At 32.2% G+C, this 121896-nt stretch overlaps 12 protein-coding genes and 1 long non-coding RNA gene across 26 annotated transcripts; 7 read left to right on the top strand and 6 right to left on the bottom strand.

Annotated features, from left to right (window-relative positions):
* Positions 1 to 16864: 16864 nt before the first annotated feature.
* LOC122522344 (venom carboxylesterase-6-like) lies at positions 16865 to 24753 on the top strand. The gene is made up of 8 exons (XM_043643387.1): positions 16865 to 17271; positions 18947 to 19248; positions 19517 to 19716; positions 20439 to 20635; positions 22004 to 22169; positions 22433 to 22623; positions 23919 to 24205; positions 24285 to 24753. Exons 1-8 carry the CDS (start codon positions 17035 to 17037, stop codon positions 24493 to 24495), a joined length of 1791 nt encoding a protein of 596 aa, XP_043499322.1. The 5' UTR covers positions 16865 to 17034; the 3' UTR covers positions 24496 to 24753.
* A 7969-nt stretch (positions 24754 to 32722) lies between these two features.
* Positions 32723 to 35387, top strand: LOC122521899 (syntaxin-12). 2 transcript variants are annotated; one of them, XM_043642641.1, is made up of 6 exons: positions 32723 to 32924; positions 33941 to 34058; positions 34127 to 34196; positions 34283 to 34448; positions 34518 to 34730; positions 34863 to 35387. In XM_043642641.1, the coding sequence occupies exons 2-6, from the start codon at positions 33950 to 33952 to the stop codon at positions 35109 to 35111; spliced, it is 807 nt and encodes a 268-aa protein (XP_043498576.1). In that variant the 5' UTR covers positions 32723 to 32924; positions 33941 to 33949; the 3' UTR covers positions 35112 to 35387. The 2 variants fall into 2 exon arrangements, with proteins under 2 accessions (XP_043498576.1, XP_043498577.1); XM_043642642.1 differs by lacking the exon at positions 32723 to 32924 and adding an exon at positions 33030 to 33164.
* Positions 35388 to 36193: 806 nt separating this feature from the next.
* Positions 36194 to 38064, top strand: LOC122521900 (uncharacterized protein CG1161). Its single transcript, XM_043642643.1, has 5 exons — positions 36194 to 36413; positions 36601 to 36719; positions 37336 to 37450; positions 37564 to 37704; positions 37825 to 38064. Exons 1-5 carry the CDS (start codon positions 36354 to 36356, stop codon positions 37972 to 37974), a joined length of 585 nt encoding a protein of 194 aa, XP_043498578.1. The 5' UTR covers positions 36194 to 36353; the 3' UTR covers positions 37975 to 38064.
* Positions 38065 to 38514: 450 nt separating this feature from the next.
* LOC122522055 (ADP,ATP carrier protein-like) lies at positions 38515 to 39709 on the bottom strand. The gene is made up of 4 exons (XM_043642849.1): positions 39556 to 39709; positions 39190 to 39448; positions 38885 to 39116; positions 38515 to 38790 (listed from the first exon to the last, which is right to left on the bottom strand). The coding sequence occupies exons 1-4, from the start codon at positions 39707 to 39709 to the stop codon at positions 38515 to 38517; spliced, it is 921 nt and encodes a 306-aa protein (XP_043498784.1).
* Positions 39710 to 40770: 1061 nt separating this feature from the next.
* On the bottom strand, positions 40771 to 43984 carry LOC122521901 (flotillin-1). Of its 2 annotated transcripts, XM_043642644.1 has the most exons (11): positions 43780 to 43984; positions 43436 to 43511; positions 43098 to 43188; positions 42877 to 43020; positions 42670 to 42789; positions 42393 to 42401; positions 41863 to 42078; positions 41589 to 41776; positions 41286 to 41496; positions 41034 to 41198; positions 40771 to 40943 (listed from the first exon to the last, which is right to left on the bottom strand). In XM_043642644.1, the coding sequence occupies exons 1-11, from the start codon at positions 43829 to 43831 to the stop codon at positions 40926 to 40928; spliced, it is 1290 nt and encodes a 429-aa protein (XP_043498579.1). In that variant the 5' UTR covers positions 43832 to 43984; the 3' UTR covers positions 40771 to 40925. The 2 variants fall into 2 exon arrangements, with proteins under 2 accessions (XP_043498579.1, XP_043498580.1); XM_043642645.1 differs by lacking the exon at positions 42393 to 42401 and having other exon boundaries at positions 43780 to 43983.
* Positions 43985 to 45375: 1391 nt separating this feature from the next.
* Positions 45376 to 47447, top strand: LOC122522573 (protein singles bar). Of its 2 annotated transcripts, XM_043643766.1 has the most exons (5): positions 45376 to 45795; positions 45898 to 46065; positions 46500 to 46682; positions 47005 to 47145; positions 47255 to 47447. In XM_043643766.1, exons 2-5 carry the CDS (start codon positions 45913 to 45915, stop codon positions 47330 to 47332), a joined length of 555 nt encoding a protein of 184 aa, XP_043499701.1. In that variant the 5' UTR covers positions 45376 to 45795; positions 45898 to 45912; the 3' UTR covers positions 47333 to 47447. The 2 variants fall into 2 exon arrangements, with proteins under 2 accessions (XP_043499701.1, XP_043499700.1); XM_043643765.1 differs by having other exon boundaries at positions 45376 to 46065.
* Positions 47448 to 47535: 88 nt separating this feature from the next.
* Positions 47536 to 48512, top strand: LOC122522575. The gene is made up of 2 exons (XR_006305103.1): positions 47536 to 48000; positions 48385 to 48512. It is a non-coding gene; the product is annotated as an uncharacterized LOC122522575 (long non-coding RNA).
* Positions 48513 to 48653: 141 nt separating this feature from the next.
* On the top strand, positions 48654 to 55795 carry LOC122522574. The gene is made up of 3 exons (XM_043643767.1): positions 48654 to 49748; positions 54554 to 54695; positions 54793 to 55795. Exons 1-3 carry the CDS (start codon positions 49694 to 49696, stop codon positions 54950 to 54952), a joined length of 357 nt encoding a protein of 118 aa, XP_043499702.1. The 5' UTR covers positions 48654 to 49693; the 3' UTR covers positions 54953 to 55795.
* Positions 55796 to 57022: 1227 nt separating this feature from the next.
* LOC122522577 (CAD protein) lies at positions 57023 to 78368 on the bottom strand. Its single transcript, XM_043643768.1, has 24 exons — positions 78137 to 78368; positions 77089 to 77227; positions 76384 to 76669; positions 75989 to 76305; positions 74828 to 75395; positions 74515 to 74748; positions 73703 to 74347; positions 73041 to 73593; positions 72173 to 72975; positions 71485 to 71683; positions 71143 to 71399; positions 64027 to 64275; positions 62604 to 62855; positions 61982 to 62146; positions 61346 to 61507; positions 60857 to 61028; positions 60661 to 60776; positions 59635 to 60034; positions 59195 to 59517; positions 58956 to 59097; positions 58802 to 58872; positions 58547 to 58725; positions 58222 to 58426; positions 57023 to 57694 (listed from the first exon to the last, which is right to left on the bottom strand). Exons 1-24 carry the CDS (start codon positions 78252 to 78254, stop codon positions 57497 to 57499), a joined length of 6753 nt encoding a protein of 2250 aa, XP_043499703.1. The 5' UTR covers positions 78255 to 78368; the 3' UTR covers positions 57023 to 57496.
* LOC122522578 lies at positions 65380 to 70531 on the top strand. The gene is made up of 4 exons (XM_043643769.1): positions 65380 to 66124; positions 67086 to 67381; positions 67450 to 69284; positions 69351 to 70531. Exons 1-4 carry the CDS (start codon positions 65913 to 65915, stop codon positions 70329 to 70331), a joined length of 3324 nt encoding a protein of 1107 aa, XP_043499704.1. The 5' UTR covers positions 65380 to 65912; the 3' UTR covers positions 70332 to 70531.
* Positions 78369 to 78897: 529 nt separating the features above from the next.
* On the bottom strand, positions 78898 to 80892 carry LOC122522579 (pyridoxine/pyridoxamine 5'-phosphate oxidase). The gene is made up of 6 exons (XM_043643770.1): positions 80704 to 80892; positions 80109 to 80257; positions 79919 to 80018; positions 79748 to 79822; positions 79282 to 79484; positions 78898 to 79211 (listed from the first exon to the last, which is right to left on the bottom strand). Exons 1-6 carry the CDS (start codon positions 80704 to 80706, stop codon positions 79082 to 79084), a joined length of 660 nt encoding a protein of 219 aa, XP_043499705.1. The 5' UTR covers positions 80707 to 80892; the 3' UTR covers positions 78898 to 79081.
* A 1128-nt stretch (positions 80893 to 82020) lies between these two features.
* Positions 82021 to 105780, bottom strand: LOC122522580 (atrial natriuretic peptide-converting enzyme). Of its 6 annotated transcripts, none has more exons than XM_043643775.1 (13): positions 104748 to 105780; positions 104000 to 104410; positions 89673 to 89856; positions 85996 to 86209; positions 84882 to 85253; positions 84490 to 84722; positions 84208 to 84414; positions 83900 to 84113; positions 83684 to 83829; positions 83430 to 83598; positions 83086 to 83336; positions 82543 to 82661; positions 82021 to 82334 (listed from the first exon to the last, which is right to left on the bottom strand). In XM_043643775.1, exons 2-13 carry the CDS (start codon positions 104054 to 104056, stop codon positions 82161 to 82163), a joined length of 2340 nt encoding a protein of 779 aa, XP_043499710.1. In that variant the 5' UTR covers positions 104057 to 104410; positions 104748 to 105780; the 3' UTR covers positions 82021 to 82160. The 6 variants fall into 6 exon arrangements, with proteins under 6 accessions (XP_043499710.1, XP_043499709.1, XP_043499708.1 ...); XM_043643774.1 differs by having other exon boundaries at positions 104000 to 104413; XM_043643773.1 differs by having other exon boundaries at positions 104000 to 105780.
* Positions 105781 to 106546: 766 nt separating this feature from the next.
* Positions 106547 to 114751, bottom strand: LOC122521886 (armadillo segment polarity protein). Of its 6 annotated transcripts, none has more exons than XM_043642621.1 (10): positions 114456 to 114742; positions 112907 to 112970; positions 112594 to 112824; positions 111732 to 112526; positions 111380 to 111648; positions 110948 to 111289; positions 110694 to 110831; positions 110309 to 110611; positions 109008 to 109095; positions 106547 to 107181 (listed from the first exon to the last, which is right to left on the bottom strand). In XM_043642621.1, exons 2-10 carry the CDS (start codon positions 112941 to 112943, stop codon positions 106997 to 106999), a joined length of 2388 nt encoding a protein of 795 aa, XP_043498556.1. In that variant the 5' UTR covers positions 112944 to 112970; positions 114456 to 114742; the 3' UTR covers positions 106547 to 106996. The 6 variants fall into 6 exon arrangements, with proteins under 6 accessions (XP_043498556.1, XP_043498551.1, XP_043498552.1 ...); XM_043642616.1 differs by having other exon boundaries at positions 110694 to 110867; XM_043642617.1 differs by having other exon boundaries at positions 110694 to 110867; positions 112907 to 112996.
* Between the last annotated feature and the right edge of the window lie 7145 nt (positions 114752 to 121896).

Here is a 121896-nt window from a genome sequence, read left to right on the forward strand (position 1 = left end):
TGTACACTTTAATTCATATTTATTTAAAATACGTGCTTCCAAAATTGGGAAATTGTATTTCTATTTTTTGTTTTTTACAGTTTAGTAGAAATAAAAAAGTGTCTTGTATATAAATGATGTAATTGCATACTTCGCGTTAATATAAATGCAATTGAAAGTAAGAGATTTATGCAATCTATCGATCAAACATAGATTTGATCACGTTATGGTTATAGTTATGGCGATATGCATAATTGCGTATGCATTTTGTAATACGACGCAGGGTACAATATTTTTAATTTTTTTTTCTCTTTAAAAGCGGTATTAATTAATTTTTAAATATTGTGATATATTCACAATTATTTAAATTTTTCATAACGTGTCTTGAATACTTTTTTATGTGTATTTGTAATTGTAATAATCAATTAATAATTTTGTATGAAATTGAAATATTTTTTTATTTATATATTTGTATATTTAAAAAAGCATACATCAAAGACATGCATTTGTTTGTATTCACTTTTTTTTTTTAAATAAAACACATTTTCTAATGCATCGAGAATTCGAAATTTTCTAATGTTCACTTTTCGGTCATTTAAATTCATTTTTATTTTAAATTTCATTATTCATTAAATAATCCAAATTAAAAAGTTTTGCTCGCGGATTGTACATCGAATTTCATTTTTCCACACATGCCCTTTTCATCTAGTTTTTGTTACAGAAAGTACTGTTTTTTCAAGCTATAAGATTTAATATTGTAAAATACCATTTTATCAATGGATATTTACAATGTCAATCAACAAAAATTAAGGTAAAAAAATGATGGGAATAGGTCAAACCACATTTTTTTTTATTAAGAACTGGAACGAAGAATTGGGATAAAAAAAACATAAGAAACCGAAGTTTCCTTATTTTTTTTTTCATTCGTTATAAATATTTTTCCGAATTATCTAAAAAATTAATTTATGTTCCAGGGTCATCGATATTGGCAAGATTCGATTCGATTGTTTCTAGTCTGTGTTTTCGTAGTAGTGTAGTGTTAGTTTTTGTGTCTGAATGTATGAATGTATGTGTGCGTGAGCAAGTTAGTAGTATTTGTTTAATATATCAATTATGCATTTATTGTCAGGACATATACACTGGTGGCAGCTGATTTTCATCGATTCTTGTTTAATTATAAATCTTTTTAGATTGTTTCTGTTCACAGGTAGAAATATTGTTAACAACATCTGAAGAGGATTAATCGTAGATAGAATTATATATTAGATGATAAGATAATAAAATAAATTATTTATAAGTATGATAATAAGGATGAGTAATGTAACAAGAATTTGTTAAATTATTTTAATTCGATAATATGATGTATATTTTTTTTATATCATTACGAATTCTTATTATTATTAAAATAATAGTCAATGCACTTCAGTGCACATCAATGCGTGCGTTCGTACTGTAACACACCTTGCGTGTTACATCGTAAGTTTCAATCGAATGTAAATCAGAACGTTTACATTCTTGCGTTTTAAAATTGAACTTTCAATTAAAAATGAAAATCTACGTCGAAGCGTTTGCATGTTTGCGTTAATTTAGGAATTGTAAATCGGGTAGGTAGGTCGATTTAAAACGATGCTCATAATTTTTTTTCATCCAACTTTAATAATATCAATTGGATGAACAAATATGTGACTCGTTTTTCGCGTTGAATTTTTGAAATTTTTGTCCAATAAATGATCAATGAAATGAATTTGTTAAAAAAATAAATGTAGAAGTAGAGTCTTAGCCCGGGGGTCTCCAAAAACAGCAACCTCCTCGTGGTGAGACCTGGGTCGGTATTGCTTGCGATTTATTCTAATTTAATTAATAATAAACTATGTAACGCAAGTACTACCGGGCGAATGGCTGTATTCAATTCAATCTAAATTATTTGTTTAATTGTTATCCATTTTCTTTTGGTCCTTCTGACACATTGATTTTTTTTATTTAAATACAACATTTAAAATTATTCAGTAATTTGTTAAAAATTTGTATACCAATCTATGTACTGATACTTTTAATAATTTTAGTTTTCGAGTGCAGTGTTAATGTGCAAACATGCAAACAAATTTTAGATACTCTTCCTGGATTATTTGAAAAGGGGGAGGGGGTATAATATTATATCATAAAAATAAATATCATTTAAATATAATATAAATATATTTATTATAAGAGTTGCATATATGTAAAAGGAAATGAGTGCATTCGGAATGGGATTTCCTTCGTGTGGTGGCATTGGATTGGTGGATACAACTACAATGGCGAATTGAGAAAGATAGATAGAATGAAAGAGCAATGGACATTCACGGTCGTTGCACACACGGTGGGGCTTGCATCGTGAATCGCATCATGCACTCCGTATTGGCGAGAAACCGGACGTTGGTGGGGGTAATGCGTTTCCTCAAAGAGGGGTAATGCACTCTTTACGCATGGTGTATAGTTAAAACTTCTAACGGACATTGATACGCCGTATTTTTATGCCAATTTCTCTTTTTCATTTATTATTTATTATAATTATTTATTTAATATTATTGATAAAAGAGACAAGAATTATTACAGTAATATTATTTGATAAAGAAAATCGAAATTATTTTTGTAATGTGTGTGTACGTGTAGAACAATTTATTATTTTTTTTATTTAATTTTATTCAATAATTTGTTTTCTTCATTGATCAATATGGCAAAGAAAAATTTCTTTTATAATAAAAATTTGTTACTATGCGAGTTACATTTACATTATTTCGATTGTATTCGTGTATTAATATTTGTATGCGTGTGCATAGTGATTCCATATGAAGTTTAAGAAACATAGCGTGAGAAAAATACGTAAATTTCGACTGACCAAAATTCGATCATATATTTCGAATGGCACCGTTTAATTTCCTTTTTTTTTTTCTTTATTTTCTTTATTTAATTTACCCTCCGTTTCTCTATTTTCGATTTGTCGTTTGGCGTTTCTTTTCTTTTCTTTTTTAGACGCATAGAATTCGATCGGTCTAACCGTAACTTTGTGGTTATTCTAATTTCTAGATGTCACGAATGTTAGAATGCAGTTTAGAGTGTGTCACATGTTAGTCGTGAGACGATCGATTAGGTTAATATTCTTGTAAGAAACCATAATAACAGTATCATTATAAAACGAATAATACGAATTATCTTGTTAGAAACGGCAAGCTTATTAGGTATATTTATTTTTTCTTTTTTTCTTTTTTTTATATTTATACTAAACTTTGAAGAAATATTTTTCTTCGAATATTTGAAATTAATTTTAATATTTTTTGTAATATAATAATGTAAAATAGATTTAAAAATTTGTTGTTAAACAATTGTTAAGGTACTCTTAAAGTTAAAATATAACGAAAACAAATATATATAATTTAAATATAATTTAAATATATATTTTTTAAACGTTGTACTATAATTTTATTTGAAATAGAAAAGCCATTGTACTTTTAACTATAACATTCTTAAAATTCGAGTCAAAGGAACCAACAGATTGAAAAATGTCTAGGTATTCTATTTCGCATAACAATGAAACGGTAAAACCTTTCGTCCCTTCTAATGTTTCTGATTTATTGCCCGAACATTTACAACTTAACCGATCTTTCCTAAGATACGAGAAAAGGAAAAAGATCTAAAATTTTAAAAAGGACAATCGATTGGTTCGTAACAAGAGAAATCTTTTCCTTTCGAAGATGAACTATTGTCGTCCTTTTCAAAGAAAAGAAAAAAAGGTTGGATTTTAGAATTATGTTCTTTCTTAGTAGATCTTTCGGAAAAATGAAAAAGAATCCGAAGTATTTGGCCTCTTTTTTTTTCTATTCATAGATACATAAAGAAATTAGAATAGCAAGAGAGGAAGATTAAATGAAGATTGCGATAAAGTCATTGTGAGAGAAAAATAAGCAAAGACAGAGAAAGATTTATGCATAAAGAGAGAGAGAGAGTTAAAGAAATTAATAAAAAAAAAAATTATAAATAAGAGAAAAAATTATAGAAAAAATCGACGAAATTAGAAATAAAAAAATAAGATCAAATTCGTCGAAGAAGAAGAAGAATAAGAATAAGAATAAGAGTAGAAGAAGTAGAAGAGTAAGGAAGATTCCTCGTCAAATAAGGGGGAAAACTGAAACGTGTCGGAAAAAGGGAAAAGGCCGAAGAGAATACGACGTAGATAACAAAAAAGAAAAAAGAACGAGAGAGAAACTTTGGGGATTTGGTAGAAGGAAAAGAGAGAGAGAGAGAGAGTGAGAGAGAGATAGAATTGGTGTACAAGGAAGAGAAGGATATTAGAAGGGATAGAAGGGGAATGTAGGCTTTTCGACAGGAAGGGTGACTCACCCTGCATTAACGAGAGAGGGTACGCCCATATAAAAGATGGCTGCTTCGAGGGCAACCAATTAGATTTGGCGAGGTGTCTCGCGGCAAAAAAGCGCGGGGCGAGAGTATTTCCTCCTCCTACACCCCCGTACTCCCCCTTTTTCCCTTTCACCCCCCCTTATCTTATACACACACACATATAATCGACAGAAACACACGGTACGGAGGGGTTGCTTTTATTTATTTCTCTTTTTCCTATCTTGTCTTTCTCTCTTTTTCCTCCCCCCCCCCCCCTCCTCCTCACCTCTCTCATCTCATCTATTTTCCTTTTCTTTCTTCCTGCTTTACGGATGCTGAAAAAAAAAAGAATTTGTTCCCGCTAAGCGCCAACTTCCTTTCGTTTTCTTTTTTTTCTTGACACCGAGGTATCTTCTTTTTTTCTTTTCTATTTTTTTTTTTTTCGGTTTATTTCCTTACGGTGGGTGGGTAGGTGGGGTTGGCGAGGAAGAGGAAGTAGAGATATCGCGAAACTTCGTCAAATTTTCGTCAGGTTTTCGTCAGGTTGTCTCGATTCGTACACTCGATCTCGAACAAATATTAAATTCTAATCAATAATTTGCTATTGGATCATTCTTCGGATTTAATTTTAAATTAATACAATTTGAAATAATGAAAAAAAATTGTGTAGATGCAAGAGAAAATTATACGGTCAAATGTACGATATTCTTGAAAAAATTAATATTAAACATACACACAGTTGCGCAACAACATAGTTACACATACATATATTTTATTTATCGATATTATATGTAATTATTAAAAATCTTCCATACAATCAAAACTAATGAATCATACTATACCGAGGTTAGTTTCTCGATGAGATCATCGATGTTGTTGCGTGATCGGCATGAACTCCAATCTTGAGTTCCTCTCAGACTACTCATTTTATTTATAAGTTCTTTCTTTTTTTTCTTTTTTCCTTTTTTTTTCATTCTCAACATCATATCTCATTCTTATTTTATTTCATTAACACACCTAGATACACCTAAATCATCCTTGATAATCTTGTAGGAATCGATAAAAAAGAAATGCAAAGAAATTGAAAGAAATTTGATAGAAATCACATTCCTATGAGACACGAACATGCGTTTCATAGTTGATCTCTTCCTACGCCTATGGATTCTCAGAAGTTAGAGGTTCGTTGGGTAAGCGCGTTCGCGTACTATTCACACATCTATGCATTTATGTATATACACATATGTACAGGGTGTCCCAAAAATTGTTTTAACAAAAATCACGAATACACAATAGTAAAAATGAAATATTTATTCATTTATTTATTTATTTATATCGAGATATTATAGTTTCGATTGATGTGTTTTTGGTAAAGATAATTTCGACGTAGGATAGATTTAATGAAAGATTTAATTATATACAATTTCTTATTTCTGTATCGGATAAATGAATTTTTAGGACACCTTGTATGTGTTTATGCATGTGTGCGTTTACACGTATGCTTTGGGTCCGACCTAACAGCACTTTGGGGTGGCATCATAGATACAAGTACATTGGCCCGAGTGAACGTGAGAGTAAAAGAGAAAATGAGAGAGAATAAGAGAGAGAGAAAGAGAAAGAGACATAGATAAAGACAAAGATAGAGGAGGAGGTTCGAATCTCCAACGGTGGTGGCAAGACAAGCAACTACGAAATTGCCTGCCGTCTCTTTGTTTATCTTTGACCAGAAAATTTTTCTCCGTTTTTTCCATACGAGTTTCTCTTTACTACCTGAAATGGAAGAAAACGTGGTCAAATAGTTTCACCAACTTTCGAAGCCGAATTTCAACGAATTATCATCTCCTTGCTAGAATTTATTCTTTATTTAATATTATTTTTTTTTTTGTTAGTTTTTAATAGTTCAAAAAAATGTATATTAATATCAATCATTCGTATGAAAAAAATTCTAAAAGATGAAGAAATTATTTATTGGCCGATCCAATGAATTAAATCAATTTTTTCTACTATGCAACATTCATTCAAATTTTTTCTATATATATTTATTATACCGTAAATGAATTTATTTTTGATATTTCAATCGATTCATCGTGGAAATAATAATAATGACAAATGAAAATAATTGTGAATTTATCCTAATCCCGTGTGTGGTTTTTAGGTTTTGTGAATTTCTAGGGTCGTTCGTTAGACCTTCGAAATACGAACGTGTCCGTATTCCAGACGGCGTCTTTTATACCGATCGATTGTACCTACCACGTAGGTTGAACATTCTGAACATGATGGATGGATTGTTATTTCTTTCGAAGAAAGAAAAAATAACAGAATAAAGTAAAAAGAAAAATAAAGAAACCGAAACCGAACGATGGAAGTTAAAAAGGGAACAAAGATTCAGGTATAAACGTCTGGAATTTGCTGACCTTTTTTTTTTTATGTTAGTCCTAAGTCACGAATTTTCCTTTTGGGAAAAGAATTTTCTTTGAAGAAAAGGCAAGAAAATATTTTATACCTGAAAACGTTTGTTAGTTTAGGCAGAGACTAGGATTTTTCTTTGCCGAAGTTTCGCGCTGTAAAAACGAATTCGTGTTGTAATTATTTGAAATTTTCGTTAGAATCGTATTATTTTCTTTGTTATATGTAAGTTTAAGAGTTAAATATTGTTCAATTGAATTTTTCTATTTTATTATTTTCTTTTTTTTTATCTTTATCTTAAATGATTATATGCAAATTAAAAGATTCAGTTGACAATAAGATTTGGTCAAAGACTCGATAATATTTTAATCGATAATACGAAGGCAAAGTAATAATTAGATATTAGAAATGAAAGAGGAAGAAGAACTGTTAAAAAGAAATATAATTAATAAGAATAAGAAAGAGAAGGAGAATCAAAATAATTAATGGTCGTGAAAGTAGTCTTCCATTTTCGTTTCTTCTTCGAGATAAACTTTTACTTCCTCTTCCACTTCTTCTCTCTCTCTCTCGTTCCCTTTATCTTTATCTCGTTATGAGATTAAAGAAGTATCACTATCACATATTTCCCTATCGAAGAAAAAAAAATTACATTTATCGTCGTATGCAAATATAAAAATGTAAATCAAACGAAAGATAGAAGGAAAAAAAAATGAAAAAAAAAAAGCTATAGATAAATAAACAAACAAACGAGATAAATAGTAGGTAACCGATTTATGTATGCGATATGGTGATAAAAAATTTTCCCATGGATTTAAACGAGGAAGAGAAGTGAAACAACAAAAATCAGCGCGTTAGGCGCCCCAGGAGGAAGAAGCGACGAACGGTGACCCAAATACGAAAGGGGATAACGACCCCGTGAGTGCGTTGAGAAGAAGAAGAAGAAGAAGAAGAGAGGAAGAGGAAAAGGAAGAGGAAGAGGAAGAGGAAAAGGGGTCGAGAGGGGGGCGGGTGGGGTGGGGTGAGGGTTGAGGGGCCAGTGGCCAGGGAAAGAAAGAGGAACGGGGGGCAAAGAGAGTGAAAGAGTGAGAAGGGAATCGTTCCCTTTTGCTTGAATATCCGCTTGTTCTCTGTTTTCGATAGCAAATGGCGAGAGCACTCTCTTTGAATTCCACTTCTATATATGCGCGGCAGTATAACGTGGCCGGTGAAAACCAGGCCGTTGTCCTTGCTCGATACTAAAAAGCTGCTTGGTACCATTCGAACGAGCACGACCTTTCGGAGAACGAACCACGTGTAACCTACCATAATCAAGAATCTACACGACCTACCTATATATATTATACTATATACTATTCTTCTTATTACTATGCGTCTACTATAGGAAATTATTTTTTTTCTAATTTTATATTTTTAATTATTATACACAATATCATTTTTGTATAATACACGCTTACTTACTTTCATTAATTTTACATCGGTTTTTTTTTTTAAGCAAGATAATTTAAAAAGAACGAGAAAAGTAAATAAATAAAGAAATTATCTGTGTGGTATCGATAAAAGTTTGGTATTTTGAATGAAATAAATGATACGCCATTGCATTAGCAGAATACGGGTGTATGTATTTCTATTCTATGATGTATGTATTTCTTGTATATTATACTAAGAACGGCAATAGGTATATACATATACATATATATATAGCTTAGAGTATATTTTATACACGTACAAGTGCCTAATACCTATGAAACGAGAGAAGATCTCGTTAACCATTCAACCATACACACATGCAAACACACGTATATAAACTATTCACATACATATACATTTGTATACAAGTATATATGTATATATGTATATACACTCGTTCGTTCAACCCCCTCGTAAAACCACGAAAAAGATTTCTCCTTGTAAGCGAGGACAACTTCCGGATTTGGTTTAACGGCTACTCGAAACTACTCGATTTTCAACCGAATTTTTTTCTAACGGGGTTACAAATATACCTAATTTCCTGTTTCTTCTTCTTCTTCTAATCCCAATGTTATTCGATAGTTTAATGTATGTACCAATGAAAATGATGAATTCATTAAATACGGAATACAAGGAAATAACGATTATTATTCGTACATTTGATTATATTTATTTTATTTTCATTTGCAATTAACACAATAGAACAAAATTTAATGAGAGATGTCACATTAACAGTACGAAGTATTTTTTTTTTCGTTGCAAAATTAATATTACTTTGTAAATTAGTATGCAGGGATTTATTTAATAACTTTGTATATTTTCTCTATTAAAAAAAATAAAATAATTCTATTATCAAGTATAGCATATAAATTTTTATCAAAGTCCGCGAATGCAACTATGCTGCAATTGCATTAGAAAAGAAACTAAATTATAATTCAGAATGCAATTACTATATAACGGGATAGAAACGAAGTATATTTAATTTACAACTATTAACTAATGAAAACTTTCTCTTATTAGGGTGAATGTAATAATAATAACAATAATAATAATAATAATCTGATGTATTTCCTTGTTTTGTTCTCCTGTTGGGATTGGTACGCGTTGTAAGTATCGATTTTTCACAGTCTCCCGGTGGAAAACTCATGGCGTGCATTAGAGTTTTTCGTGGATGGAGGGGTGTGTCTTTTCTCTCCCCATTGCTTTTCTCCTGTTCCTCCTGTTCTCAATATCGACCCCGAGGAGCGTATTTTCTCGACCCAATACGGACGAAGGGTCGATGTCCCCCGTTTTCGCGCGTCCCGGAAATCGTGGCTCAGGACTCTCAAAAGCGCCCACCAACAATACATTTTATTTCCAGGATGACCAGGATGTTTTTATTTATTCCTTTTTCCATTCTCGAATAAAAAAAATAAAACCCCCTAATAACTTCTCTTAATCTTTTCTTTTTAGTTGTATTTTTTTTTCTTATACATTTTGCCACCCACGTTCGATGTTGTTTCGATGATCCTTGGCATATTCCGTCCACATTTCAAATCATTTTGTTCTGTTATCTTGTCCATTATTGTCAATAAATTTCATTCGCAAGTTTTATTGGAAAATATTTATAGTAACAATCATTAATTCGAAAGAAAAATATCGTTGATATACTTGTAATAATACAATTTCGTGCTCGAAAATCGGAATTTATTTTTCTCAGATAATGATTAATCAAAATAAGAAAATTTGATAGCATTAAAAATACGCGGTAGGATGACAATGTTTAAAATCGTATAACGATGAAATTTAATAAGTCGACAATCGGCCAATAACTGGGACGATCAGAAGGAATTCGTGGCAAGTCGGTTCTCGAAAAGGGGATCAAGAGGGTCCTCGAGAATTTTATCGGTTGCCAGTGGCAACACGCCTCAAGTTTGATTCTGTCGCTTTAGGCAAGATGCCCGTGTATACACCAACACGCATTGCCTTGCTTGCTTTCTTTCTTTCTTTCTTTCCTTCCTTTTATGCTCCTACGACGAGGAGAAAGTGAAGGAAAGAAAAAAGGATCAGTAACGTTTGATTCGATCGAAAAGAAAATGCAACCGTCTGATTCATCGTTTGTAACTTTCTCGAGTTTTTCATGAAAATTTTAACAAAAAACAAGCAAATTTAATGCATGCATTAATTTATGTTTACGTGTATGCACCTGTCAAAGAAAAAGAAAGAAAAAGACAAAAAAAGGATTATCTTGGAAAGATATTATTTTGTAGAACGATTGCGGCATCGGTTGGTTAAAATATTTTCCGAATTATAGCTCGCAGATCGTAAATTTTAATGGTCGAAGCTTAGTTATAGGATTTTTCGACGACGAACAACCAACCGATCATCGAATGGACTCTTTAAGAATTCTTGTGCTTTACCGTCTATGGACGGTCTGTTAATAATTGAAGGCCAAGAACCCTCGTTTAACCTTTATTGCCTTAGAAATTATACTATTTCCACGAAGTGCCTGTTGCCCGTTCCTCTCTTCGACCATTCCCTTTCTAATTCTATGAGAAAGCATATGAATCGTTTCGTTGCAGCTTCGAACTGAATTCTTACTTTTCTTCTTTCTTCTGCCTTCTCCTCTTTTTACGCTTTTTCATCTCTTTTTCTTTATTTCCTGTTCATTGGGTCAACAATATTTTTCTGAGTACCGAAAAATTTGTAGAACGCATAGTTTCTGCATTTAACGCGATAATCATTTTTCATTTATATTTATTTAAGCTTTAATATCTAATTATTTGTTAGTAAGAAAATGTTTGCTGTTTTTTTTTTTCTTTTCAAGATTTCTTTTTAAGCACAGTTTGCGTTAGATTACGAAAACAGCGTCTAGCTTCGTAATTTTAATTATTTAAATAGAAAAACGAATAATAATATACGTCATGAAAGTGTCGGAAAATAATAAATTTGTTGTTGAAACGATTAATTAAATATAAAAAATATTTATATGCAATTTGTAGAAGAATTCCGACATTAGATTATTAGCCACGGTCTGATGTAATAAAGATACTTTTTATTTATTATTCTTAACAAATTATTACTTTAATATATTTAATTAGAATAAATATTTATTGTTTAAAGAAAATGTTTATGTATTTTAATACACAAGAGGATTATTAAAATTATAACGGAAAATCCTCATAAGTCGTACACTTTTGTGCAACAAATATGCATGATTTGTACGATTAACGTTTAAGTTATTTGTTATAAATAATTTTAATATACAATTCATTTATTTTTTGTATTTAATATCGGTAGGCGTAGTGGAGAACGTAAAATCATAAAGTCGCGAAACAAAATGGTGGTTTGCAAAGTCTCAATTACGAAATTAGAATGAACAGATGGCGACACAAGTTGGGTTAAAGTTATCTTCAATGATATTTTTTTTTTCGGTTACGTAATTTTATGAATATTCAATTTTATTACATTTTAATTAATTTGAAAACCATTTTGTAATATCGTAAAAATAGAAATGCGTTTATTCGTGTACGTTTGTATAATTATAATTATACAATATACGCACATATAATACAAGATTTATGTTTTTTTATTGCACCAATCATGGCATATTTATAAAATAATTTTATGTTCTGTATTATTTATTTTTTATAGATGTTTAATAATTAAAGAATCTTCAGAAAATATTATTTTCATTTACGTAAATAATCAATTAATGAAATATAACGTGTATACGTTCTTATTGCAAACGTTACGCATTATCAAATTTAAAACAATAAGAAAATATTTTAATATCTTTGAATGTTTTTTTTATAATGATCTTAACAAAAATTCACTTCGTCTATAGGATATTATTGAAATAAATACATTTTTTTCTTTATACGTACGCATCATCCGAAATTTTTATTCTATGTACGCATTTCTATTTTTAATTTTTTATAGATCCAACAGAACCCCACAGAATGCATTGAAATAACTTGACTTATAAATAGAAAAACTTAGAGTATCTTCCTTGGTTGCATTCTTTTTAATACTATTACGAATGCAGCAATAATAAAAAAATGATTATTGTATAAATTGCTAATGTCTTTTCCAATTATTTTCATGAATTCAGTACAAAGTATTCATTCTTTTTCGTACAAGATAATAGAATCTTTGAAGGATGTAGAATTTACAAGTTTTACGATAAACCTAACAGAGATACAAATGCATTAGAATAAAGTAAAAAATTCTGAATAATATGATTAGAGTAGAAATAATGATATCATAGATGAACTGCGTAGTAAACACAGTGGTTCCTTGGTTTTGATCTACAAAATGGCGTAGATTCGTACGGACGGCATCATGGTTCACCTTTTTCCGGAGGGGTGAAGCCCTATTCCACGAACCACAAAGCCACCCTTCAACAAGGGGTGAGTCTTCGAACCCCTTGTACGATAAATTCGAAACTAACATGGCGGGGGAAGAAATAGGGAGTGGTGAAACGTGATGCGAGTGATCGTATCCCGGGAAATTTCTGGAAAATTACCTCCAAGTTCCGATCTATTCAGATTTTATTGCCATCTATTGGTTTTTATCTACTCGCAATTTTGTCGGTAAGATAGGAATCGTCCGATAGGTAATACAGGAATTTACTATATCAACTGTTAAACGAATGATATGTTACCGACATGGTTGATATTGCTGCCATCTATTTAATAAAAATGTAACTTTTGATTGGAATCTTATTATCTCGGTCGGTAAATGTGCATTTGATCTTATAGCTGGATGCTGAATTATTGCAACACGCAGTTCTCTTTGTGTTTAATAAATTTTGCAATAATTATTTTTGACTTTACTTTAATACAAACTTAAGTGAAATACTTGCAATAATAAAAAAAGGAAAAATTAAAATCTAAATACTTTCTTTATACAATACCTGTAAACCAAAATACAATTATTTTTAGTAATACCGATTTAAAGTTTACTTAGATTTTTTGTAAAACGATTAATGACTTTCCTTTTTTTATAATAATTATATTAACTATAAACTTTCAAAGTTATAATATTGCAAGATTTAGTTATAGAGTGTACGACTTGAAAGTTGCGTGATCGAAATTATTCACCCTATTGTGTAGGTTTATGCGAGGGTTGTTTAATTCACAATATCCTTCAATTATTTAATATTGTCCTAATCGTATGCGACAACTGCTGAGCATATAGATAAACATATTTGATTTCTCAGAAGCATACGTGTAAAGGAATTTATCAAAGCGACGTATCAATAGAGAAAATAAATTCCGTCCTTCAAATGAACCGGGTGAAATAGAGTAGGCTGTTTCAGAGTCAGTTTTATATCCTGTATCAACATATGATTGAATTAATTATTATATATATAAATATTCTTGCATTTAGAATGTAAATTCTTGGAGTCTTTTTATCACGTGGTTTATCTGATCTCGAAAACAACAAAATGCTAAACATTTGAAAGACCTTCGTCGAAAACTCGTTCGTTCGTTCTTTCGTTCGTTCTTTCGTAGTAGAAGGTTACAGTATTCAAAAGTTCGTTTGAGATAAGCGTTACACATGGTACGATATTTATTGTGCAATTCTCAACAAAATTGCCGAGTTTTTCCTTATTATCCTTAAGACGATTCTATTTCATTGAAACATGACATTCTAATTTGTATGATATTCGAGTTCCTACGGTAAATAACATTGTGTCGTATATATTAGCTCATTTTACTCAGGGACGGTCTTACGTTAGACTTAAACGTGAAAGAATTTGAACCAAGTGTACAATTAATTTTGAAACTGAAGTGTATCATCGTTAATCAAAAATTTCAAACATAAGTGCAACGCAAACAATAACCGTAAGAAGGTTTACTTTTAAAGGGATCATGTTTTTTATCATAACTTTGCTTATCCTTTGCATTTGAGTTTCACTATTAGATCCATCATATTTAAATTAAATAATAATATTTCATTAGATTATAAATTATCAAGCAAAACCTTACAACTAAATTGTTTTGTGCTAAATTCTTCGTGTCGTTTGAGTTAAAAATTTGTAATAAAAAATAAAATAAAAAGAAAAATATAAAATAATATATTAAAAGAATAAAATTGTTTTGAATTCGCGAAAATAATAATCTTTCGTGTGCCGGCCCTGATTTTTCTTCTCTCCACACAAATTATGTATTTATACTATGTTCTATAACTTATTGTTAGACAATTGATTTATATTTCTTAAGTGGCATAAATTTTTATTTCTTTACTTATCATTTATTATTGAACGAGCATACGTATGTTCAAAGATAACACAATAATTATTCATTAATGTTATCTTTGTAAATAACTTTGAATATTGACAGACATTACCTATACTATCGTGTATACTTTGCTATTACTAAATCAATCTAATTAATATTCTATCATATTTTATTCATCGTTTCATTTATAGCTATTGTTATTACCGTTGGAAGAATTATTTTTCATATCAGACGTAGTGGACACAACATAACACATAAATTACATATTTATAATTTATTTTTTTCTTTTCTTTTTTTTAATTTTTCTAGTAAGGAAAGGAAAAATTCAAAATAAATTTTATTCCATAATAATCAATCGAGAGAATAATGAGCTCTATTACGCGGTACAGTTTAAAACATAATCATGACACGATTAAAATCGTAATTATGTATATACGCGATATATGATAAATTTATTAATTAATTATCGATATCAATTGCAAGAATAATGTTACTTAATCGATCTAATCAATTATTCAATCGTCAAGATATAATCTCTCGTTTGAAAATACAATTATAAAATACATTGTAATCGGAGAACACTGAAAATGAAACGATAAACCATTCTATAACAATTAATGAAAGCATATGTTGATCTATTTTTACGCGATAAATTTCAAATATCAATGCAATGTTAAAACGAGATGATTAAAGTGTCATATGAAGAAATAAAATAGTCAATTAGAAAATATATTTGCATGAATCCGAAGAAATATTGATAATTATCGTAAACATCATACTTATATTAATGAAAATTATTTTGTATAACGCGTAATAAAATAAATTCTACGATAACATGTTAATTTTATTCAACGTTACGCGTTTACGTTGAATTATTTTTTCCCCAATGTAACATAAAATTACATACCTGTGTTTAAATGTATGCATAAATATGTTTGTGTATATACGTATAAGGAAAAAAACAACAAATAAAAAAAAAAAAAAAACATAATTATATCAAAGTACAGATAAGATCAAAAAGAGAATACATTAATTTCTCGTACATTTAAACGTGGGGTTCAACGTTCTAGGAAATGTCTTCCCTTTAGATTGAAGCATGTAATTATCCTGTAAAAAAGAATTCTTCTTTATCGCGGTTGGTCACGTTGACTTGGTAATAATAAAATAAAAACGGGGCAGTGGGGAGGGGGCGGGGGGAAAGAAAAGAAAAAAAACGAAAATATCACAAGAGAAAATAAAAAAAGGAAGGATGAAAGATCTCGGTGACGTTTAAAAGTGAGACGAGGAAGGAAATGTTGAGAAAGGTAGTGGGCATGATGAACGAAGAGAAGGCGAGGGGGTGGGTCGAGGAGGAGGAGGTGAACGACGAGGAGGAGGAAGAGGAAGAGGAGGAAAAGACAGATGCAATAATCGAACCGAGCAACACGTCAGGAAACTTCGAGTGTGTGTGCATTTACGATCAAACATCGATTAGCGGACCATCACAACTTTTACCGATCTTGGTTAGTCGGTTTTAAACCATCAAGGATCGAACACCGACGATATTTAATCCCTCTTTCAACGCATACTTCTTCTTCCGTACAAATTCGCAAGGATTTTTTCACGATTGTGGATCCGGTGTCTTTCGGTAAGTTTAAATACAAACGTTTTTCGTTTCATATTTAATTTTATTTGAAATATAATCGAGTTTAATAATATTGGGTTCGTGGTTTATCGTTCGAGTATATATAATCGTAGGAAATATATTTAATATTTAATTTATCGATATACACACGGTGTTCTTTGATGGATTTATATACTAAATTTTCGTTTCATATTAATTGTATTTTTTTTATTTTAAATCGTGATTTTTAATAGAAGCTAGATTTTTCGTTATTCAAATCATTGATAGCTGATTAAAATGAGATCAATTAAATTATTTTTATAATTAGGATGTCGAATTCAATGTTTACTAACTGATTTTCTGATAAGTTTAGTATCAAATACAGATACTTACACACGACAACAACAGAACATACGAAACGTACGTACATTTATTCGAATTACAATAATAAATAAAGAAAGATAATTATAATAAAAGTATTTATCATGATTAATTTATATTAAAAACTATAACGGTGAGCATAATAGTACACGTGTTTGTAGCTTACGAAGATTCGAATTCAAAGTTTTCCGAGGATCGAATTGTTTGAAATATTCAAATCGAACAACTCGAATTCTTCCATGCCTACAAATTCGAGTTATTTCAATTAACCTTGAATTTTTCCTCGATGAATATAAAACACTCATTTACAGATACAATGAATGTATGTTCGTTAAATCTATTAAACAATTTTATATTATAATTTATTTAGAAATACTTTTACATTTATTTTCGTTTATTTGTCTATTAGGTTAAAAACGTGGGGGAAAAATAATAAGAAGAAGAAGAAGAAGAGAAAAATTTAAAATAGAAAAATAAAAAATCGAAACTTTCATTTACTAGTATTGCAAGATTCGAAGTTATCGTTCAAGTTTGCAATAAAACAAAAGAAATAAGAAGAAATTTAATCAAGTAGGTCAGTGGACAGCTTTCACCTGCGTAAAGATGTTGTCGAAGTTCCAATTTTGTTTCTGGACATTGGCAAGTTTACTTTGCTTTTCTTCTTTATTTTCCTTCGTGCATTGTACAAGTTGTCAAAATCAACAAGACGAGGAACCCAAAGTTAGAATTAAAAATGGCACACTGATCGGATTGATCATGGAAACGAGACAGGGACGTAAATTCGATGGATTTCTTGGTATTCCTTACGCCTTGCCACCAATCGGTAAACTCAGATTCGAGGTGAGTTTTCATTTTATTCGATTATGTTTCTTCTACTAATGTCGAGTAAAAAAAGTACGGCGATTAATTTTCTCTTCGATATTGCGACCGTGTATTTGCGAATTAATTACAATCAAATATTTCTTTTTTATATTCTAACAATTTGATTTTAATTGTCATTAAAGTAAAATCGATAAGAAATTTTTTCTTTACACATATACGCAACGTGTAATAGGAATATTACGTCCGTGTAAATATTACGTGTAGATATTACACATGTTGCATTTATTAAAATGTAACAGTTGGAAATAATGTTAAATAATTGAAATATGTAAATAATTCGCTTATCTTTGACAAAGCACATATTTAAAACTACGATAAGTGGACAAAAATAATATAAAAGACAAACAACGTAAATCATAGTTTTCGTTTATTTTTTACAAACGAATATTTTCAAGCGTAAGAAATTAAACGTGTCTACTCGTTACCGGTTTGAAACATAATAGACAAAGAAAAAGAGATAAATTGGACGTAACTAAAAAAATAAAAGAATTCCGACACGTGAAGGAAAATTTGAAATTCTTTATGCATCTCATTCAGATTGAGTTCCCCGTGTTAATATTGAGAATGCAATAAGGAACAAGAAGAATTTATGCAAGAAGTAAAAGTATCAAAGTATTAATAACTATTTCGTTATACTGAAAGCAATCTTCGGATAATACATTAATCTCGATTTTCTTATGAATATAATCGGTAAAAGAAAGATATCTTTGATGTTGACAGATACGAGAAATGAAAAATAATCGAATGAAATGATGTGATTAAGAAAACGGGAAACGAAAATGAAGAAAAACGAGATTCCGAAGTAATAATAAGCGCCTGTTGGCCTTTCGAAAGGTGATTAGGATATTTTTTTCTTTCTTTTCTTGCTGATTTGTTTTTTCCTTTGTTAATTTTTCTATTATAATAATGATTGAAATAATTTCGAGTCGATTAAAGAAGAAATTTCGATTAATTATTTGAAAATAATAATAATAATAATAATAATAATAATGAGATAAGAAAAAATTAATAATTATTATTAAAAATAATCTGTTAATATTTAGTTTGCATATGAATAAAAAATAATACTCTGATGCAATTGTAACGCAACCACCCCTGACGCAACCCTTCACGGAATTCATGACTATTCAAAAGTTTCAATCAATATTAACGTTCACTTTTTTTTCTAACAAAAACCCGTTCAAAGATTTACATATTTATATACTTTGAGAAACAAGCTTATTAGAAATTTACTACTTATTGATTCTGTAAGTACCTACGTGATCAGAAAAAAAAAAAAGAGAAAATATTTCATACCTTTTTAACATAATCCACACGGTGATTATCGATACTTTTTTCAAATCGATTAGTAACAAGCTTATTTTCTCGTATTAGTGTGCGTGTGCGTTTTATTTAGAAAAGAAAGTACGTTTGTGTATTGTAACACATTTTTCGATAAAAAATACGAAACAATCAACAACGTAATAATAATAATATTAATAATAATAATCATAAACGCGTCAATTTATCGATGCATTTAATTTACATTTTATTTGCGTACATAATAACTTTGTAGTAATAGTAATTTTGAATAATGTTGATGCATATTTTGATAATTGATTTGTTTCTTTTTTTTTTTTTCTTGTTTTTGCAGCCACCGCAACCAATGACCGCGTGGCAGGGAACGCGGGATGCAAAAGAAGATGCTGAGATATGCACTCAAAGAAACATTTACACCGATCAAGTAGAAATCGTTGGATCGGAGGATTGTCTTTACCTGAACGTTTATACACCGAGATTACCTAAAACGAAGGAAGATAAAAATCCATTAAATAGTTTTCCTGTTATGGTTTGGTTTCATGGTGGTGGCTGGGTCACCGGTGCTGGTCATTCAGAATTTTACGGACCGAAATTCTTTCTGGATCACGACGTTGTCCTCGTTACGATGAATTTTAGGTAAAAGATTTAACAAAAAAAGAAAAAAACTACGACAACGAGCATACAATTTTTATTGGAATACGGATTTGTGTAATAAAATTAATTTTATATAAAACAAATATATATATATAGTTAATAATTATTATTACGGTCGTAATTTTTATCTGATTTAAGTATTTTTTTTTTGTTTTTTTTTTTTACGAGAGAAAAGTTTGATAAAAATCGTGAAATTTCGAACGAATGATGAATAACGAGATTAAAATTTTGGATATGTTCATACATTTAGGCTTGGTCCACTAGGATTTTTGAGTACGGAGGATTTGGTATGTCCGGGAAATCTTGGTTTGAAGGATCAAGTTCAAGTACTTCGATGGATTAACGAAAACATTGTTGAATTTGGTGGCGATCCTAACAGGGTGACAATTTTTGGCGAGAGTGCTGGTGGTGCTAGCGTTCATTATCACATGATGAGTGATCTCTCGAAAGGTAAGATCAGAAAAGAAAAAAAAAAATCATTAACAAAATATTGTATTTAATTGCAACACGTTTTGTGTGAAAAATGAATCGTAAATTATTCATTTTAAAAAGATGAAATTAATAGAACAAGGAAAGAAAAAAAAAACAACCAACGACGTCACGTAATTAACGATGATTCATCAAAATGAGGTGGGAGTGATCGTCTAATTTGTTTTCTCTTTGCTTCTCTCGCACATTGTTTATCTATTATCTTAAATAAACACGTAATAATCGAACGCGTTGTTAACACATTATCTCCGGATAACATTGAATGCAATTGGATTTTTTCTTAAGACGAATAATTGGAAGAGAAATGGAAAATATTTATTTAACCCTTTTTTGGGATTTGCATTTATTTTTAAATCGCATAGATAATAATTGTTTTATATTTATGAATACAGAAATAATATATAAAATATATAAAAATTTATAAAATAATTAAATAAAAATAAAAATAATAAAATATATAAAAATTTATAAAATAATTAAATAAAAATAAAAATAATAAAATATATAAAAATTTATAAAATAATTAAATAAAAATAAAAATAATAAAATATATAAAAATAATAAAATAAAAATTTATATATATATATATATAAATATATAAAAAATATATATAAGTAATATATAAAAGGATAAAAGAAATAATTATTAATAAATAACGATAAAACATTTTTGTTACATTATAGGTCTCTTTCATCGTGCTATATCACAAAGTGGAACAGCTCATTGTCCTTGGACTTTGACCAGGCAAGGAACAGCTAAAATTAAGGCTCGAAGTGTGGGAAAACTTTTAAATTGTCCTACCGACGATTCCAAAGCTCTCATTGAATGTTTGAGGACTAAAGATGCTTACGATATTATTGGTACCGATCGACACTTTCAGGTAAATGAAAAACAAAAAATACATGCGTGCAATTCGTCACACGAGGTAGAAGTGAAACTTTTAGAGAAACTATTAGAGAATCACGCGAATGTTGAAAGAAACAAATTGATCATCTTCAATTCTGTATTCTAACAAATTGCAAGATACTATGAACAATTTCTTAGATGATTCCGTTAATCCAAAGAAAAAGAAACAAATCTTTCTTGTTAATTTAGACTCAATCCGAGAATGAATGGTGTGTGTTCCACTTTAATATATATATATATATAAAACTAGTAAGCGAATATACTTTCTAATGATCATGAGAACGTTAGTAACGAGATTATAAATCAAGTCAACGGTAAAATGTTTCGTGTCTTGAAAACGATTGTGGTTTTGTGTTTGAATCAACGATTAAAGGTGGACATTACTTGTCAAGATATCTGTTGACGACAATGACGACAGGTTATACTTTCGAGTTATCAGAAATCTTTTTTTACGGTTCAACAATTACAAGCTTTTAAATGCAATAAAGTTACGCTTAATTACGCGTTTGCGTGTTCACAGATGTTGTGTCGTATTAATGGGGTAGGATCGGTCAACTAGAAAGTGAGAATAAAATCCTTGGCCGGTAGACCTAGAATTATATTTATTTTTCTTTTTATTTTTTCTCTCTTTCTATTTACTTCATTTTTTTCTCCTCTTTATAGCTTTATTCATAGTTCTCTGTCTTTCTTTGATTAATCATTATGTAAGTTGACCGGGTAAACCTTGCCAATGAAATGTTTGCAGGAGTTGTAACATAATGCACAATGTTATGCGGATATGACACCTTGTATTACGTGTCTTGTTATGCAACTATTTCTCTCTCTCTCTCTCTTTCTCTTTTCGTGTAATTTTTTTTTTTTCTTATTCTTGTATCTTTTACAACTTCACAGTTTATCTTATATCAGGAAATATTATATCGTATGACTTGTTTCGTTTATTTCGTGCATATATATTCATATATAGGTATTTGAGGAACGTGTTTAAGTGTTAAACGATACGTTTTTCTTTTTATATTTTCATTTGGAATTATTTTAATTAATTGTACATATATATTTGTATAAATTTGGGATACACGAACGAGCAAGAAATGAGATAATTTTATTTGAGAAAAACTCGAGTCAATAATATTAAATACAATTTGTTTAGACGAAAATAATTTTGAAAATTTTCAATCACTAATTATAAGACTCCTTATATATAATATTTTTTTTTTTTACATATAATAATATGATATTTTATTCAGTTTAATTTCACAAAGCTTGACCATCGTATCGCATAATTAAAAATATGAAACAAATAATGTATATACCAACGTAAGAATTGATTTGAAATTTTTTCTAGAAATTTGGTTATTGTCCAATGATACCATTCAGACCAGTAATCGAACCAGATCATCCAAATGCATTTATTATTAAAGATCCTACAATTATAACGAAACTTGGAGAAATGGCAGACATTCCGTGGATGACTGGTATTACTTCAGAAGAAGGATCACTCAGAGTACCCTGTAAGTATAATAAAAAGTTAAGTGTTTTTCTTTTTGTACAGAAAAAAAAAAAAAAAAAAAAAAATATTTAAAAAGTACATTTAGAAAACTTAGAAGTTCTTCGAGATGTGAACAAGATCGTAAAGATTTTTACAAATTTTTTTTATTTCCAAGTTTTTCTTGTACGAAACAAAACAAAAAAAAAAAAAAAGAGAAAAGAAAAAATTAGCCAAGGATTTCTCGGAAGGATTTTATCGAAGCATAAAATAATTCATTGATTTCAGCACTATATGCCAAGTCTGAAGGCGAATTGATAAAAAGAATGAACGATGAATTTGCGAACGTTGCACCGTTAACCTTGCTGCATGGTGAAACCTGTCCCGATTATTTACACGATAAAATAAGTCTAGCGATACGGGAATTTTATTTCCAAGGAAATCCTATAGATAATTCTACTCGCATGCAAGTTGTTGATGTAAGTAATAATAATTCATATCTGATACACATTTATCTTCAATTTTATCTCGTTTGGAAAAAAAACAATAAAACCGAATCGTTAAAACCTTGATCGATAAATGAAATCGAATGATTAAAGAATTAACAAAAAGTTTATATACACATATATTAAAAAAAAGAAAGAACTCAAGAAACGTGATAAAATTAAAAGTGCACGTTCTATAATTGGATGACACTTATGGTATACAGAATTATTAAGTATACTTAATTTGGTATCATGAATGAATCGTTTATCGAATATAGTTATCTTAAATTTAATAAAATCGTTAAAACGTTTAGAAAAAATAATAAGTGATAATTGCGAGATCGAATAACTATGATTATATAGGAGAAGAGGAAAGTAATTTAATTTTTTTACTATTATAAGTTGGAGAAGATTATATTGATGCCTTGGGATAATTCAAAATGATAACGAGTATGTTAATTAAAATGCATCGCGTAGATGCAATATTGCTGCGTCATAAATTTTCCGATATTTTTCAATTTTTCCTTATCCCGGATAATTTTCATGTTTTCTTAGAATAATATTACACAAAACGAGCATATATATAAAGGAAAAGATAAAAAAAATATTATCTGCGTAATACGTATTAGAAATCCGATTTCAGGGCCGCGTTTATCGTTAAACGTATTACAGTAATCATTTTCTTTTTTTTCTTTTTATTATATTTATTGTACGATCTGTTATCGTGATTAATTATTATTAAAACGTATTATTTGATCTCGTATTATTTAAATATCGAAATTTTTGTTGCACAAATTATATATATATATATAAAAATTGCCTAATATATTTGATATAAAAAAGAAACTATAAAAATTAATTCGGATTAAATTAACTATTATTTATTGGATTAGTATATTATACATTTAGTTTCTCTAGTCAATATTTGTAATAAAATATTTTTATATATTTCACTTTAACATGTAATCCCCCTTTAATGTATGCAACCCGTAATACATTCGTGTATTTATTTATTTTCATACAGTATGCAACTTCTTATACAGCTATGCATTTATTACAAATACCAATTATTTATTTAACAAAATACTGACCAAATAAATAAAAGTAATATAAATTAACCCTTTTAAAATTTAAATAACGTAAAAAAATAATATAAAACTGGTATGTGTTTGAATCTTAAATATTTTTAAATCCTTGTAGAAATTTGTATCAAAATAATTAAATTACGATTATAAATTTGAATAAGATATTAATAATATATTGTTTTTTTTTTGTTTTGTTTGATTTAGATGTACAGCGATGCTTGGTTCAACCACGGTGCACGTACCGCCATTCGTGATTACTTTAAAACCCAATCGTCTCCTATTTATTTTTATTACTTTTCATACAAAGGTAGTGCATCGTTCAGCAAAATATTCGGTGATGATAGCGTAGATTATGGTGTTACTCATGCCGATGATCTGCACTATCTCTTTCCGGTTGGTGAACAATTATTTAAGGAAACTCCTCTGAGTAAAGAGGATCAAAAAATGGTTGACATTATGACATCGTTGTGGTTTAATTTCGCTAAGACTGGGTGTGTAATAATTATTATTATTATTATTATAATTTATTATTTTATATTAGATATTATTTTTTCCTTTTTTTTTTCTCAGGAATCCAACACCGGAAATAACAAAAATCATAACAGAAAAATGGAAACCGGTGAGAACGGAGGCGTTAGAATATTATTATATAAATAATACGAAGTTATCAATGTCCAGCGATCTTCATCCTAAGAGAAGAGAATTTTGGGATAATTTGCCGGGCTGTATTAATCAAAATAACACGAACGAGATGCATTTTGCTATTAAAGAAGAATTATAAGAAAAAGTATCGTGTATTTTTGTATTTGATGGGAAAAATAATGTTTACACGAGACTGCACTTTCTAATGGTTTACAAACGTTGATTGAAAAAACGTTTTGCATATGTGAAGAAATTAAAAAAATGACTGAAGTAATTAAGTTAATTATTATAAATAAGGATCTCTCTCTATATGCGACTTTTATCTACGAGAAAAATTCTATCGGGGTATATGTAACGTAGGATAAATATATTAATAAAATAAGATATCGTTTTTTAAGAGAAGTAAATTAGAAAATTGGTCGGGTGGTGGGGTGGTATGCGTGCACTTGACCGAGCTTGCAATCCTGTAAAACTAAAAACGTTGTTTGATTCGTCGAAAAACATAAATTGTATCGAATAATTTAAAGTATAAGTTGAATAATTGTGAGGAATATAATTGATTAACATTATTCTTACCTAAAATCAATTATTTTCGTTTAGATTTGATACGAGAAGTTTGTTCTTTATTATTAAAAATTTTAGGCGTTAATTGTCGTAACGGGAGTGTCGATAATTTGATGGGTAAAGCCATACATGCCAAGGAATTATTTCCATTGATCGAATTTTTGAATGGAATTGCGAATGATTCCGATTCGTCGTTGAACATTCGAAAATCTTTATATTTTACTTCGGCTAGTAATGTAAATCCTAATTTACGTGCTTTATTTGTAATATTACAAAAAAATGAAATATATATTAAAATTAATATAAAAGTATATGAAAAAAAAAAAAAAATCCGTTGATAATTATTTACCAATAATTTGAGTTATCGTTGAACTAAATCCTCCTATGCAGGCTGGTGCCAACAGATTTCTTGCCAGATCGATGCAACAACTCGTTAATGCAGTTCCAATACCTTTCCTTCGATTATTCTTGTTTACGTATAACAAATGTATGCGAAAAAATTTCTCGATTTCTAATCGCTCATAAGGACGTGCTTTTGAAAAAACACAACTTTTTATGCTCATTATATTGAAAATTGCATCACCTTGATGTGGCTGCAAAGACAAAAAAGAATAGAAAGATATCAATTGAAAATAGGATCAAATTAATAAGATCTTCTAACAAACGATTAAAACAATTAATGCATAATTGAAATCATGCATTGTTTTAATGCATTAAAACAATTTTAACGCAGCAATTTTATAATTCTCATTCAACAAATTATATTTGTACGTTTGTATTATATTTTTTGTTTTAAAATAACAACATTCCAAGTATAACAATATAAATAAAATAATATTATAACATAAATTGTTTGTTATGGGGGGGGGGAAATAAAGAAAAGATCTACTTTTACTCGTGTTTCCGATCGTACGTGATCTCCCATCAAATTTATCGAAGCAATTGCAACTCCTACGATCTTATTTTCACCTTCTTTGACTGCACAACAACTTTGCGTGTCCAACAATTTTTGATGTATTATATTAAGCGAAGTTTTTAACGATCTCATATCATTCAACAAATTTGTAGCTTCGCACATTGGTTCCTCTTCGAAGAAACCGTCCTGTATCGTTGAACACATTGCATTAACATGATCAAAATTATTGAAACACTAATTACAACATTATTTAAATAAATCTCGAAAAGAAAAGACAGATCAATTTCAATGAATCAAATTCACAAATATATATATTCTTTGTGTGTGTGTGTTTGTTTTAAATAAAAATAAAATTAGATGAAATATTCCAATGAATGTAACATTTGAATACGCGATGAAATTTTATTCTTGCGAGTGTACTCGAATAAAATTCAATGCTTCCATAAATTGATCCTCTTCGAGGCTCACGATTCGATAACCATTAGACATTCTTTGCAAAACTATCGCACCATTTACTTTTTCCCTTGTTTTACGAATTTGATTGAAATTATCTACTGAAATAATGTCGGATAAATTGAAATAAGTTGTTCTTCTTCGTGAAAGTAATTTAAATGACACCGTACTGGCTACATTTTGTAACATTTTGACAATTTATTTATTTATTTATTATTATTAATACTTCAATATTAATTTAGGCTTGTGTTAAAATTAAACGATTAAACGATGTATTCGATTAACGAATCGATTCGATTCGATTATGAAATCATTTCATAATGAATTGGAGTATCATATTTGATAAAAAAAAATCAAATAAATTAATAACCGTGTATTTAGAAATATTTCTTCATCGGTAATGGACAAGAACGAGAAAAATGACAAATTACTTGAAATGGAAAAAAGAATGTGTGCACCCCTCGAATGGGATTCCCCAATTTATTGTAAAATACAAGACCTGGATGAGTCGTTGTACGACGAAGCATGTCGTTTGATAAAAGTTTAGTCGATTAACGGAATTGCAAATCGTTTTTTCAATTAAATTCAGTAATTTAGATATTATTTTATTTTCATAAACATCACACAGCATCATTACTTCAGCGATGAACCAATGTGCAAAGCGATATCACTTTTAAACGATAAATTGTCGGTCAATTGTTATTTAAATTTAATAAAAACGTGGATGAAAGATACGGTGAGTTTGGTGGCACTGAGTGGAATATCTGGACGAGTTGTCGGAGTTGCTGTTACGAGAATTAACAGTGATTCGGAAAAGACGAATACTTTTAGTCGTAATCAAGTAAAATTGAGTTCATCGAAGTATCTTCTTCGAAAGTATATATCATTAATCGTTTATTTGATTTTAGATGATCGAGGGAAAAACATTGAAACAAATATTGCAATTACTTAACGAAGTTACCGTTCAATCCCAAGCTTACGTTCAATTTGGTCACGATCTTTACTTTCGCATTTATATTCTTTGCGTTCATCCAACATATCAAAATAAAGGCGTCGAATCCGCATTATTGCGTGCTTTCGTACAATCGGCAAGAACGATGAAATTGCCAGCAGTGGGTGGTGTTTTCACGTCCGGTCGTAATCAATCTTTCGCCGAAAAAATCGGATTTTCTATTTTATCCGAGATACGTTACAGTCGTTGGATCGTTAACGAGATTGTCGTATTCGGTGATCCCGGTAAAGGAAATTATTCAGCTGCTTTTATGGGAAAGGTACTCGATTATAACGACCTAAGCGAAAAATATAAAGATGATATTTAATATTCACTCGATGCTTCATTAATCAATTCTTTTTTTTTTCTTTTCCTTAATTGCGCTTACGTATCATCCGTCAGATTTATTCTAATCTTTGATAAAATACGAATGAAGATAGAAATATTATTTATGGTGATATTATTTTGCTATGTTGTCGATTTAAATGGGACACCATGTATATCCGTAATTAAAAATCAATAGAAATATTTTAATAATTTCAATAATGTTACAAGATCATTGTAATCTTTAAGACGATGTTATATCTCACGATTGTATATTAGACTTACAACTTTTTCAAAGTACATTTCTCGTTGGTGACAAAATCTCTTTTTTATAAATCTCTAATATGTTCAAAATTATTTGTCAAAAATATTCCCTCCTTGGCATATTTTATCTGTAAGCACCTGAAGTAAAGTAAAATTAAAATGATTACGTAAGAATGATTAAAATGACAAAATCATAATGTCAAATTTGCACTTACGCAATTATACACTTAACAATTATTTTATTGCATTAATGCATTTTACTTATATTACAAGAAAATTTTATCCACGAAGTCATCAATGCAAAGGAGTATTAAAATAATTACATAAAAGTGATCAAAATGCTAAAATAAGAGCGTTATATTCTTAAATTTTATTTATTAGATGCATTATTCACTTTATACACATGCGCAACGTTTGGAAATACATAAAAACAACTTTCAATAAAAGTAATTTTCTAGAGGATAACGTACCAGTTTGAAGGTGAATTTCGAGGAGGACGGTACATAGATCGTATACTCCGAGTTTTTTAACAACAATAGACGCTTGCATCGATTAATTAACAATTATTTTAATGCACTAATGCACTCTCTTTATGTTGCAGCAGAATTTTAGCCTCGAAGTAATCACTGCGCAGAATCATTAAAATAATTACTTAAAATAGATAAAAATACGAAAATCACAACGTTTTATTCATAAATTTTCTTAATTAGATTTATTATTCTTTTTATACACGTGCTCAACGTTCGGAAGGTCCTGTAAACAACTTTCACCAAAAAAAACATTAACAGAGGATAATTACTCAGTCTAACGACGAATTTCGAGGAGGAGGGATCACAGAACATATACTCCGATCTTTTAAACAACAATTAACGCTTGCATCTATTAATTAACAATTATTTTAATATTTTAATACACTCTCTTTATATTTCTGATTGTTTAAATATATATGTACTAATATAAGCACATTACATATTTATTAACATATTTTAAATATTAAATAATTTCGATCCGATATTTTATTAAATGAAAATTATACCCCCCACCTCCTCGAAGTCATCACTGCGCAAGAACGTAACAACAAATGTACATTAGTTTAAACAATTATACAAAAAATAAAAGAATATTAAAATGAGAGCGTTATAATATTAAATTTTATTCATTAATTTTATTGATTTTCTTTTATACACATGCGCAATTTTCGGAAAGTCACATAAACAACTTTCACCAAAAAAAACTTTAACAGAGGATAATTACTCAGATCAACGGTGAATTTCGAGAAGGAGGGATCATAGAACATATACTCCGAGTTTTTAAGCAACAATAGACACTTGCATCGATTAATTAACAATTATTTTAATATTTTAATACATTTTTTTTATATTTCAGATTATTTAGACATATATATGTACCAGTATAAGCACATTACATACTTATTAACATATTTTAAATATTAAATAATTTCGATCCGATATTTTATTAAATGAAAATTATACCCCCCCCACCCCCTCGAAGTCATCACTGCGCAAGAACGTAACAACAAATGTACATTAGTTTAAACAATTATACAAAAAATAAAAGAATATTAAAATGAGAGCGTTATAATATTAAATTTTATTGATTAATTTTATTGATTTTCTTTTATACACATGCGCAATTTTCGGAAAGTCACATAAACAACTTTCACCAAAAAAACTTTAACAGAGGATAATTACTCAGATCAACGGTGAATTTCGAGGAGGAGGGATCACAGAACATATACTCCGAGTTTTTAAGCAACAATAGACGCTTGCATCGATTAATTAACAATTATTTTAATATTTTAATACACTCTCTTTATATTTCTGATTGTTTAAATATATATGTACCAGTATAAGCACATTACATACTTATAAACATATTTTAAATATTAAATAATTTCGATCCGATATTTTATTAAATGAAAATTATACCCCCCACCCCCTCGAAGTCATCACTGCGCAAGAACGTAACAACAAATGTACATTAGTTTAAACAATTATACAAAAAATAAAAGAATATTAAAATGAGAGCGTTATAATATTAAATTTTATTGATTAAATTTTATTGATTTTCTTTTATACACATGCGCAATTTTCGGAAAGTCACATAAACAACTTTCACCAAAAAAAACTTTAACAGAGGATAATTACTCAGATCAACGGTGAATTTCGAGGAAGAGGGATCACAGAACATATACTCCGATCTTTTAAACAACAATAGACGCTTGCATCGATTAATTAACAATTATTTTAATATTTTAATGAATTTTTATTATAATTAAGATTGTTTAAACGCATATATATTTATTTAAACATTATCTAACTTTTGACGTACTTTAAATATTAATTAATTTCGATTTTATGTTTTAATAGATGAAAATTTTACCCCTCCCCACCGAAGTCATCACTGCGCAAGAACATTACAACAAATGTACATTTGTTTAAACAATTACATAAAAATTGAAATAATGTTAAAATCAGAACTTTATATAATTTTTATTTCTATTTATTAGAATTAATTTGTAATTACACTAATACATTATTTTAAATATTACATACTCTCCCATTATCGTATTTTGAATAAAAAATAATTTTAATACGAATTTATTTTTATGATTTTAGATGACTGTGTCTTCAGCTTGGTTGCGTTCTTGCATTATAACATAATTATAAACTTCTCCAATTACTTAAATTGTTTTTCAATTATTGTTACATAAAATTTAATATCAAACGTTTATTAAAATTTTATTATTTTTTTTAGAAACAATTCAATGGGTAGCGGGTGGATTTCTTCTTCGCAAAGGGCGCCATTTGTTAAGAAGGAATTTACTTCAGGGATGCGACCCTGCCCACGCGAGCCTTGATTCTATCTTCCTCCCAAGGATAGAATCATGTCCTTCCCTCAGCTTTTTAAAGTGAAACGCCCTACCCTTTTTTTTTTATTTTTTTTCTTATTTTACTTTGCTTTTTTTAACTCGCGATTTTGCAAGCATAGATGTGCACGTAGCATAGGAACTGAAACTGCATTAGAAGGGATGTCTACCACCGCTATTAGTAAGACGGGCCCAGGGATTCAGTTCCTCAAGCTTGCAGTAAATATAGTGCTGGTGGGCAAACTGTACGTGCAGCGTAAGTTCCTCGTAATATAGATTAGAGTCAGTGGATTAGTCCAACCGGTGGGATACCACTTAAAAAAAAAACATAAAAGGTTTCACTTTAAAAAGCCTACTTTTCAACTTCTTCCCGATCCCTTTGCTTTTTTTGTTGCAGGTTACATAGGAGGAGGACCACACCAGGACAGCACGAGGACCAAACCAGGACAGCACGAGGACTTAGTTATAATAATGGTTAGTGTAAGATAATTATTTGTATAATTAAATGTATAATTAAATTTATAATTGCATGTATAATTAAATTTATAATTGCATGTATAATTTTAATCTATTTATTTGTTCACAGGTTCCATGTTACTTCGATTCCATTCATATTATACTCCTCTTTTATCATTTTTTTATTTGGTTTTCCATTTTTCTCTTTATTATCGATAGTAATTGTAAAGATTTTCCGAATAAAACTCTTAGGGTGGGGCATAAGAGTGGGGCTCATTAAAAATCATTCACGGGGTGATCATTTTCATTTCATTTTCTTTGGTTTCCATTTAATTCGGATGGGGACATCTTCAAGATGCACATCCCGGGTCTTCAGAAGCGGTTACCTCCTCGTGGTTAGACCTGGGCAATGGTATTTTACTTTCAGTATAATGTTTAACATATTTTATATGTTAAACATTCCATTGCAAGTAAAATCTAGCCAAAGACCGCTTACAATAAACATTATAATTGTAATTAGTTTCTTTGAACTTTCCAATTGACATCATATTCCTTTACTCCTTTCCTTAATTCCTTCTATCCATTCAATATACAGAAACTAATTACTTTATAATGTTTCTTTAATAATTCTTATATTTTTACAGGTGGTTCTCTTACCTTTAGTTTCCCCCACCAACCATCATACCTTTCCTACTTCTTTCACTTTCTTTCTTTTCCTTTATATCAAGTATGCTCACATGAATTAGCATGCATTCACGTGAGTTTGCTTAACTTTTGAGATGGAACAACTTTTAGATTTGTTTTTTATTCGCGATTTGATATATTATATATAGTATTTTTTGTGTATAATATCTATATTCACTGTCGGTAATGGTAAATATTTATCGTCGGTAACGGTAAATATTTACCGTCGGTAACGGTAAATATTTACCGTCGGTAACGGTAACTATTGGCCGTCGGTAATTGCAGTTCTCTGCCTTTACAACATCGACCGTCGGTATTAATAGATTTCTAATTTATTTTACTCTATGTCGGTAATACTTTATATTAAGGTTACCGACGGTCGATATTTAAAATTTGTTAGAATATGTATTACATTATTATGTTACAACGTGTATGCAAATTAATTGCTGTATTAGTTGTCAAGGCTAATTATTACTGCATAACTGACTAATAGCCAATTAATTCTGGCGTTTTTACGACTCTATTTTGGTACGTTTTCTGAACACCATTGATATGGTGTCGCTTTTCATTGGATCATTAATTGCAATTATAAAAAATCTCATTTGGATTGGACAAAAATAGTAAAAGTTTTTAAAAAATAATATCTAAATTTTTGTATGAATAATTATAATTTATAATATATAACTTTATATGAAAATGTATGATTCGATTATAAATAATTTATGATGATAGTAATTTTTATATATTATAGTGGAAACTGTTAGTTTCACTTGTGCATAGAGAGCGCTGATGTATTTCGATAAGAATTGTTCCCAGTCGATAATTCAGTCTCATTCTATACATTTTGTCGGTAAAATCAGTCTTAAAGTGGAAAATATCAAAGATGCCTAAATTGTAACATATCTACATCTGTGACAAATAAGTTCTGTTTGCTATTCTAATAAAATAGTTAAAAAAGAGACGTGAATAACCTTAAAATCAACAAACTTATTAATATTATCCTGCAATAGTGATTACTACTCAACGGTATGTCGACGACTTAATGACAATTGATATTTTAACAAATTTTAATTTTTTTATCTTTAGATATTTTTTAACTTGTTTTGTATTGAAAGAAAGAGAACAATTAGACTTTAAATGTTCACGTATTTATTTTTTATGGAGGACGTGTAGTGATTATATTTATTTAGTATTTGTGATAGGCTTTTATCGATTTGTGAGAAGTTTTAGAGCTTCCCATAGTGAACTTGAGAAAATGACATAAAGGTTTGTGAAAATAGCAGGTTTGATTCGATTAACATCCTTTCATACTTATGAAATGGATACTTCTGAGTCACTGCATATGGCATACAGTAGACCTAGTAATTTGTTGACAAGAGAAATATCGTTATCGGGCGGTGGTTCTTTTTGACATTTTTGTAATCTGACTATCAGTTTATTGTTGATTTGTTCAAGATTTTTAATCATATTTATTAATCATATTTAATCATTATATATATTAATTGTTTACAACAAACAATCAACATTCTTCATTGTTTTAAAATTAAATTGTATAAAATAAAACAAATATATCATAGAATAATTTATTTCAAGTAAGTTACATTTGATTTAAAACAGCTTACTTTGACATAATTTTTATAATATTCATTGACAAATTATAATACACATGTAAATGTATTAAATATAATTAATTGATATATAATATATATATGAACTGCTCACAGGTCAAAGCGATTAACTCTAGTTTAACAATTTTTATAAAATTTGCTATCGAAGCCCTTAATCGATGCTCAACTTTTTATGTTTAAAAGAAATATATTTAATGATTAAGCTTAACGCTATTAATTAAAAGCTATTTTGATGATCATTGAATAATAAATGATACGACAATGTATGTAATACTTTTTGTTTTGTATAGTTAATCGATTTGGCAAATGAGTAACTCATGTAAAAGTTGAATATGTAATCTTCGTTAAAATAAGATATTTTTAATGTATTGTACAAACGTATATAATTTAATCTTGATTTTACTATACATAAAGCAAGTCAAAATGGATATTGGATTTTCTTCTTACCATAACGGTGGCCCTGCCAGGGAACAAGATTTTAGCAGGTTATCTCAAACTATAGGTACCTCTATATTGAAGATATCACAAAATGGTAAGTAATCAAAGTATAATAAAATCATTTCCTTAATGCAATAATGTAATATATACCTTTGATTTTAGTATCTTCAATGCAAAAAATGGTTAATCAATTGGGTAGTTCTACAGATTCACAAGAACTTAGAAACAAATTGTACGATGAAAATTTATGTTGAATTAATATCTAACCTTTATTATTGTTTAATTTTTATTAATATTATATCAAATATTTCCTTTTAGGCATCAAATACAACATTATACACAACAACTTGCAAAAGATACTAGTGGCCATTTACGTGATCTAGCTAATAACTCGGGCTCAAGTAGCCCGGGAGAACAAAGGCAACGTAAAATGCAACGTGAGCGGCTTCAGGATGAATTTACCACAGCGTTAAATTCTTTCCAGGTAATAATGCATATACATGTATAATTCTTTTAACACTATACAGTTTACATTAATAAATATGCTTTTCAGGCTGTACAAAGACTCGCTGCCACAAAAGAAAAAGAAATGGTTCGAAAAGCTAAAGCTAGTGCGGGTATTGCTCCATTTGGAGAAAAGAAACAGGAAACTTTAATCGAATTACAAGATAGCAGAACGCAAAAACAAATACAACAGCAACAATTAAAAGAAGAACAAAATTTACGAATGTTAGAAGAACAAGAAGCAAGTATAAGACAATTAGAGGTAAGAATATATATTTGAATATTCATTAAAGAATTATTAAATATATAAAAATGATTACAATAATATATCTTTTCACTTAGATAAGAAGGAATATTATTAAAACAAACAGTAAAACATGCTTTTCTCTTTTAGAGTAATATCAGCGATATTAATCAAATTTTTAAAGATCTTGGTGCTTTAGTGTACGATCAAGGGGAAGTTGTTGATTCTATAGAAGCTTCAGTGGAAAGAACAGAAGTATCGGTCAATGAAGCAACTTCTCATGTAAGGCAAGCAAGTGTTTACCAAAATAAGTTGCGTAAAAAAAAATGTATTCTCGTCATAATTGGAGTAATATTACTGTCCATTTTGATTGGAATTATAGTTTGGCGAAGTTCTTAAACTTGTTGATTAATGAACTTAAATTTGATATTAGTAACAAGATGATGAATAGGCGTCCTGTAATTATAAATTACGACATTAAAAATGTTGTTAGAATATCTTACGGAAGTTAAACACTTTAACATTACTAAGCAAGCAAAGTGTTTTTCCGAAAAAGGAATATATAAGTAAATTACGATTTATTTTTATTTGAGATGATAATTTGCATCAGATATTATTTGTGTATAAGACTAATGGTATGTCTATGATTGTCCGATATATTTATATCTTTAATTACTTAATATATTGTATTATTATATATTAAAGTTTTATGTATACATACGTACGTGTGTGTATGTAAAATAATATAAATATTAAGTATATATTCATGGTAATCGTTTATATAATTTTAATAATATATATATTTAAAAATATACACAAGCTTATTACAAAATAATCACACGAAGCTTCATACAATATGTTTATGTGTAATGCTCGAATGAATTTGTATAGATTGCTTATTATTATATTGCACTATGTAAATGAATTCAAAATTTCTATTCATTCCTGGTAAAGCATGAAAGTAAGTTATTTACACAGAGTATCAAATAACGTACGATGTTGATATAAGTTAATGTATTATATTATCTCTAAGAATGTTGATCTATTTTAATCAAAATGTAATAAACCTTATAATAATCTTAATTATTTCTATAATACACAAAAATGTAAGCACATCCTTTTATAAATTTATGTTTTAAAATAATTCTCTAAAAAGAATTTTAATTTATACTATATTTATGTATATATATAGAAAGCAGTAAACAGTTTTGCCTTATTGAAAAAACTAGTTCTTGTGAACGATCATTAAAGTGGAGGAACGATGGACATGGTTAAGTATTTAGATGTAGAGGAGTTAAAGAGAGAGTAAAAATAATAGAAAAAAAATAATTTTATTTTTTTAAAATCCATTTAATCATTAAACTTTAATTGGTCCAAAACATCTAAATTAATCAATAAATTTATATAAATATTGCTAGACATGATGTATATATGCATATATATATATACATTTAAAAGTTTTCATGTTGGTAATGAAATTTGCGTTTCTTTATTTGACAGCACTGATAAACGTTTGACAGTAAGGTTTAACATTCTTGGAGATTACTTTTTAAGATTGATTTTATTTAAAAAAGTGAAAATAATATAATATATAAACAATATTTATAAACAGTTGTGCTCAATGAGCGTCTACAGTGTACAATGTGGAAGTACACATTAATTCCAGCGACAATTATTTTAGTGTTTCTGTCAAAATGTGAGGTTAGAATCATATTCATATAAGACAAAATAATGTGTTTATATTCATAATCCATATAGAAAAGAAGATAAGAAATTTTAATAACTATTGTTTGATTTTATTACGTTTAAATATATATAGATTATGAATATATAATATTATAATTATAGACATAATCAAACATTTGATTAAGTAATTATATAATTACAGGCACAGTACGATGATAAAAGATGCAAATGTATTTGTCCAAGTCTTTCATCTGTGATAAATACCACACAGCCTTCGCTAGATCGATTAATTTTTATCATTAATGTCCCACCATCACAATGGTAATATCATTTTTATTATAAATCTATGGATATTGCTTTTCATACTAGTTAGTATTGTGTAAAGGAATCACTGTAAATTGCAGATATTTACGCAGAAGCATTTTTTAATATGTAAAAATTATTTTATGTATTGCATATGTTTTGCATATATTAGTCAACAAGTGTATACACATATACGTATGTTAAATTTTATTTTCTTATTTATTTCATTTGATTGCGATAATATATTACTATAATTTATTATAAATCGGTATAGGTATAACAATGTTAATATCATTTGAAAAGATGCATCATTATTACCGTTACTAATTAGAATTTTTCAATATGCATATGCATATGCAATAATATTATCCTTTAAGATGATTATTTTAATTGTAATTAATCGCTTTAAAACATTACTCCTAAAATGTTATTTTTAAATGCATAAAAAGTAAGGGAAACTAGATAGAAGTTATCATAAAAATAAATTAAAAGAGTAAGCGACTCAAGTTTTATTAGAGAAACAACCGATAAGTCTATCTTGAACATATTCATGCATATTTCTTGCGCTTAAGAATCCACAGTGTAATGTTCATAATCTTTGCAACAATTCCTGTAAAAATTTTATCTGTTCCAGTAAATGTGAAGATGTTGTTTTACCAAAACTTGGAGATCAAATAAAGACTAAAGAAGAAATATTTTGTCCTAGATGCGATTGCAAATATGAAAATAGAAACACAACTATTATTAAAGTATGATTCTTTTTAAATATTTTTAAAAATACATTATTATAAAACTTATTTATGTATTTTAGTTTCCAGAAATATTATAAATTTTTTAAAAAGAATTATACTTTATGTTACAGATTGTGGTAATAATTGTTATTTGGGTTATATCATTGTTAGTAATTTATATGTTATTCTTAATTTGTTTGGATCCATTATTGAATAAAAGGATTCATAAAAACACAACTAATATTGGCTATCACGAACACAATAACGAAGAGGTAAAATTTGTATATTACATTTTTAAGCATTTATGTTACATTTGAAATTATTAATTTATGAATATGTGAAGTAATATATGAAGTGTAAAAGGATTAGTATAATTCTATTTTCTATAATAGGATGATGCATCGGTAGCACCTGGATCTTCTCATCCAATGGGAGAAAGAGGAAACGTTTTAAATCGTGTAGGGCACCAACAAGATAAATGGAAGAGACAAGTTCGAGAACAGCGACGTAATATTTATGACCGACATACTATGCTTAATTAAAAATATACATTTGATTATGACAGAATACCAAATATCATGAATAATGTATTACACATCTCTAAATAGAAGTATGGCAGATAATCTTTGCAATCTAACTGGTTTTTAATGCAGCAAGTATATCTAAAAACTGCCTAGTGCTGCTACTGTTTTAAATATGTATAAATTAAAAAATTATTATTATATAAAAATAATACTATATTTAGTATTTTTGTTTCTTCTATTTTATTCTAATTGAACAAAAATATTATAATATATAACGTAATATATATATGAAGATCAATCGTCAAATTAAGATTCAAATCGTTATAAAAATACAACACGCTAGATAGAAATTTAATTTAACTTTTATTTGTAATATAAAACATTTGCGTGGTAGGAAAATAAATATCAGCATAGAAAATTATTTACAAATGCGCTAAGAAAGATCTGTATTAATTAATTAATGATTTAAACGGTTTAGATTACAAAATATATTTTATGTAAAAAGAACAGAAGAAAGAATATTTTTATTGAATTTATAAATATACAAAAAATAAATTGCTATGTTGAAGTATCATCTTTAAATATTATGTTAGCAATACTAGTTTTAATAGGAGCATATATCGTTAAAACGAGAGCAGCACCTGTCCCTCGAAGAATATTGGAAAATGCTCCCTTGTAGAAAGCTGATGGTCCTTCATTACGTAATATTTTAATCCAACAATCTAAAGTATTTTTATACATCACTTCTTCTTTACTAAGTCCTGATTGCATCATCATTCTTCTTCTGACTGTATCTAAAGGATAGGATAAAAGTCCTGACAGCGATGTTACAGCCTAAAAAATTCATAAGAGTTATATATCTCTTGTAAATTTTTTAATTGCACAACTCGCATAATATTATCATTAATAAGATGATGTAAAAATTTACTTGTGCAATAAGAAAGTTAACATATAATGGAGTAGCTTTTGGATCAGAAAAAAAGCCTTGAGCTGTATCATAAAGTCCAAAATATGCTGCACGATATATAATAATTCCCTGGACACTCACATTGAATCCTCGATATAAACCAAACAAACCGTCTGTTTTAAAAATTTTTATTAAACAATCTCCCATTCCACTGAATTCTCTTTTAGCACCTTTTCCAACATCTGCTGCTAATCTATAGCATAATTGTTAGTAATAATATTTGTTTCTATAAATTTTGTAGTATTATTATATTGTATTTATAATACCTGGTGCGAGCAAAATCAAGGGGATATACAACTAATAATGATGTTGCACCGGCAGCACCACCGGAAGCTAAATTTCCAATGAAATTTCTCCAGAATGCTTCCTTTGGTACGCCTCCCAAAAATATAGTTTTAAATTTGTCTTTAAAAGCAAAATTTAAAGCTTGTGTAGGAAAATAGCGTATAACGTTTGCTAGATTACCTCTCCATAAACTAAGAAAACCAGTTTCTTTTGGTACACGTATAAATACATCGAGCATACCTAAAATAATGATTAAATTCTTTGTAATAACTAATTATAATTAGATTTTTGAAAAGTATTTCTCAATGTAATTATTTACCATTGAAATGAAATAAAACTTTAAATACCTTTATATCGTTTCTCAGGTGATATTTGTTTGGATGTATGTTGCACCTGAAGTAATAATTTTACACGTTCTATAGGTGCTACTGAGGTTTTTGCAATTGCTGCAGATATTCCACCTGCCAAAAAATCTAACAAAAATGATCTATGTGCTTCCATATGGTATATTCTATAAAAATAATAACCCTTTTTTATTAATATAATACCAAAGATATTTACATAAAGTTATCTTATCAAATTATTAAAGATATAGTAATATTGTAATATAATGACAAGTGTGAGATAGTTTAATTTGAACGTACTTAAAATTTTATGAAATTTCTTAAGTAGTCATTGCTTCGTTTAACGTGTAATATATTTGATACAGTTAAATAATTTCTGTAAAAGTGCAATGTTGATATAAGGCTTACAGTCTTTTGTTTAATGAGATCAATATAATGCATGATAAATAAAAAAGGGTTAGACAATAAGTAAATTCTTTTAAATATTATTTTGTTTACATAAAATTTATTTAATAAATTACAACGATTATACAAATCTAAAGATTAAAATTGTTGATCGTACAATATAAACTATAATTAATTCTTTTTTTATGAAGTGGTCATATTATGATTTATTTATATATATTAATAATCCGGAAAAATATATTAATTTATAGAATATCGTTGAATCTACATATTTAGAAGATTAGATTAGTTAAGTAACATCATTCCGTTCTACAGGAACACGTTAACGCATTGTTAAATTATGTATATTTTAGAGTAAAGAGATATAGAGTATGTAGCGGATATACATATACAGTGTAAGATTACAGCAAGAATAGTATTCGGCACACAGTGGTATAAAATCGTTGATGCATAAAATAAGCATTATAATTAATTGAGATTCCAAAGATATTTTTTCTTTCAATATGTGAAAAGAAAAAATAAATATAATATGTAAAATAACATATAATAACAAAATAATACATTCCTACAAAACTACTTAAAGCATGAGACTTTTCAATAAAATAAAATATTGTGCGCAAATTATTATAGAACACATATACATACATTTAATATTTTCTACAATTAATCTAATTACATGGAATGAAAATTGTAATTAGGATTCGATATGTCAATTTTCTATTTTGTTTTACTTTACATATTAAAATATAAAAAATTGACAAATTGGAAGTGTTTGTTGGTAATAATTATTGGTAATAAATATCGAAATCTTTAAATAATAGAAATTTAAAGATCCAAATGTGCATAACTTCTCTTTTACAAGAGATAAACACATCAACGGTATAATTATGTATACTTCTTAGAATTATTTAAGAAAGTAATTTTTGGCACGTTACTCCCGAAAACATTGTTGGTTATTTTACCTTTGTTTATGCTGCGTGTACTGACTGGAAAATATGATTTATACATTTTTAATATCTAAGTTTGAGATATATTTTAATTACTATATAAATGAAATATTGTATTTAAGATAATACCTTTGTAATATCCACGCCCGTTAAGTTCTTGACAAGATCCGGAACACGAGTAACGATGTTAAATACTTCCTCTGTTAATTTTTCAGCTCCAACAGCTCCATTACCACTGGATACCATTGTTATCTTCTTCGCTTGTGAAAGAGGAGCAGCTACCTCAGCGGCCACCTGATAATAAGCATATAGTTAGTATAGTAATATAATATTTAACAAATAAATAATATAGTTAAAATATAGAGTGAAAGAAAATAATACTTTTGGAAGTGTGTCCAACATCATATCTATCATAGCTGCACTCTTGTATTCATTCCATGCTGCAGCCTTCTTTTCCATTTGTTCTGCTTCTGCTTTAGCCTTAGCTTCGATAGCAAAAGCCTCTGCTTCTCCACGAATTTTAATAGCTTCCGCTTCTGCTTCAGCTTCCATCATAAGGCGTAATTTGTTTGCTTCTGCCATTTTTTCCAATCTGCAAAAATATATTTCACGATAGATAGTACTTATGTATGCAAATTTAAAAAATGTAGTATATTTATTTTTTTTTAATTAACATAAATTTACCTGTATTTTTCGGCTTCTGCTGGACGCTTTACAGTGGCATCTAACTCTTTTTCACGTCTCATCATTTCTTGTTCTTGTACTGCTATTTCTTGTCCACGTTCAACTACTTTTACTTGCATTTGTTCTTCCATAATTCTTTGTTTTGTTTTAGCTGCTTGCAATTCAAATGCCATTTCAGCTTCAGCTTTCTAAATCACAATCAGTAATTTAATTATAAATAATAGTAGTAGAGATATGAATACAAATTTAAAAATATTTTAAGACATAATCTTACTTTTGTTTGTACTTCAACATCGTATGCAGCTTTTTTCAATTCAAAATCTCGTTGCGCTTTGGCAATTTCTGTATCATTCAAGAAACGTGCAGCCATACGTTGTTCCTCAGCAATTGCTTCTCTGATTTGAGCATCTCTGCGAGCTTCCGCTTCGCCAATCCTTGCATCTCTTTTAACTTCGGCTGTTCTTGCCATACCAAGAGCTTTCAAGTATCCCTAAAAACAATTAGATCGCATTTAATATTATATTAAAAGATGTATCTACATTTACAATTAAAGGCAAATATAACGATATTAGCTTAGTCCGGATTAAGCCCCAAGAAAGTAAATGCATACATTAATTACAAGAGTTTAATCACAAAATAAGTTTGAGCATATGTGCACAGAATAGTTGTGCATAATTAAAGCAAGCATTCTAAATACACCATAGACTGCATTTGACCGATGTCTTATTATTTTGTGCTATTCATCAGAGAAGATATAGCCAAGTGCTTGTATTACAAATAGCGATAAAACAAAATTGAACATACCTTTGCCCCCTGCAAGTAGCAAAACAAAAATTTATTCAATATTTGCAATATATAATGAAGTACTACAGTAAACTCTTATTAATAGCAATTACTAATAGAGTCATATTACATCTTTTAAGGGGGACTTTTTGTTTTGTTCTTTTAGCATTGCAAAAAGTTTAAATGTGTGTACTGTTGTTATGATTAAAATCTTTAATTTTATTCCTGTTTTTAAATTGTTCTTCAGATTTTTTGTTACACCTATTTAATATATTACAATTAAAACAAGCAAACTTACTTCTTCATCTCGAATATCCTTCAGTGTATAAGATACAACAGTAATGCCCATATTGACTAAATCACTGCTTGCAACTTCGAATACTTCTTTGCTAAATTTTTTACGGTCCTTGTAAATTTCCTAGAAATAATATTTATTTAAATTTGTTTTATATGTCTCTTTATTTTTATAATTTTTAATACTTAAGATTGAATTAATTTCACATACTTCTACAGTCATACTGCCCATTATTGCACGTTGATGTCCTTCTAAAGTAACTAACGCAATATTATGAATTTCTTCTTCATTTTTACCAAGAAATTGTTCGCATGCAGTAGATAGCATTTCTTCATTTTGTCCTTGGATTTTTACCTGTTATATTAAATTGAATCAGTAAAGACACACGTATGAGATTATAATGTTAAATTAAATGATTTAATTATAGATACCTGTGCAATTCCTGTAACAGATATTGGCACACCTTGTGACGTATAAACAGTAGGACTTTCAACTTGTAAAGTCATTGTATTTAAAGATATTCTGTAAAAATAATGAATATATTGTATTCGTTATTAAATATTGCGTTAGTTAATTTATATTTAATCAGTTAGCTGTAATTGACAAATATGTCATGTCATGGATATATGTCATGGACACAATTTAGGAGGTACAAACTTTTCAAAGTGTTCACAACAGCTGACTGGTTAGTTATTTTTATACAGTATTATTTAAAATAATAGAAGTGTTAACACATATAACATTTGAGTTTTTAAAATAAAATACATACTTTTGAACTTGTTGAACAAGGGGCCATACAAATACTCTCCCACCAGGGACCAAAAGTGGTTTGCTGTAGCAGCATCCTTAAAATGAATTAATTTAATTACTACATTTATTTCCATTTCCAATAATTTGACAATAATTGAACTTTAAATAAAAACAAACATTTTTATGCCATATTAAAAAATATATAAAAACGTTTTCAAATTAAAATTGATTAAATGTAGTTCAATTATTCAATGTATTTCAATTCATCTTTCTAATTAACTTAATGGAAATTATTGATGTAACTCGTGATGAAAACTCATAACAAGTTTTATAATAAATAGATTAAATTTTGTCTATGATTACCTGAAACGACTAAAGCTTCGTTTGGACCACAAGTAACAAATCCATAACTCATGTTTGACACTGTTACAAAAATCACCTAGTGTACTTTTAAAAAGAAATAATTAGATAAACGAATAGTATAAATTAATACGACTATAAGTTCCTTTCAGATAATATCCAGAATGAATGACGTCATACCAGATAATTGTATTTTACAGGAATTCAGTAGAATAATGATCGAATAACGCTATCTGGTGTTATGTCTCAAAATTTACTTATTTATAGTGTATACATGAATATTTTACAAGAAAGATTGAACATTTTTTGAGTTGGAGAGGAAATATCATTTTTTTGTATTAATTATTTTATAAGAGATTGTTTAAAATATTCGTAATAGTTTAAATCTTACAGTAAACAAGCCACAAACATGAATAAAATATCAACTACAAATGCAAAAAGGGAATAAGTGCCTCTATCTATTGTATCAGTATAAGCTGGAATATAAATTTAAAGTTTAAAAATTAAATTAAAATATTCTACAAATATGTACTTGAAAATGATACTGAATATGAATTTAATGATGTACTTAACGAATTATAAATTTATCACGAGATAATTTCGTATGGTACATTAACGACTATAGGTAAGATAGATTTTTACCTTTTCCAAAGATAATAAAATATTTTACAACACAGTCGATAAGTTAGATTCGAGGAATTCTTATTTTACTTTTTAATTTCGTATGGTACATTAACGACTATAGGTAAAATAGATTTCTACCTTATCCAAAAATGATAAAATATTTTATAACACAGTCGATAAGTTAGATTCGAGGAATTCTTATTTTACTTTTTAAACTTACTATAACGATTATAACTAAAAGACTTATTAATATAGATAAAAACAAAATATTAGCATATTTTATTGATCAACATATTTCGAAATATTAATAAGACTTGTAGATGTATAAAATTGAATTACCCAAAGTAATTAATGTGTAATGAAATGAAGTAAAAAAAGAAAAAAAAAACAGATCTCCATATACTAGCCAGTATTTATTTCTCTCACGAAGATTAAGCTTCTTTTAAGTTAGACCATTAGCAGGATGTACATTTGCACGTACCTTCTATGTGAGAGTAGTTTTAATAAAGTTATACAAAGAGAGAACAGGATGATACCACAGGAATGCATACGGGGTTTCTCAAATGCATTGTGTATGCACATGCATCGTAAATCTCGAGCCATATTTGCACGTACTTACTTTGTCGGTTATAATCATATATGCTAGATATTATCATAGTGATCATAGATACCATTCATTAGAATACATATACATGTATCGTCCACTTATCCTAGAATTAAAAAACAAAAGAAAAAGCACAAAAATTATAAAAAAGAATCCACAACAAAATCTATCTGAAAAATAGAACAATTTGTTGTCTAAGCAGATCGATATTTTTTTTTTGGTAAATTTCTCGAATTTTTCCTTTTTTGACGTATGTATAGTCAGTTGGTTCCACATCCTGGGCTCGTGGCACGTGCCAGAAATAGACGACGGTTTCCCGTGTTAAATACGACGTTGGGGGTGCAACGACATTCTAACATTGTGAACGAACTCGTGAAACATCCTCAGTTCGTCCAAAGTATCTCGTTGTCACGGTTCTAGTCTCATTTCGCAGCCAAACTTATTATCCTCGAACTCGTCATATTATATATTTCAAGTTTTCAAATTGTAAAACAATCGCGATTCTATTTGATAGAAATGAAACTTGTGAAATTCGAAAGATATTTATTGCAACAGTAACTTGAAACGAAAGGATCAATGAACTACACTTATAATATCCCCTTTGATGACATGAATTAATCGCTATTTAACCAATTAGAGGACAATCAAATTCACGAGGGTTATCGAATCAACTGCAAGCAATTTTAAACGACTTCAATGTCTGCCAAGCAACACGTAAATAAATCGATCAATTAAATCGCCGAGGAACAATTAAATCGTTGCAGTTATTCTTCGTTAAAAGAATATTAAAAGTAATTGATTTTATCGATTGATTGATTGATTGATCGATCGATCGAAAAAGGAACAAAGAGAAAGAAGTTTTTATTCGATACGTTATTTTTTGGTGGTTCAAGTTAAATTAAGGGATCATGGGGAAAAACTCTACAGGACCGATAATCAGGATGTCATCTTCCGGAACTCACGGAGCCGGAGGTATCGAATGTTGCTGCTGTAGATGTTTCACCTGCATACACGTCGAGTTTCTCAAAACTTTACCGGGAATTATGAAAGTCTGCGAAACGGTGAGTTACCTTAAGTAACTTTATTCGATTTCGATTTAACGACAAGAGGATAAATTTAGATTCTTATCGACGTTCGTATAGTTAATTAAAGGAGGATAAAGAGAAATAGAGAGAATCATTATTTTCTTTTTTTTTTTTTACTTTTACGCATTTATTTATTGTCAGTAAAATTACATGGAATAGTATAAACGAGAGATATTATGTAAGTTTCAAGAATTGTTAAGGAGAAATCGTTTAAAAAGAATGAGGATAATTTTTGTTAACGTTATCACGTACACGTACTCGTCCTACATTCATACATAAATATATTTGCAAAATGTTTTTTATGACAAATTTTATGTTGAATATAATATAAAAGATTTGACGAAAAATTTGTATTATTCAATGAATTGAACTTTATTCGCATTTGTCGCGTGTTTTTTTATTATTTGCAGATAATTAGCGGATTGATCCAGAGTTTGCTAATCAATTATGGTCTAAGGTATAGTGCATCTATTGGGTCTGCCTTTGAGGGATCTTTGACAACTTCCTCGGCCTGCTTTTTAACATCCACTGTATTATTCGTCTGCTACATATTGTCTGAAAAATCTTACAGACTTATACGTTCGTCACTTTTCGTACGTATGACATTTAAATTTCATCGATAACATCTAATCGCGTATGAATAACGTTTATGTTAATGTTTCATCTTATTTTTTTGTTTTTTCTGCGAGCAAACGAAAAAAATATTCAAATTGTTTTCGAATAACAAAGTAACCGGAATGCAAATACTTTTATATTTATTCCTCGGCTAAAAATAAAATACCACGCAGACAGTTCGAGTTCGGAATTTCGATACGAATTTTATTGAACGTACCACTCGTCTATCCTTCGAACCACTAGAATTCACGCGTATTTTAAATCTAAGAAAAAAAACCAAATTATAATTTTGCGTTTTAGGAAATAATGTTCAACGCATTGGCAAGTTTTTTGTATCTGAGTTCGGCCTCTTATCTCGCTTTTTCTACCAAATTATTTCTCTTACCGGAATATTATTTAAAACCAGGATTTGATGTTTACCCAGCTATGACAGCAGCTTACGTGAGTTTATTAAAATACCTCTCTCATTTCTTTTGATTCTTTTTATTTAAATATCTATCTAGAGAAAGTGTGTGTGTGTGTATATACAATCTGTCTTTTTTATTTGCAGATTATGAGCGGAGTTGTCGGTGTATTGCACGGATTTGATGCTTACTTTTCTTACGTTTATTATAAAACGGGAAGATAGGTTTAAACATTCAAAAATAATAGGTTTCAATTGAATATTATATTATGGTATATCAATGTTGCATTTATAAATGTTGTATCGATTGAAAACATTTCTTAACAATTAATACGAAAACGGGTGTTCAGGTGCTTTCGTAAAAAAATCTTTCATAACAAATATTTCGTATATAAAAGAAGCAGCACGTGTAAGAGGTGTTTGACCCGTTTGACGAGTGCTATGACAAACCATTCATGCAAAATTTCACAATTCGAACGAATTTTCGTGTCATCGTGTGTCGAGTTGAAGAATACCGGTTTCGTTGTCGCAGGAAATTGATCGTAAAGTGGTACGAACGGTTTATTTCAGAGCTATTGAAAGTGAAATAAATTGTTTAAGTGCTTGCTTGCCTCCTCGTCGTCGTCGTCGTCGTCTCGAAGTGCGATAGAAGGCATGCGTGAACACGTTGCATCTCTGTTTAGTTGCCCATTTAGACATTTTCCTTGCTTATTCGTTGCGCAAGGTGAACGGCAAACTGGTCAAATTGAAATTTCGTGCACAATTGAGAGAAAACGAGAAAGGGTCGATTGTTGAAAAAACAAAAGGATTCAAACGGAAGACGAACGAGTTTCTCCGAGTTTTCTCAAGTTTTTCTTCGAGTTCGATGCATCGTCGCAATTAACGATAAGCGAGTAATTTATTATCACGACGTAGAATACACCTTTTCGATATAACGTTTCTTATTCCGATAAGATAAATTCATAATGCGGAACGATATAATGTGGAAATAATAATTTCACTAAAAGCTACTTGCACAATTAGATTTTTTTTCTTCTTTTTTTTTTCTTGTTTCTATTCTAATCGCATTTGCAATAATACTATGCACCTTTTGTCGAATGTGTTATTTAAAGTAATACAACAGTTGAGACATTTGTTTTTTAATCAATTTAATTAAATAGTCTATTATTATATCGTCGTTAAATGTTATTGAAATATTCCGAATGATCTCATTAAATATTCTTTTGTTTTTTTTACTATCAAAAATGATTTGTTTTTTTCAATTTTATCGTTGGCAGGAAAACCACTTAGGATTTGTGTGTTCGGGAATTTTATTCAAAATTATCGAAGGAAGTCGCACTGGCCGAATTGTGCACAACCTTAACCACAATAAATAAGGGGTGATTTAAAAATAGATGCAGAAAAATTAGAAGTTAAATTATGATGATAATAACGATTAGTTTGATAAATTGTACGATTGATCGGTCATTCTAATTTAAATGTTATATTAACAGCTTAACGTTTGTAAATTATAAAACCAATTACAATAATTATGTATTTTAAAAATTAACTTATTAGCCGGTCTCAATTGTTTTTAAAACGAATACACTTCCGGGTATGTAAATACGATAATAAATACGTTGCTTCTGTTTATCTGAACAGTAAAATAAATGTTTTAGTGCATACAAATAATTAAGTTTAATAACAAATAATTTGTAAATATTTTAATGATCAGTATTTATATAACAGGGAAATAATTAAGGGTAGCTTGCGTAGGAATCTCCGAAAAGAATTCGAACGAAGAAAAATCAATATTCGGTTTTCAAATGAATATAATTACGAAAGATACTACTTTATTCATTTCAAGATTAGCAATCTCAAGTTAATATTGTTAACAACAACGAAATCAAACTTTCGTTGAACTATTTTCGACGAGGACTGTACGAAAAGTATAGTGGCAGGTTATTTCAATGCTTACCTGTAGTTATACTTGTGTCCTGGATGTTGAATGGAAGTTTTACACGTCGATCCTCGCAGACCACCTCACCGTGAGGTTTTTCCTTTCCTCTTTCACAAACAGAGCCATACACGCACACACACACACATTTTTGTTTCATACTTTTCGTATCTTTCCCTCCCACTCTTAAATCCTATTATCTCTCTCTCTCTCTCTCTCTCTCTCTCTCTTTTCCTTTCTCTTTCAGTATTCCCCTCTCTACCAATATCGCAATCTCTATCCTTCTTTTCTCCAAAGCGAGTTTCAACGTGAAGCATATCGTGTGCCAGTCCGAGGCATGTGCTCGTCAGTTTACCTCAGGACCTCGAACCGGTCGCGACAACGAATACGTTTCAAAGGTTTCCAACATTTTTAGTTATACGTGTCACATTTCGGCCCCCAAAAACTTTGACGTATCTTCCAACATTTTGTTTGACCAACAGGATTCACGATTTTTATTAAACATTTTTTTTTTCCCCCACTACTTATACCTATCATTCTATAAAAAAATAAAGTGAATAGTAGGTTCTTCCTTTGACACGGATTTGTATTCGTATTTTTTGTATTTTTTTTTTGAAAAAGAAAAGAAAAGGAAAGAAAAGAACATAGAAATGGGAACGCAAATGCGAAGCGTCGTTGCAGGTGAATTGTCAACTTCCACCAAAGGTAAAATATTTCTATTTCACTTCTCAGATTTCATTTGTTTGATTTATGGATGATTTAATATAAGGAGGAAAGTTATTGGGAATTTTTTTATTGGCATTGGCATACGGATGTTGTGTCATGTGATCGAACGATCAATTATTTTTTTCTTCGAAGAATATTATCTTATTTTTTGAATTTATTATAAATTTTTTTTTTGTAAGTATAGAAAGAGAAGTATTAAATTAAATGATTACAATAATGAATAGATCTTGCATTTTGTTCTTTTTTAATATTTCCCTTAGGCTGAATTTTTTTTAGAAAATTAAAAAATTCCTTACATCGTGTGCTAATAATAATAACAATAATAATGATAATAATAAAACAATATTTAATTTAGAAACGATAGTAAATGAAAGATATTCGAAAGGAAAGTTAATAAATCGTTTATTGTAAAAAAAAAAAGGGTATTAAATTAAATCTTTGAGAATACGCTTCGTCTTTACGATGGGTTTCATTATGTTGAAGGTTTCGAACGTGCTTGCCAAAGCAAATCATTGACGGAGTAAAAGTATTTTCTTATGTCGGTGAAAGCACGAACGTCGTCGATAAAATATTGACCTTTGTCGTAGTAGAAAATCGGCTAAAATAACGCAGTCTTACGAAATGGTTCAATCGGACGAATACTTTTCGCGGATATCGAATGCAACTTCATTGCCACTTTGAGAAGAAACTGGAACGTGCGATTTTTTTTTAATAGTAAACTCGTTTCGTCGTCCTTCATCGCATGTATTCAAAGAGATATATAGTTAAGTCCCGTTTCCATGTGATTTTTTGTCAAGAAATTGTATGAAAAGAATCAACAGGTGTATCCATAAGTTTTTACTTCCTACACGAAAATAATCTTCCAACATTTTTTCGTATAAAAAGTATATTCAAAGTACGAAAAATCGATGATAAGATTTGCGTATAAAACGTCGGTATTTTAATATTCCAACAATAATCGTGCCGAGAATAATAATAATAATAATAATAATAATAATAAAAGAAACAAATACATGCGTAAAGTTAGTTAAGCCTTTACGATCAAATTTTATGTTTCATTTGGGACGACAAACTTTTCAAGATAGAGTGGTTGATTAAAATTTCAATAAGTATGGAAAAAGAAAGTTGTATCTCTTTTTATTTTACTACCATAATAAATTTCATTCGTCTATTATGAATGTAGATTAGAACGATCCATTCTACCCTGCATGAACTATCCAATAAATTTTAAATGTGATCTGTCATTCTATTAGTTGTACACATATATTTATATTCAAACATATTCACATATATATATATGAAAATAATTTTTCTAGAAAATTACAGCACACGTTAACATAATTTTTGATAAAATTCTTGATGAGAACATTGTGTGATTATAATAATTTAATAAACGTTAAAAGACAATTTCTATATATATATATATATATATTACAAAAAGGAATAAAAGTAAGCTATTATTTATCTTTGAATACGAAATTCCAGAAACGTTTGTTGATAAACGTGAACGGGAAACGCCTGTCGTGTCGAATTGCGATTATCTCGAACTATCGGTAACGAGGGGGAATATTTCTCTAGGGAATAGGCTTCTTTCGGTGCTCGTAAACTTTATGACACTGACTGATTGTGAGATGGAGTCATAATTTATTTTGTTTCCCCTATTTATAATATTTTTCGATCATTTCTTCTCCTTAAAATCGTCCTAAAAATCGTCCTAAAAATTTGTCCTAATCTTTTCTTTAATATTTTACGAAATAGATCTTACTTGTGCAGTGTTATTTAATATTGCACGTCGATCTCATTTTGAGACCTGAAATTTTTGATAAGAATAATCACTCGATAACATTAATCGTGTTAATAAAAAATGTTTATTATACTTAACGGAAATTTATAGATTGTTACGTAAAAGTGTTATAATATATATATATATTTACGATTTATATAATAAACTTTACATTGAAATATACTTGCGGTAACATTTTTTTTTCTTTTTAACGAACGACAACTGTTATTAAGAAGGAAAAAAAGGAACTAAATTTATCTAGAAAATTTATCAAGTTTGTTGACTGTACACTTCGAGTCAAGACTTTTTTTTTACGTATTCTAACTATTCGTTCGTGTAAAAAAAAAAAATAACAAAGATTTGCTTCGATTAAAAAGAAAAAGAATTTGGAAAAAGGAAATATCTCGTTCGGAAAATTCATGAAAATATTTCTGTCGTTTGCAGTCAAACATAATTATCACAATTTATAAGCGATATAATCAAGTCTCGATTATAATAGACACGTCATTTAATACTAATTTCATATAAAGTGTTCTGGAATCGTTATCAACGATTATTATAATCAAATCCCACTGTGAACGGAAAATCTTCGCATTTGGTGATACGCAAATTCATTTTAAACTACTTACAAACAACTTTATTATGCTCGTATCATCAAAGATTAAAACGTTAAGTTTACCGTTAAGTATAATGTTTAATTAATGATAAAAGGAACTCGAGAGAATTAGTAAAAAGAATTGTATGAAACAAAAAGATAGGAAGTATATTATTATCATTTAATAAATTCATTCATCCAGTTGAATGCGTTTAAAGTTTAGGATCCTTGAAAGTTCGAGTCGATCGTTCGATAGTATTATTGTAGGAACGTTTTATTGATAATGGTATGTGTTACATGGTTATATGTGAACAGACAACTTGCTGTCTCGTTATTCGAAAAATGCAGAACGGCCTTAGCCGTCAGGAATAACTTTCACACCAGCAGGTACCGACTGGTATCGTTCCTATACGCTCGTTTTCCTTTTCCTTGCATTCGTGTGATAGTACGTGTACGTATTTAACTATTTTACGTGTGTATACGTGTATACATATACACGCGAAGACGTACAGAGAGAAAAAGAGAGAGAAAGAGAAAGAGAGAGAGAGACGACCACGGGTATAGCAAACTCTCGCGAGTAACGTAATCGCAGGTGTATGGTTGTACAATGTGAAAGAGAAAAGAACAAAAAAAAAATGTTCGATCGTTAAAGAATTCTAGAATTACATTCGCTTGTTGTTTTTTATGTTAATAGATTAAAAGAGATAAAATTCTTGAAATTAGATCGATTGTAATTTACAATACACGTATTATTCAAATAAGGGATGTCATTAAAAAGTTTTTTTATCGAACTGATAAATTCTTTTTAACAAGTATTTAGAGTATATTATAGCATCGTGGTATCGTTCATACTTTTGTATAAATATTTTGATATTCTACACACACACAAAGGATTAATATATAGATTATTTTTACAATTTTTCATTTTGCAAACCAATACATATATGTATTGTATTAGATTGTCCCATAAAAAAAAAAAATCAACCTTAAACAAATGTCGTCTATTGAATTCGCATAAAAAAAAGAGGAATGAACTTATGGGACAACCTAATATAATAATTTCTAATGCACAATGTACTCTTACCTGCTCAACTAAAAATAGGGATATCTAGTGAAATTTTAGATGTTGTTTCGGGTTTTTTTCATGCTGACACCTATACGTCATCTCGATGATGGCCTACGTGCAGTTCGGCACAACGAGTCATTTGAAAGTTCAAATTTCGATGCGTTTGTTTATCTCAAAAAGGGTCTATGACGTTCACGAGTGACGTCAATCGGTATGACAAGACCAATTCCTTTGTCTGCATTTTTATTATTAATGTTCCAGGTTACTTACCTCTCTCTCTCTCTTTCTCTCTCTCTTACACGCACGCAGAGTTGTTTTTCATTAATTAAAATAATGCAACGTGTGGTTTCGCGCATCATGCACTAACATTAGAATGCATATTCTGAAGACAATTTGTTTCCAGGATGTCTCTTGTCATGCACGCGCATGTAAGAACAATTAACATTTTGGATTAAATTAATTAGAAAATAAATTTGTTTTGAAGTTATTTTTATTTTTTTTTTTTTTTTTTAGTTACTACAATGACGTATTTTGAAAAAATAATCTTATCTTAGTGTTTGATTTTCATACACATCGTTTCGTTTGTAAACTGATCTTATCTTTGATCACGTAATAGAGATTAATTATATGTATACGCTGAATGAAGTTCCAAATTGTATCTTGTTCGTACGACGTAATGGATTAATTACACGTTTTACCTGTGCAATTAAATGTCAAACGGATGTACATACGATTGTTCCGCGTTTGGAAATTTGATTTTAAAAAAAGGACGACGTTCGCGCAGCATTAGAAAGCTAGTTTTGTATTTCTTTAATATGTTTTTCTTGTTTATACTATCAATGGAGAATTATTGTATAATCGAAGGCAGTTTTAATGCACTTTCTATCACGCCGTTCGAAAGTACGTTCTTATTTTATTCGTATTTCAATATAATATTAATCAAGTGTACTGGGGTTAGGATATATTAGAAAATTATTATGTAATATGTGATTTTATAATATAATAGAAAAATATAATTAAAATAAAAATAGTTTAGACATATATACTTTATATGAGGTAATAATTAATTTCGTCACGATTAAATTAAACAATCTTGCAAAATATAGAATTGCAGGCGCGTGGACAAATTGAAATGAAATTAATTATTATTTTGTTAATTGAATGTGTTTGTAATAATACATAAAATTGATGCTAATCATATAACTAATACTTTATTATATTACAAAACACACGATAAATTCAATAATATTACTAGAAATAAATTAAAAGGAAAAAATAATTTTTTTTGAACAGTATGGTATTATCCAAATACTAATACAAATGATTAAACATTTTTGTAGATATTCCTTGGTCGACCACGGAAACATCTCTCACACTGGAAGAAGAAGATGCAATCGTAACTTTGGTCGTCGTAGTAATTGGCGTAATCGTCATTATAGTTATTTTATTTTCAATGGGAATTTTTATCGATTGCAAACATCAGTAAGTAATCGTTCAACTTACTTATTGTATATTTTTAATCTTCTTTTTTAATTAATAAATGATATTTTATATTTTAATAAACTATACGTTATTACAGAAAAAAGGAAACCCCTAAGAAGAGAAAATTAAGACTGAAAATACCTCAAATTTCGCGTGTACGAAGAACACAACCAGACGATGTTAAATCATTTGCTTCGGATATGTGTCCAAACGATATAACTGATTCGGCATTTCCAACGAGAGATGCCATAGTTTAATTCTTTTCGATTGATTGAAGTATACTTTTCATCTGTTGATTAATTAAAGTGCAAGAGTCTCGTTCGAAACAATCGATACACATTATATATATATATATAAAAGAAAAAAAACGAGAACCGACTCGAGAGTATGCAACAACTCTGAACCAGTTTCATTTTTAATGGCTGATTATTTTTTATTTAAACAATAGGGTATTATTATGCTGATACGAAAGATCAAATGAGCGAATTATTAATTAAAAAAGAAAAGAAGGAAGATATATGCTCGTTTGCAATGAAACGTTAAAAAAATAATCCTGTTTTAAAATAATAATAATAAACGGGTTTATTCAACGAACTTAACAGATATTCTTCGCGAAGTATTTTCATAGGATATTTTATACCGATTTTTTACGAAGTCTAACGACATAGTGAATTACCGCTGTGATTTATGCAACCTTCTCTGACGTAATCTCTTCTTTATTGGAGCTTTTTTTTTTATTTGTTTTGTTTTTTTTTTCTTTCTTTTCCCATTGAAAAGCACGAAAGAGCAGGTACTGCTGATTTGTTGAAAATGAATGAACGATCGATCGATTGATTTTTCGATACGTTGTTACGAGTATCGAATTATCTAACAAATTAACGAAGAGGTCAACGAAAAATACACGCAAAAAGAGAAAATATATTTATTAAAGAAAAATTCCAACTTTTTTTTTTTCTTTTTAATTAAATACAAATTTTCTCTTCTCGCGATCTTTGACAAATGATGTATAATGACTGTATAAGAACGGGGTCTTGGCCTTGCATTTACTCGTTTCATTTTGCATTAGTGATGGCAAACGAAGTAAAAGAAAAAAAGAAAAAGAAAAAAAGAAAAAGTTTGGTCTTGACCTTGTTTTATTTGAATTAGAAAAAAAGACGTGTATGTGTGAGAGAGATGAATTTATCTGATGCGCATGTTTATTGATCGAATATTAAATATTTGAATTTACGAATCACGTATGATAGATTTTACGAGAATGCGTGACTGTATTTATAATTGTTTTTAGAATTTTAAGATAATATGCATTGTGATTATTATAATTAATGATTATTATTATCATAGATTTTATTATTAAGTTCTTTAATTATTTGAATAATATGTGTACGTTTTTAAATTGGATCCATAATCATTTATAATTTCTTGTAACTTTAAAATCATATACTTTGTATACTTTAATTTAAATCCAAAGTTATTTTTAATGATTTTTCAAAGTACAAGAGATAGATAGAGAGAGATGCAGTTATTATTGATTCATTATATTGATATGAATAATATCTAATCGTATATTCGTGTTATAGAATATATTTTTAATATAAATCGGCACAAACTTTTCGGATAAAAAAGAAATAATGAATGTATATTAAATATATTTTATCTTGTGACATATTATTTTATTTCTCAATGGTACGAAATGTCGGGTCCATTCTAAATTTCGTACAATAACTTCTCATAGTGTTTGTGTATTAAATTTTGAAATATCCTGTATATATATTTATAAATGAGAACAGTGTGTACATAAGTATTATTACTATTACTAAAAAAACAATGATAAAGAATTTATTAGTAAAATTTTCTATTTTTTATTTCAAATGAATACTATTTCCATGTTTTAATTTATAACAAATAATAGAAATAAGTGATCGAAGAAGAAAAATGTTAGATACTCGTTCAAGTATAGAATGACGTATCAATTTTCTAATAAATGTGAATGAACAAAGGTAGGAAGAAAATCGTGAAACAACTATAATAACAATCCAAGATAACGTTATATCGGATTAATGTTCTTTGTCCTTGGTTCGTAAAAATTATAATTCTTCTCCGTAACGTCGAAGAAAATTCTTGAAGTACGTCTGACGCAATTGAGATATCAGGAAGTTAATAAAAAACATTCTTGAAGCATGATGTGACTGGTAGTATCACAATTACTTATCACTTTGAGTATAAAATAAAAAGGGATAATAAGTATAAATAGGTATTTCAAAGAAAAAATCATTTTTTGTGGATAGTTTTTTTTTGATAGGGTTCTTTTGTAATTAAACAAAATAAAATTCATACAAATGTGTTTTTTTCTATTTATACAAATATCGCGTTACATCGAAATTCGATCGAACTTTAGAATTGGAATGATTGTTGTACACAAAAATGTGTTTCCATTCTCACGAGAAAGTGTGATTAAAATATCATGATCATCGTATAATTATTTTGTCTTACATTATCTGTTCTAAATATTTGAGGATTGTACAAAAATATTTGATTATTTATATTATTATAACAATAATAATATTTGTGTATAAAAAAAAAAAAGAAAAATACTGTGCACGATTTGTGTTTTGCAATTTCACGATTATTATTTTTTTGTTATCACAGTCTAATTAAAATTTTGGATAGGTGATATCCTATGTCCTCCTCGAAATGTTTTTTTTCTTGATTTCTTTTTTATTATTTGTCGTAGTTTGAATCACCTTGACTCACAAACGAGTGTCCGGTTTTGATTAAGAAGGACAGTTGTTACCTTCGATGAATCAGACACGGCCAAGAACCATAGCAAGGAGAGCCATGCGAACATAAATGCCGTTCTCCGCTTGTCTAAAATAAGCGGCTCGAGGATCCATGTCAAATTCTGTGCTAATTTCGAAAACACGTGGAAGGGGATGCATTACCACCATTTTCTTCTTTGCACGTGACATTAATTGCGGCGTCACTATGAAATGACCGCAAACCTGTCAACAAAAATAATTCATGTCATTTTTTATTCCTATTTTATTTTCACGATTTTCTTCCTTTCCTTTTCTTTTTCTATTCATTTGAATAATTATTGAAGCGTATAATATTTAGATAGTTACAAGTAATCAACTTACAATTCCATGTATTATTATCTTGCATAATTATTAAATATTTAATCATATCTTATGCGTTAGTATTTAAATGAAAACTAGACGAGATCGTATAATTGTACAGAAAAAAAAAATTAATTATTAATATTTAATCCAATACGTAGTTTGTATATATTAAATGATTAACAAGTTTAGCTATTCGTGTTCGAAAATATATCTGACTAGTTTAACTCGTGATCAACTAGTAGATGTTAAATATTGCATGCACGTCGACCACCGAAAATACAGTGAACGTTTATAGCGATTAAATGTTTTAGTATTAGGTTCATTGCCATCCTTTAATATTTTACTTGCGAATTAATGTACCCTAGTCAAAGTATGTGTAATTTTATTTCTTTTTTTCTTTTTCGTACCTGTCTATATTCCTCCTGCGTAGTGAAACGTTCACGTTGAATACGTGTCATATACAATACATCCGTATCAGGTAATGCTGCTTCGAGACTTTTAAACATTTCCTGAGATACGCCACGCTTTGACACATAATCCAGCACGTGTTCAGGCATTTCAAGCCCGGGTGGAGCAACATATCGAAGTTCAACGTTGTACAAGGTCAGTAACCTGGAATCGAAGTACGATCACAAATGTTAATCAAATTAGCTAAGAGAGAAATTATTGGAAGGGTTTTAACTTGTATCATAAATTTATAAAATTAGATTTGAAATTTTTGATTGTGCCAACCTGGCAAGGGAATGAACGGTCCGCCCGTGCTTTAAATCTCCGACCATAGTGATCGTTAAACCATTAACAGTTCCAATTTCATCGCGAATCGTGAAGATATCCAATAATGCTTGAGTGGGGTGTTCACCAACACCATCTCCGGCATTTATTAAGGGTTTTCTACAGTGCTGAGATGCTCTCTATAAAAAAAGAAAAATTAATATACAAGATAGATTGTTTCTGAGTAAATATATCTATACAATGTTTCAAACTTACTGGAACACCACCAGGTTCAGGGTGTCTGACGACAACGACATCCGCATAACCAGCCATTACAGCAACAGAATCTGTGAAAATAAAATTCGGTTAGCGCATATATTGTTATAAAAAAAAAGTAAAAATAAAAGAAAATTCGAGTAGGGCTGCAAACCTTCCAATGTTTCTCCCTTTTTAACTGATGACGTAGATCCATCCATGTAAATGACCCTTCCACCAAGTCGTTCCATGGCAGCTGCGAAACTGCACGACGTTCTGGTGCTAGCTTCGTAAAAAATGGATGCCATTAATTTACCCTAAAAAAAAAAAAAGAAAAAAAATAACACTACAACGATTAAAGACCCGCGATAACTATTATTTACGTGATATTATTTGAATAATATAAAATCTTACTCTTAAGATGTGATCCAAATTTCGTTCCTTGCGAATCGCATTGCGAAATGTTTCGGCAAGATTGAACACCTCTTTCAATTCTTCTTTATTAAAGATATCTGCCGAAAGAATATGGTGACCGGTCAGATTGCAAGTGACATGACTGGACGGTGTCGATTGTAGATGCAGATTTGTACTACTATCACTCTTATGACGGATTGAACTACTAAAGGACAAGGGTGAAATTGTTCGTTGAACTCCGAGTAATTTTGGATGGTCGACGTCCAATGCGAAATGAACGTTGGATTTGTGGCTGCTCGGTTGCAACAAGTGATTAAATCGTTCTGAAAAATATAATAATAATAATAATAGGTTAAGATGAAATACATTTAATACTCGATTCATTATTTTTTCTCATACGAAAAAGTTTAAATCCTAATTGTAAAGAATTGTTTTCTCACCTTCCAACTGTTCTTCTTCCAGTTCACCACTACGGTCGAGAGTATTAGGTGATAAAAGATTATCCAAACCCGAACCAGGTCTACTAACGCACACATCGATCGTTGGTGCATGGACAACAGACTGATATTTTATCTTTCTCTGCATTTCTCTGATGTCTTGACCAAATCCTGGATTTACCAGAACTTGTCCTTCGACATAAGCTACTTCACCTCTAAGGACAACCCTATGAACAGATCCGCGAACGTTCATACCGGCGAAAGGTGTCCATTGAGCTTTGCTAAATGGCATTGCTTCAGGTATCACCCATTCATCGTCGAGATCAACTTCAACGTAGGTATTTGGTTGATCTGGTATGTTGAAAATCTTTTTGGGATTTTTGTAAAACTTCTCGACCAATTCCTAAAATGTAATATACATATATTATGTAGATAATGTTCAAACTTTATTCCTAAATTTAATAAATTCATTGTAATGGGTAGCGGGTAGATTCTGTTTTTGATTCCAACAGAAACAGAATTTACTTCAGGTATGCGACCCTGCCCACGCGAGCCATGATTTTCTCCCATTTCCAATTATTGGGAGAAATCATGTCCTAGCCCCTAAAATCCTACCACCCACAAATTAATACTCTTCCTAAACCATTTTCAAAATAATTCGTCAAATAGGACCGTTAGTTTAGAATTTGTCTAGAGAAAGTGATGATTATGAGTAAGATGATAATAAAAATGATGATATAGCAAAAAGATAATGAATAAAAAGAAAAAATATGTATGTAACAACATTATATATAGTTCTCGTATTTCTTGTCAATGATATTTAACGTCTCCTGTTTTATCTCGTAAAGAAAAGATATCGAAAGAATGTTCGTCGTTAGAAATACGATAAAAACAACGCGTATTCTCAATCTTATAATTTATTGGTTTGGTAAAATCTATTGGATATTTTCTTTTTTTTTTCTTTTTGTTTTCTTTCCCCTACATAATATCGAGAACTTCGAATTGTTTTAATTGCGAAAAAGAACTCACTTCTATCGTAAGTCTTCCTTCGTATACGGCATTAAGTAACAACGGTAAAATTGTTTCCAATCCTGGAAAACCTGGTGGCGGATTTTCGCTTAATTTTTCTTGCACGGTGTGAGGTGCTAAAAGAATAAATTTCAAGATTCGGTTGTTAGTTTTTTGATAATTGACAATTTTCATTGATTTGATTTTTATGGTTTACCGTGATCCGTCGCGAAACAATCGATCACATCTAAATTGTCCCATAGCGCTTGTTGGTCCTCTTTAGATACCAAACAAGGTCGTACTTGACCCTTTTTTTCACCTATTCGTTTTAAATCATCTTGGCAAAGGAAAAGATGGTGCGGGCATATTTCGCAAGTTACTGCCAGACCCTGGATTAATATTATTAACAATTATTATATTTTATGTTTAATCGAGCCAAGAAAATAGATTGTTATTTGTTGGGTCAGTATATTTTCAATAATTTTTGGTTAGTATTTTAAATAAATATTTGCCCAATTTATATATCAACTGTTTTCTTTAAGAAATTATTTTTATACTATTAGTCGACTATTCGCATGATTTTTATCTACATTGATATTAATTTCAACGCGTAAATTATATTTATTAAATTAAATTTGATTAAAAATATATTGGAAAATACTGACACAAATGAATAAAAATGAAAACAATATGTCAAAATATGAACCTTTTCTTTGGCAGTACGTATAATTTGAATTTCTTCTTTTCGTGCAACATGACAAATATGAACGGGTCTGTTGTACAAATTGGCCAAAAGTAGAATGGCTGCTGTAGTCTGACCTTCGGCATGAGCGCATATGGGATATTTTTTAGGCCAGTTTTGGAAGTGCTAGAAATGTGAACGTATTGTTGTTAATACTTGTTCGAATATATATTTATACCTTTATATCTTGTTAGGGTGTATATATCAGTAACAGGAAATTAGATAAGAGAGTTAAAATGTTTTCCAATGACTGCAATCTTAGCTAATGTTTTTTTCTCTCTTCCTTTTTTTTCTTCTTTCGTCTCTGTTTCATTATTTTCTTTTTTGTAACATTGCGATTAGAATTAAAATGGGTTAACATACTACGTTACACGATGTAATTCAGAATGAATGTTTGTATGTCTGTATGCAATGCGATATGATGATGGATGCACGATAAGGTGCGTGTACATGGCTTCGCGTGCGTTTATACAAACGTTATCGGTAATCAGGGAAGTACCTCTAACATTTTTCTCAGTATAAGAGATTAGGTTGGTTGGTTGGATTAGATGGATGAGTAATCATCCGATGCACTTATCGAATCGAAGCTCTCGTTTTTACCTTTGTCCAAACGTTCAGATCCAGCAGACGTAGCGTCGTGAATGTATCATTCAGATACATCTTGAGACCTGCGGCAAGGGGTGCTAGTTCTGGTATTATACTGTAATTATCCGATGATGCACCAACGAAAAGAGCATAATCGCATCTTGCACCAGCTACTGCACGCTGTATGAATCCAAATGAAAATCGATATTAAATTCAATTGGCATCAAAATCAAATGGAACGATAGATGTCTACTAGTTACTAGATATTTAGGTTATCTTAAATTAACGATTGAGCTTTCGAATTGTTAATATTTATAAACGTTTATCGAGCAATAATTATAATTTGGAAGAAAATTGAAGACTGATTCGTACACTCGAACCGATTATTTCGTCGTACTTATGTAATTTTCATCGCATAATTTCAGCCCGGCCTTGTGACATCGGAAACGTATATTTGTGAAACGAAAGTAGCGCGTGGAATTAGAGCCGATAACGTAGACAACGGAATTTCTAGCATAATATTTATTGCAATGAGTATAACGGTAATAAACAAGTGCATAAACATGAAATTATCCTACGATATGGCAATGAAATCTGTTACGTAAAACGTCAACAAGATTAATCTTTTATCTGTTACCTCTTTTGCCAAGGCAAAGGTCTGATGATCAACGACAGCTGGATTGGTGTTGGGCATAGCAAATATCATGGTGATACCACCAGCCAAAGCTGCAGCCGTGCACGATGCGAAATCTTCTTTGTGATTTGCACCAGGATCACGTGTGTGTACGTGAACATCTATGAAACCCGGTAGTTTGATCATTCTTCGTGAAGACATGCAATCCGTGTGCGTCTTCATACGCGGTGCACTTCCACCTAATATTCTCATTGCCTGTTGTATAAACAGAGAGGGGATAAAATTGTATTGAAGCGCCATTCAATTAATATGCTCGTCTTTGACCATGAAATATAATACAGTTTTATGCATCATATAAAGTATAAGAACTTATTATCGGTATTTATTGAACATTAGAGTATATTCTTTGGTATTTTATAATCAACATTTTACTTATTATCTTAAAACCGGTATTTTATTTTAATACGTATCTTATAATTGTTATCTTTCGAAGACAGATATTTTATTTGTTCTTTTAAGTAAAAATTGTATCATGTTTGTAATATCATATGTTTGTAAATTTGTAATAGAAAGATATTATTATACGTTATTTTAAGATCTTAGCGTGAATTCATAAAATTCGTATATTTTAAAAGACCAATTGCAATTATTTTATTCGACGAAATCTCGTATCTTGTTATTTTCATCGTGGGAAAAATTATATTTAGCAATTGTGATTAGATATTGCAGTGTGCACTTTCTTTTTTTAAATTACGATACGTAATACACGTCATTTGTATCTACGTGTTCGGATGAAAAAAAGTGTACCGAATTTGTACTTATATACAATCGGTTATTTATCTCATCAGATAATTAAATAAAGTAATAAAAAGTGATTTATTATCGATTTTAACAAATTTTTGGTAGAAAGTAATTATTGATCACTACGTAATCATCGAGCTATGCGATTGGACTTTAATCATTCGATACTAATATATATTTTCTAAAACGTTTAAGATTATAGTGAAATATTATTTATGTGTAGATATATATATATATATTATTTCGATACTTCATAGATTAATTTTTAGAATATCGGTCATCGTTCAAAGTCAAACTTCTTTAATACTTACACTTTCGAGCCAATTGAAAGTCATTGGTTCGAGTAAAATGTGTCTCTATGGTTATTAAGTTAACACAAATCAAACCATCTACATATATATAATAAATTAATTTTTACATTCTGAATTGATATTTAATAGAAATAAAAAGAAAATAATAAAAAAGTTTACTCGGATTTGAAGGATTCCTAGATAATATTTTTGTTAAAAAGGATCGTCAAATTACGTGACGATTAATTGTAACATTTGTTTTGAATTGTATTTGTAATAATAGTCCAATTCGCGTATTGTTTGATTATTATTAAAATGTATTCATAGATATTTACCTCAACTAGAAGTTTGGCACATTTGACATCCGTGACAAGTGGAACGGAATAATCTACCGCCAATCTTCTTGTACGATAACCATGCGTCATGAAGTTTGACACACGTCTAGCACCGCCATTTCTCATTGGCAAATTAATGACCAGGTCGAATTGTTTTTTCGAAAGGAAATCGGCAAGGTGTCTTAATTCACTCGGACTGGAGTCCTCGTTAACGCCGATATTTTCGAAAGTCCATTGCACCGGTTCCACCTATGAAAATATTAAAAAAAAAAAAAAGAAAAAAATAAAGAAAAGTTCATAAGGATTAAAAATTTATAAATACATCTCTTTTTAAATAAATAAATATTAATTGATTGATGATTATTTTAGCTCGATCATTAGATCGTTTAGTTTTGACTAGAAAGATGGGACGTGGCTAACATGGTTGGTCTTATCGATTACGATAATCGTTATAGATAATATATAAAGATAAGTAAGGAAAAAAAAAACTTAACTAGCGATTAATATTAACGCGCGTTAATTAAACATAATATTTAATTGAATTGTCAAACGGAGACAACATCTAAATTTTCTTTTTCCTTGAAAATTATACATAAATAAAGATACTTTATCGGTATTTGACGTGTGGATTTGTTTATTGAACCGTTGCAATGCAAAATAAATTGTATATCTTTTCCAAAAATGAATATAGATTTAATCGCATACAATTGCGATAAGGGTTAAGGGAAAGATTAGATAACGATTGTTATTTTAATCTTTGGTATTCTTTCACGTGACGTCAGGATAACTAGTTCGGTCATTAATCACCAAACAGAAAGATATTTAAACAAATTATTGATCCTGTTATCCTAAGCCTTTTAATTGATTTGTCTAAGGGGGATGATAAATATTTTGAATTTTTTATTTATATATATATATATTTTTTTTTTCTTTCTTTAGAATAATTTACAATTCGCGTTGTCGCGATAAAAGAAACCGGCCAATTTAATTAAACCTTTTTTCTTTTATTTAATATTACAGATGTTTGTTTTCGAACCGATAGCGAATTACGTAATACAATTAAAACCGTGATAATCTAATTGTTCAATTTACTTTCTTTAGATAATTACAAACAAATATTTCAATCGTTGAACCGATTTTATTTGCAACGTTTAATTTATTTCCTAAAAATAAAAGATTATTATTCTTATTAGAAATCTTAGGAAGAGGTTTGCGGCGTTTCATTTAAGTATTATATAATAACGACGAAATTTTAAACGATGAATAAATAAATTATTTTCGTGAAAACAAAAAAAAAAGAAAAAAAAAGAAAACGATTGCGTACGACTAATAAATATTTTTCTGTATGAAAGATTAATGGGTGTACATATATATCGGAGATCGTAACGACAAAAGAAACGGGGCAAGGTAGGCACGACATTTTTAACATTTTACATTCTTGTCGATAACTGATAGTAAAGGTTGGATTAAAAACGTTCTCTTGGGTTGTTCGATAACGAGATAGCTATTTATCGGCAGGTGGAAACCAAAGGGAGTCTACTGTCTCACAGATCTTCGTATCGAGTATACAAAATCGTTTGGCTTTAGCATACAATGATCGACATCGGTGATCATTGTTCTCATTTAAAGCGTACCTTGAAAGGTTTAACGCTCATTCAAATTCAATTGGAATAAACTTTGACTGACACGTGTACCTGAATAGTTTATTATCAAAAAGAAAAGAAAAACAAAGAAAGAAAAGAAAGAAACGTGCGCGATCAAGGGTTAATATCAAATAATCCCCCATTTCGATCATAATTTTTGATCTTCTCCCTCCACTCAACACCCTCGCAAAAGATTATCAGTAACTCGTTAACGATTAGGTGAAGTTCCTTTGAGAAGTGACAATGGGTAACATCAAATCTAGAAAATCGGGAAGACCGAAGAAAAAAATCAACGATGATTATGCCAGAACTCGTGATCCGGTGTTCGAAGATGATGAAACTTTTGAGAACGACGTGGAAACGAATTGGCTGAGAAGAACAATAAGGAATCAACCGGAATTCTTTGTACTTAACAATCTAATGATGTGCATACAGTTCTTTGAGAATTACGAAAAGTAAGCCACTAACGATAATTTCTCTATTTTGTTTTTCTTTTTTCTTTTTGTTCTTTTTACTTTGGCAATGGAAGAGAAAGAGAGAGAGAGAGAAAGTGTGCTTTATCGATATCGTGATTTTCTTTTTTTCTTTTTTTTAATACAGTGGATGATAATAATACTTGAAACAAACCACGCAGAGACATATTATGACAATGCAAAATATAATACAATGTTGGATTTTTAATACTCGACACTTTTTGATCGTGTCACCCTATACACCAGTACTTTGATTTTAATATCAAAGAGTTTCTTTTTTTTTCCTAAACATATGTTCATTAACTTTGAACGATTTTTAAAGATTTATAGTTTAAACGTATAAAAATAATTTTTTCGATAAGTTTAGAAATATCAGACAACATCTTGGTCAATGAAATAATAATCGTATCGGTATTAATCATCTCTAATACGTATGATCAAATTGGTTACGTTGCATTTGTTCCCAACAAAATGGAGACTTTGATCGTTCGTGTGTTTCGTCATGGTTCTAAAATGCTTCAAGCATTAATAGTTATCTATAATCGTATAATTTCTATATCACTAACATACTGATACGATAATTTAGGCCACATAATATTATTGATGTACCTTTTATCGATCATCATTCTTTCATGACAACGTCATCTATATATATATATATATGTATTCAAAATTTAATTCTACATTTTTAATTGCAACGAACAAAATTTGCATTAAGTAACAATCAATTATTATTTTCGAAAGATATTTTTGTGCTTATTTTGACGAGTTCCACGAAATCATGTTGATACCAATTGTATGACTGAATCTAACTTGGATTAATCTAATCGATGATCTCTGTGACGTATAAACAATATGGCCGATATGATGTTGCGATAATTCTCGCAAAAAGTAAAAGCGTCCAATTTATAAAATGTTTCTTTTTTTTTGTTTTTTTCCCCAGAGATATTACACGTATTAGAAAAACATTGATGTCATCTCGTGAACCAGAATTGAACGAACGTTTGGCACCCCACAAGCACGTTTTATTACCCGACGTTCTTCAGGAAGAAATAGCACGAAATGTTGGTTTCCTTTCGTCGAGACAAACCCTTCGTCCAACCATTGAACCATTGCAACCGGTTAGAATTTACGTCGTACACGACAATGTCGAGGTTATCGAAGAGGATGATCCAACTTATAGTCCTATGAACGATACTTCTACATACAGCATGGTTTTGAAACAAAGCGAACACCGAGGTAGACAAAAGTTCATTCAATTGTTCGTATAATTGCATTTTAATGAACGCGTATACGTTTATTTCCAGGTTACGTGAAATTACAACTGCAAGAAGAGACACCACTTTTGAAAAAAGTTATAGCTGAAGAAGAATCGATGATAAAAAACGACGATGGTTTTTACAGCGACGGTGACAGTCTCTACGGTCAGAAATATGGAAGAAACGGTGGAGTAGGTCTGAGCAGACAAACGAAAAATTCTTTGCAATCTTCGAAATTTGGACACAGCAGTTCCTCGCCTAATATTTACGAGGACAGTACCATGTACGGATCTAGTAGTTCTCATGATCGCGCCAAGGATGAATCGGATCATTACAAGGCGGATTCTTCGATCGATGAGAGATCGTATCGTGCACCAGAACCACCTCCGAGGAATGGTTATCCTGGTCGTGGTGGTCACGTTAGGAAAACCAAACATAATCACAAATCGAAGATTTATACGCATAACAGTCGTGCCAGTAGCACCAGTTCTGGTTACAGATCTGGACACTATGTACTCGACAGTGACAGTGATTGCAGTTGCAGTCATACTTGTAATTTAAGCCGAAGTTGCGACGATTTTTATAGCACCGCTGAAGGATCGAAAAATATCAGCGGCATTTCCATGGACGGGGGAGATTCCGACAGAAATCAAATACCTAATCAATGTTTCAAAAAGGTCACGTATACGAGCGAAGGGAAAATCTATGATCCTATGGAAGAAAAAAGATATCCGATGAATAACAAGCAGAGAAGAATACGACAGGTTCTAAGACGTTACAATTACAACGTATTTTACGTTAGCAGTCTTTACTTCATGAAACACTTCTTTCGTGTTTACGTTCATCAATTAGTGGACGTTTTTGGTTTCGATCGAGAGACAGTAGATGATAGAAGACCAGAGGGTTGTATTATTTATTACGACAAAGTTATGGTCTCGCATATGTCGAGACTAACAATGATAGAACCTTATGAGATCATACCGAGTGTTTGGTCCCAGTGGCCAGAAAGTGCTAAGGAATGGTTGGATCGTCCTCGTAGTACCTGGCCCGTCGATGAGGAAATTGGAAAGATCAGAGATTTAGGATGTTACATTGTACCGGAAGGATTTACACCGAAAAAGGGTATAAATCCTCATCAAGATCTTGAATGGCAATTGATGTTTCCTGCTGCTGAAAGATATTTAGAGACCTGTATGACGTCAGCTCAAATACAAGTTTATTTGATGGCCCTGGTATTGCACAAGACATTTATCAGACCGGTATTTGACTCGATGTTTGGTCTTACCACCTCTCACATTAGGAATAGATTGTTTTGGATGATCGAAGAAAATGATAGACCATCGAAATGGCCAGACAATCGGACTGGTGAATGTCTCATTAAATTATTGGAATCTATGTATTATTGTATTAGTCAAAATGAACCGATTCTATCGGATTATTTTATCAGAGACAAGAATCTCTTTCAAAGAATACCGAGCGAGCATTTATTGCACACCCAGAAACAACTCAAACGAATTCTCGAGAATCCGATTATGTACGTCTTCCATGCAATGGAGAACGTCAAGTATAGTCAACAATTCTTTCCTAAAATGAATTTCGAGTCGTTATTAAATATTCTTACTGCTAATGCATTGACGCTAATTAACCCGGCATTAGCTGAACCTGTTCATAGACCTTTGTCTAAAACGACAGAGGACGAATACAGCACAGCAGAAAACAGCAAACATGTGTACACGGAAACAAGACCGGGTGGGTTTTGGTTGAACGCTAGAAATTTAAGTCGGACCGTGGACGAGCAGAAAATTTATGCGAACAGGCCAGCAGTTACTAACAAGACGCTGATCAATCCGCGCAAAGCTACAGATTCGGTTATCGAAATTTCGGTAAGCATCGTTTTACAAATTTCAATATTTGTCCTTTAATATCGTTTAAGTTTTTATTATTTACAGGTACGGTGTGCTGATTTGGAAGGGATAAGACTTTGCGCATTATTGGATTTCTTCATCAGCCATTTCATCAAAATAGGCGAACGTTTCCATCAATATCGTGCTACTCAACAAAAGGCTGTTTACTTGGATCAAGCAGAACGACTTTCCGTTATTCTTCACGAATATCCAAGGTACAAGAAGGATGCTGAAGCGTATCGCGATAAAATAAGGGCCCTTAGAAGGCGACAGGATTACTCGACGACCGAAGATGTGCCACAAACCAAACCAGTGAGAAATACCGGAGAACCGATCTTTACCATGCCGTTGAAAAATCGTTTTACTACAGAATCTCCAGATGGATTATCATCGAAGGAATCCAAAAGTTTTAACATGGAGGATCACACGTATGATTCGGCGTCCGTGACGAAAGGAATGATTCACGAAGAACCGAGGACATCTATGTCACCGAGAACAAAACGAGGTCCTGCACCGACGATACCAACTCCTCCAGTACCCAGTCCAATAGATAAAATGTCCAATCCTATTAGGAGACAATCTAAATCGACAGAAAAGAAATCTAGTTTGCCTAGGCGAGAACAGACTAATTTAACAGGCAAAGTGTCCACTCCGATTAGTCGAGCATCCAGTTCGTCGTCGGATAAAATACCTGTCCCTACTAGGCGAGTACCAAGCCCAATAAATCAAGTACCCATCCCTAGTAGGCGAGTATCAAGCCCAATAAACGAACTACCTAGCCCTACTAGGCGAGTACCAAACCCAATAGACAAAGTACCTAGCCCAATTAAGCGAACTCCCAGCTCAACGGATTCAGAAGATTCAACTTCTGTTAATAGAGTACCATCTGCGACTAAGAAAATGATTGATGATCAGGAAAGTTTGACGATAATAAGGGGTAAACAAATAGATGTCGTACCACCGCGAGTAGTATCACTTGTAGAAGATGAAAATGATTCATTCTTGTCCGAGACAACTTATATTTAACAAAATTATAATTTGGAAAAAAAGAAAAGAAAAAGGACAGTGCGTGTTCTTAGATGCATATATATGGCTTAGTGTTTAAATTATTAAAGGACTATAGAAAATTAAACGTATAATACTTCCAATTGGATGTATGTTTATTTGATATTTATTGATTTTAGATTATTTTATGAATTAATGATGATTCTATACGAACGGGATAATACTCGACGTAATTTTCGATATTTAATATATAATATTTATGACGAAGTAGATTAATCGTATAAGAGCATTAATTGTATAAAATTGTGTATCATTAATTTACTGTTGTTAATTTGAATATTTAGTAATAATATTGCTCGATGCTGCCAATATATTTTGTGTATGTGCATATATTATAAGTATTCATAATAATTTTCATATAGTGAAACGGAATGTTAGAACGGATTAAATAGGAATAATTTCCGTTATGACCGTGATTAAAATTTGTATATATATATATATATGTAAAAATAAGCATAAGATGTAAATAAATATTTTTCATCTATCATTAAATAATAAGAATAAATAGGAAAAAAGAAAATAGTATTAAATATGTTTCGCGTTAGATTTCGACTCAGTTGCACAACAACTTTTTAAGATTCAACGAGTACGCGGACGCGAGCATATTTGATAATTAAATTAAAGTAAGACGAATTTTTTTCATACGAAAATTAAGACATTAGGCAGACAACTATCGAAGATATTTTGATCTGCGGATTAATTGTCTCTTAGAAAACTTTATAATTTAATATTTTATATAAGTCTCAAGAAAATAAATTCTTTATCTACATACCTCGACTCCGTGTTCAGTGTAAAAATCAGCAGTGCCCATGCTGGCATACAAATTGTAACCCATCTTGTGTAAACTGCTAATGGCCGGTAATAATTCCATTTTATGTTTGAAACTTCCTATTGATAATAAGATTCCTTTTTGCGGTATATGAAAACCGGTACTCATCATTCCTTTGAGGTAAGCCTCGTAACGATTTTCTCCGAAGCAAGCAACTTCTCCCGTTGATACCATTTCAACACCCAACATAACGTCGGCACCTATCGACCACATAAAATTTATAAGAAAATCCTATCATATCATGTTTCATTCTTATTAAAAATATATCTTGCAGTTGATATTAACCTGCTAGACGCGAGAATGAAAATTGTGGTACTTTAACGCCAACTTTTCCACACCCAGCTAGAACATCTACAGGTTCAACCGATTCGCCAACTATCAATCGTGTTGCCATTGCGACAAAATCGTGATCCAAAGTTTTCGAAACGAATGGGAAAGATCTTGAAACTCGTACGTTGCATTCTATTACTTTTAATTCATTGTCCTAAATAGAAATAAATTAATTGTATAGCGTATAATAGAAGAAAGGCATATATGGTATATTATGGGATCCCTTAATGATTTTTATTATTTAAAACTAAACTAAGATAAGTGTCATTAGTTGCACTTATTAGCTTGTACAAAAATAATTGCAGTTTTTACTATTTTCAATTTGGGGGAGGGTTTTATAGGGGTAGCGGGTAGATTCTGTTTTTGATTCCAACAAAAACAGAATCTACTTCAGGTATGCGACCCTGCCCACGCGAGCCATGATTTTCTCCCACTTCCAATTATTGGGAGAAATCATGTCCTAACCTAAAATTCCTACCCACAAAATAATACTCTTCTTACACCACTTTCTATCCCAGTTAGAGGTGGCTTACGAGATTATTGATTTTTATAATTTCTTTTTATCTAGTTCCATTTGTGAATGAAACGTAAAACTGGGGATCCCATATTACCATTCTTTCTGTATAAATTAGAATTCGATTACCTTGGCGATCAATTGCATGTTGAAGGGCCCAGTTACTCCCAAAGATGCAGCAACAGCTTTGGAAATCGATTTGATTTTCGCCAAAGTTTTTGCATTGATATCTTGCGGTGGTGTTACTAATGTAGCATCTCCCGAATGTACACCAGCATTTTCGACGTGTTCAGAAACAGCCATGCATAAAATCAAACCTTCGTACGCTACAGCATCCACGTCGATTTCTTTTGCTTCCAAGATGAATTTTGATATCACAACGGGATGTTCCTTGCTGACTTCGCTGGCACTTTTCAAATAAGATTCGAGATCTTGATTGGAGTGTGCAACATTCATAGCAGCACCGCTTAAAACGTAAGACGGTCGTACTAAACAAGGATAACCAACTTCTTCGCAAAATTCAATTGCAGATTTGAGATTAGTCAATTCTTTCCATCTGGGTTGTGAAATTCCAATTCCGTCCAACATTCGAGAAAATTTAAATCGATTTTCCGCGCCGTCTACAGATTCCGGCGACGTTCCAAGTATTCTAGCTTGTTGTCTGTGAAGATTCATAGCAATATTGTTCGGCAATTGTCCACCCATGGATAAAATGATTCCTTCTGGCGATTCGTTGTCGTAAATGTCCATTACCACTTCGAATGTAATTTCTTCGAAGTAAAGACGATCGCTCATGTCGTAATCCGTGCTCACTGTTTCAGGATTATAATTAACCATAATGGTTTTACGATTCAAATTTCTAAGTTCACGTAGACAACTTACAGCACACCAATCGAATTCTACAGAACTGCCGATTCTGTATACTCCAGAACCTGAACAATTATACTTAATTAATAATAGATTATTTAATCGAAAATAATAAATGATATATCTTTACCTATAACCATTGTATAACCTCCAGGAAAATCGACATCGTGGGTGGTACCATTGTAAGTCAAGTAAAGATAATTCGTAGTAGCTGGCCATTCTGCAGCAACGGTATCTATTTGTTTAACTTTAGGTCTGATGTTACTTTCTTGTCTTTGTATACGCACTGCTAATTCAGAACTCTTAACAACAGTGGCTATTTGTTTATCGGAAAATCCAATTTGTTTTGCACGTAATAGCACGTCGTAAGATAATTTTGTATGATCGGTACTTTCCAAAACCGAATATAGGTCGATTATGTTCTTCATCTTTTGCAAAAACCAACGATCTATTTTTGTTAATTCATAGAGACGATCCATAGAATATCCAGCTTTTATGGAAGCAGCTAGAACAAACATTCTCTTGTCCGTAGGTTTTTCTAATTCCTCGTCGTTGACAGATTTGATGTACGGATCAAAACCATTAACACTTTCGTCAACCATTCTCAATGCTTTTTGGAAAGCTTCCTCGAATTTGCGACCAATCGCCATTACCTCGCCTACGCTTTTCATAGAACTACCAATCTAAAAAATAAAATAAAATAAAAACAAATTATTAATTAACATTTCCATATCTTTAGAGAATAAAAATGAAATAATAAAACGATATACGAGAAAAGAATTGTAATCGTACCTTTGTGCTGACTCGGTGGAATTTGCTGAGATCCCATCTTGGTATTTTGACAACACAGTAATCCAAGCTAGGCTCGAAACAAGCTGTCGTTCGTCCAGTTACGGAATTATGAATATCTGGTAAAGGATAACTTAATGCTAATTTAGCAGCTACATAAGCAAGAGGATAACCGGTTGCTTTGCTAGCCAAAGCAGAACTTCTTGATAGTCTTGCATTAACTTCAATGATGTAATACTCTTCGCAATTTGGATTTAAGGCGTATTGAATGTTACATTCTCCTACTATTCCAAAATGTCTGATCACTTTGATGGCCGTAGTACGAAGCATGTTGTATTCTTTATTCGACAGAGTTTGACTAGGTGCAACGACAATTGATTCGCCAGTGTGAATTCCAAGCGGATCGATGTTCTCCATGTTGCAAACTGCGATACAATTGTCGTATGCATCTCGTACTATTTCGTATTCAACTTCTTTCCAACCCTTCAATGATTTGTCTATGATAAGTTGATTAGAATGGGAGAGCGCCTGTTGGGCTAATGTTTTTAATTCGTCTTCCGTATTAGCGAAACCCGAACCGAGACCACCGAGAGAAAACGCTGCTCTTGCCATAACCGGATAACCGAGTATCTTAGCTGCTTCTAAAGCCTTGGTTAAACAAAATGAATGATCAGCGAATCGGTCTTGTTTCTTTTTTTTCTTTATCATTCTAACGTCATACGATCTCTATTATATTATTTTTTTATAATATATATATATATATATATATATATATATATATATATATATATGTGTGTGTGTGTGTGTAAATTTACCTCTTTTATGGAATATACAGCTGCACTCGGTGCAACTTTCTCGCCAATTTCACCTATACGTTCGGCAAATATTTTTCGGTCTTCCGTCTGTATGATAGATTCGATCGGTGTGCCTAAAATTTTAACATTGTATTTTTCGAATACACCGGTTCTTTCTAATTCAACTCCGCAGTTCAATGCAGTTTGTCCGCCAAATGTTAATAACACTCCATCGGGTCTTTCCGAACGTATTACCTATGATAATAAGGAAAAATTTTAAGTACATTCCATTCGTTGCACGATGGAATATTTAATTGATCATATTTTGACTCACTTGTTCTACGTATTCCGGAATGATTGGTAAAAAATAAACTTTATCAGCCATTCCTTTGGTAGTTTGCACTGTTGCAATATTTGGATTTATTAAAAGCGTTTGGATGCATTCTTCTTGCAATGCTTTGATCGCTTGTGAACCAGAATAATCGAATTCACCAGCTTGACCAATGCTAAGTCCTCCCGATCCCAAAATAAGAACTTTTTTTGGATGAAATTTGTCGATCGATTGCGACGCTTCAAATTTCAACTTTTCATTGAGCCTATCTTTGACAGTTATTTGCGGATGACCTTTCATATGGTCTATTGTAGTCTCCAAAAAGACATCGAAAAGACATTCCAAGTCTTCCGGACCGGCAGTGTGTTCCGGATGGAATTGTACCGAAAAATATGGCAACGCTGAATGAACAATACCTTCATTGCTTTTATCATTAGTGTTGGTGAATAATATTTCCCAATTGTTAGGTAATTTGTTCGCGTCAACTGCAAATCCATGGTTTTGAGAAGTCATATAGCAACGTCCGGTTCCGTGATGAGTTGCTGGTTGATTATGACCACGATTTCCATAGCTGCATGCAAATGACAAAATGGTAATTAAAAAATATAATCTCTCTGCTATAATGCATAATTGAGGAGTTATAATTTTGTAATAATTTTTCCCTAATAGATTATTAAATGCAATTAATATAAAATACTCATTTATGAAATTATTTAATGATTAATTTATATACTTTTTTTTTTTTTGTTAACGATTGGTCATTCGTATTTGAACATTGAAAATTGTTGTGTAATCTTTATGCTATGATAATTTAATACTACCGATTACTAGTGTTGATTAAAATTAAACGGCCGTTACGAATAAAGTGCATGTTGTTAATATTGTCGATAAATTTTCATTGATAAAAAAGTTTAAGTTTTTTTTTTTTTATATAACTCGTCGCTGCTATTACGTTCAGAGATTATTCTCATATGCAACAATAACAAACGTATCTAAAGTACATAAATTATCAGTTGTGATGCTTAAGAAATATGAAAGAGATAAAATCTAATTATTATTCGAATAAACTTCGCAATAAAAATAAACTCAGTTTTGTATTATTTTCTTAGTGACTTCAAACTTTTTGTAGAACGTTAGGATGCAACAAGTGGTTGAAACGCAAACCTCATTTTATAAGTAGTACAACCGGCAGCTATCGAAAGTAACTGGTGTCCCAAGCATATACCAAAAATAGGTTTTTTATTCGGACACGCCAAAACACTGGAAAGATTTTCGATGGTTGCCTTGCACATGCTTGGATCACCGGGTCCATTGCTTAAAAACAAGCCGTCGTATTCGGCCGTTTTTAAATCATAATTCCATGGGACAACGTCTACTCGGGCCCCACGATTTAACAATCGTCTCAATTGATTGTATTTTAATCCGCAATCAACCACGCATATACGGGGTGATCCGTTAGGATTGTACGTTTTCGGTGGTACCTACAAAAAACATGATTTATCATGGATTTTGTTAGCTGAAAATGAAAATAAACGTATGCTTTATCAATCGAAACTTACACGTGAAACTTCAGCAACGAGATTTCTTTTATTTGGATCTAACAATGGCGGTTCGACGGGTGAAATATTGCAAGAAGGGGGTTCCCCTATAACAATTCTACCCAATATCGAGCCCTTCTCACGAATTATCTTTGTAAAGGCTCTAGTATCGATCTCGTAAATACCGGGTACACCTTGTTCTTCCAACCATTGCGAGAGTTTTTTCTTTTGGCGCCAATGACTTGGCGTTTCGCAAATTTCACCTACTATTAAACCGGCTGCCCAAATTCGATCCGATTCGAACCAACTGTAAATTCAATTCAATTCAATTTTCATGATATCGATCTATAACGATTAATTCGCGATAGTAAGAGGAATTATCGAATAAAAAAGTTTGACAATTTTTATGCGTTTAGTTTACACGATTCTATTGATAACGATAAAATCAGATTACCAACTATGCAATTAAACAATATTAATATCATTGAGAAATATTGAAGAGATGGAAAAGGGGGCGGGGCATTTTAATTTTTTATTATTTAATATATTCTAATATATTCTAATATAATCGTAAAAGAAGCTCGATTCAATGGGAATAAAAGGGGAGGGGAATGGGCCGTTACTGAAACGATTAGTATAATACACAGAGCCCATTCTTCACCCTATCTACTTTTTTGTTTGAACACGTACATCTACACATACACATATACATGCATTCACACTTACTATGGTATATCGTATTCATCCTTTTCATCTCCAAAGACGCCATAGTTACCCACTAGTGGATAAGTAAGTGTCAGAATTTGAGCATGGTAAGAAGGATCAGTTAAAGATTCGGGATAACCCACCATACCGGTCTGAAATACTAAAATCCAATACTCGTTAAATAAACATCAAGTTACATAGAAATTTGTAGTTTTCCTTTCACGATTTGCATAACAATCTCGTTTTAATGTCGAGGAAAAAAAAATGTTAAATGAATGACAAATTGTAAGAATTCATTCGTCATATTTTATTGTTACCGATTTTTTTATTGAAATATTTTTAATGTACACTAACAATAAGTTAAAAAAATTACTCGATATTATTATTTATAGCAGTAGATATAATACGAATAAAACAAAGTCCATTTTTTTACTAGGCCACAACACAGGGTGTAAATTAAATAAAAATCTATCTGTCTCTGTCTATCTACAAGTAAAGAAACGAAACACAGTATTACATGGGAATTGAAAAATGTTTTGAACCGTTAAAGTGTTAGTTCAATATAATTTCTATCTATTAACAGTAATATTTATTGACCCTAAGGGCAATAAATATCGAGACAGTTAGTTGATCATATTTAACGAAGACAAAGATGCAAGGTCCACGTGGTCATCCGAAGCCTCCGTATGATAATAATACGCCTCTTAATTCTTATCGGACAATCTGTTTCTCGTCGAGGTCGAATATTATCATTCGGATGCATCAAATTTCATTTCTAATATTTCAAAAACTATTATGTGTTTAATATTATTTTTCTAAATAAAAAATGTTTGCAACTATACATATATATATATAAATATATATATATATATATAATACGATAAAATAAAAATAAAATATATGATTATATTTCGAAATGATAAATAATTAAAAGAGGGTTCGGATTTTTATAATTACGTAGGTATAATAAAAAAGTAATAATAAAAACGTGAGAATGCATCGAAGGGGGCCGGGGGCCGGGGGCCGGGGCGAGGTGGAAAAAAAAAACACGTGTCAAATCTATTCTCACCAATTTCACCGTCGACGGATATTTCGGCACCGAATCGTTTTCCCGGAAAAATACTGCCATCTTCTAGGAGAATATAAGCATTGAAATTGTTCATCATTTTTGACGCTTCGTTGGACATTTTGTTAGATTAAAAAAGAAATAGTAAAAGAAACGTGAAATAAATGTGCACGTGTATCTCACTATAGCACGCACTATCACGTTTCGCGTCTGACTGGTGGTAGTCTCCTCAAGAGACGACGAGTTACCGGCTCTGCTTACCGGAAGCTTACACTTTTGGTGGAAATACACGAGCGCCACTGCGTTTCTACTGTGCTGCACTTAAAACCATGTGATCAAACTATTCGAATCATTCGAGAATGCGCACTCTTCAATCCTTTCCAACGCGCTCATTTTGAATTTAGTTGGTTAACTTCGATTGATATTGCAAAATTCAATGATAATTAAGATGACAAAGTGAACTTTCTCCTGTCGCGCATATTAGGTGGGGAATGGTGTATGCAACGGTTGCATAATTCTTATCGTAAAGAATTTTTCGAGATTTCAAGTTCATTAAAAATTTTTTCTATGCATATAAGTGAAAGTTTATATTTTATTATCGTTCATTGATAACCTGGGTCAATGTAAGAATTCTCTAATATATTACTTCCTTATCGTTAATAGTTATTGTTTACACGACGATAAGTGTGTGTAATTTTATTTAAAAAATTAATTTTTAATGACGCCTAAAATCTTGAGAAATATAATTTCATTCTTCGTCGTGGTTTTTCGTTTCTTTTTTCTTTTTAAGCAAGTTTTTATTCGTGCATTTACAAGCTACAATGATATTTCGGATTTTTGTATCGCTCGGCATGAAAATATTAATCTCATTTTTGAATAAAATAAAAATTACACGAATTGTGATAAAGAAATAAATAATGGAATAGTTATTAAATTTGTATTTGAATATTAGGCAGCCAATCGGCGATGTTGCCATCCTTCGGTCAAGCTGTTTCTGTTGTATTGCACCCTGTCTCCTATAAGCTCGTCCCTCGCGTAATAAAATTCTACCATTGTCGGTAACAATTTATATCCGATACTGAAATAAATTTATATTGATGCAATGTAACTTGTTAGTCTATACGAAATTGAAACAAAAATGAACGTACAAGTGATCCGGCATTGGTAATTCATTTTCTCCTCTTCGATACTCTCCCAAAATTTGATCGTGTCTTCGTTTTAATTCGTCCCAATCAACTTCTTTGTCTTGATAACACAAATGGGATCGAATTTTGCAAAAGAGTGGTTCTCTGTCGTAAAGGTGTTTAAATTCTGATCGTTTCAACTTTTTAATTGGACCTTCGACTCTTACCTACACAAATTTATTACAATTAACTAATAAATTTTACATTGGCGAGATCCAAGATAAAAAAATAATTAACATTTGTATTTTAATAGAATTTTACAATAGTTTATTTATCAATTCAAAACGTAAACTACTTGGTAGCGTTGTTAACAAAAATATACCTGCCACTCCTAATACTCGGTAAAAATAATTTCAACTTTTTTCAGATAGGTCAAACAATTTTTGAGACACCCTAAATATTATTTTATTTAACAAATTCAAACTATCACCTGTCGTGCAATATTTTGTCCTTTATCATTTATGTAAAGCCATACGAAACAAAGTGCAGCCTGCGGTACGCTATCCTTTGTGTAAGATAATTAATGATATAATTAATAAATATAATATAGAAATTTATATATATTTATATCTATAATTTCGTTTGCATTAATAATTCTTACCAATTCCGAGGCTTTTCTACTACGTTGATCGGTAACAAGTACAAAACCATCGTTATCAAATTCTCTGAGAACAACATTCCTTGCAGCAACTTTATTATCTCTGTTGATTTACGCGTAGTTTTAATCAGTTTCATTTTTACGATTTTATTATTTCGTTTCATTTATTATTAATCAATCGTAATATACTTACTTGGAGGTTGTCGCAAGACAGAAAATATCAGGCAAATTATATTTATATTTTCTCGATTCTTCGTGCCAAGATCTAAAAAGATCCAATGGATCATCGACTATCCCATCGATCCTTGACAAATCCGAAAATTCCTCGCTTACTTTAGTATCCTTCAACGAAACATGTAATTGTGTTGAAACATTATATAATTTGATATTATGTTAATTATAACCTTCTTGCATAGAAAGTTTACGCAGTACAGAATCTTGCACAGTTTTCAACTATGAGTAAGAAACATATGATTTACTATGACAAAGAAATGTGATACTTATAACCGAGTTGCATTCATAAAAAAGTCATGGTAAGCAACCGGTGCAATTTTGTGTGGTTTAGAAATCTCTAAACCTCAAATATTCTTCGTTTCATCTTTTTTTTTTAAACGTAAGCAAAATTTCAAAGACAAACACATTCCCATTCAATAATGATTAATATATTTTTTTTTGCAACATTGTTAATTAATATATTTATTTATTAATCGGCACGAATTTTCCTAGTAACTTAATATTTTGTTTTTCTTCTTTTTCTATCGATATATTATATTAGACAAAAACCTTACCATGATTATGCATGAAATATTATAAAATGGGAATAAAATCGAACCCCTCGTTTATTTCACTTGATAGTTTTCAAAACACAGGTTGTATCGAATCGTTTCTTAACAGACGACTGAGCAAATAGCAGCAGACAACTTAAATATGAACTCCTTAGAAACTCCCACCACTTGGACACACTTAACGTTACTGCATCATATTAAAATCACCATGAGTGTGTAATTTATATCTAGTTTTATGAATATGAGTCCATCTATTCTTTTTATTTACATTAAAAAAAAAAGAAAAAATACACTACAAGGATAAGAACATATTATTCGGGAAAACGATTTAATATAATATCAAATTCATTATATTTAACTTATTATAACAATCTAACGAATACTGCTACTGTATAATCAATTACTATGTTTATTCTTAACTCTCAATAATCTTGTGTTACTTAAAAATCATATACCGATATGATTATAAATATTTTTTGTGTGCAATTTCATTTTTTTGGTCCAATGACTGATAAGATTATCAACTTTTTCAAATTTTTAATTAATCCTTGGAAAAGGCCACTTAAAAGATCGATAATCTCGGTCATTGAATTTATTTATAGTTATGGAGAAAATTTCGGCTAATGAGAGTTAATTACCGTACTTATTAAAATAAGATAAGATAACGGGTTTTTCGAAATTGGATAAATTTAATTAGAATTTCATTGAATACGAAAACCTGTCGTAACTTGTTCAAAATTAATTTAGTCCTAATATTGTATTTATTTCGTTAAGATATAACACGTACAATTTTTGTTTCGTCAAATAAATTATAATTAATTGCGTCGCGAAAATGTGAGAAGAATTCAAAAGAAAAATTTTATTTGAAAAATGATATACATATAATAAGACTCCCGTTGTTGCTATTTACAATCGTACAAAGTGAGTAGATTTTTTTTTAGCAATCGTTTTATTTTTCTTACTAAAATGATAAACGCTAAATAATATCACTACGTGTATCACTATGTACGTTTAGGAAATTACAATCTAATGGCTTGACCTCGATAACGAAAGAGAAAAAAAGAGAGAGAGAGAAAGAGAGAGAGAGTGAGAAAAAAAAAGAAATGTTCGAATTATGCAAAATAGAAAAAAATATATATCCTATATCGTTCACGATTTAAAATATTTGTGCCGATAATTTGAAGAGCAGTTTTGATACTTAACAAAATAGAGACAAAAAATTAATAATCGTTTATATAAATCATAGGATAAATTTAGAATATATATTTTTTGTTGATTTAATTTAACAGTTATTATTACAATTACCGGCACACATTTATCACAATTTTTATTTCAGTACGTGTACGTTGTTTTCATTTTTAAAATGACTTACTGTTTCGTCAACAAACAAACATAAAATACTTTCATATCGAATAGATATCATAGTTAATTACTTTTGAATTTGTAAAGATTGTGAGTATTTAACTAATCGTCGATTTGATCCAAGCGATATTAGAAGATATTTGATCATACAATCTAGGCCTTTCAACGCCTGCTTTAGAACAAGCTATTCGCCAACTACCAATTCCTGTTAGTGCCCAAGTTTGACTGGCAGATTGTAGACAAAGCATTGGACTACCAGCAACTTCTTCTTCCTAATAAATTTCATATTCGAGATATTATTTTTTTCTTATTTCATTGGGTCAGTATTTTTAAACATTTTAAAAATGAATTGTCAGTATTTCGTAAGAAAATATATTAATAACTTATCAATTTATAAGCATCTATTTTTAAACTAGTTACATAAAATGTTTAAAAATACAGATGCAAATAAATAGGAATATTAAATAAATAAAAACTTACATTGCAATCATCCACCGAATATGCAGGTTCGGTACAAACGCTGTTGACCGATGCGATGCTTATGTTTTCACATTTTTCCATCGCACTATGCCTCAGTTGTACTCTTTGAAGCATATCACCTAGAAATAAAAAAAGAAAATATGTTTGTTTTAAAACTGTATAAATGTTCTTTTAACAAATAAAATCGTATATCAATGTGTACGATTGAATTGCATTCTAGAATCAAGTATCTTTGTATCATACATGAAAGTATATTTTAATTCATGTTAGTTATATAAGTATACCAGTTGGTTACGTTTCATACTTATTTCAATGTACACGTTTATCTAACGTGTCGTAGAAATGCATATTGTAGTTACATTGAAATTAACTTGCATTCATTATACAACCTTCTCTTTTACTTTATCTTCATATGTGAAAGTATTCGTAGAAGGAAAAAAGAAAAAGGAAACAAACACAAACCTTCGATCTGTCCGATACACGATATTTACATTGTTACGCAATTTTGATTTACATTTTTTAAAAAGTATAATGATGACTTACGATTTCTAGCCCAACCCAGAGTATTGCATTGAGATGCATTGGTCGATGGTGGATCCTGAGCAGATGGTAAACAAACTGGTCTGACAAAATCCGAATAAGTGGTAACAGGTCTGTCCAATTTTAACAGAACAGTCGTACTTCCTTCAACTGGAGATTTAATCATTCCTACAATCCTACGTTCCTGTTGCCACGGTGAAGTACTCGAAAGACGTACTGTGCCTAATCTGGCAGACCATTCTGCCTTTGGTTGTCTATATTAAATAAATATTTTGTAAACATTTTTTTCGTCACGATACAATTGATCAGTTACACGTATACGTTTAATTAATTTTATTCTTAATTACCCTTGGAAACAAGAAGCAGTAGTGAGTAACCAAGTTTCAGCAATCAAAGTGGCATCGCAAACGTGAACCTCTTCTTTAAAAAGTGCCGCGTGCCAAGGCCAATCACCAGGTTCTGCCATTTTACTTAGACCCTGTTTACCTTTATTTCGTAATGCCTGTACTCCGCATTCTGAAACGATAGATACACAAATTTGTATTTACGCGATTAATGGAATAAAAGATAAATTATGTTGTTGGTGATTCGTATTTCGTACCAAGTTCAGAACAACGGATGTACATGACGTCTTTACTTGGACAGGGTGCCCTAACAAACGTAATTTCTGTAGCCGATGGATCTTCCATGTGAACGTATTGAACGTCTTCTTCTTCATCGGTTCTTACCTCGACAGATTGGACACCGCTACGAAATATAAAAATCCAAATCTAAATGAAATCTTATATTTAGGAAATAATACAATAATTATACTTACGTATATGTTAATAAAGTACAAAGAGAATTGGCTACAGTTTGAAGTACAGTTTCCATTTCTGTCGATGGCATAGTGGCGTTCAAATTTTCCGTACACAGTTTACCGATTGTACCTTTTTCGTTAAAAACAACGTAACCTTCGCTGTTATATTTTGCGGCATGGGGTGTATCCCATGGCTGGGATTTAACTGCTCGTACACTTTGCGACAATGATACTGTTAGCAAAAAGATCAAACAAATCTTTTATATTAATTGTTAAACAAAAAGAGAACACGCAATCTTAATGGATGAATTTCTTTTTGTACTCACGACAATCTTTTTCGTCACTACCATTTGGACAATCAATTTTACCATCGCAACGTTTGTTTTGAGGAATGCAAGTTCTCCCAACCCCGCAGTGCATATAACCGTCCCGACAATATGCGCAATTTTTTTCATCAGCCAAATCCGGACAATCGATCACACCGTCGCAAATTCTTGGCGACAGGGCCTTCGATTGAAGCGTTTGAACGCATCCTAAAATAACGATTGAACAATTATTATCTTATCTAGATGAATTTTCGTACGAGAAAGACAACCTGATTGAGTTACCTGGTTTTGGTCGGCAACTACCAACGTCAGCGTATTCAGGAAAATTGGAACAATCCAAGGCTCGTTTGATCCTGTCGGGAAGTCTATTTCCACAACCGTTCCAAAATTCTCGACAAAAGCTTCTGCAGGGTAATTGCAATATATCTTCGGGTTCACCGGTTAGACAGGCAGGTTGTAAAACCTGACAGACGAAATCGTATGCCGAACGATAACATTCGGCGTCTACTAATTCCCTGATAAAAAATTCAAGATATATACGTAATTGTAATAATTATTGTAACCAATGTAAAGTTAACAATATCATAATCCTTTGCCGCGTGTGTGTAGAAAGTTAAAAAATGGAACGTATGCGATCGATTGGATACGGAACGCGTTAACGAAAAACAAAATACCTAAATGCAATAACGTCTTCCTCGACATCGATCAAAGAACGGTGTCCCAACATATTCGGATAGGAAGTGATGTTGTATGGAAGATGTTTGCAGTAAGATAATTCCAAAATACTGCATCTTCTTGGCGGTGGTGCTGTTGTCGTTGGAGGAATCGTTGAAATCGTTGTTTGCAAGCTGACTTGTGCGTTTAACGCTGTTAAACTTTCTTGAACCTCGAGACTTTTGGCGTCAATCGTTAAATTCGATAAATATTTCGTACTGTTAGGATCGATCTCGCGCGATAAAATGTCGACCACGTCGCTGGTGGTGATCGTTTGATATCGTGGATCAAATCTGACGTCGAAATGAACCACCAAGTCGCGACCTTCCACCCTAAAAATAATACAAAATTAAATGTATATGTGTGTGAGAAGATTTAGGGGTAGCGGGTAGATTCTGTTTTTGATTCCAACAGAAACAGAATTTACTTCAGGGATGCGACCCTGCCCACGCGAGCCTTGATTCTCTCCCAATTTCCAATTATTGGGAGAAATCATGTCCTAATTTAAAATCCCAACCCTTCCTTCATCACTTCTTACTCCAGTTGGAAAATATTTCGCACATTGCAAAACTATAGGTACTCGAACAAAATGTATAGCTACTGTATTCGTTTGATGTGATACACAGGAGAATAAATAATTGATGAGAGAGAATGTGGCATTCAAAGCTCGTTCTTTCCTAGTGCACATCTCGTCGCGTTTGCTTATGTATGAGCCGCAAGAAAGCAGTCGAGAGAATAGCGGAGAGGGTTCGTGAAAAGGTTTTCTCTAGTACCGAGGCGAGATAAATCTCGGTAAGAACATCGGTTGACTTTCAATTATTCCGTTCGGAAGAAACCCCATCTGTTCGATTTATTTATTCGATTTACGCGCAATTCCAGTAATCTGTTTGCTTTTCGCTTTAAACCAAAAATCTGGAATATCGGGCACAAACGTGGGAGTGATGTATAGGTTCTTATTTATTATAATATATTTTTGTTCAAATTTCAACGTAGTATATTTATTGTTTCGAATGAAAACAGAATAGTCAATTATTGTATCCGATAAAGAAGGGATAATTATTGAAAACGACTTACCCGTCGAGTGCTAAGACATCCGATGCGAGAAATGAAAGTTTGAGCCAACTACGACGGAAAATAAGATTGATCCGATCGCGATATTCTCTCGATCTAATGCGAAATGCCTCGGTAGAGGGATCTGCCAGTTCCAATGCAAAGTAATCTCCCTCGGTAACGCGGAAAGTTGCTAAAAATATTTGATCCGCTGGTGATTCCGACGTTAGGAACGTGTCTGAAACATCATACAACAACATCCTTAATTAACCATTCCCAAATGATGTTATTATAGGTTTCCGAAAGGATCGTTTCCGAGACTATTAAAATGCTTTACTTACTAATTACCATAATTAGATAGTTCTATGATTAAGGAAATGAGACGCGCAAACGAGACGGAGTCACGTTCTAAGTTTGCCTGCTTTCTTACGAACCTATAATTATATTTTCTTTCACGTTTTCTTTTATTTTTCTAAATTATTGATAAAAATTAATAAACGAGTATACGAGTAATTGTAGGTGTTGTACAGTAAAAATGGCGTTACGGTATGGACAGGAGAAACTAGGAATTTTTCTGTATATTATTTCAACGTAAGAATTTTAACTCTTGTATTTGTAATTTATCAAAAATTCGTGTATTATTTATTTTTTCTTTAATTCAAATACTATAATTTGTCTGTACGAATATTTACAGTTTTCTTTTCTCTGTTAGAATTTTGATTCTAATCAAATAATGACGGATTATCGTTAGGTGTTTTATTTAATGGCGCGAAGACAAAGTTAATTTTCTTTTATGGGCCACCATCGAGATGAGATTATAAGAAGAAAGAATCGAGGACACGCAGGTGCCCGCAGCTACACGGTGTCCAAGAGACTCACCTTTCACCGCAAACTTCGGTCAACGATTTTTCCTTCATCTTTGTTAGAGAGGCCTCTTTTTTTTGAAGAAGAAGAAGAAGAAGAAGTCAGTCCTTATTTTGCAATCAATTTCCCGACGGCAATACTACGATGCGGTTTCGCGTTCGATATCCGAGATAGTAAAGTCGACCATACAATTTTTAGACCTAAGTCGTCGATAGAAAAATACGTGCGAACGAAAACTAAACGAACGCGTTTTCTAATGATTAATCTGCACTTCGGTAATTTGTTAAACAAATGATTAGGATTTTTATTAATCTGGTCATCAGAAAGGAGCCCATTTTTTCGATTGGAAAGTTTTTATACAAAATATTACGTGGAATAAATAAAATAAATAAGAACGAAATCCCCTTTTCTCTCTGATTATAAAATTCAATACTCGTAATTACAATAATACTTCATCCAATTGATTATAAATTACTAGAATCAATTTTTTACTTACAATACAATTTTAACAGAAAACAGAAATGTATATAAATATAATCGATCGAGAATAAATGAAAATATATAATAAAAGAAATCATGGAAGGATGACGCGACGTTGTACGAGTTCCGGTATTGAAAGTCAACCTCAGTGTTCCTCCTCCTCTCTTTATGACGACCCTCTTCTTACTCTCACCATCATCCTGACTACACGCGTACTCTCTCGTACCGGGAATCTCTCTCTGTAAGTACGAGTATCAAAATGTTTCAAGGACACTACCCCTCCACTTTAAGGTCGAGCAAGGAGAAGTGGTCATAGGCGCGCGTCACTTCGATAACTCGGTCAGACCGTTACCTTTTACTACTTCGAAGACCTTGCTGGACCCAAGATGATGATCCTTCGTGATTCTTGGTTAAACCACGCATAAGATATATTCTCATTCATCGTTAAATCAAATGTCCTCCTTCTTACTCTTTTTCTTTTCTTACGTATTTTTTTTTTAGCACGTGTTAACATCTTCATATCAAAGAGAGAGAGAGACAGAGTTGTACTTACAAAGTTAGGTTATGTTTAACTTACGGAAAAAAGCGCGCCAAAAGAAGTTTAGCTTCAAGAATTGTATTAATCAAAAGTAATAAGGAATTTGGTAATTAGTCATTAATGTTGTTATCTTTTATTATTGACACGAGTGAAAATAATATGATATTTACTGTTAGGTTTGTGCAGCAATAAAATTATGTTCTTTTAATATATAATTTTTGAGTTGTTATGTTACTTCTCGAATTGTTTTATACCTGGGAAAAACTTAAATAATTAAATATAATATATTTAATGACTGTAAAAGTATAATGATTTCCTTGTTAATAGTTAAAGTATAAATAACAGGAATTTATTAACATTAATGTTGGAACAGTCTTTATTGAGTCAAATGTAGATTTGAAATAAACGGTACTTGAGGGTACTTTACAGGAAAGGAATTCTGCAAAGTTAACCTGGACAGGAAGTTCTCTAGTCAATATAAAGTCGTAATAAGATGAAGAAAAAGAAAAAGCAGTCTCGATCAAAACGTACGACTACTCATGACTTCCTTGAAGACTCGGTAACTCGGTCAGACCGTTATGTTTGCGTGCTGAAAGACCTCAATGGGCTTTGGCCGCATCACCTTCTTCTTCTTCTTTTTCTTTTTCTTCTTCTTCTTCTTCTTATTATATTTTACACGCTTATATGCCCTCGTCACAATGCGTTTATCGACACGTTTCTGCTTTAACACGTAAGCGTCATTAATAACTCCTCATTACACGTTGCTTCTGAATTCTTTCAAACATTTCGATCAATCCAACGTGTTACTTCAATTCCTTCTTGTTTTCAATTTGGTTGATTAAATATATTTTTAATTGACGCGATTCCCATGAATCTACCGTACGCTCTAAAACAATTATTTTCTTCCGATTGTTCTAAAGACGAGTCGGAAAGTGAATTGACTTTTTAATCAGTCGCGTATTATGGGTTAAATAGCATCATTCAGAATCACACGGTGTAACTTTACAGTTACTTATTCCAACGCAAGAGTCTCAATTAATTCCATGCAACTTCACGAGTCCGACACTTAATAATTGCGTAATTTAACCAATCGTTATATGATTTAGTAAATTGTTTTCTTTTTCTCTTTTGCAAAATGATGGGATCTCTATTGCGTTTAAGACATTTTCTTGTTGGATCATTTTGGATCGTTTGATGAAACAAACGTGATAGTATTTGAAGGTGAAGTACGTGCAAACGTAAAGGAGGAAAATGTTAAATTGTTTCGAACAAAAGGAAACGTCGATCAGAGTTCGCGGTTCGTAAGAGGTTCAGACACCGTGAACGCAAACTTCATCGAGAGGGTTTCTCGCTCGAGGAACGCGACGAGAGTCTCTTTGACGACTATGTAATTTCATGCCTTCTAAACCGCATCGGGCCAGGACTATAACCGACAGGAATTGCAGATTTTCGTTCGACTACTAGACGCTTCTCGTCTATTCTCAAGATCGGATTTTATGGTGAAAGCGGTGAAAACGAACGAGTATCTTCATTTATTTTTTCATCAACAATTGAACCATTGTCGAATATCTGAATATTTTATTGGTTCGTTGTTACGAAGATTTTTATTTGATTTAAATTAGGTTAATTACCAACGACCACGAATATTTGAAACATTCGAGTACTTAGTTTTATTTCGATGCAATGAATTTTAATAAATAATAAATACAAATTGTATAGCATTATGCGGGTGGTTATAATTAAAGAAACAGAAACAGAAAGGATGCATATTCGTTGGGAAAAATAAAATGAATGATAAAGATAAAGATAATATACTTACAGCCGAGGTATATTGAAACGCCAGAAAATAGAAGGAAGAATAAGAAGGCAGCCAGTACGCAGCAACCACATCTATATTGACCACCAAGTTTCCTCGTGAATCTGATGTCGCTGTCCGAAGACAAGATGGAACTTGGTGTACCAGCTCGACTGAATCTTCTCGTGCTAACCGTGCTCACCGAGATCTGCGGATGATCGCGAACAACGCTGTGAAATTTCTTCAAAGGATATTTCGTTATTATGATCTCTTTATAAATAATGTCCAAGCATGCTTGTGTGTATTTTTATTTACATGTGCAGGATTGTATTATTTTTCCGATGACGTGTCAAACTTTCAGAAATGATTATTACGAAAAAATACAAAGACCAATTTCACGATTTAAACGATACTAATTAATATTGTGTAGGTATTTTTTTCAAACAAACGAAGAATCATGAATCCCATGTAAATGCTGCATCCGACATATACACCATGTATACGTATTTCATAGTTGAAAGAAATAATAAATTACGGTAGGATGTAAGATAAATTTACGAGGTAACCAATGAAATGTAGAACGTTACCGATGATTTTCATCTTAAATTACTCCCTCGAGATATATATATATATATATAGTATATACCCTATAGCGAAATTTTTCGTTACGAAATCGAAATGCAATGGTGGAAGACATCGAAGAGAAGTAGCGCGACGTGGGCGCGTGACGAAATTCTTCTTTCTCATTCCTTCGTTCGAAAGAAATTTACAGAGGTTCCCAGTGTAGACACGAATCGTATTAAATGATCCTCTTTTGCTTCCTACTACGGAGAAGTTGAAAATTGTGCAATCGTAGTGTATTTAATAATACTGCGAATATCGATTATCGAAAAGAAAGAAGATTTCAATTAAAGAGAAAGGATAATTAATGAAATATCAAAATTATCGCGTCTAATCCCGAAATGAATGAAGATTCGTATCTTGAGATTAAAAAAAAGTAAATTATTGTTATTCCTATGAAAAAATCAATTCGATGAAAGTTATACTTCATAGAAAATTCATTCGGCTTACTTTTTGCTCATCACGGTTAAAATTATTTTTCTCACTAGCATCGAACAATAATCGCGAATCACGAAAGCAGGAAACGCCTCGTAACGTACACGAGCGGCAGGGCCTGTAATTATGCGATTAGCCGTGTAATTGTCCGAATCGTAGCTTATGCAAGCGCATATCCGTGCTTTAAACCGATCGACCCGATCGAAACTTGCTCGTGTGTCGTGACACATGCAAAGCTCTCGTATGTGGTTACTGTAAAATACCTGTATACTAGTATAGTACGATACATTTTTTTATTCTTATGCATGTGTGCATACAGAGTGTATCCAAAACACGTGAGACCTAGTTCACAAGTGAATAGGAATTATAAAAAAACAAACAAAAAAATAATTCAACGAACACGTGTTCTACGATAACACTCAACCTTATTTCAAAATGACGCGTCAGTTTTACCATTGCAATAATTTAAACGTTGCATATCTACAGTAGTAAAAGGTGTTTGAAATATTTATTTCGAATCTTACACGCTGTATATATCTCTCAATTAAAAAAATATAATGTGTTCTATATATTTATATAGACAAAAATATAACAACACGTAAATGTGTTGCTTTAGAATAATTTGATAATAATTTATCGGAATTTGCTGAAATCTAGGAGAAGTTTGTGAACAACCCAGTAGATTTACGGAAGCATAGTTACCCTCTCTCTCTCTCTCTCTCTCTCTCTCCTAATACCTAAGTTGCAAATCTATGAGAGTAAGCGTCCGTATAATCGTCGCTGTGCAAACGCGCGTGCAATGTACGTTCGCCACTCGCGATGAATCTTTCTCTTTCTAATGCCTTCTCTATCTAGCCCACGCGACGAATAGATAAACGAACACACACATACACACACACATACATGAATATAGAAAGAGAAAGAGAGAGAGAGAGAGAGGGCGTAGGCCTCCCTGTTCAAATGTTACGCTTGGCTCACGCTCTATGGTATGGTGTATGGTGTACATGCGGTAACAACCGAAGAATCGCACCTTTCTTTCCATCGAATGATGATGATGATGATGATGATGATAATGAGGATGATGAGTGGGCTAGTTCTAAAGTTCTTTTTATCATCCTTTTGTTGAAACGAAATGTCACGAATTTTACTCGACTTCGATCCATTTTATTCGACTCGCACAGTCTATGGGAAAATGCATTCTCTTCCTTCGTGGAAGTTTAATAAAGACGATTTCTATTCGATTCCAAGGACGATACTCTTTTACTTGACCTTTTATTCAACATTACAAAATGACATTTCTATTATATAGGTTGATAAAACCATCCGTGAAAATGTTTTTTTCAAAAGTCTTCGTAGAAATTCTTTTATACGTGGATTTTATATAGGATTCATATATTTGAAAGATATTATTTTTAAATAGTTTTTAATATGTTAATGTATTCTATTAACACGTTTCTTGCCGCAAGCTTAGGATAGGTTTCATTATAAATTTGTCGTTGTGGGATTATTGATAATGTTTTTTTTCTCTTTCTATTTATTTGCGAAACGTTTGCAATCCATCGATTTATGGACGGAAGTAAATTTTTGTCGTATTTAAAAGGTCACATATTAGATATTCGTCCTTCTCAAAATAATCTTGAATATCGTTAAGAATGTAATAGATTCGAATCGGTAAAGTAAAAGCGAATAAACGAGTATAAGGAGAAACGAATATAACGTTTGTGAGAGGAGAACCCTGATTTTCTCACGCCAGTTTATTATACTAGAGGCTTGCGTTACGAGATTTGAAAAATAAACGGAAACAGTATTAAAATTTTTTGTTGTTGTTGTTTTTTGACGGAAATGATTATTTATTTAACTATTACAATTTAGAATCTAGATCATTTCCGTACGTTGTAACGTGATACGATATTTATGTTCGTTATTTAAATATCGAATTTTATAAAATAATCGATTGGCAGGTATAGAAAAGTAACCATTGCATATCGAGGAAGGAAAAGGTCATTAACATTATCCCATTTAATTAAACGAGTTTTATTTCTAATAGATTAATAAAAACTGTATCACGATTTCGTGTATGTTTGAATATATTTTTCATGCAAAAATAAAAATGAAAGATTAACGAGAAATCGGCACATGATATTATCGCAAAAATGCAAACCTGAAAATCTACTAGACTGTAACCTAACTACACATACCGGTAAAACGGTTTCTGTTCGTATCTTCTGACTCGAACTTTGTTTTCTCCAAAAGAAAGAGAGAGAGAGAGATATCGAGAGCACGAACTTTATGAACGGGGTCTACCCCTTATTTTTTCGTTTAGACGATAGATATAATTTTAATTAGAGCTTTGAACGCTACCGATCGAGTTCTATGATCGAGAAACCGCCAATCGAGTTTTGTATAAATCTTATGTAATAAGTTTAACGATCCAAAGGTGGCTCTTTTGCCGAACAATAGTTGCACATATTACGAAAGTCCAATGAAAGTTCGTGCACGAAGCATTGTAATTGCTCGATTCAAAGATACCATTGAAACATTTTATTGACTACAATTAATCTGATTGATCGGGTAAAAAAAACAAAGATTCGTACTTTTAAACAAATGTTTGTTAAACTTGCTTCCGATGCAAACATTGTTCTAATTGTTTACGCGATTTCGATTATCATTGGTCGATCAAATGCTTCAACACTTTTACGATCGAAAATTTAGTCCCCCTATGGTTTTTTGTATTTGTCAAATTTACTAATTATTAAATTAGTACTTTTTTTGTCTCTATCCAATCTAATGGTATTTTAAGAAAAACATAATATTCCTTTGATACGTGGAACCGTGTGATATTTTACCAGTTATCTCTATTACAAGAAACAACAAGGTATCTCGTGATTCTCGTAATAGAACTAAAAGGTCATGTGACCTGATCTTCAGCAAAAGAAAGGATTCTTCGTGACGAAAGACGTTACCGAATAAAGAAAAGATTTAACTTAGATTAAGAGCATAATTTCATCGATTTATAATAACATAATTCAACGTTTCCCAAACAACGATTCGCAATCTAGGTCATTGAAACTAAAACAAATCACCCTTGTAATCTAAATTTTTCGGATTTATCAAAATATATTGGTAAAAAGTAGATATATTAATAAGAAAATATATGTGAAAACGTAGAAAAAAATGTATAGTAATTAAAATAATGATAGGGAATATTGATTGGGAAAAGTTGGATGTTTCGAATCAACCGATAGACAGTGTATTTAAAATGTATTCAAGGAGGAAACTTCGTGATCGGGGGAAAGCTTGGCAAACTGTGCAGCTAATCGTAAATCAAATTGGCAATTACAATTGTAAAATAATCATTGACTTTCGAGCGTTAATGCGACGTAAAAGAAGAAGAAGAAGAATATCACGAGGGTCTCCTTTTCGAAAGTAGATTTCAATGTCAGTAAGTGGAGAATCTAGTATCTAGCGATGGAAGAAATAGATTAAAGTGTTAAGAAACTAAACGTACTAAGAGATACGCGTATGCTTCCGTTAATGGACACGGTCAATGACTTCAAGGCCGAGATAAAAAAATTCAATCCTGCTCGATTTATTTCCCATCTTAATGACTTTCGTGAAAGTTCGTTGAATCGATTAACTTATAAACACATTGACCCCCTCCTATCCCTCTTCCCCTCTTCCACAAGTGGACACAAACAAAGAATAAATTAACAGGAAAAGAAAAAAAGGAAAGGGATATAAGATTGTTTTAAAATTTCATTGATATTGAATAAAAAATAATGGAAAATGTACAGGTCTTCGTGGCTCAAGTGGTAGAGCGTTCTTTCGGTATGCGAAAGATCCTGAGTTCGAATCCCGGGCCTCTCGATTTGTGTAAAACAACTGAAGCTCGAATTTTTTGGGAGAGTTCTTCGAACGAACAAAAATTCGTCACTAAATAATAATGGAAAATAACATGAGGATTTGATTAATTACAATATTTCTCGAATTATATCCCATTATGTTTACTTAAAAAATATGATAGAGTAATATGCAAAAAAAAAGATATGTGTGCTTGGTGTAAAACAACTTCACCCTACGGAAGTTGTACATTTATCATAGTCATCTCGACTCACTCGACGTCATCCTCTGAACTTTTTACGACTCGAGACTTACAAATAACGAATGCAAGTCTCGTCCTCGACTCGAACCATCACGGTTTCCCGGAAACCCTAAGATTTAAGAACCTTCCTCCTCTTCGAATAAATACTAATCATTTCTCCAAATTTCAAGATAATACATTCGAAGAACAATTCGTCGAAGTAAGAATATCTTCTTGCAAACGTATCAAATTATTTACTACGAGTTCAAAGTGTCAAACTTTCTCTAAATTAGTGTCACTTAGAATAGGTATGACAAAAAAAAAATAAAATCTAATGTGTCCCATTGGCTCAGCCAGAGTCCCCCTTGACTTACTTGACTGTTACTACCGTTACTCCAAACAACACCAGGCTGCCTTTCGAAAAGAACGAGAATCTAGGAACAAGTTTTGCTCGCCTTAAATTACACTCTACCCGCTTCCATCCCCCCTTCCTCTTCCCTCACCCCTCGTGTATGCATGTAACGAGCGTCCGACACTCGTAAACCCGTAGCCTTCTCGGTCCAATGCTTCGATTCTAGTAAACACGATAATGCTTTCTTCACCCCCTATCTTCCCCTCTTCACCAAAAGAAAGAATGACAAAAAAGAACCGTAAAGAAAACACCACTCTCCACGAATATGTCCAATTAAAAATCATTAGACAAAGTAAACAGGGATAAACGCAAGTATTTACTTTCCACTTATCGGAAAAAACTAACACGTCTTTTCTAACATTCATCATTCGTTCAAAATTCTGAAGTTATACGTAAGTACGTGAGTATGTTGATTATAATCGAGAAAAAGAATTTTAGATTAAATCTGATAGACCCCTTAAAAGAAGAGAAAAGAAACTACTTTGCAATGAGTAGTGGACTACGATGAAAAATGTTGATTGGATAAAATACTTGTTCTTTTGTGTTTCAATCGAATCCAAAAACCGTAATAAACTTTCATTACTACCGTAACGATTTCCGCATAGAACGGAATAAATTGAAAGGTGAATGATCGTATCAAAAGGGGAGTAGGTAGATGATTATAGAAATACGTAGAACAGGATCTGGTAAATAATTTGTGTCGATTTGTTGAGAATAAAATAGAAGGGGGATATACTGACAAACGACGAGTGACAATTCCTCGTCTCGGTGTTTGGAATGTCAATCGGCTTGATCGAGTGTCGGTAAGAGGTTTAACGGTAAATCGTGAAGAGAACAGATGACAGCCCAACCCAACCCAACTGAACTGAGAGCCAACAACCCAGCCCAACGTTAACGCATCGTTTTCTATTCCGGTCAGCCTAGTTCTTCGTTTCTCAAAGCTCCCGCGGCGAGTGCGTAGGTATTCAACACACGCTCTTATACTCACTCAGGGTCAATGGAGAACAAGGTCGATCGGATAGAAGGTTTCGGAGACCGTTTTAAGGTTTCCAAGAAAAGAGAAGCGAGAGAGAGATTCGAATTTTTTTTTTTACTTCAATTATTTGTTCACGATGAAGAAGTGGTAGTGCTGGTAGTGGTGGTGGTGGTGGATAGGGAACCCTAACATATCGGTTTAGGTTGGATCAAGAATTTTGGTTATTTCTCTTTTGACTTTTTGTTAAGGGGTCTCGAGTGTACATTCAAACTCAAAAGTATTAGGATTCCTTCAAAATGTATTGAAAATATTCTAATCTATATAATTCAAAGAGGATACTTTTGTAAATTGAAATCTCTTTGAAACAATTTGCATCCAATCGTGATTATTGCTACTCGTAATAGTAATTGTCAATAGAAGTTAAGAACGCACGAGGAGAGTTCGGTCGAAGTTTATTACGAGGCGTATATCTAATTCCGTTGAGTCGAAACCGCGAGACCGCAGAAATAATTCAAAGAATATGCGCCCAGGACGAGTAGTTTCGTTTCAGATCGTATAGAACGAAGACAAGAGATTCTATTAACCCTTTTGTTCGTTATTTTTCTTACCTAAATTGTCGTAGAATTTAATTTAATCATCTCGAATTTCGAATACGCGTAAAACTTTAATTTTAAAGGAAAAAAGAAGAAGAAAAAAAAGAAAAAGAAAAAATATAGCCGAGAAAGGAATGTAGTTATGCGTATTTTGCAGTAAACGTACTCTCGAAAATAAGTAAGATTTACGAAAGCGTTGATCTTTGTTCTTGACATTTCCCTGCGAAATACGGAGACTCAGGATTGTGCAAAAGATTAGTTAGAAGGTCAGACCCTGCTTGGTTTACGTCTCCACGAATAAATATAGTTTTTAAACGTCTCTACCAAAGCTAGTCTTGGGTGACAACTTATAGATAAATTCCTCGAAGTATTCTTACACGGAATAGACCAACACGTTTTCTAACTATTCGCGATACAATACGCTAATGACAAAATAAATACGACGTCGAATGGATTATATTATTGTGGTATGCACGAAATGAATTAACTGCTAATATCAACTAAATTTAACTGTAACATCGTTTCATAAATCTAATTACGAATCATGCAACCATATTCATTTCTGTAACTCCTGTTAATCCTAACGAATTGTGCTGATAATTACAATTAGACTCGTTTCCAAAAAGAAAACAATTTCACATTCATTATTTCGTAATACTAATGATTGTAAAATAAATCCTTTCCTATTATATTTCAAATTGATCCTACTTGGTTGTAATTATTATCGGCGCACAATTATTTCAGCAAACAAGAACGGGTATATTAAAAAAAGTGTGTCGTCATTGAATGAAAATTATTTAAATGCTACAATTATCTTCCCACACCCATTCTTTCGCGAATTCCACGAAAGGTAATATGGATAATACATATATATATATATAAAAAAAAGACAAGGGGGAAAGGTGAGGGGGAGGGGAGAGGGAAGAAAAAGAAGAAACGATCGTAAGAAAATTGCTGGCGTAAAATTCAATAATAACGCTTCCGCGCTCCAAGTTTTACGTCTTTCACGAGAAACAGAAGATGCATTTCCGAGACGACGATTTCGCAGACGACTGTTAGGAATATTTTCGCACGAGATCCGAGCATCTAATTAACGTTGGTAGCGCATCTCTTACAGAACGGAGAAAGAGAGAGAGAGAAGACCAAAAAAAAAAATATAAAAAGAAAAAACATTCTAATGCACATAAACACAGATAGATAATGAGAGAATAAGCAACTGAAAGAACGTAGAAAGTGTGCCAGATTCGTGTCTCTCACCTTTGAATCCCACGAACTCTTCCTCTTGTGTTCCATCGTGACGGTCATCTTCAAAAATCGTTTCACTTTGTTTTATATCCTTTTGGAATTTCTATTTTTTCGTCAACGTCCCTCCGAGAGGTCCTCTTTCCTAGGTGAAATCATCAACCTCATCGCGTCGTTTAATTTTCCAATTTCTGTTTGATTATTTTTGTTGTTGTTATTCTTCTTCTTTTTTTAATTAATTAATTTATTTATTTGTTTTCTTCTTTTTTTTATTTTTCCCCTCGATCACCCAACACTAATGCGTTATGCGCATACGTTTTTATACTCCGATTCGCACTGCACCAAACACCTTGCTCTTCTGTTTCGTCGAATGTGGAAATCCTTTTAGGAAGCAGATCGAATCGATGCCGTTGCGCTTTGCTTCTTCTCACGATCCTGTTTTCTTTTCTTATTAATTTAGAGAAAAGAAAACGACGTCCGGTGGAACGAGAGGAGTGGGGTGTTGTTTCGTACTGTAAATTATACATGCGAAATTTCTATTATTATTCGACTAAATAAAATAAATGGATGAATTTTTTTTAAAAAAAATAAGGAAAAAGAACAACATTAGGTACTTCGATGGCACCTTCGTGACCAACGACTGGTGTGTATCTTCTTCGTGGTAAACAGTAATACGGTAATACGATCTCGCGGAACTTTAGATGCGTGTGCAGGTTCTTGACACTGTCGACCATGAGACGATTTAACACGGCATCTTAATATCATCTTTTTATTCAAAATGCTCGAGAAAAACTAAACGTAAACTAAACGAAATTGTTGGCATTAAATTTGATCCGAGAAAAATTCATGCTTTCTTTTTTTCGTCCATGTAAAAATTTAGGGAAAAAAGAAATCAAATATAAAACGAATGTCTTAAATTATACATTTAACCGAAATTCGATTAAACAAATTTGTCTAAAAGAAGAGAAAGTACTTATCGTGAAAAATGAAGTACACAGGAAGAAACTTTGAAATAAAGTATTCACTCACTGAGAAATATTGAGGATCCAAAGGAAAGAGAGAGCACTGTGTTATTTTTTTGAAATCCTTCGAAATAACTAAGGACATTCGTTGAAATTCGTTTTAAGAAAAGCGTCCCAGAATCGGCAGCGTCAACTTTCGAGTACTTGACCCAATTAACAAGAGTAGCGAAAGAGGTCCATTAAAAATCACTGGCCCGTGCGAAAGCCCATTAAGATCGGACCGGTTGTAGGGCACGATGCAGGTGCACGATAGAGACGGTACCGGTAGACCAGCTGCTAGACGTGAAACGATACTAACCGATGTACGTTACAGTTTTAACACGATTGAAAAATAATCAAATAAACAGGAGAACGAGACGAACACACAAACGAACGAACAAACAAACAAACTGAAAATGATGAGAACAAGCTCGACGAATAGTTCTGTGGTATTGGTTGTTTCGTGTTTCGAAGACAATTGATGAAGTATGTTCTTTCGTGCTCGAGGAACGGCCAATTTCTCTTGGAGTCGATGAAATCGGAGTCTGTGCCACGAGCCGGGAGATTGTCCAGAACGAAGAGAGAACGGAGCCAGAGGACTGCTCGCTTGCCGTTCGCTCGCTCACTCGTGGATGCACTTTCACGTCATTACCGGTTCTACACAGCACGACGCGTTCTACTCCCTCCCCAAAACTACTGAGGGCACGTTTATGAAGCTGTCTGGAGCAAGGACGATTGCTACGAGGGATTCGATTTGTCACATTCTCGATCTTTCACGGAAACGTATCTAGAAAATACTTTTATGCATTCCATGTATATTGAATATTGCTATTACAGGTACACATCGTACTATTTCAATAGGTTGGAAATAAATCTTATTCTCATTATATCTCAGTGAGTTTTCTGACACCAGGAGGATAATTCCATTCTAATTCTAGGAATTTAAATTCCACTAATAAAATTTCCCAATCATTTAACCAATTCATTGATCCTTTCAACCAATCCATATTCTCCATTAAATTTTGTCTAAACTCACTTTAATTGTATAACTTACTTTTTCTCTTTGATCATTTTTATTAATTTTGGGTTTAGGAATTATTTTTACATGCTATAAATAATTGTAACTATTTATTGTATTTAATTTAAGTATATTTTATTAGTTTATTAGTTTCAATCTCGTACAGAAGATTCGTTTACATGTCTTTATAATGTGGATCTGATTTTTAAGATAAATAAGATTTAACTCGTAAGAAATAAATGAAATAATGTAATAGGTTGTTCTTAAATTATAAAAGAAACAAACACGTGTAACTAGAAAACGACGGGGAATCGAAATGATTTGTTTTTTTATTGAAAATGACCTCTATTCTATTACCTTTTTTTTGATTGATCTATGATTTGTTGGATATGCTGTACGTTCATATATACATACATAGAAATAGGAATGAAATAAGAAAGAAATGATTGTAAGTAGTCCATTGGTGAGTTATCTAGTAGACCGTAAAACCAATCTACTTCGGCGAAAGTGTGTCTATGTGTCATATCGTTAAATCTTCTTACTTTTTATCAAATAGAGCGAATTTATTGTTTTATTTTTGTGCACTGACTCGATTCGTAAATTTGATATTTTTTTCTTAAGATAATTTTCTCATTTATTGGGTCAATGAAAATGGATATCTCTTTGCATTGCATGCACATACAACACGTTGAGTGTCACGTTGATATTACATGGCTTACCTGTAACACCAACAAGTATGACACATTGTAAATATTAAATTTAAAGTTTAAATAGTAAAACTATTTGATATATTGTACATTGGATTAATTTCTGCATACCACCATGGCATACATTCAACTTGTTGATTTATACTTTCTTACGTTTTTTAAGCTTGAAAATGAACTCAATATCTAAATTATTGTGAAAGTAACGAGCATTTTCATGATATGCATGCATTAATTCTATCGTGCGTTTTTCTAATGTGAACAATATCACTCGTTTAATCGAATAAAGACACGTTCGTATATCTATGTAGATCGTTTAAACGTACGAGGAGAGAGTAGACTAGTTAATCAAAGCTAAGTTGCAGGTGCAATAACATCGCATTCTCCCGTCACGGAATCAATGAAGCTCTCAAAGAGAAGTTTCGCACGCAATCTCGCAATAAGATCGGAAGTTAGAGTGCACTCAACGAGTTTACAAGCCTTTTACTCCCACGAATAACGAATAGAGAAACAGAATTGTTCCGCGTCTTGTATGCACTTTCACGTCATTGTCTGTTTTGTTTCATAGTTGGGGATCACTTGAAATGATCACGGATATTATTCGATTACTTTCTAGATAAAAATAAAAATAATTCATTATAATTTATCATTCGTATATTTTGATATTATATTATACAGAATATTTGTTCGCACCTTTTCAATAGAAATATGAATTTAATGAAAGGCATGTGTGCAACGATTCGAACGAATAGACGCAGTGTTTCAAGGGTAACATGTGGATGGAATATAACGCTTTTGTACCTTCTCGATTACACTTCGGAGGATTAATTAATTATACCGGTAGTCTCGATAACGATCTTTCAAACGAAAATTGCCAATTTTTAATAAAATATATTCATCTATACGAGTTGGAAGAGAAATTGTCGTCGTAACGTAGTACGATATTTCTATCCTTGAATTCATGGATACGATTCGAATGAGAAAAAATACTGCACGCATACACGCGCGCGCACACATACACATATACGAAAACACACGTGAACGAACAAAGAAGAAAGATTAAATTTGCATGAGGACAGAGGAGAGAATGTTAAGCACCTTTCGCGTATCCACCTCGTCGTAATTTAAAAACACGCACGACCGCTAAAGAATGTGAAAAAACAGGGTTGAAAGAACGCTATAAAATTCAAACGTGAGGAACCAAATCGAATATAACATACACGTGCACAAATACAGGGACGGCTCGCGCGTATATTGCGAAATTACAACACCCCTTAATTTTTCTCATATTACATAAATATATATTTATTATAATAAAATGAATTTATATGTAATTGTAATATTTAATTTTGTAAAATATATCTTATACAATTTTCTTATTAAAAAAATAAGAAAAATCCATCTTATAACATTTAAGATACTAACTGCACAGAATGCTGTATGCACTTTATGGCGAGATGCAAGCTAATAATGTAATAACCCACAGTCATGCGAACATCAAGGAGAAATTTATTGAGTTTCTCGTTTAAAATAAGACTAGAAGAATTCATCATATTATTTCAATCATTTTTAACAAGAGATAACTGATAAAAAACATTAAACAATACGTTGGTTAATTTATGACAATAATTTGAATATTTGAAAACTTGCAACAGCCCCAGCACGATTTTGAAGCTACGAGCCACTACTGCTCACACGGATACTATGATACTTTGAAAATAGTCCTGAATGAATCTACCTTTGGTTGATTTTCTTTTCGTCGTTTCTTCGAGGACGTCCTTTCCTTTTCTTCGTCAGGGTCGTCGTTCGCGAAATGAAAAAACTTTTCTTTTTTCACTTCTCTCATTAACTCTCTCTCTCTCCCTTTTTCTCTTTCTCACACACACTTTAATATTCTTAACATTGAAATAACCACGTGGATTATGAATTAACGATTATATTTCGTTACACAGAAAATATGAAATAATTTAGGAAAGTGGATAAGAAAGAATACTAAATAACACGCTAACGACAAGAACAGATGTTCACTCTTCCCCAAAGACCGGAAACGTTTGTATCTCTTTCCCTTTTAAAGTCAGTACCGACACTGGAAGAAGTTTCTTCGGGTATACCAAGGCAAGCCTCTTTCTCTTGTGTCGCGTGGAAAGAAACAACCGTTAATGCTAAACGCGAAGTATTCTGACGCGTGTTATACGCACGAATGTGTACTCTTTTACGAACAAACACGCACCACTCTAACGCAGCTAGCTAGCTAGCTACTTGATGTATGCTATTGGCTTCTATTCGATTAATTATTTGACAAATTCCCTTCCTGTCTGCCACACTCTAACTAAAACGCTATCTGTGACATCCAAATTGTGCCAATTAATTGATTGAATGACAAGTTTTTATTTCATGATTTATTAAAACAACATTTTAATTTTTTTTAGTGAAAAACCAATACGAGTTCTGTGCATTTCTTATCGTAATTCCATGATGGAAAATAAATAGTTGCGTGTTTAGATTGGAAAGTGATATTTTGTTTTGTAATACATTTAATCGGTTACTTGTGGTGATCTTTTTGATAAGTGTATATTTTAAATTGTGTCATCGAAATGAAACACATCATTATATTATAAAGAAATGTATTTTATTACATTTTTCCAAAGAATTTTAATGTCGAACAAATGTATGCATTTATGCGCGGATAAAATTGGCGTGAAAGTAAGGTTTCTTTTAAGAAAAACGTTAACACGTCATTTACAAAACGGGATCAAAGTTTCTCCGATTGTTTTTGTTTATTTTTTCTTTTTTTCTTTTTTGTTTTCTAACGATTTCAATTCGATTTTAAAGGGAATTAACAAGATGAAAAAGATATTTCTCAATAGGAAAGAGAAATGTTGTCTTCTGGAAAGGAAAGAAACGATATATACAGTCTCGTTCGAAATCGTGAGGTAAGCACGTTCCCTTCTGATCGTTAACAACAAAAACGAATAGAAAGAGAGAGAAAGAGAATAGAACATTTGTAAGCAAGTGCATTCCATACTTATAAACTACGCCAGATAATTTTTTATGTATAAATATACAGGTTGATTCATCTAATTTTTCTCTGATTTCTACTTAAAAAGTTTGTTCGGTTAGGTGAATGAATATGTGCCTGTTAGATAATTAAAAATTAATACTATTAAAAATAGAACCGTTCGCATTCGCGTATCGTTAGTTTACGATTTTCCGTATAGGATTCTTCTTAACCCGTTAAACAAGTGTTCTCTAAAGAGTACTTACTTACATTCGTTCGTTTACAGTTTATCCTGCATCTTCGACGAAACAGCTTTCTATATGCCATGTTTGAAGAAACGTATAGAAATCGTCGTAAGTATCTTCGTAATTGTCGTTGACGTTGTCGTCTTCTTCGTCGAGAAGGTGAACGAATTTCTCCGGATTTCAACGTGTACGGTTAACTCAACATAGATAGTGAGTACTTACAACGCATGCGTTTAAGATCGTACCGGTATGATCGACGACCCGGTCGTAAGTTCAATTTCCAAGAAAGCTTGCTCTCCAACGCCATTAAAAACATTACCCCACGTGTAGAGATACATTCCTTTCACGTTTTTTCCTCTGCCCCCCCCTCCACCCTTTATATTTCGAAATCGTCGAGGAGAGTTTGAACTAACGGTGAGCAATCTTATACTCCAGACTACTATAAAAACGAAGAATGAAAACAGGAATGGGTCAAAGATTTTCTTTTTTTCTTTTAAAATTATAACTGTAATTTTAGTTAAGAGACAATGAGAGAAAGTATTGTATAATATTATTTGAGTTAATATAAACGAGACACTGAAAGATTAGAAATCTTAATATTTTCGACAGTAATCTAATATAATTAATTATTTAGCAAAATAAACGTCAAGTGTAAAGAATTTACGACAATTTTTCTAACAGATTAAAAATTCGAAAAAATAAAAAAGAAAAATCATTTACTTTCTATTTAACAGAGATCGAAGAGAAAAACAAACTTTCTATAAATCAGTTACCTCAAGCTGACAATGGCAGACGGTTTATTAGCGTTCCACGTTGCACGTGTTCTATTTATAAATTATAACATTTCTAAGAGTCGATTCTTAGGAGTCAGGAGTAGCAAGCAAGCGCTATATTCGTATCCCATGGTTGTTGAACCGAGTCAAGGGTTTTGCAACGAACGGACTTCGTAACGGCATCGTGTAGTCAATGTCTTGCAATTGCATCATTGAAGCTTGACGCGTATCGATAGCAAAAAAAAAACAAAAAAATATATCACTTTTGACAATGGTTGTGTTGATTCTGAAATTTCATGATCCGATGAGACAAATCAAATGGATATTGTGAATTGTTCCTAAATCATTCCTCTCTTTCTCTCTCTCTCTCAATCTCTCGTTCTTTTTTTTTAAAAAAAAGTACCTGAAATAAATAAATTGAAAATATAATTCGAGTACTTAATCGTTCAGTTTATTCGTATGGACAATTAAACGATACATATACATGATGTGTACGAATTACGTGTCCCACTCTCTCATCATCTTTTTTTTTTTGCATCCCCCTCTCTCTCTCTCTCTCTTTCGCTCGCTCAATGTATCTCTTGATATCCTCATTTTGTCTCTCTCACATTTTTTTTTGTTATTTTACTTTATTTTTCATCATCATCATCATCATCATAATCATCATTCCTTAAATCTAATACATCGATAGCAATCGGAAGAATTTTTACATAGACCATCGACTCGATTATCAATGGCCAATAGTAATAAGTTCAGTTCCGATTGCGAATCTACTTTAATGATAATAATAAAAATTAAGTATAACTACCCTGTAAAATACGAGATTGACACTACCATTTCGGGGATAGCGGTATAAATAGGTCGTTATTTTGCAGTTTGGTTACAAATCACAACTTTCGAAAGAAGTATATGATACAGTGAATATTTCGGGGGGATTAATAAGTATTAGGCAATACAGTTTCTTTATCTTTATCATCATCATCTTCATCATCATCATGATCATCATCATCATCTTTCTCTTCTTTTTCTTATACTTATCTTTTTTCTTTTTTTTCTTTTTTAAGTTCGTTTTCTTTTATCATTTTTGTGCTATTACTTGCTTTCTTTATTTCTTTATTTCTTAACTTCTTCATTTTTTTTTCCTAGTCGAATCGTATTTTTCTGAAAACACACTAATGCATGTGATACGATAGAACAATGATTTTTTTTTTTAAATAAAATACTGTTTTAGTGATATATAAATGCGTTAACGTCGTTATCATCATCATCAATCTTCTCCTTCTTCTTTTTCATGAATCGCGTTGTTTGTTTCTATTTTTATTATTACTATTATTAATATTGTTATTAATAGTATTATCATAATTATAATATTTTTTTTCATCAATCTTTCATCCCTGCTCCCCAACCATTTCTCACCCTGTTTCTTTCCGTCCCTTTTTTTTTCTTTTCTTTTCTTTTTCTTTTTCTTTTTTTTTTAAACGTTTAATACCGCGCCTCACTCCTACGGTACGAGTTAACAACTTTTTCGACTGATTATGTAAAAAGAAAAAAAAGAAAGAAAGAAAGAAAGAAAGAAAGAAAGAGAAAAAGAAAAAATAAATAAGACAATGTAAAAACGGAAGTTAGAAAATCGATGCTTCGAGATTGTTTTCTTTCTTTTCTTTTTTTCCTTCTTTATATTTTATTTTTATAATTGATAAAAATCCACGGAGAGTTTCTCGCGGTTGGATATGTCTTCTTAATAGTTTTCCTTGTGTCATTTTTATTGTGAAAATGTTCTTTTTGTGTATATTTTTTTCTTTTTAATCTTCCAGGTCGTGAGTGCGATCGACTGCCGGCAACAATGACGAATCTCCAAACCCACATATATATATACACACACACACATATATATATATTTGAGCGTTACACTATCTTCTTTTTGTTTGTTAATAAACATTAACAGCATATTAATCGATATATTTTCAATTTTCGTATACACCATTCGTATCGCGCGCGAAACGCTTAAGAATTTCGTTGAAAATTATAATTATTCGATCGATATTATTATGCACAGGGTGAGAATAAAATATCAGACGATGCGATACAACGTACGTCTTGTATTAAAATCCTCCGTGTTTTTTTTTTGTTCTTGTTTTTTTTTTTTATTTTCCTTTTCGTATTTTTGTTTGTTGTTGTTGTGTTGTTGTCCCTTTGAAAAATTTTCACGAAATCGTAGCTCTCGGAAGAGATTGGGCGATGATACGGATTCAAAGATCAGTGTCATACCAAGCTGCAACCTGATTATTATCCTGGGGTGGCGCCGGAAGTTCGTCCAAATGATCGAAACTCAGGTCACCTTCGTGCGCCACATCCATAGTGTCCATTGCACCGTATGTCGATCCTCCGCCTATTTCTAATCCTTGCATCGAATCTACTGGTATCTGGTCATAACCTGTCATACGAAAAACAATTGATGTGTGTTTTTTTTTCTTTTTTACAGCATTTTACTTTATTATTCTTTCCTTCCTTTTTTTTTAAGAATTCTGTTTTAATAATCATACTTCACAAAATATATTTTATTTCTCTACGTTATGGTCTCTCTAAAAAAAAAAAAAAAACTACATTACCAATAATAATAATAATAATACGCGGTTTAATATTATATTTCGTTTTTTATCTTTTATAATTCGAAACTAAAGAAAAATTCTATTGGAATATAAATACTTTGGACGTAAGAATATAATATATCGAATGTGCGAGGATAATAAAATAATTTTATCCTCGTATCTGGAGAATTTTAGAAGATTTCTGAAGAGAGAGAAATGCGCACTTAAATGCGGACGACTATTGATTTTTCAGACTTCAATAAACAGAGGGGGAAAGATGAAAGCCAGGACAAATTACAATCCGACGCTGAAACCGCTTGATTGCATGCTTTTGTACGATCGATTAATCAACTGGAATATTCCTCCTCGTCGTAGTTTTACAGTTTATATATAGAGATCAAAACGAGGAGGAGAAGAACTAGAAGAAGTAGAAGTAGAAGTAGAAAGTAGAGGAAGGAAAAATAGAAGAAGAAGAAGAAGAAGAAGAAAAAGAAAGGAAAATTATAGCTCTCGAATATGTTGTAAAAGAGGTTACACAGTTAAAGTTAAAAAGAGAAGAAAAGATAAAATACAAAGTCTACTACTGTACGTATGTCATTTGAAAAAGAAAACTCACTGTACCTGATAGAGTACCATACACGCCGTTCTTTCTTCCAAAAAGCACATAGAGGATTACGTAAGAGATGACGTAAGAGAAATAAGATAAAAATGCATGCACACAGAGCACGGGGAAGAACCCGTTCTTGTTATTATTATTATTATCATGGAAACACTAAATATTGTCTCGCTTTAAAACTTGCTTTTTCTTTTATGTATATTTCAAATTGATGAAATAGATTTTACTATGGTGACACAATTAGAGCATTCGCCACATAAACCATCACGTGCACATTGAAAAGCATGACAATGATATTGTATTTAATTTTTTTAGTTTTTTTCTTTCTCTATAAATAAAAATTTCAATCAACGTGTATAAGAGATAAGCGTACGGGGTGTTGTTAATGGACACACAAGCATGATTAAAGGAAAAACAAATAAGAATAAAATAAAAGATAAAGAAAAGAATGGAGAAAATAAAATGGTTTTAAAAAAAGCGAACGATAAGAACGAACGATCAATAAAATACAGCAAAGAACAGTATACGTAAGAGAGCTGAATGTCACCTATGTTACTGCGAGATACGGTTGATAGCCTGTATTTTAATTAAACTCCGTGGGTTAAGCTGCTGTTAAAATAACAATTAAATGCGTTACGTTTAAATCGAAAGTATAAATTCCTATTACGAGTATAGAAAAATAGAAAATCAAGGGAATCGTTAAATATTAGTTGTCCATAGAACGCTATTGGGATGCAAAAATAGACATTACCGTAATAGAGAAGTGAAAGTTCACCTATACTATTTCGTTCGTTAAAAAAAAAAAAAAGAAAAAAAATTATTTTCCGATATATCCGACACAAAGACTTTTTAATAAAATTCATCTTGAGCTTTCCCAAGAATAACGTAGCAAATATGTATACTCGGTTTTTAAATAGACATATACACAAATAACTTTAATTTTTCAATACTATGCTCGAGTAGAATATTTCTTTTTTTTTTTTTTTTTAAATCTATTGAATTCATTTGAATGAAAAGCATTCGATGGGCAGAATGATTCGATTACACGTAACTTACCTTGTGGTTGATAACCACGGCCGCTGTGTACGCTAGGAGGTCCTTGTCCATACATACCATCATAGCCTTGATCAGGGCCAAGCATGTCCTGAAGATTAGGTAGCTTAGGTCAACACAAAACATATCGTTCTAATCGGGGGGAGCATCATTTCATAGTTCACTCCCCGAGAAATAAAACAAACACGGGGAAAATACTCGCCTATTTAGATCAATATCGCGCGTGTTTTTATTGCAAACGTTTTTTTTTTGTTTTTGTTTTTCTTTTATTATATTGGAAAATGAATAATATATGATCTCCGAAGTAACGAAAAAGTATTTTTTTTTATACTCGAGGTCTTCGAAAGAGGGTATATTACTCTCGGGTATCCATTTCTTCCGATATTTTCATTGAGCCCAGAGACGAAAACACGAACGGGGGACAAAACGCATTCCCATGCACATTATTATTATAATATCTTCATCAAAGTGTGATGATGTTGGCTTTCCATTGCCTCCATTAAGGTACAACATAGATTATTGTGTCTCTTTTGCTATTAATAGTAATAATATTATCAGAAAAATTGATAATACTGGAGATGATAAATATAAAAAAAAGAAACTAGCAAAACGCCATATATTTGGAAACGTGTAATGCGAAAAAAATCATAAGCTAAAAGCATGAGCTTGTCGTTATTATTAAAACTTGAAAATAAATTATTTTAGTTAGAAGTGATGAAAAGCAATATACAGTTAATAATAATGTAAAAAAAGGAATGTGACAATTTTATTGCTATAAGAAAAAAATAAATGTAATTGAAAAGTGATATTACGAATTAAGTTATAAATCCCCCCATGCGGCGTTCGTATATAATTTTAGTTATGCGAATTGGATAATGGGCAATAGTGATACAATCGTAAACTACCTGGTCTATGCTAACACGAATACAAGCTAATATATGAGCAAGCATATTTGATACTATTGATATTGTTTTATCAAATTTAGCGTTGATATAAAAACATCGAAGATAATGTCTATAAATAACGTGGCTTCATTTACTTCATACAATGTATTCGTATTTCTATCGATTTGTGCACGATAACTATGCTGTTAATTATCCGTATCTTTTTATCTTTCTATATAATAACGAGCTGATATAAAAATCTATATCTAATCCTAAATCTAGCGTTTATTTTCAGCAGTGCACACGCTGCTAAATAATATGAAAATAAAATAAGAATGCACATTGTTTATAAGAAAATAAATTCAGCCACGGCATAAGCAATTCATGCATTCAAAATATTTCTCGTATTCTCCACGTTACCTGTAGATCTGGACCCATGCCGAAATCAGTATTGTTCCATAAATTCGTATCCTCGCGTAACAAGGAGTTCGTTAATTCCATGGAGAGTCGTTTCTTGTATTCTTGAGGTTTGTCCTCGCTCATGCGGAAGAGTACGGCTGCTGCATACGTTGCAACACCTTCGTTTCTGGAGTGCAGCAATTCCGTTAGGGCAGCTGTCGCACCTTCGTGTTCGATCATCTCAGCACCTTCTTTATCAGCCGCAAGCTCGCAAAGCACGCCAGCTGCGACGCGTTGAATATTTTCGATTTCATTGAATAATAGCTGTAAATAAAAATCAAAAGAAAAATCATTTCGATTAACGATAATAGATATTGTGAAAGGATCAGACATATTTATAAATTACCTGCACGAATATCGGAATAACATTCTGCGATCGGATAATGACCCTATTGTGTGATTCTCTTGCAAGAATGTGAAGAGCCCCAACAGTGCCTTCGACTATTTCCTCCATACGAACTCCATCCGCATACGTCGCTGGTGCCTGTTGATTACCAGTAATGGCCACTGACGTTCTCTGCTGTATATAGATATAAAACGCACGTATACTCGCCATTGACGCAGATCAAGTTCTGCGACCTATTCTCTCCATACACTCACCCGTTGTGTTGTCTGGTAAGCGCGCATCAGAAGCCTAACCAGATGATGAATCGCTCCGTGATCCCGAAGTGGGCCGTGATTCGCAGGACAAAGGGCGAGATTACGGATCAGACCAATAACTGCTTTCGCCAATGGCCAACGTGAAGGAGGATTTAGCAATTTGACTATTATTTGAATCCCGTAATTCAAACGGACTGAATTCTGTGCCATTTCTGCTTCGCCGTGGCGCGATGTTAAATGACGTAAAGCGCAGACAGCTGGTTCGGTTATTTCTTCGCGATCTCCGGCATTGATAATTGTGCGGACGAGAGCATCGACTCCTCCTACTTGACACACTGTAACCTAATCAAGAACAAGATTTTACAATTGTCTTTGATATCATCATGATTATTATTGGAACTAATATTTAGTATTACGTCTCGAATAATTTACCTTGTTCCGTTGATTATTACATGTAAGATTGGATAAAATTCCTGCTGCACACGTGACAACGTTAACATCCGTTGAGCCAAGAACTTGTACGAGACTTTGAAGTAATCCTTCGAGTCCGTCGACTTTGGTACCGGCGTCCGATAAATTTCGTAATGTCCATAAGCAATTCTGTACAAATCTTTGACTCGGATTACCAAGATGCATTGCTAAAGCTTGCATACCACCAGCTTCTACGATCGCTGGCTTATTACTAGGACATACGGATAATACTGCACGAACAAATAGAATAGTTAGATTGTTTGTTAAAATAATGAATAATCAATAACAATAAGATATTTTTAAAAATGTTTACCTTTTAAAATTCTAGAAGTTGTCCATAATAATTTTTCATAATCATAGGAGCGCATAATGCGTACTAATTCTATCGGTCCTTGAGAAGCGAGTATGATCAATTTGCTTTCTTGATTGCCGTAAGCAAGTATTTGAAGACAATCTGTCACTATAGCTAGAAATTTTACATTGTTTCTTTGAAGTAGCGCAACCATTTTCTGTAAACCACCAGCCAGTCGTACAGCCATTTTTGAGCCATCTTGATGAAGGAGCAAATTGTGTAACGTTGTTATAGCATAGAACAATACGGATTCCATAGGAGAACTTAATAGCTTTACAAGCGCAGGAATACCACCACTTTTGAATATGGCTAAAAGACCTTGTCTATGATGGGATAAATTGTGCAACGTGCCAACAGCTGCTTTTGTCGATTCCAAATCATCGCTGTTGGAAATAGCACGCACCAAAGCAGCCACCATTTGAGAGCTGTTCATAATTGCATGACGAGATGCTTCCTTTTTGGAGAGTTGATGGACCATCATGGCTGCTTGAGAAACCACTACTTGATCCTCGTCATTTAAGAGTTTTATTAATTCCGGTATTGCTCTAGTAGCTAGGTCTGCATCATCTTGATAATTTATTAAATTGACAACTGCATGTTTCAACATTTGACTCGGTTCTGCCAACCGCTGGACAGCGGTAGGTTGTGCCGGGTCAAATTGAGTAGAAGGTATCTCTATACCTTCCTCCAATGTTTCTGGAAACATGGCAGCCCGGACTCTCTGAGATCGAGTGTGACTCAACTGTTGATTCATTTCTGAAGAAATAAGAATGCGATTTGTATTATTTCTAATCTCAATATTGTCGTATTAATGAATGCTCACCGTCAACTTGATCTTGAGTAAATCCTTGAGCAAATCCTTGATCCAAGTCAAACATCAACGGATCTCCTTCCATTTCATCATCTTCCTTACCGGACAGAGACGGTGCCTGTGTAACCGTCCCTGAATGGATACCAGAGTCCCCTATGTAAGAATTCTGTTGCCATAGCAGTGTCTGTTCTTTTGCCGACCCCATGGGTAGATCACCCGGACCCTGGTAGTTTCCATGGGACACTACGAATCGAAACAATATTCATTAAATACTTAATCTCAGGAATAATTTTCTAAACAATTAATAAACACTGTACACTCTTACTTGGTCTTGATTGATTGGATGACATTTGATAACTCATGGTTCCGGCAGGTGAGTCTATCCACACCTGAATGACAGAAACAGAATTATAACCTACAAATTAATCACAGTATTAATACTATTACAATAAGAAGCCTAAATAAAGTGTCGATGCAGAAATTAAATGACGTATGAAATTAAAGCACGTTTCTATGCAATCCTCGAATTCCAAAATAAATAATACACCACGAATTAAATGACATGATTATATTATAATGTTCTCTCTGTGATATTTACAATATATCTGAGGGAAAGTAAGGAAGGAAATAGAACAAGAAAAAATTATCTTGCTAATGCATTGGAAATATAAACAAGTATGCGTAAATATTTGAAAGAAGTAAAAAACAATATCGCGACATTAGTAATTCTTTTAAAAATGATTTTCAATGAGTTGCATATCTAAGACGCGCGTAAGGTCAGTGCACCGCGTCGCGACGTTGAAGAAGACAATGAAAAATAGAAAGAGAAAAAAGAAGAGAATATACATAAAAAAAGAAGTATAACTTCATAAAAAAAAAAGAAAAAAATAGATAGATGCTTCCGCAATGGAATGTGAAAACAATCAAAAGATTCATTCCCCCGGAGGTGTCTTCTCCCAGCTTCTGCTTTTATCTTCGAACGTGCGTCGACAATTTCCGCTTACCTCACTTCACCTCACCGACTAGCTTCTATCTTTCTAACTCACTCTCTCTTTCTCTCTCCTGTAAACGAGCTTTTCCCCTTTTTTTTTGTTCACGATCGAACACAGCAGCACACTACGTGCCGTTGCACCGTTACGGAATCGCCTATTACGGACGCCCGTGCACATGCGAGCTGAGCTGAAGTGGGTGAGGTGAAGTGAGGCGAACAGAGGGGGACAACGAAAGAGAAAGAGAGAGAGAGAGAGGAGAATAGCCAAGCATAGAGAGAATGAAATAAAGTGCAAGAGTATGCAACGAGAAAAATAAAATAGAAGAATAATCTGAATTTTTATTAAGTATGTAATATATATATATATAATGTAGTATATATATATATTACTACATACGATGAAATGAAAACTAGCGCGCGTGGGTGAGCGACACAACAAAGGCTCCGAGAATGCAATGTATCACCATTTTCTGACAATCCACTATGCAGGAGTGGGACGACAACGAAGGGCGAGAGAGGACATGGGTCGAGGGTTCACGGAAGGGGGAACCGATACGGGCGGAAGACCAAGAGTGGAAGAGAGAGAGAAAGAGAGAGAGAGAGAGGAAGGGAGGGAGAAAGCTATATACATAGAGGGAAGAATTGATACAGAAAGTGAGAAAGTGAGAGAGAGAGAGAGAGAGAGAGAGAGAATGAGCAAACAGGATAGAGGGGAGGTGAACACTTTGACACACCCAGCGTAAACACAGCCAATCTTGTAGAAAAATTTGAATTGTTGGTCCATTATTCCGATAGATAGAATGAAAAAGGAAAAATAAAGAAATGCAAACGATCAGCGTTCCTAGCACATTGGGCGAGCAACGAAGAAGGATGATGCACTTACCGTACTGCAAGGTTCACCGGAGTACAATTCCGTAAAACTTTGCGATACGAGCCGGCGATGTAACGGCTGACTCACTCAATGCCTCGGGCTCTCCTCCACTCCTACCTTACCACAAGTTTCTCCTATCCTCTCTAATCGCACTTACTTAAAATTCCAAAGAAATCTTCGTGATATCTATCTAATACTCTGTCACTACTTTCGGAGCAGCCACGGATCCGACAACTAAAGATGGCGGAAAGCGACGCGCACTACTAATCGATCGGAGTGCCACCTGACGGCCGCTATTCGTGTCACCATGGGCGCAGTGACGCTACTAGCGCGTCGCACGCACGCTCGCTATATCCCTACCACTTCTTCTATAACACATATCCTAATACTTCTAGCTTCTCTCTCTCTCTCTCTTTCATACTAAGCTGGTTGAAAAGAAACCATTTACTGCACCCTGTTATACGAAATTCCTTAAGGGATTATCGATGATCTGCAGCGGCTAAAAAAAATAATGACTAAGTAAAATACAATTTCGTGAAAAATGCGAGAACTATTTGAGAATTTTATTCAAATTGATTTTCCTGGAAGATTGTAAGACAAGAAGAATATATATATATATGAATTTCTAAAAATAGTTTCCCGATGATTACGAAGATGAGATAATCTTTCCGAGTAAGTCGCTTTTGCGGAAAGTTTCGCTTGAAAGAAAGGAAGAAAGGAGAAGAAGAATAAAAAAAAATGGCGAACGTTCGGAAAAGGAGAAAAGTAGGTCGGTTTGACAAACGAGATTTACTAATACGTCCGAAGGACGCGCGCCGTTGCGATTTACATACAAAAGTAAACGCGCTTTAAATATTTATGCGACGCGGATGATAACGCGTTCGCGCGCACCCGCAGCCGTACTTAAGATCGCTTTGATCTTCGAAATGCGGCGCGGTGGCGGCGGCGCCTGAGGGAACTGCAACCCGTCTATCTCGTACTGGCAACGAAGGAAAAAGGTACATCAGGCGCTGCGAAATGGAACGCAAGAGTGGTGGTGACGACGACACCGACGACGTCGACGACGATGACGACTCGTGTTAAGACTCGTGTCGACATTATCTCCTCGTTTATGATTTCCTCTGCTAAAAGGGATCGATCGAAGGACGATGATTACTCTCAAAATTTCGCATGCTCTTTTTGTTAACGAACTTTCGAAATAGCTTTTTTATTTCTTATTCGCAGTCCTCCCTTCCACACCCATCAGATTTTACACGACGAGGATAAAAATTTCTTTTATCGTTCGACGATTATTCGGATTAATTTTTTAAATACGTATTTCATGTTTCCGATAAGGAACAATATTGGATTCCGATCGAAATCGCATGTACTACAGAATCCTCTTAACATTGAACGGTATAATAAATCATCGTGGTAGAGAGAAGAGATCAGGAAATTCACCGATGCGTCTTACAATAAACGAATCGAGTTAATATTCATCGCTAAGGTAGACTCGCGATGGTGATGCATGATACCGGTGAAGTAGACACTCCTGCTTGATACTACTACGCCTATACCTATCTTTCTCTTTTGCGGTTTAAAACAAATCTTTTCCGGCAGCAAAGTCGGATCGTAGTATATAGTCGGTGCGGTACCGTGTGCGTATATTTACTCGAGTTAAAACCAAAAAAAATATTTGATCGAGTCGAGTCTTTGCACGACCGTAATTATATGCCTGTTAACGAATGAAATATCACCTCGGATCGCCTAGAAAGACGATCTGTGATTTATTAACGGGTTCCTATTCGAGAGAAAAAGGAAGAAAAAGAAAGGGAATAGACCTTCGTGCACCACCCTGATAAGTGTCGTCGATAATATGCTAATAATGATTTGTGATGACGGTGACTTACGCGTTAATCCACGTTAATGCCAACAAAACTTGCGATCCAATCGACGAGAATTTCAAAATGCAAAAAAACAAATCTAAATTCATTCGCCAAATGGACTAACAAAAATATATTTGAAACAACAAAATAGGATGAAAAAAGAAAATTTATTTTTACAGTTCAAGTGAAATGTCAACGTTTGCTCGAGTAGAATCCATTAAAAGCAATTTGATTTTTAAATATCGAGAGTAGAGGCTTGCATTTAAAATTCCAATTTCGTGAAAATTCTATGCCGTAATTAATATACATGAATTACGTCGTAAAGAAAGAAACTGTAAAAAAAAAAGAAAAAGAGACAATGGAGAGTAGGAACGTTTCAGTCTGACAACCATGACAAGGACTTCTGACGTTCCAAAAGTGTACATATGCACGTACCCAAACATACACACGCATGCATGCACATGCACATGCACACACACACACGACACACACGAGTAGTCACGTTTGAAATCCAAGTGCTGTTACTTTCATCTCGTGGTCCAGTCGGTATAAATGTATCGAGCGGGCGGACACTTTTACGATGATTCATGACAGCGGAAAGAAACAGAGAAAGAGAAAGAGAGAGAGAGTGAGTGAGAGGGGGTGAGATGGGGGAGGGAGAATAAGAAAAAGAGAGAGTGCATATTCTTTCGCATGACATTTCTTTTCTTTTTCTTGTCTTTCTTTTTTCTTCCCCTCCCCCCCACCACCTTCCCAACGTCCTGCTATTTATCCAAATGTGAGTCAGAGTTGATATCCTCACGTATTTTACATTTATTTACGAGTCTAAACTTGGGCCATCTAGTCCCACGCTTCGCTATATTCAGAACGTTGCTCTTTTTTGCTTCGGATTGTTAGAGGTGGACGTTTTCAAAATTTTAAATTTCATACGTCGAAGTTCTCGTAGTATCGTACACTTTCTACGACATCGTATTCTCTTTGATATTTTTCCTTTATTTTTCTTTTTTACGCTACGTATTCGTTGCAACCGAGACCAAAGAACTCCGCATGGAAAATAATTTAACGTATGCTCTCTCTCTCTCTCTCTCTCTTTCCCTCATTCTCGCGTGAACGTTACGAATGGAGATTTAAATACGTGTAAGTTTCAGTTTTACTCGGAGAAATCGATCGACAACGTTGGAGAAGGTTGTATCGATCTAACGGAAACTTAATCTCAATGGATCGAACGTGCTCCGAATTACGATACGCGTCGTCTTGTTCTCTAGCGAAATCGAGGAACACCCAGCTCGAATTTCAGGAAGTCTTTTTCCGAGCCGAAAGCTCAAAGGAAGAGAAAACGAGGAGAGAAAATTTGTAATCGACGTCACATTCGGGTTGTTGTTGAGTTAAACTGAGAATAAGAGAAAAAAAGAAATAAAGAATTAAAGAAAGCATGGAAAGAAATAGTAGGGTGGTTAAGTTTTGGATGAGGTATCTGAGGACATCTTGAGAGAGGGTTTAGGGAGGGTGAGGGTGATAGATGCCTGCCTCAACGTTGTGTCTCCCCACCTACGCGTAGCGCCGCTGACACGAGCGTTTATGTCTGCATAAATTCTCATTTGAGGCTCGATAATAAAGTAAGCGCGCACGAGGGGTACGGACACACGTTGGCCGGTTCGGCGGGCACAAGCCGATACATAGATCACCGTGGAACGTAGGGCAAGAAAAGGTGGAGAAACGACGGGAGGCAAACGGGGATGAGAGAAAGAGAGAGAGAGAGAGAGATGGTGGTCGGGGGTGAGCGAGCGAGAGTTCAAGGGGAGAGAAAAGAGAGGAGGAGGAAGAAGAGGACCGACGATGGCTAGGCATATATTTACTCGTATCTATATAAGGCACACACGAGCGTCGCTATCTTTCCAACGAGTCGCCATACAAAGGCTACCTCGTTCGTTTTTAACATGTGTGTGTGTGTGTGTGTTTCTGTTCAAGCACTCGCGTATACGAACATACCTACACATTTACACATATTTATACGTGTATATACCAACAAGAGATGCAGCGTGCTTAATTATATGCATTCTCAGAATCTGCACGGATCTGCCTCCGCCTAATGCCCGTGTATTCTACAACGCTTCGTGTTTACGCCACGAATAAGAAGGAAGAAAGGAAGAAAGAGAGAGAGAAAATAGGAAGGTACCTTATTTACTGCCCCTCGTCGCATAATACTAGGGTATCGGACCCTCTCGTTCGCATTCTCCCTACTATCCCTCTCTCTCTCTCTCTCGTTCTCTGTAGAATTATTGGACACGTCGGTGGATCGATCGCTGACATTAAAACGTCAGAGCCTAGCTCGTTCGGCTTTTAAGTATTCCCTTTCGATTAAAATATCGTCTCGTAGTACGTTCTCTTCCTTTCTTTTTTTTTTTTACCGTCGAGTCTACTCGCAAGGGTTGTCGCGGGATTTGTCGTGGGGGGGAGGGGTGGTAGACGCACGCGTTACGTTTAAAAAGATATTTCTTTCGTCGATCGACTACTCCACTTCTAATCGTTTTCAACGAATGAACACGCGCGTTCGATCTTTTCATTCGTTTCCTTTTATTTTATATGTTTCTTTTTTGTCTTCATTCAAAACGGAATCTCAAAAAACATTTCTGCGTTACTACTCGCGAATGGAGATGTTAGTAGGTGGAGGCGAAAATGAGAAAGGTAGTTCGGGGAATATTTTAGAAAAGGAACATTCCGAGTCGTGTAAAGGACGTTTTCTCTTGTCCCAAGGGTGATAAGAAAAAGAGAATATGTGTGTATGTGTAAAAGAGGGGAAGAGGGAAAGAGAAGAGAAGCACGAAACTTGTCGTCTGGTTGCCGTTGATGGAGTGGTCTCGTGGCTAATGTCGAGGGAGGGTGAATATGGGTCGCGACATGGACAACGAAATATACCTCCGATTCATCATTCCAAATAGTTCCTTTCAACAAAACAAACGAATTTACGAAACGTGTTCAATTGTCAAATAGAATGGAAAACAAAAGAAAGTTTAACCAGGCGTCGTGTAAATTATGTATTCCTCTATGAAACGTGTTAAAGAAGACACCGTTTCGATAAAACACGGAATTAAATTTACTTATATATATTTACGAAGTAACGATCGAATTAAAAATGGAATCGTTGCTAGTTCCTAGTTTGAAAAGATTAGAAATAAGAGTAGATTAGGGTTAGCATCTTAACGTTGACTCGATATCGCGAGTTTCGAGCTTATAATCGAGAATAGTCATTCTCCTAAGGATTAGGTCTAGGATTCAACTCGAGAGTAGATTGTCGATTATCGCGGAGGATATTCGCGGTCGGAGGCGTGCCTCTGCGAATTGAAAGAAAGAGAAAGAGAGAAAGAGAGAGAGAGAGAGCCTCGGTGAAGGTCATCAAGATCAGCTTGGACTACTCGGAGCGTCGATCAGACGATTTTGTGCAGCACACCTGCACTCGCTAGCTCTTCCACCGTTGTAACGTGTAACGTGTAACGTGTGTGGGTGCGGGCGGGTGGGAGCTGCTATCGGAATGACTCGGATAGGTTATTGGAGGTCCTCAAATGGTATCGAACAAGGTCCTACAGTGCAGGGTGTGCAGGGGGTGTGCACGGGGGAAGGGTGATAAGAGGGAGCGGTTTCTCTCTAAGTATCGCAAAAGTCACGCACTCGAGCACACAACTGTAAGAACGTGTGTGCACGTCTCGATCCGCGAAGTAATTCGATTGTATGCGTGTGCCTGTGAGATTGGCTGGTCCCCGTAGCTTCGGTTCCGAGGGAAAAGATACTGCTGGACGTGGCCATCGCTGATGAGCCAACCCACACCGTGCGACAGCGACAAACAGGACAGCGCCGACCGTCCGGGGACAGGACAGTACCGTCTCGTTCGGTATCAGGACTGTAAATCCGGGATTTTATTCGCCCGGTATCGAGGTTTATAGTGTCCTCAGTGTACCGCACCGGTGTGCAAACGTCCACGCTCGTACGTGTGCCTGAGTTATAGTCGACCGTCTACCGCCAAGACGTTTGCATATCTCCGCTCCCCTCCGCTCTACCCCCGAACCTTTCTAGAAGCTCCTAAGAACTAAGAAAAAAACAAGAAGAAAGTAGGAGGAACTCCAAAGAACTCGCCCTCTTCTTTTCTCGGTTCGTCATCATCCGTTCGGCATTTGCTCAGAAATACCCATGACTTTTTTTTTCTTTTTTCCCCCATGCAGATGATTAATAAAATATTCCTCGTAATATACGATCGTCCAATTATTATGCAACGATCGAGTACTTCGCACGTACGTTTTCTAAGACGATTTTTCAAAGAAAAATAAGAATCGTTGAAGAAATTAACTTAGCGGTATCCCCGTCCCCGATGGTTTTACGATCGGCAATGGAATAATCGTCGTTGTCCGTGCTACTGGGCGATTTTAATAAGACGAGACGATTTCGGGTCGACGAAATTGTCGGGACGCATTACGCGCCAATCAGGGAACGATAATTTTGTCCTTACGTGACAACGATTCCGACGACCGTTCCCTTCTTATACCGCTGAGTTGAGTTCTTTCCTCTTTCCATGTCTTTGCGATGTACTTAAAGTATCTCCGAAGAAAGAAAGAGTAAGAAATAAAAGAGAAAAAGAAATAGAGAGAGAGAGAGAAAGATAAAAGAAGGATCCAGGACGGTAATCAGAAGCGATGGCAGCGGTATTAAAATTATGGACGTTCGTCCTGTGCCGATTCCTTTGATCGTTCCTGAAACCTGATACTCTTCCTCCGATCTACTCATCCTCCTCTTTCATTTTCTCTCTCTCTCTCTCTTTCTCTTTCGGATTGAGCGCGTCAGCTCCCGAGGATTCGAGAATCGATAACGGTTCATAGTATCCCGGACAGATGTGTGCACCGTTTTTGTATGAGAGGTTGATACGAAAAGAGGGAGGAAGAGAGAGGGAGAGAGAGAGATGGCGAGGGTGACAGGGAGGAAGAGAAAGAGGTCCATCGGGAGTCGGTAGTAACGATGCTAATAACGACGTCGATAGTGAGACTTAGTTTCGTCGTTCTGGATTTAAAATGCCTTCGGGCTCGGTTCGTTTGCGGACTTCTTTTGGATAGCAGTCCGGGAAGCTGGGGGGATAAGGCTACGATGATTATTCCTTTAATCGAGTACGACGACGTTTTAACTTTACCGGTTTTCACTCTTTTTATTTTGTATATTTATTTGTTTTTCGCCAAACACCGAACGCGAATATTTGCGTGCGAACGAAGATGGTAAGAGTTCGTGTTTGCTCTATGGCTATCGATACGCGTTACGCAAGCTAAACGTTTTATTTTATTCTTTGATATTTTTTCAATTCCACCGAATAATGTCGAAGAACACGCGGAGAAATGTTTCCAGTTAGTTTTTGCCATCGTATAACGAATGCAAATGATGCCGAAGCGATAAATAGATAAGAGAAAATAAAAAATTATATCCTTCAGATGCTACTTTTGCTCCTTATTTTTCTTCTCTTCTTAACTTTCTTTCCTTTTCTAGGATGGTAGAATATTATATGTATAGTATGTAGAGTAGAGTAGGTAGTAGGTACTTCGATCGATCGATATTTC

The sequence above is a fragment of the Polistes fuscatus genome, unplaced genomic scaffold (assembly GCF_010416935.1).
Source record: "Polistes fuscatus isolate 324 unplaced genomic scaffold, CU_Pfus_HIC Scaffold5, whole genome shotgun sequence".
NCBI lineage: Eukaryota > Metazoa > Arthropoda > Insecta > Hymenoptera > Vespidae > Polistes > Polistes fuscatus.

What these genes read in the sequence shown, in the direction of transcription:
- LOC122522344 (XM_043643387.1), top strand. Translation starts at nt 17,035, where the DNA reads ATGTTGTCGAAGTTCCAATTTTGTTTCTGGACATTGGCAAGTTTACTT. An exon ending in AGGATCACTCAGAGTACCCT is followed by an intron (nt 22,170 to 22,432) that starts GTAAGTATAATA and finishes CATTGATTTCAG; the next exon opens with CACTATATGCCAAGTCTGAA. An exon ending in TTTAATTTCGCTAAGACTGG is followed by an intron (nt 24,206 to 24,284) that starts GTGTGTAATAAT and finishes TTTTTTTCTCAG; the next exon opens with GAATCCAACACCGGAAATAA.
- LOC122521899 (XM_043642641.1), top strand. Translation starts at nt 33,950, where the DNA reads ATGGATATTGGATTTTCTTCTTACCATAACGGTGGCCCTGCCAGGGAA. An exon ending in ATTGAAGATATCACAAAATG is followed by an intron (nt 34,059 to 34,126) that starts GTAAGTAATCAA and finishes CTTTGATTTTAG; the next exon opens with TATCTTCAATGCAAAAAATG. An exon ending in CAAGTATAAGACAATTAGAG is followed by an intron (nt 34,731 to 34,862) that starts GTAAGAATATAT and finishes TTTCTCTTTTAG; the next exon opens with AGTAATATCAGCGATATTAA.
- LOC122521900 (XM_043642643.1), top strand. Translation starts at nt 36,354, where the DNA reads ATGTGGAAGTACACATTAATTCCAGCGACAATTATTTTAGTGTTTCTG. An exon ending in AATGTCCCACCATCACAATG is followed by an intron (nt 36,720 to 37,335) that starts GTAATATCATTT and finishes TATCTGTTCCAG; the next exon opens with TAAATGTGAAGATGTTGTTT. An exon ending in ACGAACACAATAACGAAGAG is followed by an intron (nt 37,705 to 37,824) that starts GTAAAATTTGTA and finishes TTTCTATAATAG; the next exon opens with GATGATGCATCGGTAGCACC.
- LOC122522055 (XM_043642849.1), bottom strand. Translation starts at nt 39,709, where the DNA reads ATGGAAGCACATAGATCATTTTTGTTAGATTTTTTGGCAGGTGGAATA. An exon ending in ACCTGAGAAACGATATAAAG is followed by an intron (nt 39,449 to 39,555) that starts GTATTTAAAGTT and finishes TCATTATTTTAG; the next exon opens with GTATGCTCGATGTATTTATA. An exon ending in TTAACTTTCTTATTGCACAA is followed by an intron (nt 38,791 to 38,884) that starts GTAAATTTTTAC and finishes TGAATTTTTTAG; the next exon opens with GCTGTAACATCGCTGTCAGG.
- LOC122521901 (XM_043642644.1), bottom strand. Translation starts at nt 43,831, where the DNA reads ATGAGTTATGGATTTGTTACTTGTGGTCCAAACGAAGCTTTAGTCGTT. An exon ending in CTGTTACAGGAATTGCACAG is followed by an intron (nt 43,021 to 43,097) that starts GTATCTATAATT and finishes TTAATATAACAG; the next exon opens with GTAAAAATCCAAGGACAAAA. An exon ending in TGTTGGACACACTTCCAAAA is followed by an intron (nt 41,199 to 41,285) that starts GTATTATTTTCT and finishes GCTTATTATCAG; the next exon opens with GTGGCCGCTGAGGTAGCTGC.
- LOC122522573 (XM_043643765.1), top strand. Translation starts at nt 45,913, where the DNA reads ATGGGGAAAAACTCTACAGGACCGATAATCAGGATGTCATCTTCCGGA. An exon ending in TTATGAAAGTCTGCGAAACG is followed by an intron (nt 46,066 to 46,499) that starts GTGAGTTACCTT and finishes TATTATTTGCAG; the next exon opens with ATAATTAGCGGATTGATCCA. An exon ending in CAGCTATGACAGCAGCTTAC is followed by an intron (nt 47,146 to 47,254) that starts GTGAGTTTATTA and finishes TTTTATTTGCAG; the next exon opens with ATTATGAGCGGAGTTGTCGG.
- LOC122522574 (XM_043643767.1), top strand. Translation starts at nt 49,694, where the DNA reads ATGGGAACGCAAATGCGAAGCGTCGTTGCAGGTGAATTGTCAACTTCC. An exon ending in ATTGTCAACTTCCACCAAAG is followed by an intron (nt 49,749 to 54,553) that starts GTAAAATATTTC and finishes ACATTTTTGTAG; the next exon opens with ATATTCCTTGGTCGACCACG. An exon ending in TTTATCGATTGCAAACATCA is followed by an intron (nt 54,696 to 54,792) that starts GTAAGTAATCGT and finishes ACGTTATTACAG; the next exon opens with AAAAAAGGAAACCCCTAAGA.
- LOC122522578 (XM_043643769.1), top strand. Translation starts at nt 65,913, where the DNA reads ATGGGTAACATCAAATCTAGAAAATCGGGAAGACCGAAGAAAAAAATC. An exon ending in GAAACAAAGCGAACACCGAG is followed by an intron (nt 67,382 to 67,449) that starts GTAGACAAAAGT and finishes GTTTATTTCCAG; the next exon opens with GTTACGTGAAATTACAACTG. An exon ending in ATTCGGTTATCGAAATTTCG is followed by an intron (nt 69,285 to 69,350) that starts GTAAGCATCGTT and finishes TATTATTTACAG; the next exon opens with GTACGGTGTGCTGATTTGGA.
- LOC122522577 (XM_043643768.1), bottom strand. Translation starts at nt 78,254, where the DNA reads ATGTCCAACGAAGCGTCAAAAATGATGAACAATTTCAATGCTTATATT. An exon ending in ATCCGTCGACGGTGAAATTG is followed by an intron (nt 77,228 to 78,136) that starts GTGAGAATAGAT and finishes ATTGGATTTTAG; the next exon opens with TATTTCAGACCGGTATGGTG. An exon ending in TCCACCGAGTCAGCACAAAG is followed by an intron (nt 73,594 to 73,702) that starts GTACGATTACAA and finishes TTTATTTTTTAG; the next exon opens with ATTGGTAGTTCTATGAAAAG.
- LOC122522579 (XM_043643770.1), bottom strand. An exon ending in GACAAAATATTGCACGACAG is followed by an intron (nt 79,485 to 79,747) that starts GTGATAGTTTGA and finishes AAATTTGTGTAG; the next exon opens with GTAAGAGTCGAAGGTCCAAT. An exon ending in TTACCAATGCCGGATCACTT is followed by an intron (nt 79,212 to 79,281) that starts GTACGTTCATTT and finishes AATTTATTTCAG; the next exon opens with TATCGGATATAAATTGTTAC.
- LOC122522580 (XM_043643772.1), bottom strand. Translation starts at nt 98,071, where the DNA reads ATGACCGTCACGATGGAACACAAGAGGAAGAGTTCGTGGGATTCAAAG. An exon ending in AGAGTTCGTGGGATTCAAAG is followed by an intron (nt 89,890 to 98,023) that starts GTGAGAGACACG and finishes TATCCTTTGAAG; the next exon opens with AAATTTCACAGCGTTGTTCG. An exon ending in CGTTTCAATATACCTCGGCT is followed by an intron (nt 86,210 to 89,672) that starts GTAAGTATATTA and finishes ATGATGTTTCAG; the next exon opens with ACACGTTCCTAACGTCGGAA.
- LOC122521886 (XM_043642616.1), bottom strand. Translation starts at nt 112,943, where the DNA reads ATGAGTTATCAAATGTCATCCAATCAATCAAGACCAA. An exon ending in TACTCAAGATCAAGTTGACG is followed by an intron (nt 112,527 to 112,593) that starts GTGAGCATTCAT and finishes TTATTTCTTCAG; the next exon opens with AAATGAATCAACAGTTGAGT. An exon ending in GCATGGGTCCAGATCTACAG is followed by an intron (nt 109,096 to 110,308) that starts GTAACGTGGAGA and finishes CCTAATCTTCAG; the next exon opens with GACATGCTTGGCCCTGATCA.